The sequence below is a fragment of the Corylus avellana genome, chromosome 3, assembly GCF_965113065.1.
Source record: "Corylus avellana chromosome 3, dhCorAvel1.hap1.2, whole genome shotgun sequence".
Taxonomy (NCBI): Eukaryota; Viridiplantae; Streptophyta; class Magnoliopsida; order Fagales; family Betulaceae; genus Corylus; species Corylus avellana.
This window is the reverse complement of record NC_142492.1, coordinates 11,115,280-11,220,221: the sequence shown is the minus strand read 5'-3', so window position 1 is coordinate 11,220,221 and position 104,942 is coordinate 11,115,280. Positions and strand designations below refer to the sequence as shown.

The 104,942-nt window shown below is 35.4% G+C and overlaps 8 protein-coding genes and 1 pseudogene across 11 annotated transcripts in view; 6 read left to right on the top strand and 3 right to left on the bottom strand.

The window, feature by feature from the left end:
• The first annotated feature begins 18,072 nt into the window (after positions 1 to 18,072).
• Positions 18,073 to 18,853, top strand: SP1L5 (SPIRAL1-like5). The gene is made up of 2 exons (XM_059588195.2): positions 18,073 to 18,549; positions 18,643 to 18,853. The coding sequence occupies exons 1-2, from the start codon at positions 18,334 to 18,336 to the stop codon at positions 18,715 to 18,717; spliced, it is 291 nt and encodes a 96-aa protein (XP_059444178.1). The 5' UTR covers positions 18,073 to 18,333; the 3' UTR covers positions 18,718 to 18,853.
• A 14,759-nt stretch (positions 18,854 to 33,612) lies between these two features.
• LOC132173446 (putative polygalacturonase) lies at positions 33,613 to 37,201 on the top strand. The gene is made up of 6 exons (XM_059584949.2): positions 33,613 to 33,773; positions 33,880 to 34,215; positions 35,149 to 35,269; positions 35,584 to 35,758; positions 36,239 to 36,309; positions 36,391 to 37,201. The coding sequence occupies exons 1-6, from the start codon at positions 33,741 to 33,743 to the stop codon at positions 37,098 to 37,100; spliced, it is 1,446 nt and encodes a 481-aa protein (XP_059440932.1). The 5' UTR covers positions 33,613 to 33,740; the 3' UTR covers positions 37,101 to 37,201.
• A 139-nt stretch (positions 37,202 to 37,340) lies between these two features.
• Positions 37,341 to 42,521, bottom strand: LOC132173448 (mitogen-activated protein kinase homolog MMK2). Its single transcript, XM_059584950.2, has 6 exons — positions 42,047 to 42,521; positions 40,520 to 40,649; positions 39,657 to 39,794; positions 39,200 to 39,532; positions 38,034 to 38,217; positions 37,341 to 37,903 (listed from the first exon to the last, which is right to left on the bottom strand). Exons 1-6 carry the CDS (start codon positions 42,214 to 42,216, stop codon positions 37,731 to 37,733), a joined length of 1,128 nt encoding a protein of 375 aa, XP_059440933.1. The 5' UTR covers positions 42,217 to 42,521; the 3' UTR covers positions 37,341 to 37,730.
• Positions 42,522 to 54,177: 11,656 nt separating this feature from the next.
• On the top strand, positions 54,178 to 60,589 carry LOC132176690 (Mitochondrial substrate carrier family protein). Of its 2 annotated transcripts, none has more exons than XM_059588963.2 (10): positions 54,178 to 54,277; positions 54,788 to 54,897; positions 56,339 to 57,664; positions 57,824 to 57,942; positions 58,154 to 58,278; positions 58,589 to 58,688; positions 58,956 to 59,033; positions 59,209 to 59,292; positions 59,716 to 59,801; positions 60,002 to 60,589. In XM_059588963.2, exons 3-10 carry the CDS (start codon positions 56,407 to 56,409, stop codon positions 60,234 to 60,236), a joined length of 2,085 nt encoding a protein of 694 aa, XP_059444946.2. In that variant the 5' UTR covers positions 54,178 to 54,277; positions 54,788 to 54,897; positions 56,339 to 56,406; the 3' UTR covers positions 60,237 to 60,589. The 2 variants fall into 2 exon arrangements, with proteins under 2 accessions (XP_059444946.2, XP_059444947.2); XM_059588964.2 differs by having other exon boundaries at positions 54,788 to 54,901.
• Positions 60,590 to 62,946: 2,357 nt separating this feature from the next.
• LOC132176493 (bromo-adjacent domain protein, putative (DUF3527)) lies at positions 62,947 to 67,231 on the bottom strand. 3 transcript variants are annotated; one of them, XM_088514743.1, is made up of 4 exons: positions 67,160 to 67,231; positions 66,819 to 66,901; positions 64,137 to 66,021; positions 62,947 to 63,719 (listed from the first exon to the last, which is right to left on the bottom strand). In XM_088514743.1, exons 3-4 carry the CDS (start codon positions 66,003 to 66,005, stop codon positions 63,387 to 63,389), a joined length of 2,202 nt encoding a protein of 733 aa, XP_088370869.1. In that variant the 5' UTR covers positions 66,006 to 66,021; positions 66,819 to 66,901; positions 67,160 to 67,231; the 3' UTR covers positions 62,947 to 63,386. The 3 variants fall into 3 exon arrangements, with proteins under 3 accessions (XP_088370869.1, XP_059444706.2, XP_059444707.2); XM_059588723.2 differs by lacking the exon at positions 66,819 to 66,901 and having other exon boundaries at positions 67,160 to 67,223; XM_059588724.2 differs by lacking the exons at positions 66,819 to 66,901; positions 67,160 to 67,231 and adding an exon at positions 66,554 to 66,804.
• Positions 67,232 to 69,853: 2,622 nt separating this feature from the next.
• LOC132175476 (bromo-adjacent homology (BAH) domain-containing protein) lies at positions 69,854 to 76,414 on the bottom strand. Its single transcript, XM_059587435.2, has 8 exons — positions 75,791 to 76,414; positions 75,005 to 75,067; positions 73,392 to 74,147; positions 73,163 to 73,294; positions 72,192 to 72,275; positions 71,231 to 71,290; positions 71,041 to 71,124; positions 69,854 to 70,448 (listed from the first exon to the last, which is right to left on the bottom strand). Exons 1-8 carry the CDS (start codon positions 76,151 to 76,153, stop codon positions 70,161 to 70,163), a joined length of 1,830 nt encoding a protein of 609 aa, XP_059443418.2. The 5' UTR covers positions 76,154 to 76,414; the 3' UTR covers positions 69,854 to 70,160.
• An 8,641-nt stretch (positions 76,415 to 85,055) lies between these two features.
• LOC132173338 (subtilisin-like protease SBT3 pseudogene) lies at positions 85,056 to 87,152 on the top strand (annotated as a pseudogene).
• Positions 87,153 to 91,860: 4,708 nt separating this feature from the next.
• LOC132173400 (subtilisin-like protease SBT3) lies at positions 91,861 to 94,135 on the top strand. Its single transcript, XM_059584894.2, is given in 2 exon segments — positions 91,861 to 92,267; positions 92,269 to 94,135. Coding segments are annotated over 2 exon segments (2,274 nt in total).
• An 8,720-nt stretch (positions 94,136 to 102,855) lies between these two features.
• Positions 102,856 to 104,942, top strand: part of LOC132176234 (Haloacid dehalogenase-like hydrolase (HAD) superfamily protein) — a 2,228-nt gene continuing 141 nt past the window's right edge. Inside the window, exon 1 of the mRNA XM_059588379.2 lies at positions 102,856 to 104,942. This exon is cut by the window's right edge and continues 141 nt beyond it. Within this exon, the coding sequence (XP_059444362.2) occupies positions 103,567 to 104,709 (1,143 nt within the window). The 5' untranslated portion in view covers positions 102,856 to 103,566 and the 3' untranslated portion in view covers positions 104,710 to 104,942.

The following is a 104,942-nucleotide window of genomic DNA, read 5'->3' as shown; positions in this document are numbered from 1 at the left end:
CCATCTTTAACAGAGAGCGCCGTTTCTCCCCTTCCTCCCCTCCTCCCCTCATCCTTTGATGCTTGCCTCCTTCCCGTCGCCCTATTCTCTTTGTGAGCTAATCTATTTACCTGATGCTCTCTACCTCATTGGGCGGTTTTTTTTCCCTTTCTTCTCCGCCTCTTTCCCATCCTTTGTCCCTTTTTTTTTTTTTTTAGGCTCTTGGATCGGTCTAGTCAGAGCCCGATCTACTGTCCTTTGTCAGACCCACGTCGTCACGCGCCCCACCACCAGTTTCTCTGGCTCTGTCTAGGTCCAACGCCACTTGTTGCAGTTGTGTCCTTGTGTTCCGACTAGTTTTTCCCCTTGTGCATTGGGGGTTTTTATTATTTTGATTTTTTTACATGTAATCTTTCTATTTCTTGTCTTGTTGTTTTCTTTTCCAGTTTTTTCCTGTTCTTTTTTCTGCCTGTATTTCTTGCTGCTTGTAATAAGGCTCTGTCCTTTCTCTTGATCTGCCCGTTTGGTTTTCTATGGGGTATTTGCTTTTGGTACTAACCCTTAGGTTGTGAATGTGAATGGTATCCTGACTTTTGGGTTGGGGAGGAAGAGTTTCGGCATGGGGGTTTTCTGCTCTCAGGGCCGAGGAATAAGAGCTACCTATGCATTGGATTGAGTCTGTCTGGAATAGATCTGTTGTTAAAACTGAAGACTAGTCATGGGTTAGTGGATATTGATGTCATTGATAGGTCTTGATTGTTAGATTGTAATGTTTGTATTTTTGATATTTGTAACCTCGTATCTTCGGCTATGATTTGCTTCAGAGCTTTTTGCTTTGTTTGTAAGAGTTTTTGCTCGTGATTTTTTCATGAATGAATATGTAATGTTTTCCCCTTAAAAAATAATAAATAAATAAACATAGCATAAAATTAGGAAATTTTTAAGGAAGGCTTTTTCATTCTTTTAAAAGGCCAAGGTCCAGGGACAATAAATGTGTATCTAATTAGAAATTAAGATTTTTCCAAAAGAAGGCAAATTCTTAATTATCATAAAATTCCTTTCCAATGCCTTTCTATAAAGAAAGAAAGAAAAAATTTTAATTCTAACATGTAGACATCCGATTTTATGAATTTTTTAAGAGAGTTTTTAATATTCATAATACTCTTTCCTTCTATCAAAGTATTTGAAACAAACTAGCAATTACTCTAGCATAAAATTGAGGCCGTCATCCCAAACTGCGTCCGTGATGTAATTTTGATGGAGCATGTACTCCATTAATACAAGTTACAACTTTTCTCTCTCTCTCTCAAAAAAAAAAAAAAAAAAAAATTGAGGTCATACCACAATGTCCACAAAAGGAGTGAGAAACAACCATTCAAACTCAATATCTGTTGTTATATTCTTTAATCTGCATGGGCTAGTTGCAGCTCTATTCTTTAGGGCAAATTGGGCTACAACTAGAAGTCTCCCTTAAAAGATCATCTAGGCAAATAAGCTATACAATGACAAATTGGGTTTCAACTCTTCTATTTCCTTCTCTCTCTTTTTTCCCCCTCAAATGTTCTTGTAATTCAGCTTCTGGTAGTTTTTGTAGACACCAAAGGAAAAAATGAGGCCCAGCATATGGATGCACGGCATTGGGTACTAAAAGAAAAAGGCCCAAGATGTGTAATTTTGGGTTATATGGCTCCTTGTTCTTCTGCAATCACAACCCTATTCATGTAAGGGGCTAAAACCTTTTGTATTTGTTTCTCTCTCTCTCTCTCTCTCTCTCTCTCTCTTAATGGTATACAAAGAAAATCAATGCCTAATCCTCAATTAAGGGCATCCTCGTTCTAAAAGAGATCCTCTCAATGAAAGAAAAGAAGAAAAAAAAAAAAGTGGCTTTATCTTTTCTATTACAAATGCCCAGATAATAATGATGATAAAATGATTTTGCTCCATCTTTGGCCATGATCAGATGATTCAGATGTAAGTAGTTTCTGTGACTTCTTTTTCTTTAGGTTTTTACCTAAACTAATTTATAATTCTATAGAGATATTAAATAAGGGGGAATTATACATGACACATAAATTAGGTACGTAAAGGAGTTCTCCACCTAGATTCTATCTGGGTCCTATCTTCTGCTTTTCAGGGTCTTTTTCACTAAAGAGCGTACAAATAAATGTCACACCAATCTCTTTGTTGCTCACTATGATTCTTATCATCATCATCATCTCTACTTCCTTTTCTTTTTTCCAAGTTCTATCTTGCCTAGGTCAATGAGTCTTTCAATCAAATTTCATTTCACATCTTATCAACGAGGTTCTTGCATTTTATCTTGGTTTGACAAAGAATTAATCTTGATCAGGATCATGTTACTACATTCATCAAACTCCCTGTAAAAACTTAAGCTAATTAACTAATATTATATATTCAATTAAAATCTTAATTATTATTTCTTTTTTATACATTCTAATTATCATTCTCTCTCATACGTGGGATTAGAGTATTCGCCTCCTTAATAAGTAGAGTTCAATGTGTAGAATATTCAACTAAAATGTCTAATATGAAGTTAGGTTCTAACATTTTATCTTGGTTGATAAAGAATCTTCAGGACAATGTTACATTCAATCCAACTCCATGACATATAATTAATCATTATATTATTAATTGTTTAAAAATTAAGCTAATTAATCATTTACTTGATATTTATATTCCATTCAATTCCTATTTACTTTATATATATATATATATATATATATATATATATATATATATATTCTAACACTTTCTCTCATGTGTAGACTTATTCGATCTCCTCAATAAGTAAACTCTTAACATGTATAATATTTATATTAAATCACCGATTGTCTAAAATGTTTAAACTAATAAAAAAGAATGAATTTCATCATTTGATTGGGCCTTGGATCCAATGGTTATTAGTAACCGGTGCATGCATGTTTGATTGGGGGGTCATTATAGGACGTACATCATTAGTAGCGTGGGTCACCCGAGGTTAAACTCGGTCGGGCTACTAGTATTATGGACGGTCTGTTCAATATCCAGGGCACTGTATTGTATTACATGCCCATCGAGACAATGCTAACCTTACTGAGAAATGGTAATATCTTGAGTAGACCATACGGTACGTTTGAACTATGACGTGATTCTCATACTACAACGTATACTATATCCATGATCATATGATAAATTGTTACCTCATAATGTTGCATGTGCTTTATAAAACAACTGAGTTCACTATTTAATAACGTGTATGTCATGTGCATTTTTATTCACTAAGTTGTTAGACTTATTCTTGTATTCCTTTTGCTCCACATGTGTATCTACGTTGTTTTAGCTAGTCTAGCAGGGGATGGACCCAAGGAGTCATCCGGTGGTTGTGAGGGATTTGAGCATGGTCATTTTTGAGGACTTGGATCATGTTTGGCTCAAGTCCACGTGGGACGCCGATGGAGCTACTCGCAAGATATGATCGAGATTATCTTTATTTTATATCTGGTTAAATGTAGGCTTTGATGTTGTTTCTAGAAAAATTCGATGTGGTATGTATTATATTTTGGATGTCTGGTCTTAGACTGCAACATTTAGGAGCTAATCTATGTTATAATACCATAAGTTTAGTCTGGTTATTATGATATTGCAAATTTAAATTATAGCTATTTCAGTCCTTCAGTGAAAAGTCTTCCGCTATAGACTCTTTTTGAGCAGAGTCTTTTCGAAGAGGATGAGATCCCCGAGTCTTGTTTCTTGTAGTGTAAAGCTAGGAGGCGAACCATGGAGTCAATTTACCAGTCAATTGATTTCACTGAGAGTTACAAGAATACCTGAATGATGGAAGATTTGATAACATGACTAAATGTTTTTGAAAAATCAAGATTATCCTATTGTTCAAATCCTTGTGCCACTAGGTGTGCTTTGTACTATCAACAAATATATAAGATTTTTGTTTAATTTTGTATACCCACTTGTAGCTAATGAAGTTTTTGCTTAAAGAGCACGGACATAAAGTCTAGGTTCTATTAGCTTGAAGTGTGTCAAATTCTTCCCCATGGCAGTATGCCAATGAGAGTATTTCACACCTTGACTAAAACATGTAGGTTTAGTGGTATGACAATAGATTGGAAGTTTTTATATATGACCTAATTTATTATGCACAGTACAATAGTTAAAGTTAACAAATCAAGGAAAAAAATTCTAATTTATTATGCATATATAGGAAATAGCCAACTAAACCTTGAAAAATATCATAAGAGTAGGTTGTTTATAAAGATAGTCATGAGTGTTAAGTCCTACATTGCCTAGTTTCTAGATAAACTCTGCCAAGTTAACTAGTCTTTTTGAGATCATTTCAAAAGGATAAGAAGAAATCCTATTAGAAGTAGAAAAATGAAGAGATTTGCCTTCAAAAATTTGACAAGATTCACATAAGGTAAAATCCTTGGTAGAGCCAATGATTGGAAGCTTACAAATCTCTTTCAATTTACAAAGAATGGGGTATGCCAGTTGGCGTAATCGCGTATGCCAGATACAGATGAAGGAGCTCGAACAACAAAGAGGGAAATGAACTTCCTTGCATTGTTAATTGTAGACTTTGCACTACAAAAAAATGATTTTTTATTGACATAGGTTTACTGACGTGTCAGGTTGTCTGACACGTCAGTAAACCCTTCTGACGGGGCAATCCTGACGTGTTTCAGTCATGAAGAATGTGGGTGTCAGGAATTGGTAATTTCTGACGTGTTAGATCCAACACGTCAGAAAATACTGACGTGTTGGATTTAACACGTCAAAAAATATTCCTAACGTGTCAAAAAATGACACGTCAGAAATTCCTGACGTGTCATTTTTCACACGTTAGGAAATTTTTTGATGTGCCAAAAATGGCACGTCAAGAATTTTCTGACGTGTCAAAAAATGACACGTCAGGAATTCCTGAAGTGCCATTTTTTGGCACGTCAGGATTTCCTGACATGTGATTTTTAACACGTCAGGAATTACTGACGTGTCATCTTTTGACACGTCAGCAAATTTAAAATTATTAAAAAATAATAATTTTTCTTTTTTTTAATTTTTTCTGGATTTTTTTTTAATTAAAAATATTTTTTTAATTCTGGAACAGTTCGTCTTCTCCGATCCCCCAGCTCTCCCTGATCTCTTCCTTCCTCCATTTTCACTCTCTCTCTCTCTCTCTCTCTCTTCTTTCTTCCATTTTCACTCTCTCTCTCTCTCTCTTCTTTCCTCCATTTTCACTCTCTTTTCTCTCTTCTTTCCTTCATTTTCAAAAACCCAAACCCAAAAAATCAATAAAAAATCAAAAACCCAAATCAAAAAATAAACCTGACAAAAAACAGAGGAAGAATTCTGTATATATTTTTTTTCCACATATCTTTACATTGAATAATCATGTATAAATAGCATTACAATTGAACCTATTCTCGGCTAAGCTAATTTCAAGGCAAGAATAAAGGATCTCATTCTTATATGGGAGATTGCCAATCAATCCTTATACGTAGTGATTGGCAATCCAGGATCTTTCTTCCCATAATAATTCCGGATGACAACTCACGCTAACACTCCCCCTCAAGTTGGTGCATACAAGTCTCTGATGCCCAACTTGTCCAGTGAGTTGTGAAACACCTTGCCGCACACAGCCTTTGTAAGTACATCTGCCAATTGATCCTCGGACTTGATAAACGGAAAACGGATTATCTTGGTCTCAAGATTATGTTTAATGAAATGTCGATCTACCTCCACGTGTTTGGTTCGATCATGTTGGACAGGGTTGTGTGAAATAGCAATTGCCGCCTTATTGTCACAAAATAGATTCATCTCATTGTTTGGGGCAAAGCCAATTTCTGTTAATAGTCTTTTAAGCCAGAGAAGCTCACAAAGACCCTTAGCCATCCCTCTAAATTCAGCTTCAGCACTTGACAAGGCCACCACGTTTTGCTTCTTGCTTCTCCATGTAACCAGGTTCCCACCGACGAACGTGAAGTACCCTGAGGTGGATTTTCTGTCTAATATGTTTCCTGCCCAATCAGCGTCTGTGTATCCCTCAACTCTAAGATGATCATTCCTGGAGAACATGAGCCCTTTTCCTGGAGATGACTTTAAGTATCGAAGAATTCTGATCACTGCATCCATGTGATCCTCACTAGGGCAATGCATGAATTGGCTTACCATGCTCACGGCATAGGCAATATCTGGGCGAGTATGAGAGAGATATATAAGTTTCCCTACTAATCTTTGGTATCTCTCTTTGTTTGTGGGCACTTGGTCTGGATATTCTCCAAGTTTATGGTTCTGGACAATTGGTGTGTCTGTGGGCTTACATTCTAGTAGTCCCACCTCCGATAGTAGGTCTAAGATATATTTTCGTTGGGAAAGAAATATACCTTGTTTTGATCTAGCAACCTCAATTCCCAGAAAATATTTAAGTCCTCCTAGGTCCTTCATTTCGAATTATGTCGCCAAGAGCTTTTGGAGTCTTGATATTTCTTCTATGTCATTGCCTGTAATAATCATATCATCTACATAGATTATTAAAGCTGTGACCTTGCCCAGTTGACGTTTTAAAAACAGTGTATGGTCTGAGTTACTCTGGTTGTAACCATACTTCTTCATTGCCAAGCTAAATCGCCCAAACCATGCTCTTGGTGATTGTTTTAAACCATACAGTGCCCTTTGTAATTTACATACCACCTTAGACTTAGAGTTTGCTGCGTAGCCCGGTGGAACATCCATGTAAACTTCTTCCTCAAGATCACCATGGAGGAAGGCGTTTTTCACGTCAAACTGGTGCAATGGCCAATCATGGTTTGCTGCAAGAGACAACAGTACTCTAACCGTGTTTAATTTTGCCACTGGTGAGAAGGTCTCTTGATAATCTACACCGTATGTCTGCGTGTAGCCTTTAGCTACTAGCCGAGCTTTGTATCGGTCTATTGAGCCATCTGCTTTGTGTTTGATGGAGAACACCCATTTACAACCCACTGTCTTTTTTTCTTTCGGTAGAGGGACTAGAGTCCATGTTTCATTTTTCAGCAATGCCTCCATTTCTTCCTTCACAGCCTGAGTCCATTTAGGGTCTGCTAGTGCTTCATGGATTTCTGTAGGGACCCGGTATGAGGAAAGGTCATGTACAAATGTCTTGAGTGGTTTGGATAGCCTCTTTGTGGACACATAGTTGGCAATTGGATACTTTGAGCTTCGTTCTCCAACATCTGGGGAATATCGACTAGGTGGTTTGCCACAATTATGCCTGAAAGGTAAAGTATAGCCAACAGAGGTATCCATATTACTAGAGTTTGGAGGTATAGTTGGGGAGTTTACCTCGGGGATATTCTCAGGAGATGGGCCTTCGGGTACTGAGGCGTGGGGGGTGTCTCTTTCAGCTTCAGGTAGTGTAGAAACTTCTCTGGGGCCTGGCTCAATCTCTGCAGACATATCCAGTCTTGTATGTGGTTCTCTTTCGTGAACCTCCTCTTCGTTGTTAACTTCTTCATGATCGTGGATTTCAGCCTCGTTAACTCTTGCCCAGTCCAATCTCAACCAATTCGGCTCTTCACTATGGATCTCCCCCTGACGAGCAGAGTTGGGTACTGGAGAGGGGAAGAATGGTTCCGTTTCCAAAAAAGTGACATCCATAGTCACGTAGAAGCGGTCATTGGCTGGATCATAGCAACGGTATCCTTTCTGATGTAAGGCATACCCTAAGAAACAACAGCGGATGGCACAAGGATCCAGTTTCGTGCGCTGGTTCTTATGGAGATGGACAAATGCAACACAACCAAAGACTCGGGGCGGAATCATTAACATTGTAGGTAAGGTGACATACGTAGATAGCGTATGTAAGGGAGTCTTAAAATCCAAAACTTTGGAGGGCATCCGATTGAGAAGATGCACAGCTGTGGCAACGGCATCACCCCAATGTCTACTGGGCATATGGGCTCCAAGTAATAAAGCTCGAGCAGTTTCAAGAATATGGCGGTTTTTTCTCTCAGCCACCCCGTTCTGCTGAGGAGTCTGAGGGCAAGAAGTTTCATGAATAAGACCGTGACTTTGGAAATATTCATGAAACTGGTGGTTCACATATTCACCGCCGTTATCTGATCTAAGAATCTGAATCTTAGCAGAAAATTGAGTTTGAACCATACTGTGGAATGACTGAAAAACACGTAGTACCTCATTTTTGTGTTTTAACAAGTAAAGCCAGGTCATGCGAGTACAATCATCAATAAATATCACAAACCAACGATTTCCAGATGTTGTAGAAACGGGAGACGGACCCCATACATCGGAGTGAATTAAAGCAAAAGGAACATTACTTTTATTCATGCTCAAAGGATAAGTAGCTCTATGACTCTTAGCCAGAATACATGTTTCACATTTGAAATCAAATAGTGACATGTTGGAGAATAAATCAGGAAATAAATGTTTCATATAACCAAATGATGGATGTCCTAACCGGAGATGCCATAGCCAAATCTGTCGTTTTTTGTCGTCAACTGGATGATGCATGTGATTTGCACGTCCCACACTGAGATCATCCACATAGTAGAGCCCCCCCCGCTTAGTACCACGTCCAATGATCTCCTTGGTAAGAATATCCTGAAGCAAACAGAAAGTAGAATACATGAGTACGACACAATTCATGGCTGTGGTAATCTGACTCACAGATAGTAACTTATGTGACAGAGAGGGAACAAGTAAACAATGGGTTAGTGATAGAGTAGGTGATAAGTTGACCGTGCCGGCCCCTGTGACTGGAGAAAGAACCCCATTTGCATTTGCAATACACGTTCGCCGTGGTTGAGATGTTTGTGCAAAGTCTCTGGCATCAAATGTCATGTGGTCGGATGCTCCAGAGTCAACCACCCACGAGCCGTTATCATCATCTCGAGAGGAGCTACAAAGAGCAGGACTACATTTACCTGGATCCGTGGCCAGTGCATCTCCTTTAGACGTCTCGACGAGAGAGAGACATGGTTCTGTTGTAGCCACTCAGCCTGACCAGTTCCTCCATCCGAGCCAGCATCACGGCGTTTTTGAGCCTGAAGTTCATTCCACCAGTCAGGATATCCGTGTAGTTTGAAGCAAGTGTCTCTGGTATGTTTCGAATTTCCACAATGTGAACACTTGGTTCCATCAGAGGGAATTCGTGGTCGAGAAGGGTTGCTGCCTTTCCCATTGCCGAGAGAGAGAGACTTGGTCGAGGATGGGATATTCTGTCCAGACCTGAAGCTCTTCGAAGCCAAGACTGCTCCCGGATTATCACTAGAATCACCTGTGATCATAACTGCCTGCCGGACAGCTTCCCGACGAATATGAGCGTACGCTTGTTCAATAGTAGGGAAAGGTTTCATCTGTAGTATGTCCCCTCGAATTTTATCAAGCCGATCATCCAAGCCATCCAAGAAGACATACACCCGGTCTTCCTGAAGCATGTCGTTGTAGTGCTTAATATCAGCCACACATTCCATCGGGTTTGGTCGGCGAAAATCAATCTCGCGCCATAGGCCCTGGAGGTCAGTAAAATATTTTTCAAGAGAGCCACCTGCTTGTTTCAGCCGAGTCACACGTCGCCGGAGATCATACACCTGAGATGTATCACTTCCGTCAAAGTAGGTGGTCGCAATGGAATCCCACACCAGTTTTGCGGTTGGAAATCTGATGAAGTTCCCGATCAGTGATGGTTCCATGGAATTGATCAACCATCCTTTGACAATGGCATTGTCTGTGCGCCACTTTCGAAAGGATGGATCTGTTTGTGGAGGTTGATGGATATCGCCATTAATATATCCCAATTTGTCTTTGCCTGAGATATACATCTCGACAACTTGGGACCAGAGGGCATAGTTGGAGCCATCCAACTTAATGCCAATTGGAGCAGCAGTTGTGTCGGTGATCTGGGTTGGAGCCGAAGCTTTGGTCAAAACTTCATTCATTCTAGTGGTTAATTCGGTAAGGATGGATGTTGGATTGTCGGCAGGTTGGTCAGTGCCGCTCATGGTTGTGGGTAAAGTAGATGGAAGGAATTAGTATTGAAAAAAACTGTAGGTGAAAGGATCAAAAACCTGCTCTGATACCATGACAAAAAACAGAGGAAGAATTCTGTATATATTTTTTTTCCACATATCTTTACATTGAATAATCATGTATAAATAGCATTACAATTGAACCTATTCTCGGCTAAGCTAATTTCAAGGCAAGAATAAAGGATCTCATTCTTATATGGGAGATTGCCAATCAATCCTTATACGTAGTGATTGGCAATCCAGGATCTTTCTTCCCATAATAATTCCGGATGACAACTCACGCTAACAAAACCTTTCGATCTTCTTCTCTTCAAATCAAAAATCAAAAATCTCTCAAATCAAATCAAAATAAACCAAATCAGAGCTTCTTCAAATCAAAAACCTCTCTTCTTCGATCCTCTTCTCTTCTCCCTTTTTTTTTTTTTTTTTCTTCTGCTACTTCGATCTCTTCTCCTTCTTTTTTTTTTTTTTTTTTCTTTTCTTTTCTGTTGCTTCTCTGGATCTTCTGATCTTCTCCCATTTTTTTCTTTTTCTTCTTCTTCCTCGATCTTATTTTTCTCCTTTTCTTCTTCCCTCTAGAGGAGCTGGTGGCCGGATGTACAGAGAGAAGAGGCTAGGGAGATTGAGAGAGGAGAGAGAGAGCTGTGTTTGGAAATAAAAGAAAAATGATTAAAGAATATGAATATATAATAGAATTATAAAGGAAAAAGAAGATAGGGAAAAAGAGGGAAAAAGTTGAAAATCCCGCTTGTTTTTTGATATCAGGTTTCTGACGTGCTAAAATTAGCACGTTAGGAATCTAACATAAAAAAAAAAAAAAAAGTGAATATATATAATATAAATAAACCTAATATAAAAAATATATATTTATTTATTTATTTCTGAAACATATAATATATATATATATATATATATATATATATATAAAAGAATTCTTGACGTGCCATATATGGCACGTCAGGAATTCCTGACGTGCCACCTGACGTGCCAAATATAGCACGTCAGGAATTCTTTTATTTTATAATTTTTTTTGTTTTTGTCTTCATTATTTTTCTTCTCTCCCTTTCTTAATTAATTCATTCTTCTTCATTCCCTTTTTTTTTTTTTTCTCTCTCTCTCTCTGCACGTAGGCTTCAATTCTTCTAATTTTTTTTTTTTCCTTTTCTTTTTCCTCCCCCAAGTTCCAACACACCGTAGAGTGCACGTACAGTACCCTGCAATTTTTTTTTTCCTTCTCTCTCTGCATGCTAGCTTCTAGCTATCTTCTTCATTTTAATTTTTTTTTTTTAATTCTTGACGTGCTGAAACTAGCACGTCAGGAAGCTGTAAAAAAAAATTTTGAGATATATATAATATAAACATATTTTTTATAGATTGTTGACGTGCTAAAAATGGCACGTCAGAAATTGAATTTAAATTGAAAAAAAAAATATTGACGTGTCAAATTCAACACGTCAAAAAAAAATTTGTTGACGTGCCAGTTTTGGCACGTCAACATTTACTGACGTGGCAAAAAAATGGTACTGTTTGCCACGTCAAAAAATGGCATTTTTTTTGTAGTGTTGACAGATTGATAGGGTATAATTTGTTTCTACTACACCATGGCAAAGTATCCATTCTGTGAGACTGTCTTTCATCACAAAATAAGAAGAGGTTAGTTTGAACCATAAAATTATTTTCTGTGAAAAAGCACTGAGTAGATAATAAATTTTATATAGTTTGTAGATGAAACAATAGTTGACCCCTACTGGCAATTTGTAAGACCTGAACCATTGCCCACTGCCACTAGATCACTACCATTATAGGGCTATAGTTTTGATAGATGTTTCTTATGTTCCTTGTAATATGATTGTTGGCCCCGCTATCTACAAACCAAGGTTGAGTGTCATGGAAGGTGTTGGTTCTAATTGCTTGGCTGCAAACTGAGATGGTAGGTGTCGCCCTTGGTATGCAAAGTCTATTCCATGGAAGCAATCAAGAGTTTGATGACTAGTTTTTCCACAAATTTGACATGGAATCCTATTGGTACCAAAATGGACATCACCATTGTTGCCACGATTCTTAATTATTTGGCCCGACATAATGATTTTGTTGAGTACCGGTAATTGGCTTCTTGTTGTGTGAGGAGAATTGGTTGTTTCTAGGTCTATTGTATTTGTTCTTCCTGATTTCCATTGAAAGAGTTGTTTTTCTGTTGCTATGAGTAAAGTGCAAAGCCTCTTGCTTTGGGTTGTGTAGATTGATTTTGGTTCTTAAGCATCAATTCATGATTAAGTAATTCAGTTTGAAAATCATCAAATGAAAATGGCATATCGCAATTAGCAAAAGTAAAGGTCTAGTTAAGTTACAAATGAAGCTACCTAAAATCACTTATAAAGCGCAATTTGACCTAGTAAGGAACCAATGTGGGACTTAGCACTCATGTGTGCCTTTATAATTCATCTATTCTTTGTGGGCTATTCATTTTCCCAATGTAGGACTAGAATGTTACAATCTCGCCTCCTTAAATCCTTAACGTCCTCATAAAAGCCACATCATGCAGTCATCTAATACCACATGGCGTTACTAGATTGATTTGATACCATTTATATTTATCCAAGGAAAACGTTATCCACGTATGTTCTATCACTCCAAAAAAACTAATCAATTTGGAGCACCTAGAATTACTTATAAACCTTAGTCTCATCTAGTAAGGAACTAATGTGGGTCGTCTTAATTTTAATCTACCTACTCTATGTGGTCTACTTATCTTCACAATATCGGACTGGAGTATTACAATTCAAGCCCCTAATTAATCCAATAGTTGGTGAGATCAAAGCAAAGTATGTACTTGATTTGTTTCCTTGTAAATGGTAATGCTTACTACTTGGTGAAATCCCCTTATTCAAAATGATTTGTTTCTTTGTTGATGTCATTATTTGATTTGGTAAAATCCCTCGGTTCACGATGATTTTCAGATTCTATCCTAACAGTTAAAACTCAGAAAAAGCTTTGTATTCTGATGGATTTGGATATTATGAATTGTAACATTTCTTGATGCTTCATGCTTAAGGCCTAAAAGTAAAAAGAGTTTGCTCATGACAAATGAGAAAGAGTTGGTGAATGCATGTTAATTAATGGTTGCTCTAATTATAAACCACCATATATTTATGGTTAATGGTTCTCTATAAGGATATTGTTAATGGTTATAGAGAATATTTTCCATATATATTGATGTGAATGTCCAACGTACACCTACAACATATGCTTTAGTTAGTTGGCATATATTGTCAACCAGTAACATGATATTGCTAGACCAAAGGCAGGCCATGATTTGGGGCACCAAATGTTCAAGATATCTTCTTGTCGAAATGAGCCCCCTTGCCTAATCGAGTATGTGGCTCTCTCTGATAATTCTTCTTTTCTGAGCTTCTGTGTCTCTCTCTCTTATAGTCACCGATGCAGCTGAAATTAAGTTTCAATGTGGAAACACTCCCTTAATGATTGAAAAAGACCAATAATATTAATTAAGGAAACATGAATGGATTACATTAATACTGTAACACTTTACTCCAATAACATATAATATTGTTCGCTTTTGGCTTCTTCGAACCAGACTTCCCAAGAGGTCACTTATCCTAGTACTACTCTCGCATGCTTAATTGCAGAGTTCTGATGAATTCATAACGATCACGACTTTAAAACGTGTTGTTGTCATGAATGATGTAAGTATACATATAAGCACATTCTCATCTCCATACCCATGCGATCTGGGATGTCATAAATACAAAATAAATATATTGCAGCATTTCTGGTTATAATCGATCAGCACAAGGACATTGTTTGCTTTTCTTGTGTTCTTTCATTAAAGATATGACTTGAAAGCAATATTTCAGGTCTACCAATTAATCTACTGTCTACCGAGTAGCTAGAGAATATGAGATAGAGATATGGCAGCAGAATCTGTAGCAGCTGGCTTTTCTAATGGGATTATTGGTTTTCTGAAAAAGGCATGGACAGCTTTGATTCCAGATCAGTTCTTTTCTGAAACTTGTAAGGTTATCACCACAGGAAACTCCATGAACATAAAAAGTACAGAATAGACTTTACTATTTACAACCATCTCAAGGCCCACACTGATCATCTTTTCAGTGTCCTGGAGACACCTTGCTTGCCAGTTCTATGTCCTTTGAGGGCCACACCCATCATATTTGCTCTTTCATCACTTATTGCAAGAGCCTCAGACATACGGGCACTAAATTCCTCATCAGCCCTCCACATTTTCATGACTTGTTGAATCTCTGCCAACTTTCCAGGACCCCAGTTCAAAGTTTCTACCTACATTTTGTTAAATTACCGCTCATTTACACGTAAAATATTTAATTGAAATGGAAAGAGAACGATGAAAACAAGATTCAAACCTAGAATCATTTATTTAAAAAACTTAAACTCATAAAAAAAAAAAATGATAGTCGTAATCATTTATATTATAGTCTTACACATTTAACCTTGTATATTTATATCATCAAAGGTACGTAGTAATTCAGTGATTTTAAGGGAATCTCCAAAGTGGTTGGCTATGCATTAGGATGAGAGTTTGATTCCTGAAATGAGAATCCTCAATTGTATTTGTAACAACATAGGAAAAACTTCTAACTATATATGCACTATTACCCCAAAAGAACTAGTCAATTTGAAGTTTTCTTAAAATTTTTTATAAAGCCCAATTTTACATAGTAACGAGGCAATGTTAGGCTTAGCACTCATAATTATCTTTATAAATTAGTATTTACTCTATTTGAGTTATTCATCTTCTTTTTAATATGGGACATGAGTACGTACTACAATATTAGTATTATCTGCCTTGAGTTTCACTGATGTTTTGATAGAGCTCAGTCAAGCTTTGGCTTAATCGGGCTTGAGAGAGCGCATGCAATTCATACCGTCTAGGCCCTGTGCTACTCCCAACGAGCAGGGACTACTATGGTCATTATGTCCGGGTAGAATAACTACAGTTAGCCTCCTCCGGCTTTCTTTTTTATTAGAAAAAAAAAAAAAAAACCATATATATTTATATTAAGTATCCATAGCCATATATATATATATATATAGGTCATAGTCTAACAGAAGATAATAGCACATTCAACTATTTGTTATATGAGCAGTACTGCACGTACGTGTCATAATAAAATATTAGTTTAAAGGATATTTAATTGGCCTACAAGATTCCATGCAACCGACCTATGTCGACTATATGTACATGTGTTGAACAACTTTATTTCTGTGGAATGATTCCAATTGCAACAGCAGGGCCAACCAAGCTATTATTTTGAGCTTTTGTGTTTCCTATTATCCTTGATTTAACCCCATTTAAACCTTGCTTTAGCTCTTAAGCCAAAGTGATTGAGGTCCAAGCCACGTGAGCCTGTCGTGACAGATGACAGTAAGAGCACTAGAATTTGATTATGCAAGAGGTTTAGTCAAATTTTAGCTTTAAATTTTACTTTTTTCTATTTTATTTAATTACCCACTTTTCAAAAAAGCATTACACATTTCGTTATCTAAATCTTTTTCCATTATATTAAAATAATATTTTTAATAATTTTATGTTCATTTTTATTTTAACTAATCTTTCTCTCTCTAACCACGCTCGTCGCCAAAAGTCCACATGCTGGCATATGCTGCACATAGAGAGAGAGAGAGTAAATAAAAAAACTTGGGCAAATTATTTTTAGCTTTTTAATTTGCTAATGTTTAGTAGCAAATTAGTCCAATATTGCTCTTATATTATTATAGGTTAAAGTATACCCAAAGCTTTGAAAAAAAAAAGTACACCCAAATGAAATAAATTTATTGTACTATTTTATGATGAGTTACCATCAAAGTTGCACGACGAGTTCAAATTAGCTTGATTAGATTGTCAGTTATGATCACCAACTCCTGTTGCATCAGATGCCAAAGTGGCCAGTCAAATGAGCCCTACGTGTACGTAAATCTCTATTAGCTAATTAATAATATTTTATGCAAAAAGAGAAAGAAAAAACAGTAATAATCTGTTGGGCTAAGAAGTTAATCTTTCTCTAAACAAGGGTTAATTAGCGTTAACTATTTACTAATTATGGAATCGACACCACTAATCCTAATTAATTATGGTTAATTGCTCGGTAAGGCTGAGTGAGCCTACCTGATTTTGACATTCAACCAACTTATGTTCTGCCCATTTTGTAAGATTATTGCAGACTCATTCATCAAATGTACGTACACATTGATCCTGTGTGCTAATTTAGTGATATAGCTGCCCTTCACCGTCCTTTAATTAGCTGCCCCGCACCGTCCTTTAATTAAGGCCCACCGGTTGAGAACTCACCCATGTATAGGCGGAGTTAGCATAGGCGCGTGAGAGGGGACAAACAACCTACTTAGCTCGCTTAAAGTACTGTAGCCCTAAGGTAAAGTAATGATTGTTTCAGTTGCCCACCCGACGGGTGTTGTGTCAAGCACGGGGTGGAAAGAACGGGTGACACTATTCAATCAATGGACGGTTGGGATCCCTAGCTAGCTAGTGGGGATATGTGAGTAGGACTCACACCTTTACCTCTATAGGTCTTACAAACCGATCTAATAGGTATTTTTAAAAATGAATGATGGACGAGTGATGGAAGAATGATAAAAGAATACTAAATTATGTATATTTCTCAATATTCAAAGAACATCCGAACGGTCCATTATGTCGAAGGCAAACAATAACAAGTCATCGTTGGCACAACACATAAGGTGGTGGTCATACACCTTCCCCTATGTAGGTATTACAAATTTAAAGGTTGATTTTCAAAAGATGAAGATGGATAAGTATAGGAGAAGGATAAGAAAATACTAAATAATATTTCTATTAAATATTTTGTAACTTTTTTGGGGGAATAAGGAATTGGGGGCTACTAGTATACCCAGCCAGTGAAGGGCTCATAAGGCACGTTTACCTTAGTGTTCCTATGGTCCGAAGACACTTGAATTACCCACTGCCGAAGGTCCGCCAAGCTATTAAGGACACTAGGTCCAGCGGGTCAAGGAGAAGCCTGCTGATCTGGCCTAAGGACCTACCCTGGTCTAGGACCAGGTAACACCCATGCCTTGATAGGACACATGATCGCTAATTCCCCTCTCGCTAGGTTAGATAACCATTTCGCCACTCTTAATATTCGCAGGGGAATCACGAACTCCCTCAACAACATTTTTCTGAGTCCCCAAAGCCTTACAAAAGAGAGGCAAGAACGTCAAGCCTATATAATTAAGGAGGGTATGACCTTTCACAAAATACACATTCGTATACTCTTACTTATTCTCGGTCAATTTACCTCATCATCTCCTATCCTTACTGACTTAAGCATTAGAGGTGATTTTACGAAGCCTTTTGTGGACCTTTTTAACCTTGTCTTATTTTTAGTCTTCTTATGGAGCTTGACATGTGGTCACTATATCAATAATAAGTATACCATAATAGTACAACTCTTTGCTTCTTTCTTCGCGTTCTCTCATGGATCAATACATGTTTTTAGAAATTCGTTAGGTGTTTCTTGATATTTTACAAATCTTATATGGCCTTAAAAAGTGGACTGAAAGTTTGGCTTGCCTCAGGCCAATAAAAAATTTTACTAGAGATCTTCAGTTCAAAAAAAAAAAAAAAAAAACGGTAGAGATTACAAAATTAGGAGAGAATATTTCTATATTTTTCATTGGAAGTCTCAACTATTTATTTTTTAACAAAAAAATTCCAATGATTTTTTCACCCAAGGTAAACTCTTTTTGTTATCAGGAATCTAGTCTGCAAAAGCTTTCAGTAATTTTTTGGAGGGTGTGTAATTTAAAGGAGATAATTATCAATTAATTAATGTAATTTCATGGTTTAATACACATACGATATTTGTACGTGTTTATGACTGTGATTTTCGTCCGCATGACGAAAGAAATAATGTTTTAGAATTTCCACCATTGCCATATGATGGGTACATTTAATAATTACTACATAGGACGACCATTAATTAATGAAGCATGTTGTAAACATTTGGTCTCACTGTTTCATGATGAACATAAAGACCACTTAGGCAAATTAGCTCCATCATTATCATCATCATCATCATCAACAGCTAGCAATCCACAAACATGGCTTGCATCATCCATCCATCCATCCATACATACATACATACAACTAAATGATGAGCATTCAGCAGCCAGTAGGCTCTATATATTAGGGTTCTCTCCCCTTGTTCCGGCCGCTTGTCAATTATTTTTCTTCTTAATTGCTTTATCAACAGATCTTAGAATTAAGCAGCTGGTAGCCATGAGCAGAGGTGGGAGCTTTGGCGGCGGGCAAAGTTCGTTGGGCTACCTCTTTGGCTCCGATGAGAAACCAAGCGCAGCTCCTCCACCAAGAACAGTCAACCCTCCTCCATATGGTGTCGACACCATCACAGATCAGAAGCCTCCTTCAGAGAAAGATAAAGTTTCAAACAACTACCACCGAGCTGAAGGCCAAAATTCAGGAAACTTCATAACTGTAAGTAGTACTTCTTGTTAATTAATTTTCATATATATATATATATATATATATGCATTTGCACCATTTCTTAATTACATATGAAATGATCAGGATCGTCCATCAACAAAAGTCAAATCCGTACCAGGTGGAGATTCATCTCTCGGTTACTTGTTTGGAGATAAGTAAGTAATTAATTACATTTCTTTCTCCAAACTCTAGCTCTAATATGTGATTTGGTGTAGCTTTTATGTGGGTTTTGAATAATTTGTAAAATAAGGGATTAAGTTCCCATGAAGGTTGGATTTGCAAGGGTTTCTTCAAATTTATGTATGGTGTTTGATTGCATATATATATAAATGATGCAGATAGGTCAGCTTCTTTCTTATGAATATCAGTGTGAGGATTTTCAGATATTTTAATAACACTAAAGCTTGTGATTATATTTGTGGCCAAATTTGGAAAGAAATAAAGTGAACTTTCCATTTGCTTCTTCATGTGTTGGGACCTCTTTCCAGATACAGACTTGCATTAAATTTATATAATGTCACTACTCTTTTTTCTGTTCCTGTTCGTATTGTTTATTTGGCAGCCACTAATTATAAAGATTAGCGATTTTTATATTCTCTAAAAGATTTATTATGGATTTTTTATCATGATGCCAACCAGGTAAGCATATGCAGAATTACAGTCTCTAATTAATATGATATAATTGATACTTCGATATTTGTGTCTCAACCGTACCCCTTATAATAGCTTGGAGGTTTTTTTTTTTTTTTTTTTAATAGTTTTTGATTGTTTTATTAAAGAAACTGAAGACTTGATGACATCAAATTACCAATCAGAACTTTGTGATTGCGTCTTTCTAATAATTAATTAACTTGTTAATTACTACAATGATATATAATACTCCACATAATTGTAGTAATTAATTCAGTGTTAATGGCCATAGGAACTAATTAGTTACTCGATTATCATACCGATGCACAATTAAGAAAAGTAGAAGTGCTAGGTTTTCCATATATATTCTCCCTCCCCCGCACAGATCTTGTTATTGATCGAGTTTATTATCACCCTATGGTTGTTTATATGCATGTATAGGTTATTGTTTAATTACATGGCTGCAACAAGAATTATGTTGAAAAGAATAACTTGAAGTTTGCAGTCCATTATTATCCATCTTAGAAGTTAGAACTATATCAATTTTCAATTGTTTAATCACAAAATCATTGCTATTTTTTGGAGTTCAGATGTTAACAAATTCATCTAAAAAAATGATAAACTACGTACAGCCAACAATTAAAAGATATGTATTAGTGAAGATTATTTTTTGAAGATTTTTATTTTTTATTTTTTATGCATTATGGTTTACCCCATATTGGATTTTTATTTATTTTTGATATCTACACACTGATGACTGTGTCATCAGGGCTGTGGCATGCATTTCTTTTCGTTAGCATTTGGATATGTTAAATAGGCATAGTCCCAAGTTGTCAAATCCTTTTAATAGTTTAATTAGTATAGTGCTAGCTATAATTACTTCGAAAAAGACATTGTTTACCATAGAAGTAGGGTTTATAATAGTAGCAGAGGCAGTGAATTAGTGAAAGAATTTAATAATTACTTAATTGAAGAGGGTTTAGTGAATAATTTAGCTTCTGCTTAAACTAATGATTTTTTATAAACAATACTCCTTTGACAGTCGATCTATAGCAAATCACTTATGTTTCTAATTCGTTTTTTTGTTGCATAAGAAAGATCAAATGAATTATGTGACAAGTTCATTAACTAAAAACAAGAATTTGAGGACACTTTAATTTCGACAAGTTTTAACACGAGAGATTTCATTGCATGTGCTTATATATGACTTAAAAGGAGTAAACTTTCATGACATCCCCCTTCACACTTTTGTCAAAACAAATGTTTCACATCGATCTATCTCAGAATTCCCCCCCCCCCCCCCCCCCCAACCTTTTTTTTTTTTTCCCCAAATTTAATGATGAAATATGTATGGACTGGATCATGGTAAATCGATTGATGATGCATATTTAAGTCGCATATGTTGTAGATAACATGATCTCCAACAATAATCAGAGTAATTCTTTTAGTGGATATATGAATATCTGCTTAGACACTAGTGCAAATGCTTTATGCTAGCTTCCATAGTGTTAAGAGGGAAAGTCGATCTCCTCCTTTGACAGTGTCAATTTTGTTAGGGATGGAGACACCCTTGAATCAATGATTGTGCAAACTCCACAGAATAATAATGGAATGATAAATGCAAGAGATCAACACATAGTATTTACGTGGTTTGGCAGTGGGCCTACATCCACGGGACTAACTTTGATTAATCCACTATAAACAACTTGTTACAGTGGTGTTTACTCAAGTTATGTAAAACTTGAGTTAATACAGGAGTAAAATAATACAGAGATAAACAACCTCTGTTGAAACTAATATACACTCTCAGTGGTGTATTAAAACATTCTTTTCTTAATTCTCTCCTCTCCTGGCTTCTCTTCTCGTGTGTTGTTGTTAATCATCATCAATCATGTTTGAGGCATAAGGCCCATTGGCTATTTATAGCCAAAGTTAAAACCATCTAGATGATGAACTTAGCCCCCAAGTTGGAACCATCTAGATGATGAAGACAAATTGAGAACTTTCTAGATGAATGGAGAATCATCTAGATAAATCTTTGTAGAGAACCTTCTAAATGGATGGAGAACCATCTAGATAAATCTTTGTAAAGAACCTTCTAGATGGATGGAGAACCATCTAGATAAATCTTTATAGAAAACCTTCTAGATGGATGGAGAACCATCTAGATAAATCTTTATAGAAAACCTTCTAGATGGATGGAGAACCATCTAGATAAATCTTTATAGAAAACCTTCTAGATGGATGGAGAACCATCTAAATAAATCTTTGTAGGACTTGCTCCATTTTGTTTAATCAAAATCTTATATTAAGTAGGGAAAAACCTTGTCGGCAGCCAACAAATCTCCCCCTCACTACTTACAGGAGCAAGCCATGACTAACTCCACTCACAGGAAGTTTAAATCGGCTAACTAGGAACATAGCTCAAGCTTCACAGTCAGAACCACCTTAGTCAACATATCAGAGGATTCTTTTTTGTATAGATCTTTTCAAGCTTCTTTTGCTTCTTGTCTATCGCCTCACGTAGTCAATGATACCTCACATCAATATGCTTCACCCTTGAGCATAACTTGGAAGTACCCTTCAGATATCTTAAGATCCATTTCATAGCTTCCCAATAGTCTTTGCCTAGATTTGGGAGAAATCTGCTTATAGTACCTACAGCATGTGCAATGTCTGGTCGTGTGCACACCATGACATACATAAGACTCCCAACAGCTGAGGAGTAAGGAATGACCTCCATTGCCTTCTTCTGTGCAAAGTTTTTAACTACTAATAGTGCTTTGTGCCTTGCTAGCTTTCCACTGCTATCCCTTTTCAGCTTGAACACCCACTTGTTCTTTAGTGCTTTTTTGCCTTTCGGAAGTTCTACCAACTTATAGGTATCATTTTTCTGCAGAGAATTATTCTCTTCTTGCATGGCTTTTACCCAGCAGATTTTATCCTTATGAGATTGTACTTCTTGGAAACTCTCAGGCTCCCCCTCTCCAGTAAGCAGAATATATTCTAAAGTAGGATATTTGGATGATGATCTATCCTCTCTAGTAGATCTTCTAACCTGAGATCTTGAATCTTCCTGATCATGAGGATGCTCCCCCTACTCAGTATCCTCATCATTATCAAGCAGCTCTGGCTCATTATTGGGAGTCAATTCTGGTGCATCATGCAGAACTTCCTCGTCTGGAGTATGCTGAGAAGGACTGGAAGATAAATCAACTATATCTTCAATCGCAGCTTTAGACTTCTTAGGTTTATCTGCATCACCATAGAATTGGTCTTCATAGAAAACCACATCTCGACTTCTGACAATCTTCCTCTTGATTGGATCCCATAGCCTGAATCCAAAATTCATTTCCATAACCTAGAAAAATATAGGGAAGTGCCTTGTCATTAAGCTTCAACCTGTTCTCCTTTGGAACATATGCAAAAGCCTTGCACCCAAATACCTTCAGATGAGAATATGAGACATCTCTTCCGCTCTATACTCTCTCCGGTATGTTGAAACCCAAAGAAACTGAAGGTGAACGGTTGATTAAATAGCAGGCCGTTAGAGTGGCCTCTCCCCAAAATGACTTGTGTAATCCAACCATTTTGAGCATGCATCTAACTCTTTCTACAATGGTACGGTTTATCCTCTCCGCAATACCATTGTGTTGTGGGGTACCTAGCACAGTCTTTTCATGCCTTATTCCATGCTCTGAGCAAAAGCTTCTGAATTTCTTCACAGTATATTCTCCTCCGTTGTTACTGTGGAGACACTTCAACTGCTTTCCAGTCTCTCTTTCAACCATGGCATGGAATTGTTGAAAGATATCAAAGACTTGATCTTTTGTCTTTAATAGATAGACCCACACTTTCTTTGATACATCATCAATGAATATGACAAAATATCTATTGCCACCCAAGGTTGGAATTTGATAGGTCCACAAACATCTGAGTAGGCCCTCTCCAGAACAGTAGATTTCTTTTGTGAAGACGTTGCAAAAGAAACTCTATGTTGTTTCCCGAATAAACAATGTTCACATGGATTAAGAGCTTTACCTTTGTCAATAGGAATGAACGACTTCTTTGCCAAAATCTACAGCCCTTTCTCACTCATGTGACCCAGCCTTTTATGCCATAAATTTGGAGATGAACTATCTTCCACAGCGAACAACTCATCACGACACACCTTCGTACGTGGTCTTGTATAATGAACAACAAGACTTGCCTTTAGCCACCACCAAAGATCCCTTGGTGAGCTTCCAAATTCCTTTGCCAAAGTAACTTTCATACCCTTCTTTATCAAGAATATTCCCAGATATATGATTGAGACGCAGGCCGGGAATATGTCGAACATCTTTCAAAATCAATGTACACCCAACATTGGTTTGAACACGAATGTTACCAACCTCAACTATCTTCGAGTTGCTAGTGTTACCCATTCTTACCATACCAAAGTCACCTGCTTTGTATGATGTGAAGATCTCCTTGTTAGGAGTAGCATGGTAAGAGGCAACGATGTCTACAACCCACTCCTCATCATTACCCGCAACATGCAAATAATCCCCAGCGCCATAAGATAGAACTACCACATCTTGCCCCGAGCAAGTGGCAGTTGTATTCTTTTCATCATCTTTTCTTTGGCTATAGTCAGCTTAGTTTTGTTCTCGCTTCCAAGCATAGCAATTTCTCTTCATATGACCCTCCTTGCCGCAATGATAACATTTTCTTCTTTCAATGGACCTCCCTTTTGACTTTGACCTCCCTTTGGATTTATCATGACTCTTGAAACCTCTGTTTTTGCTTCTGCTCTAGTTCTCAGTGGCAAGAGCTTGTGCACTGTCTGTCCCAGTAGCCTGTCTTCTGGTTTCTTCATTGAACATGCTACTTGTGACTTGCTCCATGGTCATCTTGCCATCGGGAGTAGAGTTACTCAAGGACACCACCAAGGTTTCCCAACTATCTGGTAGAGAGCTCAAGAGCATCAAAGCTTGTAGCTCTTCATCAAGAGTCATCTTCATAGTGGTCAATTGATTTATGATACTCTGAAAATCATTCAGATGGTCGGAAACTGAAACACCGTCCTTAAGCTTCAAGTGAACAAGTTGTCGAATCAAGAAGGCTTTGTTTACGGCTGTTTTTCGCTCGTATCTTGTTGTCATCTTCTTCTATAATTCACAAGCATTGGTTTCATCGGAAATATGATGGTATACTTTGTCATCCACCCATTGCCGGATAAGACCAACTACTTGTAAATTTAATTTCTTCCACTCTGCATCTGAAGTCTCCTTTGGCTTGGCTGTGTCACCTTCAATTGGAGCATACATATATTTATAGTAAAGAATGTCTAACATCTTGCCTTTCCAAAGCAACCAATTGCTACCATTTATACTTATCATTCTGCTGCATGTACCTTCCATTAAAATTGCACAACAATCTTCAAATAAAAAACGTCAGTGAATAGAATCGAATTACCGTCAGCCTGGCTCTGATACCACTTGTTAGGGATGAACACACCCTTGAATTAACGATTGTACAAACTCCACAGAATAATAACGGAATGATAATGCAAGAGATCAGCAAACATTATTTATGTGGTTCGACAGTGGGCCTACATCCACAAGACTAACTCCAATCAATCCACTATAAACAATTTGTTATAGTGGTGTTTACTCAAGTTATGCAAAACTTGAGTTAATACAAGAGTAAAATAATACAGAGGGAAACAACCTCTGTTGAAACTAATATACACTCTCAGTGGTGTATTAAAACACTCTTTTCTTAACTCTCTCTCTCGGGAGTATAACTGAAGCTCTCCTCTCCTGGCTTCTCTTCTTTTGTGTTGTTGTTGATCATCATCAATTATGTTTGAGGCATAAGCCCCCTTAGCTATTTATAGCCAAAGTTAGAACCATCTAGATGATGAACTTAGCCCCCAAGTTAGAACTATCTAGATGATGAAGACAAATTAAGAACCTTCTAGATGGATGGAGAACCATTTAGATAAATTTTTGTAGAAAACCTTCTAGATTGATGGAGAACCATCTAGATAAATTTTTGTGGGACTTGCTCCATTTTGTTTAATCAAAATCTTATCTTAAGTAGGGAAAAACATTGTCGGTAGCCAACAAATTTCACATGGATTCAACATTTTTATTTAGTTATGTTCCGTGTGTTGGTAACGACTAATGTGTTCATATGAGATTGTTTTCATTATTTTGATGATGCTAAACATGGAACAAATTAGGTTAAAGTTAACATGCTTAGTTGATAATAAGTGTATATATATATATATATATATATATATATATATATGAAGTCGATCCAATGGTAAATTGAAAATGATATAAAATGAAATCAGCACAAAACCCTCTTGTTTAAATCTCACTTGATTGATGGTAACATACGATTCACTCAATTAAAACAATGGTATATTGTAGTATTTAAGCAGTTTCTATATGTATAGAGGCATAATATAAGAATATTCATTAAATGATTAAATTTGTCGTTTTTGTAACGCCCTACTGAACGGGTTTGCAGTGATTTTTTTTTTTTTGTGTGTTGTATATGATCACCGCTAAATAAAGAAGCACCACAGCACTAGTGAACATCAATACAAAATAATTGACCAAACCATAAACTCGATCACCTTTGAAAAGTACCGTGGCACAAAAAACCTCATGTTTTATATGCAACAATATCGTCGTTCCTTACACAACATAGAAGCCACAATGTTTTGGCCCTTTGCATTTACTAACACATGCCCTACATAGGGGAGTCCAATCTCTCATAAAATACTTATATATCATATTACAACATAAAAGACATAATACAAGTATACAACGATCTAAACAACTTAAACCCATCAACTTTTTATTTCGTCTTCTTTGCTAGCTGCTCGACTTGGGCCTCAGGGTCTTTCCTTGAACACTTTTTTTTTTCTTTATTGTTGAGTGTGTGTATATATATATGTGTGTGTGTGTGTGTGTGTGTGTGTGTGTGTGTGTGAATGTAAAAAGAATAAAATTCCACATTAGATAATGTATAAGAAGTGTAAGTGGTTAATATAGCATTGTTGGGCCCAAACTCATAGGCTTAAGCTTTTGGGTTATGTGGTGTCTCAACATATATGCTATATTATTGACTCATAAAAGGACTCCCCGAAGGTATTAATCTCCCAACATTTATCACGCTCATTTTTCCTGTAAATTTGCATTTACATGTAAAAGAGTAAGTAAGTAAGTTCACATCTTAGCAAGTAAATAAGGTTAAACAATGTGTGTGTGTGAGTATTGATTTAAATCTTTAAGATAAGGGAAAAATATATTTTAACTCCATGAACTACCAGTCTACCACCACATTTTCAATTACAACTTCAAACTTTAAAAAGTAACGTAATGATCCCCATAATATCACCGCATATCAAATCAGACATTTTTAATTTTTTTTAATCTTCAAAATAACCTTAAAATTATTTAAAAGTCACCATTTGAAAAAAATTAAAATTATGAAGAAAAAAAAAAACAAAACTAAAAGAGGAAAAACTGAAAATACCAAAGGGGTTTACCTTCTAATATTAGCCCCCTTAATTTTTTATTTTTTATTTTTTCAAATGGTTACTTTTTTATTTTTTTAATCTATTTTTTAATAACTTCAATGGTATTTTGGGGAGAATAATGCAAAAGTGTCTTTTATTGACACACGTGGTAGTAAGGGGGGCCTAATGTCAATTTTTAAAGTTTGAAACGTATATGAAAATGTGATGATAGTTCAATGGGTTAAAGTATATTTTTCCCTTTAGATAAAAAAAAAAAAAAGAAGCTTGCTTTCAAAATGTTTAACTTTCATTTAAATAAAAGGGAAATATGAAAAATTAGTTCTTGTGGTTTCCCTAATTTACAATTAGCTCCTTGTGGTATCAAAATGAACTCAAAGGTCCTCGAAGTATCCCAAAAAAATAATTTAGTCTCTACAGTCAAATTTCGTCCACTAATTTAACAGATTTTGTTAGTGTGACACTGACTTAAATATGACAAGTATCACAATTTTATTGGTTCTAACATTCCATGTTATCATATTTGTCAAGTCAGTGAACGGAATTTGACTGTATGGACTAAATTATTTTTTTGGCATACTTTATGTACCTTTGATTTCATTTTGATACTAAAGGAAATTAATTAAAAATGAAGTAAACCACATGGACTGATTTTGCATTTTTCCCTAATAAAAGTTCTTGATCATGTAAAAATACTATAAACATCGATCTTTTTAAAATGCTCCATATATATATTTTAAAAAGATTTTTCGTTAAATAAAATAATAAATGGGGGTTTTGTCTCAATCTTGGAAAATAACCATTTCAAAATTACTCCAAAAATGTGGTAAGGAGAAATTTATGATGTTCGTGGGACTTGCAAGGAAAGGAAAATCGGGTTCCGTAGAAATGAAGTGATCCATGGGGGAATTTTACCCACCCAGATGTGCTTTGTGAGGGAGATGCTTACATCTGCCTAGGAGTATAAGTAGGCCCAAATGATCGTGCCATGAACCACCACGCAGGAAAGGGAGGACCCAAAGCAAAAGGGACAGCACCTCCAGTGTGAATGCAGTGAGCTCACTAGAGCAGAATTGGAGTCGCTTTGGACACCTTGTGGCTGATACGCAGAATATTTTCTAAGATGAGTGTAAAAAAGGGTTGTAGGCAAATAATAAGTTTGGATGCTTGCCACATTGAGGAGGAATTCGGGGGCAGTTGTTGTGTCCTATTAAAAAAGGTTGGGAATGATAATATGTTCCCCCATTGCATTTGTAGCGGCTGATAGTGAGACTTGGGACTCGTGGTAGTGGTTTATAAGTATCCTAGTAGATGATGTTTACATTGGAACTGAAGGAGGATATGGTTTGATTCTTATGTCTTATATAGAAAAAAGGGATCTATGCTTTGATTCTTATGTCTTAATAGTCGAATCTTAGGAGTATTTATTGATACAAATCTTTGGTAGAACTCACCTTTGAAAACTGATTTACAAGGAAAAAGTGTTCAAGAACTAATATACACATAGTTAAGATTGTACTTAATCCATGCGGGACAATTAGGATTGTTACATATCACCACTCTCCGCAACCAATGTCACGACAGCCCACTCTATCGATAGTGACCCGATGGTAACGTTTTTTCTTTTGACGACTCCACTCATTTGTCAGTATTTAATGACTTAGTAATATGCTCATACATAGTACCAAGACATTTTAATATGACCTATAGGTTGCCTCTTCTGTGACTCAACTACAAAGATGCAACCCATTCAATTCCATACTCAACAAACTGTGTTGAATCCCATACTCGACATAGCAGCTGGCTTTGATACCAAATGATACAAACATTGTGTAGAACTCATATTTGAAAACCAACTTACAAAGTTGAGTGTTCAAGACCTTATATACATTATTAAGATTGTATTTAAGTTATGTGTGACAATTAATATCGTAATATTTGTATCCCAAAACTCATAAACATTTATTAGTGGGGTAGTGTGTTAAACCCATGTTGCTACAAACGAGTTAATAGGTGTATGAGACACCTAAAAGGAGTTTGGCTTCACTACAAAAAAATAGCAATTTAGTGACATATGAATAATGACTCTTAATGCCTTAAAACGTCACTATTCATTTAGCGATGTTTGAATAGTGACACTCGGTAAAAAACTCTAAACATAGGTCGTTTTTGCTATACAAACGACACTAAATAGTGTCTTGTAGGGCCAAGTGTCACCTTTTGGAAGGTGACACATGAACAGTGCGTGTCACCTTCCAAAAGGTGACATGCGCATTGTTCAAGCGTCACCTTATAAAAGGTGGCGTTTGAACAGTGAAATGACATCTTTTAAAAGGTGACATTTTACTATTCAAAAGTCACTATTCTTTTATAAAACGAAAAATAATAATTTTTACCAAAAAATATTTATAATTCAGAAAAAAAAAAAAAAAAAAAAAAAAAGGAAAAAAAAATCAAATTAATTTTCTTTTTTTTTAAGATTTAGAGCATGTTTGGGATTGTGTTTGAGGGTCTTAAAAATGCTTTTAACACTCAAAAAGCCCGTTTGAAAAAAAAGTACTCATTTGGTAAAAAAATTAAAAGCGTTTTTAAGGGTCCAAAAAGCCTAAAAATGGTCAAAACGCACTTTTGGCAAAAGCTTAAAAATGAAGCTTTTGCCCAAAAGCTCTTTTTGACTTAAAAGCTCTATTTCTTAAACGCAATCCCAAACAGGCTCTTAGTGTGTGGTTGAAAGATAGAAATTGTAGTGTTTTTTAGTGTGTGGTGTTGAGCTTATAAGCCTCAATTTCGACCACCAAATTTTCAAAAATTAGTTAGTATCATTTGAACAGTATAACAGTAACACTATTCAAACGACACATTTTGTAGTGAATAGTGTCATTTGAATAGTGTTACAATTCAAATGATACCTTATGGGGCATGAATACACCTTATGCAGTGAATAGTGTCGTTTGAATAGTATTACTATTCAAGTGACACTATATAGCTCATGAATAGTATCGCTTGAATAAGCCTTAATTTTGAGCGTCAAATTTTCAAAAATTAGTTAGTATCGTTTGAACAGTGTAATAGTAACACTGTTCAAACGACACCTTCTGTAGTGAATAGTCATTTGCATAGTGTTACAATTCAAATGACACCTTATTGGGCGTGAATACACCTTATGTAGTGAATAGTGTTGTTTGAATAGTATTACTATTCAAGTGCCACTATCTAGCTCGTGAATAGTATCACTTGAATAGTGTTACTGTTCAAGCGATACTACTTTTAAAATGGTGCCGTTTGAACAGTAAAATGACGCATTTTAGTAATTTTTTTTTTCTCTCTAAACTTCATTAAATGGTTGTTTTTGTTTTTTTTTTTTTTTTTGTAGTGCTTTGGTCAGAACTCTAACAAAACTAGCCACCCATGGCATCTCTCATTCCTCGATGTGTTTTTTTGTGATCAATTGTTATTTTCTTGCCCCTTCTCTTCTAGGATTTGGCTTTCATTCTTTGATAAATACAACCTCCATCTCTTTGGTTAATAGTTTACTTTTAATGGTCATAAACTTTAAAGATAGCTGTCTTTTGTGTCTTGTTGTCAAGTTGATGTATGCAACTATCATATTTGTCATTTGGTACTATTAAATTATCAGTTATCCCAAAAGCTTAAACTGATAGGAAGAAATTTAATATTAAATTTAATCATTATTTTAACACTCTCTCTTACGTGTGGGCTCAAACTCCCTTTTAATAGGTGAGGCCAACACGTGGAATATTTAATTTAAATGGAAGAATGATTTGACGGAGTCAAGGTTTGATCTCATGTCGATCATTGGCTCTGATACCATGTTAAATTATCAGTTATCCCAAAAGTTTAAGCTGATAAGAAGAGGTAAATTTAATCATTTAATCATTACTTTAATAGGTACAAGAGAAATTTAATCATTACTTTAATAGGTACAAGAGAAATTCCAAGATCTAATTCACTGAGTTTTTCATGTGGCTTTGTTTTTTTTTTTTTTTTTTGGTTTTGCATGGGCGATTGTTGTTGGAGCTCTTTTGCTGTGTTGTTTTCTCTGTTTGTGGAGGCAATTGATTGTATTGTAGCGTTGACTTCTATTTGTTTTTTTTGTTCTTCTTTTAATAAAGCTTACTTAATTATCCAAAAACAACCTAAATTCAATTAAAGTGGGACTCGTGGAATGCACTCTAGAGACAACATTATTTGAGTCCACCAACAATACCACTTTCATATATATATATATATATATATATATATATATATATAAAGCATGCGGTTGTGATCCTCATATGAGAGTTGGTTTACCTAAATTGTGTGAATTCCTTCTAATTAATTTGAAGTAAACCACTATTAATTCATTACTATTTTATTTTGTTGAAGTGCATTGTTAATTCAGAACAACCATGGTTAAAAAAAAAAATTAAATGGTAGATTAGTATGGTCACATCAGTATAGTACGATAGTGATAAAATAATGGTGTGATATATAACATTACTCATTAATTTATGCCTATATTTGAAGAGGGAAAGCTATAATTACACTTTTATCCCATTGCATGTCATCCCATCGTGATAATGTAACAGCGCTAATCAGCCATTATTATTATTTTTTAGCAATGACTGATCTAATGATTTATTATCACTATCACATTAGCAAGGTGTGATAATTGTGTTCTTATTATGCTGACATGGCAATGCCAATCCACCCTTAAATTTGCCACATCAACATAGTGAAATAATAGTGTGGTACATATATAGCGTTGCTCTTTATTTATATATTTTGCAACGAGTAGTGCTAAAAACTACATTTTTATCCATTCATTATCTAATTCTACGGTGATGGTATTGCCAATGTCAAGCAGTTCTTGAATTCTATTTTAAACAACCGCAAATCAACATTGACACGTCAGTAAAATAAAATAATAATAAAATAAAAGTGCGAGATCTAACGGTGCTCTCTCGCTTTGGGTTTTGTGCGAGCCACATGATCAAGTCTAGTGTGCAATAAATTGAGGGACAAAGACTAGTTGGTGTATATGCATCTTGTCCAGAACCAAACTTTGCCCGTGAAGGTCTGGCCATGGTGTGACTGTGAGATAAGGAATTTGCTCACGGGATGCCAAGTTCTGACAACCTACCGTGACCCCTGTGGAACCCCCACCAATCTCATTCCTACATCCTAATCACCCAAAATTGGCTAATAATAATAATATATACATTTATCCTCTTTTAATTTATTATTCAATATTTTGCAGTTTTCCCTTTAGTATTTCAATTTGCTTAAATTTACTATTAGGGATACAATATTATGGCTCATAAAACAGAGGTCAGTAGTTCGAATCCTCCTTTCCCATTCTCTTGTGTGGACATGTCAAAAAAAAAAAAAAAATCATCACTTTGGTCTATTTTAAGTATTTTGCATTTTTTTTTAATAAATTTTTGTTCTTCTTTTCGTTTTTTCTTTTATACATGGTAAAAAAAAAAAAAAAAAAATTGGGGCAGAATGAAAACATTGCAACTCTAACGGTGGATTGGAAAAACATTGCAAATTGAGTGAAAAATTAAGGAGGATAATTGTAGTTTTCCATACGATATGACTCCATTGACAACCACGTACAATTAGCTAATATTTGACTCCATTGACGCCAAAAACTCTAGAATTTATAAAATGCATAAAGATAAATCTTTACATTTATCTTATATACTAAGCTAGCTCAATTTAACATCCATCGTAATCATAATAGTTTGTGCCATTAATTTTGGGAAGAAAAAAAAACTATGCAATAATTGTTCATGAAGCTTCATACATAAGTGAAATGAAACTCATATATATCACCTTGGAATCCTGTCCACTCATTCTTGATATTACCTTGTGTATGCACAGGGCCTTTGTGCAAGTAAAATTTCGATATGACGTACGTAGGATTTCTTGTTTGTTATTTGAAAAAACAAATTATTTTTATTTTTATATTTTTCAAAATTTTCTAGAATATGATTTTGTTTCTTTAATTTTGGGTACTTTAGTATTTTTCTAATCATATAGTTTTATCCTATTTCGATATTATAAAATCAGGATATGTTAGGAATATTTCTACTTACTTGGTATTGCATTCCTTGATTCAACAAAATCTTTGTTTTGGTGGGATAACTCATAAAAAAATAGCTCATTTTTTAGGGCTAAGTAAGAATTAATGAAGAAACCCAACAAGGATAAAAAGAATTCAAATAACCCCTCAAAAACAAGACCGCTTAAAAATTAGAAGAACCTACACAAGCCCCTTAGAGTACCGAGTCACTTGTTTAATCAATTTCTTACCTTTTTTTTTTTTTTTTTTAAAGAAGACCAATTTCTTACTATTTGTAATTATTGTCGCACTGTTTTTGTTTATTCTGTGTCTGTTGTTGGAGAGCCAAACCCCATTTTTGTTTTTAGGATCACCCACTTCTTCTTTTCGAATTAAGAATGGGAATAATCCTCCTTTGTAAAACTAAAAAAATAAAAATAAAAATCTATTGATAGATTTTTAAAAATTTTATAAGATTGAATCGTACAGTTGTCCCAATTATAAACCACTACTATTTGTTAGGCCACTAAGATAATATTTTAAGGCATTTAGGAGAGAGAGAGAGAGAGAGAGAGAATGTGTGGTTCCATAGCTAACAAAGTAGTAGTGGGTAGGCTTTCTATCAAGTGCATTGAGTATTCAATGTACCATAGCCTAAAATAAGTTTTTCATATCTATGTATAGCTCCTAATTTATATATATCATATCATATCTATAGCTCCTTAATAATACACCTTAATAATTTATTGACGTTGAGAATCTTTTCTATTTCAAGTGAAATAACGTGAAAATATATTCATCTTATTTATAACATTTAATCCAAACTATAAAATGAATCTTGGAGGTCCTATTTCCAAATAGTATTCAAACTCCATCCCACAGTCTATATAAACTCACAGTACATCGTCTCTGCCTCAGACCAAACACCCACCTGCCTGTTTTACAATGGAGTTGCTGAACAATCCCAGAACAACTCAGGTTGTCTTCCAAAAAACATGAGCTTTTTTAGCCTTTTGGGTTCTCTTCAATTATATTGCCAAACAAATCCCATTAATGAAGAACTTTCTCTTTGATATTCTTGCAGGTGATTGCTGAGGTTGTGTTAGCTCTGGTTCTTCTGGTTTTCCTCAAGACAAATGGTGTTGAAGGCCGGAAAGCTCTGGTTTCTGACTCCTTTGAGTACAGGGCAATAAGTTGCAGAGCTCATGGAGCTTCATTGGAGGACTTTGGAGGAGTTGGTGATGGGATTACATCAAACACCAAGGCCTTTCAGGCTGCCATTGATAATCTTACCCAGTATGCATCTGATGGAGGGTCACAGCTCTTTGTTCCTCCTGGAAAATGGTTGACTGGGAGCTTCAATCTCACTAGCCATTTCACACTCTATCTCCACAAAGATGCAGTTCTTCTTGCTTCCCAGGTTAGTAGGAAACCCCAAGATTTTTAGTGAATTATATTAATCATCAATTAATAAATCTGTCATATTCTTCTATCTTTGTTTTATTATGCATTCTGAGTAATGTGTGAAGTTAATTAAATTGATGTTAATTGTAAAATTTGTAAGGCTGGGAGCTATTCTTTCATTAGAGAAAGATAGAAACCTCGTCAGAGAAATGTTGCTCAACATTTTCTCTCAGTAATTTTGTATATACATAGAACATTCACATCTACATTTAAAAAAAAAAAAACAAAAAACAAAACAAAACAAAAGAATAAAGAATAAAGAGAATATATATATATATATATATATGCACACCACAAGCCAAAGGCAACCATTTAGGTCCACAGGATGTGATAAGGGACCCACCTGATATAAACGATCCAGGTAATCTGGGCCATCCAAGTCACTATATATACCCGTGAAGGCTGTTGGCCTAACTTTGAAAAGTGCATTTCGGCATATTGTTAACAAAACTAGCTAGAGGCGCAAAAAAAACTCAACAGAGAATATCAAGATATTGGCCTTAATGGCCTTAGATCGTTAAGGTCTACATTTGATTATGTTTAATAGCATAAGTTGTATTAATTAGCTTGACCAAAAAGAAAAAAATATGGTCCATCGAGCCAGAGACAAAATTAGGGGGGCCTCGACCGAAGAGTCCTCCTAATTTCATATCAAATTATGCACAAATTTAAAAACGGACTCTCATCACTCTGACTTTGCATCCATCCTAATTAATTGAAGGGAAAAATGTAAAGTCAATGCTAAACTCATTGGTTTACTAATTTGATGATGATAATAAAAAAAGTTACCAACTGAAGCTAAGATTATAAGGATTTGGTGAATTTATTTATCTCAAAAGTACTGATTTTTTTTTTTTTGGTTCCATCTGTATTTTCATAATCGGATTAGGACGAGAATGAATGGGCTGTGATTAATCCTCTGCCATCCTACGGTCGAGGTAGGGATGCAGCCGGTGGAAGGTTTGTCAGTCTCATCTTTGGAACCAACCTCACTGATGTCATAATAACAGGTATAAAGCATAGCCATTTGTTCTGAATGATTACTGATAAGAGCCCGTTTAGTTTTGCAATTTTCTAAAATTGTAAAAAATATTCGGTTTAAAAGTGCGTTTTTAAAAAATGAAAGTTTGAAAACGTATTTAAAAACGTACGATTTTAAAGGTCAAACTACTATTTTAGAAACGATTTTATCAAAGAGTTAATTGCATTTTTAAAAATCATGTGTTCAAATTACACATTTACGATTGTTATTTTTAAAATTGCAAAATCAAGCGATGTAAATTATAATATCTTGGTTGTGAGCAAATGGGTCTATTTCTATCAGGGGACAATGGCACCATTGATGGTCAAGGTGCTCTGTGGTGGGAAAAATTCCATAAAGGACAGCTCAAGTATACCCGGCCTTACCTGATTGAGATTATGTACTCTGAAAATGTTCAAATATCCAATCTGACTTTGCTAAATTCCCCATCATGGAACATCCATCCTGTTTACAGCAGGTTCTCCTCCCTCTCTTTCAACTTAGACCTTTGCATTTCACTTGGTTTTGTTTTACATTTAGGGTTAAATATTGCATAATAGGTACATGTGATTTTACTCTTTATAAAGATAGAAAGAGTAGTGATGGCAATTCGTATTCGAGTGTCGGGTTTAGATCATGTCGAGGCTTGGGTATAAGATTATATAGATAAACTATATCTCGACTCATTTTATTAAACAGGTTAGACTCTTTAACCCTAATCCACTAATTTTGTGTTAGATTTGTATCGGGTTCATGGGTCATGTTAAAAAATTGTCAACCCTAAGAGAGAAGGGGTTTAAAAATTAGGCTTGACCCTTCATTCATACTTTGGCCCAACGATAAGAAAGTCTGACTATGTTCCTACCAGGTTTTCAAAAGTGACAAAATTGGTACATGTAATTACAAGTTTATTTATCAATTTGAAAAGATTGTTGTTCTAAAAGACAGTGAAATGCAGCAATATCATTGTTCAAGGTATTACGATTCTTGCACCAGTGACTTCTCCAAATACTGATGGGATCAACCCAGGTAAGCACGTGAAGACAATTTCATTGTATTTTAAACTGCTGCTGCATGATATCAATATACTTAAGCTTTTGTCTTGTCCAGACTCCTGCACAAATACCCGGATTGAGGACTGTTACATTGTGTCTGGGGATGATTGTGTGGCAGTTAAGAGTGGTTGGGATGAGTATGGGATTGCATATGGAATGCCAACCAAGCAGCTGGTAATCAGACGGCTCACATGCATTTCTCCCTTCAGTGCTGTGATTGCATTGGGCAGTGAGATGTCTGGTGGGATCCAGGATGTGAGGGCTGAAGACATTGTAGCCATTGATTCTGAATCAGGAGTGAGGATCAAAACTGCAGTAGGAAGAGGAGGCTTTGTGAAAGACATATATGTAAGAGGAATGACAATGAAAACCATGAAATGGGCCTTTTGGATGACAGGGAATTATGGCTCTCATGCAGATAACAACTATGATCCTAATGCATTTCCTGTGATCCAGAACATTAACTATCATGATATGGTTGCTGAGAATGTAACAATGGCAGCTAGACTGGAAGGAATTCCTGGATACCCATTTACTGGAATCTGCATATCAAATGTTACAATTGAACTGGCAAAGGCGGCAAAGAAAGTACCATGGAATTGTACAGATGTTGCTGGGATTTCAAGTTCTGTGGTTCCTAAGCCTTGTGAATTGTTGCCAGACCAAGGGCCAGAGAAGAGGACAGCATGTAATTTCCCGGAAGACAGCCTTCCAATTGATAATGTTCAAGTTCAGATGTGTACTTACAACAGAAAGTATTTCTGACACTGAACTAAAGTTTCCATCTATGTAAGTAGCAAATGATCTCTATTCAAGGTTTTGGCCACACAATAAGCCAATGAAAAACAATCTGACCAATTGAACCAGCTGCTTCAATGGTGAAATATGTAATAAATATAGCATGCACCATATTTGAGAAAATTATATTAAGGATTATGTATAGCACTTTCAACCATTCAGTACTGCAACTGCAAATTTAAATTTGCAAGATTTAAACAACACATAGACACGCGAAAAAGATCTTCGTATTAATATGCTGATTTTACTCGATACGTAAAATATATCCAAGCAATATAACATCCACAGTCTTTGTTGCAATCTTTTCTCCTAACACTCATCAGAAAGATGTCCACCAATTGTTTCTACCAAACTTGCTTCAACTTCACTTTGGAGCTCTAACAGCTCATATAGGAACCAAAGCGGCTGACATGTGAGAGACCCAAATCCCTTAGAAAGATGTGTTTCAGCTCCTTGCTTGTTAGTTGACTTCAAGTTACAAGTATATAAACTCTGATGCTATTATATCTACTCCAGTGAATGTGATGAATTATACACTATTTTCAGGAAACAAAGTTTTTCCCATTACATCTCCACTGCATATGCAAAGCATTTCTCCTAATGTATTGGGTCTGGATTGAACTTCACTGATTCCCTCCAGATGAGCTCCTTGATGTGTTCTTCAGTACATGATGGTTGCTCAAAATCAAAACCAAATGGCCTAGGGCAGACAGGCTCATCGTTGAGATCATGAAGAGATGACAAGTATGGGTGACATAGTGCCTCTTCAACTGCAGACAGATTCAAAAGTAAAATAACTGAATTTGGAGAAAACGTGAAAAACTAAAAACAAAAAAGACCTGAAACAACAACCAGTTGCTAGAGTTATTCCACGTGAAAATTTGAGTTCTTTTCTTGTACCTGTAATGCGTTTGTTGGGATCAAAGACGAGGATTTTCTCTAGCAGATCCAAAGCCCCAGGAGACATGCTAGGGAATCTAGCTGAAAACTGTTGCTTCCGACATTGTGGAAGCTGTCTAACATATCTTCGAGCATTATCACTTCGGAGAAATCCAAGGCTTGCGTCATCAGGTGAACCTAGTAGCTTTAGGAGAAAAATAAATATTCAGCACATTATAATGTTATGCATCAGCATAAAGAGAAATTTTACTTTATAGGATGACTTCTCCATTCTCATGATGAGATATCACACCGTCCAAGCAACATAATATTAGATAGTACAAATGTCATAATCCAAGGAAGTGCTAGTCATAGCGATGTTATTACCTTTAACAACACTAAGCAAAGTTACAACTAGAACACCTTAAGAGTTACTAATACAACCCAATCTCATCCAATATACAACTAATGTAGGATTTGGCACATACACCCCTTCATAATCTACCCATCAAATATAGGACTTAGCTTTCCAAGGTGTCATAATCTTCTCCAGTCAAATCTCTGACATTCTTGTCATGGCTCGCATCACACTGTAGTGCTCCAGCGTCATATGGTGTTACTAGGTTGGCTCTAATATCAGTTGTCATAACCCAAGAAACCATTAATCACAACTATGTTAGTACACCAAAAGGACTAGTCAAATTTATGGTTGGAGGACCCTAAAGTCACTTATATAGCTCAGTCTCACCTAGTAGACATCCAATACGGGATTTGGCACATCCACACCATTATAATCCACCTATCAAATTAGGACAATATTGGCAGTGCCAACATTTGTTCTTTACAAACCACACATGATTTCAATATGTTAAGATATAATTCTTGACACTTCAAGCACCAAGCTACACAGCCACTGCCTAAGATAAGAATGAGAAATTTAGTTGCTTTTATTGTTATGGTATAATCGCCTATTACTAATCAGATTAGCTGTGACATGAATAAAAAGGCCCAAAGAATGAGTAGAGACAACTGGCCTCATCTTTTGGTGTGGCAGAATAGTGGCATGTTGAGCACCCATCTCTCCTTTTGAGTACCATCATAGTAGATCAAGTAAAACAGTAGCAACATCCAACAATGCTCAAGATTAAGCAGATATTAACTCACTTGGAAGTCCCCAAAAAGCATACCTCTGTGATAAGCCTCAGCTGGTGAACATAATCTTTCCCTGGAAATAAAGGTTCTCTAGTCACAATTTCACCGAGTATGCAACCAACTGACCATACATCAATTGCAGCTGTGTACTCTGAGCAATTAAGAAGCAATTCTGGTGCTCGGTACCATCGAGTGACAACATACTCAGTCATAAAATCTGTCTCAGAAGTTGTTCTTGCCAATCCAAAGTCTCCAATTTTAAGGTCACAATTGGCATTGAGAAGCAAATTACTGGGCTTAAGATCACGGTGCAGAACATTGGCTGAGTGTACATATTTCAATCCTCGCAACAGCTGATACAAGAGGTACTGCATAATTTTCAAGATGTATCAATCCCAAGCACGTTTTTTAAAACTAAGTACTTAAAACAAGTTTAAACGTATTAAATTAAATGACAAGGTATAAAGCCCAACTATTTTGTAGGTGCCAAACCTGACAATGATCATCTGTAAGTTGTTGGTCAGAACGAATAATCTGGTGAAGATCAGTGTCCATCAGTTCATATACAATGTACACATCATTGAAGGCCTCCTTTTTTGGTGGTCGTATGATGTCCTTGATGGCAATAACCTATCAAAGGTGAAAGCCGAATAATAATTCCAAGTACACTCAGTAAAATGAGTAATCATGTAGAGCCACTTCCAAACAAGCATATCATGACATAATATCCGCATGGTAAATTGAATAGCATGCAGGTTTTGCACCAACCCATCGTATATAAAATGTACTTTGCTTTCCTTTTGGGGGGGAAGCCACCTGGTCAGATGGTCTGCGATTGGCCACCTTGAGGGGTTGGGGGGGCCGGCGGTACCTTATTATATTATTTAAAGGGCACACAGCTAGGAGGAACATTAAAGTCTTACATCTGAAGAAGGTCATTACGAAGTACCCAAGAGACTGCTTAATCAAGCATGATCAAGGCCATATGAAAACCTTTAATGTCCCTTACCCATTGTTCATAGTCTTAGATGATGCTAAAATAGAGCCCTTATGAACTCGGCCATGCCCTGCAACTGTCTCATAAGGTACTTTCAATACAATTTGTTGGAGATGCATTTATTTTACTACTAATACACAGGAAAACATGGTAAAAGATCTTTCAACCTAACTCCCCCCCACACCCCCCCACCAAAAAAAAAAAAAAAAAAAAAAAAAAAAGAGAAGAATAAATCATTTGAAAGTTCTAAGATATTCCACAATGTTTCGGTGTGCAAAGAATAAAAATCATGAAAAAAATTTAAGAAACTGGGAATAGAAGAGTTTATTTAAGGCATTATAAAGGTAACCATACATACATTTTCATGTTCCATGTGGGAGAGAAGCTTGATTTCTCTCAATGTCCTTTTGGCATCTATTATGTTGTCGAATGCATTACCAATCTTCTTTATGGCCACCTCCTCATGTGTGTCTGAATTCACAGCAGCACTAGAAAGAAAGAAATCATGTTATCAACCACTCCCTTAATCAAACACAACACTTGTCAAGTAAATACATAAAGAAGCAGTCTTTTCGAGTTTATTAAGCAGCAGCTTGACTCATATATTCTAGAGAACACATGGTGCGTGGGAGAAGGGCAAGGAAGCTACAGTTACCAAAGTTTCAATTTCAAGCAGCAAATAACACAAAAGAGAATATATGAAAGTAGCTGTTACTAAATATAGAATGCAACAAAATAGACTAGCACATACCGATGACATTAGGTAACCATCAACCACATGCTAAATTGATACCAACAGAAAAGAAAATAAATGATCAAGGAATTGTGGCTTATTAAAACCATAAACGTAGGCCTTTTCTTCATCAGTAGAACATATAAATTATGATAAATTAAGCATCCTATGCTTGCATATAATGCATGAAGATCCACAAAATGAGCTTAAATAATGCATGAAGATCCACAAAATTACAAGTGGCAATTGAGAAAATTGTGAGAAGTAGAGAGAGCAATACATAAAAAATATAAGGGCAAAACATGTACTTGTATATACTACTAGGGGTGGCAATTCGTGTTCACATGTTAGGTTCAGATCGTATCGAAACATGTGTATAAAATATATAGGTCAACCCAACCAATTTAATTAAACGAGTAAGACCCATCAACTCTAACTTGCTAATTTTATGTTGGATTTGTAACAGGTTTACGGGTCATGTTAAAAATTATCAGCCATAAATGTTGTATGTTAGGTTCGGGTCTCGTTGAGACATGGATATGAGACTATATAGGTCAACTATAACCCGACTTATTTAATTAAACGAGTTAAATCCCTTAACTCTAACCCGCTAATTTTATGTCTGATGTGTGAGTCGTGTCAAAAATTGTCCAAGCCCAGTTCCACTCCATCATATCATTCCTCATTCAATTTCTTCAGATTAACAGAAAGATGGTCCCTTCACTATGTATATCATTCATTACCAAGAAAACTAGATTTTCATAAATCACACCGCACAGTACCTTAAACCCCCAAACCCACTTGAAATTAAAGCAAAAATATTCCATAGAAATATCAAATTACATTACATCAACCTTGACCTTATCTACATTAAAAGAACAAATTCACAACACCAAAAATAAAAATCCACTGTATCATATCATTCAGAATACAACTTCTGCAGATTAACAAAAAGAAGTTGCTCAAAAACGTATTCCAAAACCCACTTGAAATTAAAGCAGAAGTATTCCATAGAAATATCAAATTACGTCACATCAACCTTGAGCCTTGTCAACCAAAAATACAAACTTTACAACACCAGAAAGGAAAAAAGAAAATGACCCAGAAACAAAAAATACAAACTTGGAATCAATGATCAATCACAAATCTTACCAGACAATACCATAAGCCCCTCTACCGATTGGGCGAATGGGAGGCACGTACTTTGCGGAGACCTCGAACAAGTTCCCGTACACATTGTATTGCGCATATCGACCACCATGCGTAAGCACCCTTTTGATTGTACTTCCCGTTGCAGCAGAGCTTGACTCCTTGGCAGCCATGTCCGAAGTTCAAAGTTCAAAGTTCAAAGTTCAAAGCTCAAAGCTCAGCACCCACATATGAAGAAGCTCCTCTAATATTTTTCTTTCTTTGTTTTTTTATTGGTTGTTTTTGTCTCCAAAAACCCACTGGGTTTTCGACCTTTCAGTATTTGGTGGCTAAAATTTGGCAAAGTGTGAATGCAATGCATCAGCACATAGTTCCTCTTTTCCGAAGCTTTTCATCTGAAAACGGTCTGAAAATCCGTGAAGTGAATGAGACATTTTTCAATAAAATATTGCGCTAATAACGAATAAATAAATGCTCAGCTATATCTTTGCAAATTGTCACGCAATGAATGAGAGAGAGAGAGAGAGACCATGCTGCAGCTGTCTAGAAAGTTAGAAACATTGTTTAAGTTGGAAAAAAAAAAAAAAATCCCCTCTATTTTTAAAAAGTTACTCAAATAATTAGATATTTTATTTTATTTTATTGTATATAATTAAATTATTTAAAATTTTAAATAATATCATATACATAGTTGAATACAACAAAATAAAATATCAACAGTAAAATGACACCTCTTTTATTTTACATGTTTTTGTTTCGGTCCCTTTTTTTTTTTTTTTTTGGAAGTGCTAATTAGGGTTTCTTACACCTAAATCAAAAACAAATTGGTCATATGCTCTATAATTTATTTAAAAAAAAAATTATTGTGACAAATATAATTAGTAAAGTGATTAAGTAAAAAATTTGATTTATCAATTTAATTAACTTTATATGAAAATTATAATAAAAATTGTAATGGCACAAGCATTTTCCTTTTCATGATCCATGATATGGTATAGGCAATAAGTATCTTTAAACAAGTATCATGGAATGGTAAATTAGATAGGATTATGTGGATTTCAATTTCAAATCTTCATTTAAAAAAGCAAAATTGAGAGTCACCAACCGATTGTTATGAAAAAAGGTAAGTTAATAAATATGGTATGCATAATAAATACCTTCAAGCTTCAATATTAAAGGGGGAGATCAGACAAAATATCATTTAATTAATTTAATTTAAATTTTTTTGAAGAAAAGAAAACTGTGTATAGCCTGAAAGACTCAATTAATTAATATGAAAACCCCCAAAAAAAATTAATTAATTAATTAATATGAAAAAGAAAGGGGTCCACAATGGGTCAATTTTCAAGTTAATATGCGGGGAAGGCAACCCCAATCTTTTTTTTTTGAAACAATCTTGAAGATTGAATGAGATCAAAATCTTATCACCAAATGATTGGTTAAAAAATATTGATTTTATTTAATTTTCTCTCAAGAAATAAATTATATAATCTGTCGTAGAAACCATTCAAATTGAATAATAATAAGAATAAGAATATAAGGGGTAATTACCTTTTGTCCCTCGAACTACAGCGCATTGACACTTTTCCCTAATAAACAACCAACTATAACACATAATCTCATCAAACTATTATCTTATGACAAAAAGCCTCCTTCCGTCAATCAAAGAGGTTAAAATTGATCGTCAACGGTCATGTGCAAGTCATGTGCAATTTTAAATTTTTTTTCCTTCCACTTTGCCCTCATTTGAAATTGTTTTCATGTGTTGGATTAGGGTTTAGGTGGGTATAAGAGTCATTTTCTCGGTCTGAAGTGAGGGCAAAAGTGGAAGAAAAAAATTTAAAATGACACATGACTTGCACATCACCGTTGACATCAATTTTAACCCCTTTGACTGACGGAATTAGGTTTTTTGTCATAAAATGGTAATTTGATGGGGTCAGATGTCATAGTTGGTAGTTTATGAAAGAAAGTGTCAAGGTGCTGTAATTCATGAGGACAAAAGGTAATTATCCCTAATAATAAATACTTTGTTTTGAATGTTTTTTTTTTTTCTGGAAAAATGTTATAAGGTGACATAAATATAAAATTTATTTTTATATTTTTAAGAGTATATATGATATTTGAGTTGCTTATTAATTTTTTTAATTTTTTAAAAAAAAAGTCCAAGTCAATGTTGTTTATGTTATCCATGTAGCACGTTCACATTTCTTTTTGACTATCACATGGCTCTTGAAACAACCATTTACTTGGTCTTCATTTCAATATTATATTACCACTCTCCTTAACTTTATCATATTTTCCTAAGGGCACAACCAACCATGATATTTTAATCTAAGCAAATTTGATTATTTCTCATCAAGACAATTTCTGATTATTCTCAATGTATTCTTTGATCCCTATTTGTTCTTGAAAGTCGTCCCACGCTCCAAAAGGTTACTTTCATATTTAATAAGTGAATTGCCTATATATATATATATGGGTGGATTATAAAGTTGCTTGTTGAAGCAATTTTTTAAACGACAACCGCATTTTTACAAAACGAGAAAAAGAGTTACCGAAAATCGTTGGTCTTTAAAGGCTGAAGAAGTCTCAAATACCCAAGTCAATATATTGTTTGATAGAGTATCTGAATGGAGATATTTTGTTTGGGAAGCAAGATTTTCCAACTCAATCTCAAATTTTTTCTAAATTCAAGTTTGGCAATTTTTTAAACTCAATTCAACTCAACTCAAAAAATTTCAACTTAACTCAAAAATTTTCATCCAAATTAATAAAAATTATAAATAAAGATTGAAAAAATAAATAAATAAATTTAGGGTAGCCGAAACACCCTAGGTGGTGGTTGGGCCACCCCAAGCCCAACTGGGGTGGTCCGACCACCCCTTAATATTTTATTATTTTTGTAAACTTCTTATTATTATTTTTTTAATTAAATTTAAAATATATAAAATATTTTATTATTATTTCTATCAATGTGACATATGTTTCATTTATAGCCTTAGGATATCTCTCAAGAGAGATCCTAATTATTAATTGACATATTTTCTAATTATTTGACATATTTTCAACTATTATAGAGTTGGCTCGGTTGCCTTTATTTTATTTTATTTTATTTTGTAACTTTTCCCTCTCCCCTCTTCCCCGCATTGAATGAAAAAAAAAGAAAAAAAAAAAGGGGGTGGACCACATGAAGACGACACAAATCTCAGCCCCAATTGTCTCATTTATGAGCTTCACATGCATGCTTACGTGTTCTCTCTCTCTCAGGAATCACGATAGATTGGGTGGTCGTTTCTGAGCCACCACCAATGCAGGCGCAGAGCACATCCGTCCCATCCATCCGTCGATCGGAGTAAATGCGAGGTAGTTGGAGCATTGAGAATTGGATGCGGAGAGTTTTAAATGCCACAACTTCCCTTTGAGGTCCTCATAAATAAATGACTCTGACAATTCTAACTTTGAGAACAATACTCTCCCACTTCACAATTACCTTTTCTTTTGTGGGATAAATATTATATATAAATATTTTTGGAATTACTTTAACCCATTTACAAATTCTACCATCTCATGGTTTAAAAAGAGATTTTCTATTTAGCAATTTTTTTTTTTTTAGCCTTTTCAGCTGAAAAATTGTTAGGCTTCTAATTTTTTTTTTTTTTTTAAAAAAAAATATGATTAAATTTTTTAAAATATAAATTTATCTCGTTTTCAATTATAATAGGACAATAAAATTATTTTGTAAAATATTTTATAATCCTATCATTTCTCTTCCAGCTTAATTTAATTCACCCTTAAATTAAATCTATGTAGCATAATTGACACTTTTAAAAACGGATTCTCTCCATAACGGCATTACTCGAAAGGTTGTATATATATAATAGGCGATATTAGTACTTTGGATCACAAAAGGGACTCATTTTAGAACCAGCTGGCATGTGTTAGTAAGGAAATTCTTTTAGGCCATGTAGCTCTGAATTCACTGGAGGGGTTCCACTTTTTATTTATTTATTTTTTATAATTTTATTTTATTTATTCAAATACAATACAGGAACGTGGGAGGGGGATACAAGAGGAGTTAAACTTATTGTTTCTAAACCAAAGCATGAGATATCAACATAAAATGATCTGCTTATTAGAAAGGGGAAAAAAAGTACAATCTGCTTGCAAAGATTAGCATACTTATGTTAGTTAAAGTACGATCTTCTAATTGACGTAGGAAAAAGGGCTGTTACAAAGTGAGATTTTTCTACTCTTATTTAAATGAAAAAGAGAATGAGATATCTCATGAAAATGCTTTGAAATACGAGACGAGAAGCAAGTAGCAACTACTTTGCCAAAAATGTATACTCTAAAATTTGCACATTACCATCATTTCAAAGCATTCTAACTTTAAAAAGAAGATAAATCTAAGCTAATATAAAAAATAATACTAGCAAAGTTCAAATTATTATTATTATTATTTTTTAAAAAATGCTCATACCCCCCACCACCCCCCACCCATTTTTTTTTTTTCAATGCGGGGAAGAGGGGAGAGGGAAAAGTTACAAAATAAAATAAAATAAAATAAAGGCAACCGAGCCAACTCTATAATAGTTGAAAATATGTCAAATAATTAGAAAATATGTCAATTAATAATTAGGATCTCTCTTGAGAGATATCCTAAGGCTATAAATGAAACATATGTCACATTGATAGAAATAATAATAAAATATTTTATATATTTTAAATTTAATTAGGAAAATAATAATAAGAAGTTTACAAAAATAATAAAATATTAAGGGATAGTCGGACCACCCCAATTGGGCTTGGGGTGGCCCAACCACCACCTGGGGTGTTTCGGCTACCCTAAATTTATTTATTTATTTTTTCAATCTTTATTCATAATTTTTATTAATTTGGATGAAAATTTTTGAGTTAAGTTGAAATTTCTTGAGTTGAGTTGAATTGAGTTTAAAAAATTGCCAAACATGAATTTAGAAAAAATTTCAGTTTGAGTTGGAAAATCTTGCTTCCCAAACAAGGCCTGAACCTTTCTAACTCGAGAGACTTTTAAATATGGCATTTGGATGTTTGGCACATGGCGGGTTGAAGTTATCTGATTAATGGTGTAGTTATTCTCCGTGTAATGGGTAGTGGGTTGTTTGAATGGGTTTACGTGATTTATTTCTTATTTATTTCTTTTCCTTTTTCTTTTTCTTTTAGGTAGACTCGAAGTAATACAATTCATGTAATTTCTTCTTTTTTTTTTTTCCTGATTATATATTAATGTAATTAGTTGACCAGAATTGAGAGATACTGAAGATAGTTTCCAAACATCACTATAGAGTGTTCGAGATGGAAACGAGTATCATCCATGGCTCACCCTTTTTCCACATCTGGTGGTTGCACTCACGGGATTTTTACTCACTTTCTCTCGTGTGTTTTGGAGAAGCCTTTCAAACCAGGTGTCTGTTATTGTGCTGGATTTTTGGTTTTTTGGTTTTTTTTTTTTTTTTTTTTGGGGGTGGGGGGGTGTTTTTGTGGTTCCGGGGTGGAAGGGGGATATTGTAATTTCAATGGTAGATTGATAAACATTAAAGAGTGTTAAAGAGCTAAACAAATGAACCCAGCAAAATTTTCAAACTGAGGTGACAAGGGTTTTTAAATTTTTTTTAAAAAAAAATGCAATTCTCTCTCCCTTGTCTGCCACTTACGGTCTGTCACGTCAGTTTAAAAATTTTTATAAGTTCATTTGTTTAGCTGCCTAGCATTTCTCTAAACATTATAAAATTATATTATACTTCTAGTGGTAGATTGAAAGACATGGTAAAAATTTAAACATTACGAGAACATTGCAAATAGAGTGACAAATAGAAGGAGAGCCTCACTATTATATCACCAATGTCTTAAAGATTAAGTTAATATACCTCTTAAGTGAAACTCAAGTCAAGGTTGGATTTTTTTCAAAAAATAAAAAATAAAATAAAATAAAATAAAATAAGGTTCAAACTCAATACATATTAAATTATGGTTTTTTTTTTTAAAAAAAAAAAAAAAAATTAAACGATAAATTTAATCATATAATTAATACTTTAATAATAACAATATTTTATACAGTATTGTGAATTTGTGAAGACACCAATAGTTATCACACATGGCATTAACTCAAAGAGAGTTCGCATAAAGCATGTCTAAAGAGATAGAAGTTTTTTTCTTTTAGCAACAACGGGGCAAGGGGGAAGGGGACAATTACAAAAAGATTGGACAACCCAACAATAAACTTCTTTCATACAATTAGATTAGTGTGGAAAAATAGAAATTAAAAGGAAATTATTAAATGAATGACTTGGCTCTATGAATTATTGACACAAAAGCTAAGAAAAGTGGTCACCAATTAAGGTGGTTTGAGGTGGTGTACCGGAAACGGTACAACTAGCAGGCACAAAAAAGGGCACAAACCTTGAAAAGTCTCTCAATCCTTCCTAAAACCCCAAAACAACACTAATGAAGGTCGGGAACAAAACCAACAGTGGGAGGAACCAACACGATGTGTATAGCATAAGTCTTTCCTACTAAATCAAACCACATAAGAACAATATTGAGACATAAAACCATAACAAACAACAACAAAAAATACATAGAAAAACAACAAACAAATCCAAAAAAAAAAAAGCAATGTCGTGGGCTGATTGGAGGACGCAGGCTCGTGCGTGACCTCCACGCACATGGTGAGTGAGATCCACTTGCTGATGCGTGGTGGGGGGGCCGAAATAGAGCGCAAACAAGACAAACTTAAGGAGAGGGTTGACACTGCTTTTGTGGGAGGAAGAGCAACCAAAAAGGAGGAAAAGGGAGGAAAGAAAATCCATCCCTCCTCCCCTAAATCGTGCACACGAACCTAATACAAAAAAGAAATGCTACATAATATTCTCTCATCCTTCTCCCTTCCTCATTTTTTTAAAATCAACTATTAGATCTGCAGGACCCACCTAAGTGTCAAATTTAATGGTTGATTTATTTATTATTATTATTATTATTTAAAAAAAGTATAGAGAATGATGGAAGAAGAATAAGAGTAGATGGTCTAGCACTTCTCAATACAAAATTAACAAGTTAGGGTTTGAGGGTCTGCTCTATTTAATTAAATGAATCGAGTTATAATTGACCTATATAATCTTATAATTATGCCTTTACCAAACTCAAACCCGACACAAAAACACGAATTATCACCCCCTACGCTTGTCTAAACAATCTTCTAGTAACACAAGCTGCACAACAGTTTCGAAATTTCAATTACCACAGATTTCAAATTGTTACCGCAACATTGTTGTTGCCTTAATAGTTCTATAAACAATTTTGAAAGATCTATCTTTGACAATCAATACCTTACTTTTGGTTGTCGATTTCAGATAATTTTGTCTGAGTTCATCTCAATTTTAAAGATCCAGATAAGACCAAGGGGAAAACATAATGAGGTGCAAAGAAAAGGCTTAGAATTGTTAAGGCGGAAAAGTATCTGGTAAGGCTATCGATAATGCCACCCTCGACTTTTGGAGGCATAATGCATTATGGGAAATTACCAAGTTAAGTTTGTAAAGACGACTCTTGTTGTGTTAATACTTCTGAAAGCAATTTTAAAGATCCATGATTTACAGTTTGTTGATAATTATATAAGCAAGTGATCAGACAGTGTTAAAATTGTATTTAGTAGTTAATGCAACTCCAATCACATGTTGAAACACTAGGTCGGCTCGATCGATTTTGAGACCTAAGGCGATAAACTTAAGTGAGACAATTTTTTTATATTTAAAGATTAAGTAAATGATATTAGTTTTAATATGTTGTTTATATTTTTTATTATTATTTAAAATCGTTTGTCTTGCTTTTTACTTTTAATTTTTGTAAAGCTACATACTCAACTCTTATCTTATTCTCATACAATCAGACTGATGTTGCATTGACTATAAACCATTAAATCAACTTTTATTAAAAAAAAATTTTAAAAAAATATCCAAGGGAGTGGGATGAGAATTATTATTTATTTTTTATTTTTTGCCAATACGATATGGAGAATGCATCTCTACTGCGACATTTTTAGTTTCAACGGGTGACATATTTTATGTTGAACTACATATAATTCATTTATGTAGAATTTAATTTACGCAAAACAAAATTTATTTTATTCCAAACATAATTTAATGAGTGAACTCAGTTAACATGTTGGTTTTAAGTTTATGTAAAATTACGAGTTGTAGTAAAAGGATGATCTCGATGCCTTGTAATTTTGTTTTTACTCTGTCTCTTCTAGCTGCACATTCGATCCAATGCAAACCAGTCTTCCTGATTCATTCTCTCAATTTCCATGGACATGAAACATTTAGAAAGACCTCTAAATTTCCATGTTTGTTCACACTATCAACAGGGACGAACATGGCCCCCCAATATATATAATTGATTAGATTTGATCCCTATTAAAATTAAGTTTACCGCTCGTTCATGTTTTGACCCTCCCAACAAAAAATTTTGGTTCTATACTTATTCCTTTTAAGTAGATTAACATAGTCATTTGTTTAGTTTTAGACTCATAATGGGATTGGTTAATTTTGTGGACACATGAAGAAACTATTTACTCTCATCCTATATATAAGTGATATTAGTCCATTAGACTTCATTAGGTCATTATATGAAAATTAGGGTTGAGAATAGTAGTCTTTTTACACACACAAAACATAAGGCATATATTGGAAGCTTATCATGAGATTAATGGAAGTACGTATGGAGAAAGAACAATAGGGGTTTGCTTACTTCTTGGAGCTATTAATAAATAACTTGTTGACATACGCCAAATCCAAACCAAAATTTTTCTTTTTTGGATGAATAATTCATCTGCATTTCATCTCAAACTTTACATTAGTTGCCTATTTTCCTCTCTTTTTCTTTATTTGAGCAATTAGGAAAAGCTAAACTAGTTGCTTACTTGCTTTACAAGTTACAACATAACAAAAAAAAAAAAAGAGACATGAATGAAGCTAAAAATTATCAGAGAAATCTCTAGTAATCGATCAAAGCCCTCTTAAGAATGCTAAAATTGAATCTTGAATTGCTTTGATCCCAATAAAGTCCAACCTCATCACCCTTCATCAAGCCCCTCCTCTTCACAAATTCCTTGGTCCATTTTTCAATGAGGACATAGCTCCGGCCACTTCTCCATTTTTTGAATTTAAGCTGCTTTTCAGACTTCGTATCACAGTCCCACACAGCAACATGTACCCCATCCTTAATCTTTTCAATTTTGTTTGCATCCCACATCGGCAAAATATGCTTCTTTACCCCATCAGCCGCCAACAAAAGCCTCGACAAATCCCCGATATCACTTTTCTGAATCCTTTTCTTGATAACCCAGGGATCAAAGGCTGCAGGCTTCTCTTCTTTCTTAACTTCTTGGCAATTTGGTTTCATTCTTTTGATTCCACAAGCTCTGGAGGATGATGCAGGGAGCTTGGCAGTGGCAGAGTTCTCACTTGCTTTCTTCCTCTTTTTGGTGATGCAAGAAGAAGCGCAACCCAGCTTCAAATCCAACGAAATCTCCCCCAAATCCAATCCATGTTGGCTCCTGGTCGCAAGTTCTTCAGCTTCACCGACTTGATCATCATTCTCCCAAGTAGACAAAAAATCAAACAAGATGGGCTCTTTTTCGTTACTTTTAGAAGAAGAAGCAGAATAAGTAATCTCATGATCAGTTGACAGCGACAATTCCAACGAAAGTAGGCTCTTTTCGCCATCTTTTCCTTCTGGGTCTTCACTCACAGGCTTCATGGCTGCAACGACTGAGTTTTTCTCTATGGCTATCATGGTGTCTCTGTTTTTGGGATTGCAGAATAAACCCAACTCTCCCCTTGCTGATCGGCCACAAGGCAAAAAGCATGAACTGGGTTTCCAGGACATTAGAGGACCCTCCATCGCACCTAGAAGAAAACGAAGAAGGAAATCGTTTGTGATTCTTGGAGGTTCTTGCGGTGAAGAGAAAGGTGTGAGGTTGGTGGGACTTATATAGGATAAATAGAAGGTCGGTGATCTTTTCAAATTTTCAGGCCGTTGAGAGTCGGAAGTATAAGTGTCCAATGTCGGTGGATATTGTGTCGTTTTGATAGATTATAAAGAATTTCTCGCCGTTAAGAGTCCAAAGTCGGTGGAAAATGAAAATTGTACCGTTTGGTGGAATCATAAACGTTTACGACTCGTCGTTTTAGATTTGGAAACCCAGCAAGAAAGATGGCCACACACACAGAAAAATAATTAGTAAGGTTGTCAATAAAATAAGTCCAAAATGAAACTGTAGTGAACAAAAAAGGTTCAATTTTTTTTTTTTCCAAAACAAAAATACATTTTTCTTAAAATCATTAACAACACTTTTCAAATATAGATCCAATAAAAAACTAAGAATTATTCTAAATGTCACCCATATTTCATTTTTCTCTTTAAAACTGATGTAACTTTTAAAAGTACAATTAGATCAAAATTCAATAATAATTTATTACAGATCCAATAGTAATTTTAAAAGATACATTAGTTTTGAGAGACACAAAGAAAACATGAGGATGACATGCAGTATTACTAAAAAACTAGAGTGTTTTTTTACTATATATTAAAATTCAATGATAATTTTTAGTGCCACGTCAAGAAACGTATACATAAGAGTGTGAGAATGAGTGTAATATTTCTCATCTTTGAATAGGGCAACTACTCACCTGGGCAAGGAAGAATAAATTGAAATATGGTGTCTGATATATTTCAAACAGAAGTCCATTATGTTAGGTTGTGTGCTACAATGTTGATGATTTGGTATATTTTTTCTTGCATATTGCAGCCTAAAGTAAGATAAGATGCTTTGGATATCTACAATGTGGTGGAATCTTTCACTCTACTGGTTAGATACCATTCTGAACTATTAAAATGAACCATGTTCTTACTTGTGGGATTCTTTAAAAGCCTCGTTTGGTAATAGTTTTGAAAACGCTTTTATGTTTTTAAAATTAAAAATACCATTTTTTTCTCAAAATTATTAAACAAATAATTCAAAACACAAAATATTTTTTTAAATTACAAACTTTGAGAGGTGTTTTAACCGAGCGATCTCACAACTCATAAGTCATTGCCGACGCTTCTCAAATGTAGACCTCACCAAAAATTGCTTCTCACTTTTAGAGCATTTTTATTTAGACTAAGCAAATTTTCTCTCTAATTTAGCTAAAAAAAAATGTATTTTTATTTTTATTACTTGCTTGCTTTTTGCAAAGTGCTTACATTTAAGTGATTTCACTCGTTATTAGCTATTCATTTTTACTATTTTATTTAAATATTTTTTATTTTTGAAAGTAATTACAAAATTGTGTTCATGTCTTATCAGAGTAAAAAAAAACTTTTAACTAGCCGGGTGGGAATGAATGTTCTATATTTAATCATAACATTTCTTTAAACCAAAAAAAAAAAAAAAAATTCAAAATTATTAAACATACCCGATTAAGAGCCTGTTTGGGATTGCATTTGAGAAATAGAGTTTTTAAGTCAAAAAGAACTTTTGAGCAAAAACTTCATTTTTAAGCTTTTGACAAAAATGTTTTTTTTGACCATTTTTTAGATTTTTTTGACTCTTAAAAATGCTTTTAATTTTTTGCCAGACGAATATTATTTTTTTCAAATAGACTTTTTGAGTGTTAAAAATACTTTTAAACCCCTCAAACGCAATTCTAAATATGCTATAAGAAGCTGCCCCAAAAATTTGAGCCAAAAATGTCCTTTCACTCCGAGCATCCTTAGGAAGCTGCTCAATACAATTCCAAAAGTAATCACCTACTACCTACAACACACTAAACTCTCCAACACCACGATCAGATTGGCTGTCCAACCGTTCAAGGAGCAAAATCCACCAATCACTACCGTTTTAAATATATCTGCTAACCACAGGATTACTCTTCTCAAACAAGGTCAAACAGATACGGTACACTCTGTGGCACCAGAACCTTCCTCGCAATTTCCAACGTGGCTCACGTTAGCACAGGGCCTTTTCAGAATATAATAGGATATTTTCCAAGTGACAAAAAGAGAGTGGCGCACTTTAGTACATCATAATTTGAATTTATTCTTCTAACAATTCCTATATAAACCCACCAGACTCTGCTTAAACCCTAACTTTCCCCCCAAATTTTCTCGTGAAAATGAATGTTGTTATCACTGACCCACTGTATTTTCGAGGTTTCAATCTCAAAACTCCACACTTACATTTGTTTCTTTGGTTTTGAAAGTTTCACTTTCTGTTTGGTTGGTGAGAAAACTAAGGGAATAGAAATAGAAGAAAGTGTTAGCTGCTATATAGTTGAATTTGTCTAGTTGGGTTCTGGCATTTGTTCTGTTGAAATGTGAAATTATGTAAAGTTTGAAGATTTCTGGGCAGCCAAACGGAGCATTAGATCTTATTTTATTCACTGTTCGGCTTATTTTGCGATTTAGTGAATTTGGAAAGCATGTATAATCATTTCTTTATGTGCTGGATATTGGGTTTTCCAATTGATTTTTGCGCAAGCTTTCAACTCCAAGCAAAGGAAATGTTAGATGTCGCCGTTTAATTTGCTGGATGTTAATACTATTAAATTGCTGTATTTTTTGGGTGTAGTTGGTGTGTAAAGGTGTAGCTTTTTTTTCTGTAGTTTGAAGGTCTAGATTAGTGTGTTAATGTCTAACTTGTGAATTTTCTTTTCACGTCAGGGGGTTGGTCATTGGTAATCAGTTCATTGTATTTCCTGTGGAACAGAGAAGCTGGATATCTTTAATTTTGACTCGATCTACATCGAATAGAAATGGGAGGCACTTGACTGGTAAGTGAGTGTGACATTTTTTCTACTACTATTCCTACTTGACATGTTTTCAATCTCATTGATCAGTGGAATTACCGACCTGTTTTGCTTATTGAAATGTGAAATCCTGCCTATGATAGGCTTAGGTTTTTGTCTTTACAAGCAATCCATTTTGGGTCTAGAGAAAGATAGTGTTTTGTCTACTGCAAATCCTTTATAAGATTGAGGAACAGGAAAAAAGAGCTTTGAAAATGGCTTCCTTTCTAAATATGGAAGTTGATTGAGAGTTACTTAAATAAAACCTATTGAAGGAGAAAATAAGGAAAATAGGAGAAAATGCTTGGGCATTGCCCATGATTGACTACAAAATGCCACCAAGACCAAGGTTTTTAGCATTTTTATTCTTTTATAAATATTTTGATTATCATTTGTTTAATAAGCTTTTCAATTGTAATAAAATTGAGATTGAATCTGGTTGAATCCTTTGTGTTTTGATTAATAACTGGTTCAATGCTTTGTCTTAAAAATTCTTTTTGGTGTTTTTTTCTTTGTTTCCTTTTTTTTAATTGATAATATGGTATGAAGACCATTTATAAGAAGATGAGAAGTTGCTGAAGGTCATTTATTATGTTTCATTTTGATTGAAATTGAAAATTATATCATTCAACATTCACATTTACCCTTTCCCATTATCTCACAAATTTTCAAGAGAGAAGTGGTTTGACATTTTTTCTTCTTCGCTGATATATGAATTTTTTGGTGGAAATTCTGAATACTTCAAGAATATTTGACATCTTTAATGTACACTTTCTACAGTCTGTTATTTGTGGTTATGAATTTATATGAGGTGATTCACAGTCATCGCTCTTAAAGTTGAAGTCATTAAAAAAAGAAAAAGATAGAGAAAGTGGCAACTATTTTTTCATAATCGTCATACCCACACCACCCCCCCCCCCCCCCCCTCTCTCTCTCTCCCTCTCTTCATTTTTGGTTGAATGCACTTAAGTTAAATTGTTATGGGGTTTTAGCATAGCTTGCTAAAACTCTAATTTTCTTTTTTCTTTTGTGTTTTTTTATTATTTTTATTTTGGTAGGCATTATTCTTTTGAAGTTTTAGTTATTTAAATAAGATTATATGTTTGCGCATATAGCTTTTCCTGAGACTCAACGATATAGAGGTTTACTTTTGTATATGAGATCTCTAGATCTGGTTGTCTTTATTCTTTCTTTTCTTTCTATTATGGACCCATTTTTTCCTTGCTGGTGTTTTACTATTAATCTCATTGTTATATAGCCAATACAAATAATATATTAAATTTATCTTGAGTTTGGTTGATGTCATTTGTCTTAAGACCTCTATTTTGGTTTACGTGATAATATAAATAAATTGAGATTAAAAGGGTTTTAAGAATGTAGTATTATTTTGCATTCAATGATGCAATTTGTTAATTCCGTGTTGCAGTTACTTTTCTATCAAGATATTGTTGTAGTATCTGCTTTTTCAAGGAAATTCTTATAAGATTTGAGAAAATGGTTGGGTGTAGCAAACCAACTAGAAGTGATCAACCTTCAATCAAATACAGGTCTATCCCAGTCAAGGGGGTCTCCTTTGCGCCTGCTGATTTTGTTCATGAAGGATATTCCCCCACCCTCTGTGACAATAAAAGTAAGCATTGCAATAAAATATCTGAACCCAAGTCCCCAGAGATATTGAGTACAGCTCAGCTTATCTCAGCAGTTGGTCAGATATGGGATTGTGCAAGTCATCCTCTTTCCTTTTTCCAAGCTAAGAAGAGCTTGAATTACAATGACAAAGACTTTGAGAAAGAGGAAATATCGGATAATCTGGGTGTGGAAGGAAATGGCAGGGTACCTACTTCAGCTGATAGTAATTGCGTTTGTCTTGAAATAACAACTGCTGGCCATATTTCACCCATGGTGCATCCAAGCATAGATTATTCTAAAGGAACCCAGAAGATGTCAATATTTGATAGTTATACTGAACATTATACTCATTCGTCATTCTGGAGTTTTCTGCAAGGTCATAATAACATGTCTAATGAATTGTGGCGGGAAAAGGGGCTTTCAAGTCTAAAAATATCATATGAGTTGGGAAATATATATGGATGGAGGAGTGAAATCATTCCTGCTGGAGTAAGGCATCCTGTGAAACCTACTGAAATTGAGAACAAGATAACTGGTGAGAGAAGCATTTCGGGAGATATAACTAGCCCGGCAAGCAGCTGCATTTCAGGAGACATGGCTAATCCTGCAAATTTGTCCGGCCGTAATTGTGATTTACTCAAATGTAAAGATTCATCTTCACTTAATACTGTAAATTCAGCAATAAATGCAACAGAAACGACCTCTCTGTATAAAGATTATTTCCTTGGGCCAATCCAAGATAGTCTGGCAGATGGTGGTGTTTCAAGGTTTCCAAGTTCTAGTATATATGCAGACTATCATATTAACTCTTTGGCTTCGTGTAATAGTGCATTTGAAGAATGCCAATGTAAGACTGGTAGTAATGAACTTCCTGAGAACAACAGAAAGCAGTCTCAAATTTCTGTTATGGAGGATGAATATAAAATGCAAGTTCACGCTTCAGCACCACAAAAACCTCAATATGTCCTTGCTAAGCAAGAGCATGCCTTTGCAGGGGCGTTGTCTGGTATATTTGTTAGCCTTTGTCTACATCCCGTTGATACAGTTAAGACAGTCATTCAATCTTGCCGTGCGGAGCAGAAGTCTATCTGTTACATTGGAAAATCAATTGTTTCTGATAGAGGTATGTTTCTTTACAAGACTTGAAGGAGATTGTACATTTGTACTCATTAGAATCTTAATAGAACATCTATAGTTTCTATGAGAACTTGAAGGCTTTCTGTTTTGATTTGTGAACTTTTGCCTAAATGCCACTTTGACAATTGGTAGGGATTGATTTCAGGTTTAACTGGACTTTATCGTGGAATTGCTACCAATATTGCATCTTCGGCTCCAATTTCTGCTGTTTACACTTTCACATATGAATCAGTTAAAGGGGCTTTGCTTCCTCTTTTCCCTAAGGTAACCTTTTGTCTTGTATATGTGTGTTTCCCTATCATTTAGTGTTTTTTTTTTTTTTTTTTGATGTGAGGTGGGGTAGGAGAGAAAAGTTGAGTTGAACACATTTAGAAGCCTAATTTAAAGCATTATAATTACACTATAGGGGTTGTTGGTTCTTATTGTAAGTGTAATCTTTGTTGGCTTTCAAGTCTTACCCATTTCTTTCTTGCAGGAGTATTACTCTTTTGCCCATTGCATGGCAGGTGGTTGTGCAAGCGTTGCGACTTCTTTTATTTTTACTCCTAGTGAGCGTATAAAGCAGCAGATGCAAGTTGGCTCACACTATCAGAACTGCTGGTATAACTATAAGATCCTGGTATTATCTTTGTTAATATTACCACTTTAACATTGCTTGCATTAGACTATGCATTGATTTGATCTCATGTTTTTTTCTTGAATTCATTCAACTATGAATTAGTTTCAATTATTGCTAAAGATATTGCATCTTTCTGGATTTTCTATATGGTTATCCAGATCTTAAGTTTATAGTCTTAGTATCTCTTACTTTCTAAGATGCTTTGGTTCTGCCATGATTTGTCCAAATGAGACGTATGTTTTGTTAGTTTGCCCTTTCCATGTTACTAATTTTTCTATTTTTTTTTTTCAGGAATGCATTAGTTGGAATCATTGGAAATGGTGGTTTACGGTCATTGTATGCTGGATGGGGAGCAGTACTCTGTAGGAATGTTCCTCACTCAATTATCAAGGTAACGCTTCCTACATGCTAGATGGGTTCATGCACTTGGTAGGGGGACTATCGGGGCAAGAAGCCACACACACACACACACATGCACACACACAGTGATAATGAATTGGTGAGAGACCTGGCTATATCATATATATGATATAGTAAGCTTCCTATTTTCATTGTATAGGACAAGCTGTTATACACATGTTTTTTTATCCCATTGTTATTAGTCCTCCTTTTTACTTAAGCATGTGATTTTTGAGGTTATCTTTACCATTATGTGCAGTTCTACACATATGAAAGCCTGAAGCAAATGATGTTGTCATCAGGACAAACTAATGCTCCAATTAGCACATTGCAAACGGTTTGTTTGTCCCTTCTTCCTGCCTCCACTTTGAGCATCTTTTTCCTACTATGCTATTATACCTCTTTTTAATAATAATCTAGCTACTAGGTGACTTGCTTTTAGCAAAGTGTTTCCTTTCTATTCAAATCAATGTTACGCAGGATATGCTAAGGTAATTTTTCAATCCCTGCAGTTAGTTTGTGGAGGACTGGCTGGATCTACTGCTGCTTTGTTCACGACTCCTTTCGACGTGGTGAAGACGAGATTACAGACACAGGTCCATAATTTTTTTTATAGAAATTTCATGATTTACTGACACTCCTTTCAGTAAATCATGCACAGGAGCATTGTCTATGCTAGATCTCTGGAGTAGCTTTCTGAGATGACTACGAAGTTGGATTAATGTATTGTTTGGCTTAATTAGATTGAAATGGGTATTCAGTAGAAACTAGAAAAATATTGGAAATGACAATTTTTTTTCTATAAAGAGTTTCACAGATTGGATGTTTTCCTTTAATGTCATATCCCAATGCCCAACTCTTCTTGTACGCTTACACCAGTGAGTTCAGAAATAAGGCCTGCCTGGACATCCATGCTGGTTTATGTGACAATTAGATTTAATTTTTCCATGTTCTATATCTTCTAGGGATTATTGTCATAAAGAACTGTTTCTGCTTCTCACCCAGTGGATGTTATGCAGATTCCAGGATCCATGAGCCAATATGACAGTGTATTTCATGCCCTTCGAGAAATAGGCAAGAATGAAGGCTTGCAAGGCCTCTATAGGTATGGTTTCCCTTGATCTGCACATTATCATTTTTTTCACTGTGTAATTGTCTGAATTTGTTAGTCCTTCCATTCACATGAGCCAGGTTTGATAGTCTGTTGCTAATCTCTTGAAGTGCTGGTCTCCTTTTCATAACTATTACCATAATATGCTTCTGTATCTGTTGTATGATCTGCTTTATTCTTATCCTTCTAATCAGGGGATTGACTCCAAGATTGGTCATGTATATGTCTCAAGGAGCAATCTTCTTTGCATCGTATGAATTCTTCAAGAGATTATTTTGTTTAGAGGTGTCACAACATAATGTCCAAAGAATACGACACAACCAAAGCACAGAAGATGATACATCATTAAAATTACCAATCCTGTCAGCATCATCTTCTTCATCATCAACGTCCTCATCGTCATCAAAACTGCACAGTCTACATTCATGATGATTTGAGAGATCATACACGATATTTTCTTTTTGGGCACGACATACACAATTTTGGATCTTAGTCATTGGGGTGGAAAAGGATTGAGGAAATCAAGGTCTTCAGCTTATTTGAGAGAACTGCTGGAACCATTGATTGGAACTTTTTTTGCCCCCTTGAAATTGTTAACGAGAAAGAAGGATGTAGGAATCTGATTGTATCATTAAAGTTTGATGAAACATGAATGAGCTTGTCATTGGTGTTCAGTAAGTAGTGTATCATTCATGGAAGTGTACTATAGCGGATGCGGCATCAGTTTCTGTACATCAGAGCATTGTAGAATTTCTTATCAAGAAAGTAGCATTCTTTTTGTAGTGCAATTGCTGAAGTTGCTGGACTTTATCAACATTCATTTTTGCATCATATTTTCCTTGCTTAAAATGCAGGCTTGGTTTGTAACTAGTGCTTCTGACTATAATTAGCAATGATTCTTACATACAGAATTTGTTCTCTTTCACTCAAATGATACAATAGGATTACAAGCCCAGCACATCACACTAGAATGCTGCAAGTCTGTAAGTAGGGCTGCTCATTGGGTTGGCCCAAACCGGCCAACCCAATGATTCCAACCCGAACCGATGGGGGGTTTGGTTGTGTAAACCTGTTATCCTGTTGGTAGTTAAATTCATATTCCAATATAGTCAGATTGAGGGTGTTGATAAACTTTGACATACCCAACCCGGCCAACCATATGTTATTATTCACTTTTCATTCTTCCCTTTGTTTTGTTCTGTTCTTCACCAAAACTCATCGCTTCTCACATATCAGATCTTCCACAAATCTTTTTGTTGGTCAGTGTTTTATTGCCCTGATTCTTGATTGGACTGTGCATGTTAGGGTTGAGTTCACGATATTCTATCATGATGATCTTTGCATTTTGGTTTCGGAAATTTTTTCCTTGTTTGAAGATTTCATTGGCTGATTATTCTATTCTGTTTTGATTGCTTTGATGAGTTTACCCGTTGATTGTTTGGGTTGGTCAGTCGGTAAACTTACCATATACTGGCGGAAGGGGATCAGTTTGGTTTGGTAACCGAACCCCTTGATTGATCAGTTACTAAAACCGACCACCTATGATTGTCAGTTTCAACCGTCGGTGAAGGTTGAATACCGATCTGAGGGGGCTGGTGCTCAACCCTATCTACAACTAGGTATCAAACTGCCACTAGTGGTGAAAGATCTTGATGGCATTCAAGAGATGGCCTAGTAAAATTATGATAAAACAAGATTTTTTAGTTAGATTAGAGCAAGTAAGATCTGACCCAAATATAAGTTTTCTCAATCTGTGCTTATTTCAATTCTACCAATAAAGGTAACTTACTATTCTGCAGGCCTTGATGGTTCAACAGAAAGGTATCTTTGGAGTTTAATCCTTATCATTAAATTATACCTAACAATTTGATGTCTACTATAAGAAATTTATTAAAACTATTTATCTGTCATTAAAACTCCATCCTATTGATAATCCAAGCCACCGCCAGGTCCAAGATCCAAAATGTGATGGTCAATATTGAAGCCGATGATTTATACAAATCTTGAGAAACAAAATATCAGCAAGATGGTTGTAGTATGGCCGTGAGTATTCCCGGCGAACCCGGGTTGGCCGCCGGCGATGGCGACAGTATTTTAGGAGACTCCCCCATATGTGCTCTCTTAAGGCATGTCCTAGCCACAACGTTTTAAAGCAAGGTAAATTAATCCCAGTCAATTTAGTAGAGCTTATGAGGAATAGGAGAATTAAGTATCTCATACAATCACTGAACAAAATGTAAACTCATGCATTCTTGTGGTTCAGGTCAGAGTGCATGATCATTGAAGAGCTGCTTTTTTTTTTTTTTTTTTCTCAAAATGATAACGTTGATGCAAATTTTTGCAAGGTTAGACTAAATGATGATCACCTGTTAAAAAAAACGAAAAAAGCCAATGAAGTGGCGGCTGTGGCACCGTCATGGTACTCGCTGAGGAATCTCTGATGGTTAAGTCAGACAATTTTTATGAGATAACCTAAATAGAATTTTGGGTTTTTTTTTTTTTTAATTTTGTGCCATACCCTTAGTGGAGTTTTTGACTCTTCTTACCTAGGATTTTGGAAGGGTATCACTGGAATCGGATAGTGTTTTCTGATTTCTCGCCTTGTAATTGGCACATAGATGTGTAACAACCATCTAATGGATACGAATCTTGAGACTTTATGACCCTTGAATTGGGTTGACCTTTGATCATTTATTTCCGTATCAATTGCCCTCCATTCTCGAATCTAACATGCGATGTGCTAGCCTGACTTTGGGAATCCATTCGGTCCGGTTGTGATAGTTAGATAACCATCTTTTCACTTTGCGTCGTTGGGTTTTTGTTTTGGCTAGGCTTTTAGGAAATTTTGCATCTTGTCAAATTTGACAGCCCTACTACTAAGAAGTATGGAAACAACGGCCTATTACTTAACTGTTACATATTAAGATATAAACGCACTAGTGAATGAGCCAATTCTTTGGAAAGTGACTGTAAACAGAAGAAAAGAAAAAGGCATGTAAGTGTTAATTATTTTGGAGATACAAACTTCTTGTGAACAAAGTTTCCATCTAGTTTCCTTAGCCTACATCCTTCATGAGACCACAAAAAAAAGAAAAAAAAAAAAAAGAAAAGGAAGGCAAAAGAGGAAGGATAGTATCTCTGGACAATCTAATGATTACTTCTATTCCCTCTCTATCAAGTTACAATATGGACAATGTTCTGTTCTCTGTTTAATCTTTTACTATAGAAGTTGAAGAATGAATGGAATAATATAACAAAAGGATGTTGGCAACCCTATGGAAATAGCCCTCAGCCATGGGTAAGAATCTCTAGCTCGCATCTCCAAATAGCCCCATGGATTCTAAGACACCCTTTTAGTTTATGAGCACCCCGCCGACAGTTAAGCCGATGATGCTGCTAAGCAATTGACACACCCCCTGAAGCTCAGTGTCAACCGCAGGAACTGGCACCCCTGTGGTCATCTAAGGATGATATCATCCTCCATATTTCCTTTGAAGTCATGGGGTCATCTTAACATATGCAGGGATCCTCCAAGAAGCCCTTTTGCAGTGTGTGAAGCAAGCCGGTTGAGCCGATATTCTATACTCGAGCAATTGGCGAAAAGGGTGGGTTGAGCACATAAGATGGTGGGATTTCTTTTACCATCTTAGTGACTTTGGTCTTCTCCTCAGAAGTGACGGCTGCTTCAATTAAAAATTCCACTCCCTCGTCGATAAGCACTTTCAGCGAATTGCTTTGCGATAACTGTTTGTTTCTGTCCTTCCTGCCATCAGTGGAAGCTTCTGTGCCATGCAAAATAGCAACACAAATGGAGAATGCTTGTAATGTGGATAATTGTGCATGAAAATCAACTGCATACTCTCCCTCTTCAACAAAAGTCATGGTCAGTGCCGGTGCACTCTCTTTCGCTCCCTGCATACAAATAAAAATCAGGTAACAAGTTGTGAGATGCGAAGTATAGCCATAACAAAGTCTGGACCTTACTGCATCAGGAAAGAATAATGAAGAAGGATTTTCTAGTTGCAAGAGTTGAAAAAGGAGATACGGGTTTGATTGCTCTACTTTTGAAGGATCTCTTCTTCTTTTTTTTCATTAGTAATGATACATCACTGAAACGACTCATTGTTAGACAACACAATTTGTTTTGATTGTCAGGCAGCAAGCACCTATAAAAAATGGGGTACACCATTTCTTGGGTCTTGTTATCTGTAAAGATATGTTGGGTGGAATCCTTGCATGTGGACCCAGCATCTTATGTTGTAGAATTCCTTATTCTCCAACCAAATTATGATATCAAGAAAAATAAATTACATCAAACAAAATGCTTACCTGAACAAAAAGCTCCAAAGGCTGCTGATTGTCCAGAAGTGGTTGATCTCCAGCACATTGAGTACAGGGATTGCCTAAAACAGTGAGGGGACAGGCCATGTCCCAACCGCCACAGTCACAGCCTCCACCTAATCTCCATCGATCTAATAATGATGAAGGGCCCCGACTTTCAGCACTAGGCAAGCCATGGTTTCCAGTTGGAACTAACACCTTCACTTTTTCTGGACTTCTGCTGTCATGGCAGCCCTTTTTCCTCTGCTCAATCATAGAAGGATTAAGTAGGTTTGAGATCACTTTATCACTAACCTTATCTCCACTCCTGTATGTCAAGCTCTCTCTTCTTTCAAATGGGACTTGCATAACAACGGCTGCAATTTCAAGGTCTGGATGCAATTCTGCAGATGCCCAAGGGTAAGAATTTGAAGAACCAAAATCACCTTTCTCAGAGGCTTGTCTATGTTGTAGTTTAAGATTCACTGGACGAGACCTATCATCGTCGAAAGTTTCCTTAACCAAGCCTGGATTAGAACCTTTGACAGCTTTATCAGCATCAGGGTTACCATTTTCTTGGGCTGCAACACTTTGCCTTGCATGTGCAATATCATACAATACAAACTCTGTCACCACAGAATTGTCAACAACTCCACCACCTTTTAGTTCTGAACACAAATAACAGGAAACTTGCATCTGTCCCACCATGGAGGAATCTTTGTCACTACTGTTCCATCTCCATCCGCTGGCATTACTCTTCTTTCTACCATCAATGGAGTGAAATGTATATACCCAATTAAAAGCATTGTCCGTCTTCCATGTCTTGGCCACAAAAACATCTTCTGGGCACTTCAAAGAGAACTGAAAAAATGGCACTCCATGTTTGTATTCTAACTTGAGGTATCCATGTAGGTGAACTGGTGAGCATGCAACAACTGAATGGTGGTTCTCTCCCTCGACAAACGGAGGATCAAGTTCTGGCAACTTCTCTGCATTTGAGAAATCACGCAGCAAAGATTTCCTAGATGTTTTGTTCCTCATGTTTGTTGTCCCAGATGCTTTTAGCCCACCAGATTCCACTATGTAACCTAAAGGACTCCGCAAAGACTTGGACTTCTTGAATGGATCAAACATCTTTCTGATAGGGCTGAATCTGGACTTTGAGCTAGCTCTGGAGGAGTAATCGCTTTCTGATGGTGAAGGCGAATGGAGCATTTCCACCTTTGCCGAGAGCGACTTGTGGAATGTGCGACCTGTGTCTCTTTCAAGATCATTACTATCATTTAGAGGGCCAACAGCTTTGCCACTTCTAAATTTTCGATCCACCACAGTATCAGCAGGTTTATCCATGTCATTCGAATTGAGACAAATTCCAACAAAGCCATCTGATGAGCATGGTTCTGCATAAGGCTTGCAAACAGATTTTGGACTAAAGTTTGGATCCAAAGATATCACCGGAGATCTCTTCTTCAGGCCTTCCTCATCTGGACCACATAATGAGTCAACAATTCTAAAAGAGAAAGAGCTGTCACTACTACGACACATTGCAATATTTCGCCCCCCATCAACGGTGCCAGTTTTCTTCATTTTTCTTACCTCTTTGGAAGTTTGATAAATGGAACCTCGCTTGAGCTCAATGTTACCCTCCAGTCCAACAGGTCTAGATGGAATGCTTTTACAAGAAGAACTGCGATAGCGACCAAGGTTAAGCTCTATGAAGTCCTCCTTTAGGCTCAATCGATCATCTTTACGCATGGGTTTCCCTTTTGTGTTTCCATTTACAACATTGGAGCAACGTCGATGAGATGGAAGAACGGTGTTAGGACTCAGACCAATCTTGCAACTTTTATCGAAGTCCAGCTCCATCTCTAGTCCCATTGATAAAATCCCAATCCTGCAAGAAATTTCAAAAGAGGGGAAAAAAACACTATCATGACTTGCATATGCAAGACAGAAGCACACTGATCTGACTATGAAATATGAAGTTTTCAGTCAATTATCCGAAACTAATATATTGGTGCAGGGTCATAACAACATGCCAGAAGAAAAGCTTTTGGCTGCAAATTTTCTGTCAGATATGGAAATTATTGGCATTACATCTCCAGAAAAAAATGCATAACAAGCCCAGACACCTTTCTGAAGAGGTCTATTAGCAACGAACAATACATAAGTCTCTGAAATTGATTTTTTTAAATAACATATGAAACTTCACAGATGAAGCATAAAACAAGACCGTAAGGAACAATTGCCAATGAAGAGATATCAGTTCAGTGGCAAATGCATTCAATTTGCAGAATTAAATCTGTGTTCATAAGTTATGAAAATGGATACATTTGATCATATTAGAAAAGAAAATTCAAAATAAAACAATTTAGAATTTCTAATAAAGAAGCAAGAGTACAATGCTATGCAACCTCAAAAATTACCAGTGTTTGAAAAGGCATACACCCCCCCATTAGTGATTCCAAACTTTAAGATCACAAAAACCTCAAAAACCCAATCTTGATCCCAAAAAACTGAAGCCCCTATAACACCAAGGAATCTTCTGATCTATATAGACCCCAAAAAACAAGTAAAGGAGCATACACAAAAGCTACAGTTTACTGACAAAGAAAAACAACTACTTTACTTTTCTCTGGCATTCCAGGCCAAAATGAGAAGAAAATGCTTGTAAAAGAAAAATGGCCATACCCCACTAGATCTCAGAGAAGTGAACTCAAAGAAAAACCCAACAAACTGCAAGCAGATGCAATCATATCCTCCAGTCTCTTGAGCTGAAAGTCACCATGAATCCATAAGAACAAAACCCAACAACCAAATTTAACAAACAGTAAGCTGTGACCAATAGAATACAAAGACTTCCCCAATAATCAACCAAAGTGTACGCAAAAAGAAAAGATATCCAGAATTATGCCAAGAGTAGTAAAGCATTGCTGCATAATAAACACAAAAAGTGAACTCTATAGAGAGAGAGAGAGAGAGAGAGAGAGAAAGGGTGTGATGTAAGACAATGTTGGAGAGAGAATGCATGCCTGATATGAGTGAATCTCTCTCACATGAGGCAGGGCTGCAATGAGCGACAAGCTGCTGATAAGCTACAGTTCATGTCTATAAAGCCATCTCCTTCAAGCCATCATATAATGCTATAGTGTTGTGTTTTTTTAAATTTTTTTTTTTTTTTTTATACTTCCTTTTTTTTTTTCAAATGTTTCTCTTTTTAAACTTTTTTGGGTTGCCTTGGAGAGAGCACCCATTGACAAAAAGACAACTATAGCCTTGTTAAACAGTAGCTAAGGTTTTAGTTTAGTGGCTAATTCTAGGATTATATAGTCATTAACCCAAAAAAAAAAAAGGGTTAATGTCCAAATCACTGGCACAAAATTATTATCTTAAGATTTGGAGAACAGCATATATCAAGCCCGGAATCCTACAATTAATTGTCTGTTTCCCAATAATTAATTATTGAATTAAGATATATTATTAACGTTGTAAACTGCAGATCTCACACTAAACTGAAGTTACTTTATAGCCCTCAATCCTTTAATACATGGACAGAAATGCCCATCACACACACACACACACACAAAGATATATATATATACTTTTATTATTTATTATCATGTTGCCAAATTTGCAAGCCAATTTAAAGTATAAAGCAACGACTCATTTTGCTACAATCAATTTTGTAGGTGGTCCAAAAGATGTGTAAAGTGTATGAAAGACTATGACTATTACCCCCATCGACTTTCTCAAACTTGGTGTCTGCTTAAAATTTTGATGAAAAGTTTTAAGCAAATAAAGAGGGTAAAAAAAGTTTGTTCTAATTTCAATTACCATATTAAATAGGTAGAGTGCTCTTCTCCGACAAGTCAGAATAACCTAGATGTTATTTTGCTTAGTCAAAATGTTAAAACGGGTCTGAAATGTTTTGCATCACGTGAATCGTGCTCATCAAATATGGTGAGTATTGTTTATTTACTAAATGTGAATAAAAAAATAAAAAAAAAATATAGTGTGAGGTATGTAACTAAAATAGAGAAAATAACATTAAAATCACTAAAAAGCTCTTTGCTCTTCTCCATTTTGAAGAGACTTTTTTGGCAAAATACTACCATACCCAACAAATTTATTGAACACTCAAACAAATTTTATTTTTATTTAAAAAAAAAAAAAAAAAAAAAAAAAAAACTCCTTTTCTTTTATTCCCATTCTCTCCTTTTAAATAAAAATAAAAAACATATATTTAAATGAAATAATAATAAGATAGAGAGTGAAATAACTTTTATTGAATGAATTGACTAAAATTTTAAAAACGGAATGTAAATGTTGAATTACTCTTATTCAAGGGATCAGGATCCTAAAAAATTTATTAGCTAGATTATTAACAAGTTGACCAATAAATATAAAAGAGTGTTTATAAGACTCACCTACCCCGACTCCACAAAATTTATTCTTATATTTACTTACTATCAAAATTATTAATTTAGGACCAATAAAATTAATATATAAGAATGGGTCTTTTAGTTTTTATTGGCCGACATACATATATATGGACAAGGGTAATACTGTACAATCAGTGGTAAAAGGGTAATAGCAGGGGTCTTGGTGGTAGACTGGTAGTCAAGGATAGTAACGTGAAAATGCGTGCATGTGATTGGTGTAGGAGGGACGAGCCAATTCTGATGCGGTCTGTCACATCCGACCCACGGAATCTTTTTACTCCACTAATCAGCATTAAACTAAAAAAAAATTAAAAAAAAAATAAAATTATATATATAATTAAGATATGAGACGTCCAAGTCGCTACAAATATTTTGCAATTAGTCTGTTAATTTGTTAATTAACAAAGCTATAAGACGTGATTAGATATGTGACCTTCTTGTCGGTGCTGCAGAAAAGATGATACGTACTTCAAGTACACTCAATAATCCCCCCACCATCTTTTCTGAAGTGATAAATCAAAGGGAACAAAAGCACTGAAAGAGTAAATAGTAAATATAAATCCAAGCAACAATCTATTCATCTATAATGCTGCTATGTGGGGATCTATCTAGTACCCCTATTTATTGGGTTCAATGAACATTGTAAATACACATTTAAGATGGGAGGTGTGTGACACATTACATATTACTGCAGATTGCAGAAGAAGGTAGGCTCTATAAAATTACCCCAACTACACTCAACAAATCCACAATGACAGCCAAAAAGAAGTTACCGTACCCCCTTTTTTTTTTTCTTTTTTTTTTTTTTTTTTTATCAAAGAGAGATGTAGATTTAGATACAAGCAACACTTTAGTTGTCTGTAACACTATTTATTGGGGTTTAACTAGCACCGTTAGCAAACTTTATTGGTACCATAAGTGTGAGAGCCGGCCCTATTATGAATCAATTACTTTCTTTACTGTTTTCTGAACAGTGAGCACAATTACTAGCCACTTTCTTTACTGTCTAAGCAATAACTAGTGTTTGTTATCATCCAACCATGGTGGCCCAAAAAGATGGGGTCGTTTTGTGAAGCTTTTTTCCTTAATTGTTTAAACATAAAGGCATTAACAAACAACTCCAAATACAACGCTTAAAAACAAAAAGCACGGGCTAAAAAGTTTCATAAAATAAACATGCAATTTTCTTTTGCTAGGTAAAGTGGGCTAAGCAGGTGTCGGGTTGCTCATAAGAATGATATATCCACCTATAGTAATGGACCATAAAAGAAATTGGACATGGAGTCTTCAACCCGCATATTCTTTCATGGAACTAACTTCAGATAAAAGAAAAGAGATGTATGAGACAACAACTTGTAATCTGCTTAAAGCTATACACAACAAAACCGCAGCTTGTATGCATTAGACCTACCTACAGTTTAACTGTACAAGAGGACAATTCCACAAAACTAAAAGAGGAATTTATCTGACGTAATTTATGTGATTTTTCTTTTATGTTCTTTGAAGTGACAGACATGAGAAGCCACTTAAAATATGCCACGTCAAACCGAAACACTAAGTCTTGACCCAAAACTGCAAGGGCTGGCATATTCTACTCGGCATTTCGAGGAGATTCAGTTTTTTCTTCCTTTTTGGGCCTACCAAATGATTTCTGGGTATCCAGGGCAGGCATGGATGCTTCACTTGTTTTCTTGAAAGCGTCAATGGCCGGCTTATCAGATTCACGGGGACTCACCAGCTTCTTCTCTACGTCTTCAAATTTAGCAGTGGCCAAAGGTGCTGTGCCAACGCTTCTGTGCGTACTTGGTGCATCTATTGTCAGTTTGGATGCCTCGTCCCTAGAGGCATACCAGGAATGGCCGCAGGCAATACACTCCAACTGAATCCACAAAATCCAGGGGAAAAAGAAGTCGATGGCAATTAAAGGAAGCAATAGCTGGATACAAATCCACATAAATGTTTTTTTTTTTTAAAGAAAAATAATAATAATAATCGAGATATCATTTAAAGTGTCAGGTGCCCAAGTATACAAAAGAAAACACTTAAATGTAAGTAGTACTAGAATCAGTCTTTGAATTAAGCCTTCTTGATTAACTGCACCGAAGCTTCTTCATGTTGCTCGCCTTGATAGGCTTCTGTTGTGCTTCAAATATTATTTTCAACTTTGTTCTTTGCCCCAAAATGAGAGCAAGATGTTACAAAGCATTTATATGTGTTAAATGTCATGCTGCTGTTGCGTGGTCAGAAATTTTCAAACATGAACACAAGCAAATGAAGCAATCGTATCAACAACTGAACACACACATACAGAGAAGTTCATGTACAATACACACGCAAAAACATTATAAATATATATATACACATCAATGATACATGAGTGTTTTGTATCTACCCAGCCCATTCATGTTTTTTTTGGAGGAGTGTTTCATCACTGATATCAAGTTAAAAGGACAAAAGGAAATTTTGAGAACCTGATAGCGCTCTCCATGTCCTGCTTGGATAATGTCTCTTACACCAACTTTCTCACTGCATCTTGAGCAACGAGCATCTGTCATCTGTTTCATGATCGACAACTAAACAGTGAACACATATCTAATGCGCAAATAAATACTTAACAAGAAACTAATAGTTCAAACCAAATTGAGGAAATAAAGAAATGACCTGCATGCGCTCTGACTCATCAGGCTCTGTTCTTGCTGTTTCCTCTGCTGTTAAACCCTCCTGAAATTTCAAATGTTTAGTTGATATCTTTTCCTACTTGTACTTAATCAAAAATACAAAGGCAATAATAAAAATGCAAAGCATGAGGAAGAGTACATATTGGTTGGTAAAAGGGCTTTTTCTTTTTTTCTTTTGATGATCGGTAGGTTACACATGCGCACCTATTGGGTCTTAAATTAGACTTCATACTTCACTCATTCGTACAGGGGGAGGAAATGCCATATGAGTTAAAGCTCATTGGCTGGTCTATAAAAGGTTAAGTTTGAAAGCAAACAATGAATGAACGCTAAAAATAAACTGTAAAATCAGCGACAAGGAATTCATAGAATTTAGAATTACTATTCTGGTAACAGAATTCAAACATTCATGCAAAGTTACACTAGATCACACCATCATATTTAATTTGGTGGAGAAAAAGAAAATTCACCCAAGCACTTCATTTACTTTTTGCATACTTAGAAACTTCAATAAGAGAGCAAATGAACAAGTAACAAATAAACCTAGTTCCAGAGGGAGTTTTCCATGTCTTGCAACTACATCTTCTAATTGAAGCAAGAAGAAATAATACATGCAGCTGTGCTTCTACATGTTATATACATCAATTTAACATGCCGATCTTCAAACCAAACATTTACATTTTCTGTTTAGGTTCCCACACAAGAGACTAATAATCCCTTCCCACTTGTTGTATAATGTTCACAGAATCAACAAAACAAACTAGTTATGAAATGGAAATGGGATCATTATCCATAAAAAGACAATAGCCACTAACTGACAGACAATCACAAGTATCACCTGCCCAATCAGCGTCTGAATCGGCAGTGACTGAATACCAAGTGTAACAGACCCTTTGAGATAAAAAGATTGGAAGCAGAAGTAGAAAGCCACGAAAACAGCATACCTTTAACTCATTTGGTGACATGTTCAGTATTTTTGATGGTTCCAACTCTCCATTTAGAAGACGCCGGGCCAGTAATGCGTTGCTCTACCAAGAAACGAAAGAAAGGATTTTTTTTTTTAAATAAAGGGAAGTTAATAAAAGTAGCTAGACAAATGTGACAACTTTTGCAGCAAAATGTACGCATATCTAAAGCCATGTGCTGTTTCCCTCAAACCAATTTAAAATGCTTTGTTTATTATGGACCCTAAGACCAACAAACCTTACATATATTAAAGGACTCCAGTCCTTTCATCTCATCAAGCAAAGACAGAAATTTCTTCAAATGTCCAACCAGTTTTAATTTTCTATATTATTAACCTCAATAGTACCAATAAGATATATCCCAAAGGAATTGTTTAGTACACCAGTAAGTTCCTCAGGTTTTATTAAGTGTTACCCCAGTAAAAGTATGCCTCAAAGAATGAAAGATATAGCCAAGGCATCTTAGGCATGGCTAAAGGTGCACCTTTAGCACCAGCTCAACTCAACCAAGCCTCACTCCATAATTAATAACCAAATTCTTCTCTGTTTCTATTAGGACATATATAATACGATCCATCCAAGATACCTTTATAAGTTTCTTTTTCTCTCACCATATTTCTGACCCACTAATATTCATAGAAATTAATAAAAACATAGACACATAAAATAGGGTGCTGAAAACAGCCAAAGATCGATTACCATCTATTTATCCATCTTTGAAGCCAAAAATGCACTTATTAACCGTTAATTAGGAGAGTTTAAAGGTTTTAGTTTGTAAATCTCCGATAGAAGTGAGACCCATCTTGTTTGAGGGTTTTGTTAAAACTATTACATATGAAGTGTGAAAATCCCAAGGCATTAGGCTCTCCTAAACAATAAGCCAACATGTTTGTAAATGCACGCACGCAACGAAGTGTTTGAATACACACAAACAAACACAGCCTACAAACCTTGAGATTAAACACCATTGATCGCATCTTTTGGTTATACTTCTGATCTGAGGAAAAAGTTTCATGCGCGGTCCTCTCAAGAGCAATTACAGCTGGAACAGCAGCATCTGGCCAGAGAAAAGACTTGCCACTCTGGAGAAAAAAACAAATACTAACATGTGTGAATCATTGCATTCCCTTAATCCACTGCTTCCAGTTACCAAACATCTATCAGCCGATGCCTACATACCTTTACAATCTTTTCTTGAGATCCATTTGCAGCTTCTTGACACTTATTCTCTCTTTCATGGCCAATGCCATCAGAACCACCTTTTTCTTTGTCATCTCCATCCATGCTGTCAACAGAATTGCACATGTATTGAATTCCTTTAAGAAGCGCCTCTAGGCATATATCACGATGGTTCTCTCCAGTCAATGCCTTGAAATTGGCTAAAATACAGCGGTATTCTGAATTATTATTTGTACAGCTTCCAGGTGTTTCAGCTTTTAGATGTTGATCAGACCTTGCTGTTGCTTCTTCCTCTCTTGTAACATCAAGAGGTGAAATGTTCTTTCTCCTTAAAGCTCGTTTAGTCTTAAGCTGATCTTCTTGTTCAGCAGCTGTATCTTCAGTTTCAATGTCAGGAAGATCCCCCAAACGTGAGAGAGTTTTCTGAACAAGAAGATCAATCTCATGCTGCTTATTATCTTCATAGTCTGTATCAGTCAGTTTCCACAGTTTCCGTGCAACAGTGTCATACACCTTTTGTACAATAAAGCCAGGATGCTCTTTCCGACTTGGAAGCTGCTTGTTTATGGGAACAAAATGCACCAAACACTTGTGCATTACAGATTCTGCTGGGACCTCATCACGGTGGAAACTGTAAAAAAGCTCTCTTGTATCACGTGATTGCCAGCTTCCACCGCCTTTTCTCTCTGCCTCTTCAGGGCGATAAAACCACTGTCCAGTTACCATCATGCTCCCATCTTTCGTCTGACTAATATCCTACCAACAGGAAAACACTTTCATAATTAAGGCAGGTAGAGAGAGGCGGGTAACAAAGACAATACCTAAAAAAGAGAAGTCAAATGAATTGTCAACTAATTTATGTGAAAAGAAATCAGAATATATCCCAAGCACCATATGCAGCCCAAAGAATAACTACAAACACCAATTACATATGAAATGTAATATAAAGCATAACATGCGTAATGTTAAGTACAAATTGACAGCCGACAATTCATAAGTCCACAAAACAGCAAGATAGCATGCCTTTGCCTTAGGTCCACATGGAAATAGCAGACAGTCAGATTTGAATAAGATATGTTCATGTACATGATCAACTGTGTGCCTTCTAGGTCAATAAAATGAACTACAGGTACAGATGCTGTGATTCGTGGACACAGACAGAATTTTCATGTTTTTGCAACAGATTGTGGTTCTAAAAATACCGAATAAAATAGCAACAATTTTCAAGGAAAAACTCATCCACAACCTTACTACTTGAATATCTTCCAATTACTGATTAAACATACCAATCAACCTGAAATTCAAGAATGCAACTCCAAGTTGACATCAGATGCATATCAGCGAGATGGTGTTCAAAATTTCACAGAACATTGAGCATAAAACTTCAACAGATATCATTAGTATTCACAGAAGACTGTAAGACAAATTTCACAGAAGAAGTGCCTTAATTATCACCATGTAAACCTGAAATTCAAGAATGCAACTTCAAGTTGACATGAGATGCATATCAGCGAAATGGTGTTCAAAATTTCACAGAACATTGAGCATAAAACTTCAACAGATATCATAACTATTCACAGAAGACTGTAAGAAAAAATTCACAAAAGAAGTACCTTAATTATCGCGACATAAGGCTTTTGTTCCTTATCCTCAGGAGCTAGAAGTACAGGATCCTCCTGCAGGACAACCAAAGTAGAGATAAACAGTAACATAAGCAAGCGGGGAGGGCACTCAAGAAATTTTTATACACCCTAAATAACCACCTAGAGCCCAAAAGCCCAAAATTTCTGAATCACATGGATGCATATCTCCAATCTAAAGCATTAACTAATCAAATAAGGACACTGAAAGCCTAAATCCTAGCATCAAAACATCATTGAGAAGGTAAGAATATATTGGATAGAAAATAAAATATAATGGGCATTCATGATTTTTCAGCATAAACCACTGTTTTTTGCACATGTCCGCCTACACAGCCAAATCACGAACAAGATCAATGAACAATTAAAGTATACATAGATAATAAAGCCACTTCTCTCAAACATTTCCTCGTATACAATAAATAATTAAGCCAATAAACCCATAAAGACTTATGTTCATCGACCACTAATAAGAACATATTTAGGGCACGAAGTCCCTACAAACCTATAATCGTAACACAAAGGAAACCAGCAGCAAATGAAGATTTTAAAATCATTGAATTACTGGCAACCACATCTTTCTCTCTCATTTCTCAGCAGCCAAACAGAACTTAAAAGTAACCAAGCCCTAAAATGCACCAAAATCCCCAACACTGCTTTCGCAATACATCCGCTAAACCAACGAAATTCAAGCAACAATTACAATCAAAATCCAGAATCAAAACCCTAACCAACTCAACCAAAACGAGAAGATCTAACCAGCTCGTATCGATTGTAGTCGAACTCGAACGCCTCGTAGTGGCTCCTCCGGCCTCTCCCTTTCCCGGAGAACCTCACCGGCTCACCAATCGGCTTGGCGTCCTCCTGCTGCGGCTCCTCCTCCTCTGCTTCCTCTTCGTCCTCCGATGCTTCCCTCCCCTTCTTCCTCTTCTTCTGCTGGCGCTTCTTCTCCTTCGGTTCCTCTTCCTCCTCCGCGAGCTTCATGCGCTTTAGTCGCTTCCGCCGCGGCTGGCTCTCGTCTCCGGAATTCGAGGACTGTGGCTGCTGCTGCTGCTGCTGCTTCGGCGGCGCCTCCTCGTCGTCGTCGCTCGTCGAAATCTGCGCGAACCTCCGGTACCTCATTTCAATGCCAATTGCCAACCCCCCTCTCTCTCTCTCTGGGACTCAAGTACGCGAACACACACAACACGCAATCTGCAGCTCTGGATCAAAAATGGTTAGCCCGCCAAGCGGTGCGGTTTCGTCGTGTTTAACTGACGGAGGCGGTTCGGAAAAAACGAGTTTACCACTGTTGCCCTTTTGGTAAGGGTGGGGCGAAACCCGCCCCAACTTTAGCTGGCCCGAAGTTACCGAGCCGCCTGGTCGGCTCCTGACTGGGCTCGTTGGGATCGGTAACTTCCTGTCCAAATTTCGTCAAAGTTAGTACGGAATATATATATATATTTTTTGAAACTTCACTAAGCCCCTTGAACTTCCGGTCGATTTTGCAGACCTCCCTGAACTTTCAAATCTTTCATTTTGAGCCCCTAAACTTTCATTTTCTCTCAAATAAGAACCTTCTGTCTATCTGAATCATTAAGATCAAACTGAATGCATATCACGTGACTTTCACGTGATTTTTTAGGGTACATTTACCCTTTTTGCCCTCACACTCACTCACCTTCACTCACCCTTACACTTACACTTACACTTACCCATATATATTAAACACACTACCTACGTTGTGCAAGAAACCCCCGAGAACAAGAGAGCACGAAGATCCATTACCCAAGCTGTAGAAAAAAATCACTGGGTTCCAGCCATCCATTGAAAAAGATTAGGAAGGAAGTCGAAGAAACAAAGCTGAGGATCTAGCTAGGAGTCACGTGCGTCTCGACGGTGAAGAATCCCACACGACGGCGATACCCAGTACCGGTGAAAGTCGATTCTATCATCCACCGGCAAAATTACCCACTACCCAATATCGGCGAGGTAACGACGGTAAAATATGGAGCACTCCGAGGGTGAGGTATGTGATTTAGGATCGAGCTATCCAATTTGCAAATATGGGAGCAAAACAGTTATCAAAACTGCATCAACACCTAAAAATCATGGCAAAAAGTTTTATGCTTGTGTTAATTATTTGGTAAGATGTGTTTTAGAATTTATTTTTTCACATAAATTTTCTGCTCATCCCGTTATGCCAAAATTCTATATTAATTGGGTAAACCCTAATTTTTGTAACCATAGTTTTTTTGACCCTAATTACGTGATTATGTAGAACGAAAAAAATCGTGGTTGCAATTATTTTAAATGGGTTGAACCTGAAATTTGTGTGTGCGGTAATCAAGTGATGTCGATGTTGATGGAATGGCAAAACGACTTGAAGTCCGAAAGGGCAATGGAAGTCTTCAAATGTAAGCTTGAGCTTGCTGAATACAAGTCCAAAATTGAAGTTGATGCTGCTAATTTTAAAGTTAAACTTCAAAGGGTTGAGAATGAGTATCGTTGAATGCAGCTGAAGTTTCGAGTTGCACTTGCATCTTTTTGGTATCTTGTTGCTGTATTGATGTGTTTCTGTTTTTCTAATGGACTTGCATCAAGGCTAATGTTAAGCAGTTGAGATAGACATTTTGTTTTCTTTATTTGTATCAGACTTGTATGAATTGACCATTTTCGTAATGTTTTTTAGGTTTTAGTTAGGTTGTAATATTTGTTATGGTTTGTATGGATTTTGTTGGCACAATTGACTCTAGTATTGAAATGGATTTGTCCACAAAATTATGAAAATTGTGACCCCAATTTATGTTATTGCTTGCTGTTGTGGTTGTAATATTTGTTATGGTTTGTATGAATTTTGTTAGCACAATTGACTCTAGTATTGAAATGGATTTGTCCTCTAAATTACGAAAATTGTGACCTCAATTGATGTTATTGCTTGCTGTTGTGTTTCCTTAATATTGGGAAATAAAACATTGGCTAAATATTGTCATCCACATGTTGTCAAGTCCTACCAAATTTACACCAAATGTGTTCAAACTCCTAACCTAATCCAACTATCAAAATCAATGCAAGCACTATATGTATTTAATCACAACTACTTAAGACCATTCCTTATTTAATTATAATCCAAAAGTTGCATAAAATGTTGTCAAAACATACATGACCATCAAAATTAACCTACAATTCATATCAATGCAAGCACTACAGAAAAATCAGTTAAATTTAATTTTCATACGTGATAAAAATCTAATTTTCATACATGATAAAAATCTACAATTCATACATGATAAAAATCTAATTTTCAAGCAATTATCAATATCAGTTAAATTTATCTCTTAGTATATAAACTTAAGCTTTAGTAATATAACATAATATATATTAAAGCTAAAGGTTTTGAGTTCAAACTGTAACACCGTCATTTCACTACAAAAAAAATTGTTATTTTAGTGACGTGTCTACAATAACATTTTTTTTTTTAACACGTCGCTATTTAGTGACATGTTAATTTTTAACACATCACTAAATAGTGACATGAATGATAGTAAATGAGCCTTCATTTGTTAACTTGGAATGCACCATATCTTGGACATCAATCAGATGTTCTGCATATTCTCTATTTGTCAAGATAGTAGCTGTCCTTTTCTCCCTTATAGGAATAACTGCAGCTGGGTCTTCATTTGGTAATTGAGACTAGACCACATTAGGATCTTTATTTGGTGAATTTGCTTCAAAGTTGACAGTTGCAAGGGCAATGATGACGTTTTTCACTTTAACAAGTTTTATCTCTCTCAACCTAACGTACAGTTGTAGAGAGAAGATATTGCTTGTCCATCTATCATTTTAAATTTGTACGCTATACGAATGATTAGAATATTGGTGAGATAATGCAAAGACCACGGAATCCTTCGTGTGAATTTATTGCTGTAGAAATTGAGAACTAAAAGGTTTGGGAGTTTATTCCCAACATCTCCAGGAATCTCACCCCATAGTTGGTTTGAAGCTCAGGCCAACGAAACAAGGGAGGATATGTTGTATACGAAATGGAGGAATGTTAGTTTCTTTCGGTCGGTCCATGATTGAGAATTGGAAGTGCTAGCCTCGTTCTATACTCTGCTATATTCTCACAGAATGAGTAGGGGAGGGGAGGACAAAATTTGGTGGATTCCGTCCAGAAAAGGGAAGTTTGATGTTAGATCCTTCTACAATACCCTGGTATGCAAAGAGGTGAGTCCTTTTCCTTGGAAGAGTATTTGGCGCACCAAGGTACCTTCGAGAGTGGCTTTCTTCACTTGGATAGCGGTGTTAGGGAAGATCCTTACTATTGATAATCTCAGGAAAAAGGAATATTATCGTGATCAATAGATTTTGCTTGTGCAAAATTGATGAGGAGACTATTGATCATCTTTTTCTTCACTGTGAGATTGCTCGTTCCTTATGGCATGCCTTTGTCTTGAGTCATGCCTCGAAAGGTGGCGGGTTTGTTTGCTTGTTGGTGGTCGGGAGGTCGCTCTAGAAGTGCCGTTGTTTGAAAAATGGTTCCTTTATGCATTATGTGGTGTTTATAGTTAGAAAGGAACGAGAGATGCTTTGAGGATTCTTAAAGATCTTTGGAGGACCTCATGGCCTTCGTCTTCTATACGCTTTACACTTGGACAGCTGCTTGGCTTGCTCCCTTAGTGATTAGCTATCTTGATTTCCTTGTTCTTTTCTCTTCTTCTAGTTAGACATTTCCCTTGTTTACTCATTGTGTACTAGGGTTGCACCCCTCTGCACTTTTGATATATAAACATTACTTATCAAAAAAAAAAAAAAAGAATTGGAGGACTGCACGCCCAGCGTGGTGGAGCCAGAGCCTGGAGCAAAAAAGAGATGGGGAAGGGAGGGGGGAAAAAAGTCAGGGAAGGGGGGGGGGGGGGGATGGGGGAGAGAGTCTAGGGTTTTTTTCACTTTCTCTAGCATCCTAATTTTATTATTGAACATTGAGCATATACGTTAAAGTTTTACATGGACATATATGTTTGAATACCTTCATATTTTATGCATGTAAGGTCCTTAAGTTACATTTTCCTTGACAATGGTATGAGTAAAAAAATTATTGCATAGAAAATCATAGTCATAGATAGACCCTTGTAACTTATATAAAAGATTGTTTGTATTCAAAAATAAAAAACTGTGAAATCCATATAGACTATAACATGGCAACATCAATGTTTTGATAGGAGAAGTAGTTGGGCTTTGGGTTGATATGTTGGTGTATGAGCAAAGTAGTGACATACACCGAACGGATCACGTGAGTCATCATTCTTTTAAACAATGTTTTAAAGAATGTGACAAGTACATGGTGGCTTATAATAGTTAACTCTAAATCCTGAAAAGATTGTGAACTCAGATTTAAAGTGTAGGTCATTTTATGTATCTGTGAATGAGATCTTTTTTGGTCAACATCTATATGTATTGAGTGATTGCATGTATCATTGTGGAAATATTCCCATTGTTTTAGATTTAATGAAAATGATTATTCCAATGTTCGGGCTTAATCCTTGTTTTAAATTTAATGGAAATGATTATTTCAAAGTTCGGACTTGAGTGTTTCAAGTGAGATGGAATCTCACAATGTACAAATGGATAATTATGTAATTAAATCAAGTACTGAATAAAGTGACATGTAATTAAATCAAGTACCGAATAAAGTGACCGTATATGGACTTTGATTCAACTATGGCGTGATTCCATATAGGGGTAATATGTAATAAATAAGTGCATCACATGGAGTAATTGATTAAATCAAAAATACATATTAGAGTGCAATCACATTTGTTTAGTGTAATCAAATATGATTAATAGTGTCAAGTGACAAGTCATGGATGATAATGGATGACAAGTGTCACAAGCCTATTGAAGCTAATTGTATTTTTTATTTTTATTTTTTTCTTTAGGTCCCTCTTTGAGCTAATGTAAATTGATTGTTTGTTTTGGGCCTCCAATATGTATTTATTTATTTGGGTTGTTTTATTTCATAATGCATGGGCCAAATAATTTAATTCTTATGTGGCTCATCATTTGGAGTTGATTGGGTTTATGAATTAAAAGAGCTTTGGGATCATAGATTTAATTCCTAAAAGCCTATTTGGGATTGCATTTGAAAAATAGAGCTTTTAAATCAAAAAGTACTTTTTGGCAAAAACTTTATTTTTAAACTTTTGCCAAAAGTGTGTTTTGACTATTTTTAGGCTTTTTGGACATTTAAAAGCGCTTTTAATTTTTTTACCAAACGACTACTATTTTTTTTTTTTTTTTCAAATGGACTTTTTTAGTGTTAAACGCATTTTTAGGCCCCTCAAACGCAATCTCAAATAGGCCTTAAATGTTTAAGCAATTAAAAGAGCTTTGGGCTCATCGATTTAATTCCTAAAGGCTTAAGAAGAATTAAAAGAGCACTGGGCCAATGTGATAAAACCAAGTCCAAGCATTGGGCTTCTAGGAAAATGGCTAGGCATGAGCTACCCCTAGGAGACACATGGGGAGAGAATGGATGACCACAAGGGGATTAATTCCCCTTGTGACTAGTGATCCTAGTTCTACTTGGATTCTAAAATGCTATGTTCCGACCTCTCCAAGCAAATTTGGACCCTAGAGAAGCATAAGGCATAAGTGAAAAAACACAATTAAGAGAGTTGTGAAAAATATTTAATAGAAAAAATATATATAATATATATTTTTCTCAAGTTCATGCTTCTAGCTATTCTCTAGAATTGAGAATAGTTATTATGAGCTCACACATACAGTCATATTAAGTCATCAAAGAAAAAATATGAAAGTTGAATAAAAAACATCAAGAACAATAAGAACGTATTCTTCATCATTCAACATGCAAGAAGAATTTCAAGCGGAGTTATATAGCCCTACATGTCTCGGAGATGCCAAATTCGATTGTAAGTATTAACTTTTGTATTTAATTTTAAATCTTGCCTTGTTTATCTTGAAGTAAAAATCTCTACAGTTGTTCTTTTTGCTATGTATATTTTATGTACAAGATTCCAACATCAAGGTCATCATCCACCGGCTCAACTTGCTGCCATGGTTGCTCATACCACCTCCTCCCAAGATGATGACACTTGGTTTGTTGATAGTGAAGCCAGTCGACACATCACATCCAATTTTGGGCAACTCACTTTGCAGCAGCCTTACAACGGTTCTAACAATGTTGTCGTGGGTAATGGTGTAGGTTTTGCAAATTAAGCATACCGGCTCACTTTCTTTTTGCACTTCTCACTTCATCTTAAACATGTCTTTCATTGTTCCTAAGCTTTTGCTAACCTGCTTTCTATTAATCAATTTTTCCGTGATAATAATTAATTTTGTATTCTCATAGATTCTCAATATTTTATTAAGGATTCCCACACGAGGGTGACAATTCTGGAAGGGCAGAGTGAAGATGGTCTTTACCCTCACGGCTGCAACACTTTTCCATCACATAAACAATGTGCTTGGTTGCATTCACTGGAGTCAAGGTCCCGCTCCCTCCGCCCATGTACATGTCATACCCATCACTCCCCATAAAATTTCACTTATGCCTTTAAAAGATGATAAAATTATGAGATACGCTATTTAGCTAGCATTATCTACTGATGTGGTATGCTCAATCCATTATTTAGTTAAAAAAAAAAAGAAAAACTTTTAAAAAAAAAACATTTATTGATTATAGTGGATTAATTCCCGAAGGCACTGGATTGCTTTATGCATGAGGGGTAGTAGGATCATTCAAAACGAAAATATTTTACTAAAGTAAAATCATTAATTAGCAGTTTATTCAATAAAAAACTTGAATAATGTGGATTCATGAATGCTAAGGTCCCTTTTGTTTTGAACGTTCTGTATTTTCTAGTATTTGGTGTGAACGAAAATGATAGTCAATTCAAAAATATTTTTGGCTTGACCAAACAAGCTTCTTTTAGTTTATATTAAATTTTCATAAACTAATTTTTGAGTTTAAGCTTCTCATTCTCAAATCGCCACCACCGGACCTTCATTAGACCACCATCGAAGGTCGCAGGCTGTTTTCTACCGTTACTCATTTTCCATACGAGCCAAACTTTGGAAAATATTTTATAAGAAATCATTTTTTTGAAGAAAAAAAAAATGGGAAACTTCAGAAAGCCCCCCTGAACTTCCAGCCAATTTGAAAAAACCCCCCTGAATTTTCATAACTCTCATTTAGGCCCCCTGAACTTTGGTTTTCTCTCACTTTGGACCATTTTAACATTAAACTACGTCGTTTTGAGCTGGGTAGGTGTTGTAATTTTAGGACACAAAACGACGTAGTTTAATGTTAAAAGGGTCCAAAGTAAGAGAAAACTAAAGTTCAGGGGGCCTAAATGAGAGTTTTGGAAATTCAGGAGGGGTTTTTCAAATTGGCTGAAAGTTCAGAGGGGGCTTTCTGAAATTTTCCAAAAAAAAAATAGAGTTCATCAATGAAAAATATTTTGGAAAACTTCACTTTAAACCCTTAAACTACCACACATTTTGAGAAAATCCCCCCAAATTTTCAAAACTCTCAATTCCATGCCTTGAACTTTTAATTTTATGCAATGCACCTCCATCAGTTTTTAAACATTAAAAGTGATGAAAATGACCATTATACCCCTCTTTTTTTTTTATAAAATTTAAAATTTACCCTTAATTTCAAATTAAAAATTATAAAAAAAAGTAAAGTTATTATTAAAAAAAAAATCAAAGAGTAATTTGATATTTTTAGAGGTTTCTATTAGGGTTTAACGGAAAAAATTGACGGATGGTAATAAATTGCATCAAATTGAAAGTTCGAGGGGTGAAATTGAAAGTTTTTCAAATTTGAAGGGATCTTCTCAAAGTACGCAGTAATTTAGGATTACTTTGTGAAATTTTTCCAAAACATTTTATGTTGAAACAAACCAAATGTAAAATGATGTGATATTATAAAAAGGTACGTACCTTTTTATTTGAGTTTGTTTAAGCAATTTGTTATTTTATTGCTAAATTTTAAAATATTATGAATTGTCATTATCCAACAAAAATGAGTCACATTTTTTGGTTACATTGGAGTAAGTGGACATTGATGATGAACAATTCACATTTTTGATTTCTGAAGGCACTGGATTGGTGTGAAGCACATGACTATGAGCAGGTCGTGACCAATAATCTTAGCTCAAGTGGCTGGCAATCATATCAATAACAAATTTCCTTAAAATATGTTTGGGATTATGTTTAAAAAATAGAGTTTTTAAATCAAAAAACGCATTTTGGCAAAAGCTTTATTTTTAAGCTTTTGTCAGCGTGTTTTGACAATTTTTAGGCTTTTTGGACCATTAAAAACACTTTCAATTTTATTTACCAAACAGGTACTTCTTTTTAAACAAACTTTTTGAGTGTTAAACGCACTTTTAGGCCCCTCAAACGCACACCCAAACAGACCCTCCTCAATAAGATTTTTAAGTGCTATTAGCTTTACCCTTTGGGAACACATGCAATTTATTAATATTAGTGACTCTTAGCTTTCATTTCAATACGCATGCTACAGCTACACTTGTTGAGCTTAGCTTTGAGCTTTGCTTTTAAGACCATCATTGAGGCATGTGAATTGTGCATACGTAATTTAGGCATAACTTGGTCAAATCATAAACGAGAAATTATTTACCAACTTATATTATGAATATATAAAAAACTATATGATAATTTTATCCCTACAATGATCTCTGGGGATACTATTGAATTGTTTCATTAATTTTCCTTGTTGGATAAAGCAATACTCAACCAATCTACTCTTGATAACCCTTCATTCACAAGTAAACTTAGATTAGTTTTGTCACCCTTGGCCTAACTTTCTTATTTCCTATCATTTTATAGAGGATGAAAAGTCAATTTGATTTTAAAAGAAAATTAAATAATAACTTTGATCATTTCTCATTTCTCATTTTCCATCACCTTTGTTTATGATCTTATATAAGTAGCTATACATCCCTTTCATTTACACACTCAAACCGAAATTCATGCTTACAAAGAAAACATGAATCTCTATAATGGGTTTCGCCTACCATACTTGTTCCTCTTTGTTTCATGCTTTTTGCTGACTCTTCATGCTAGTTCAACACCAATGGAAAAGTCCACCTACATTGTCCATATGGACAAATCTCACATGCCCAAGGCCTTCACTAGCCATCACAATTGGAACTCATCAATCGTCGATTGCCTTGATTCTGAAAGGCAATCGACTTCATCGTTTGTATACACTTACAATCATGTCCTTCATGGTTTCAGCGCTTCTCTATCTCAAGCAGCACTGGATAGTTTGAGGGAATCCCCAGGATTTGTTTCAGCTTATCGAGATAGGAATGCTACACTCGATACCACACACACGCCTGAGTTCCTATCACTTAATCCTACAGGTGGCTTATGGGCCGCTTCTAACTACGGTGAAGATGTCATCATTGGTGTTATCGACTCTGGAGTTTGGCTGGAAAGTGATAGTTTTAAGGATGATGGTATGACCACCCAAATCCCAGCAAGGTGGAAAGGAATTTGCCAAGTACAAGAAGGATTCAATTCTTCCATGTGTAACTCGAAGCTCAGGAGCCAGATACTTCAACAACGTCATCATGGCTGCAAATCTCAACATTACATTTAGCATGAATTCAGGTAGGGACACTTTGGGACATTGGACCCATACAGCCTCCACAGTTGCAGGGAACTATGTGAATGGTGCATCTTATTTCGGGTATGGTAAAGGAACAACTAAAGGCATTGCACCACGAGCCAGGGTTGCTGTGTACAAGGTGACTTGGCCAGAAGGGCGCTATGCTTCTGATGTTCTTGCTGGTATTGACCAAGCTATAGTTGATGGTGTTGATGTAATTTCCATCTCTCTGGGCTATGATGGAGCGCCGTTGTATGAAGATCCAATAGCAATTGCTTCTTTTGCTGCAATGGAGAAGGGTGTGGTAGTTTCAACTTCAGTAGGAAATGCAGGGCCATTCTTTGGCAACATGCACAATGGTATTCCATGGGTCTTGACTGTGGCAACAGGCAGTATTGATCGGTCATTTGCTGGAACTTTAACTCTTGGAAATGATCATGCCATTACTGGTTGGACCATGTTCCCGGCACCAATCATACCAAATTATTTGAAGTTGGAGGAGTTTCATGTCCTTGTTTAGTGATTACCCCAAATGATGCATCAACTGTGGTCAAATATGCAACAACTAGTGATTTTCCTTTTGCTAGAATAAAGTTCCAAGAGACTATTATGGGCACAAAGCCTGTGCCGGCTGTGGCTTACTATAGTTCAAGAGGTTCTTCACAAAGCTATCCAAGCATCTTAAAGCCAGACGTAATGGCACCGGGGTCATTAGTATTAGCTGCCTGGGTTCCAAATCAGCAAACAGCCCAAATAGGGCCGAATGTGTACTTGTCTAGCCATTACAATGTGATTTCTGGGACTTCCATGGCTTGCGAACATGCCTCTGGCGTGGCTGCACTTTTGAAAGCTGCACACCCAGAATGGAGCCCTGCTGCGATTAGATCTGCCATGATGACCACAGCCAACCCATTAGATAATACTCTAAACCCAATTCAAGAAAATGGCAAAAGGTTTCAACTTGCTTCACCTCTAGCCATGGGAGCAGGACATATTGATCCAAATCGTGCTCTCGACCCGGGTTTGGTTTGTGATGCAACCCCACAAGACTATATCAATCTGCTATGCTCCATGAAATTCAACAAGCCACAAATCTTAGCCATCACCAGATCACACTCCTATGATTGCTCCAACCCATCCTCTGATCATAATTATTCGTCGTTTACTGCTTTTCACAATAGCAAAAATGTCTTAAATGTGAAAACATTTCAAAGGATTGTAACCAATGTGGGAGATGGGGCATCTACATACAAAGCCAAAATTACAGCACCACGAGGCTCTAGAGTTAAAGTATCACCTCAGAAATTGGTCTTCAAAAAGAAGTATGAGCAACAAAGCTACACTTTGGATATAATGTCGGGGAGGCACATGAAAAATGATATTTCATTTGGTGCACTTGTTTGGACTCATGAAAATGGAAACCACACCGTTAGGAGCCCCATTGTAGTGTCACCAATGATGATGGTTTAAGCTTGTATGTTAACTTAAAATTGCGCACTCTAGACGCATATTACTACATTGGTATAAAATAAGCATGTATGCATATTTCAAGTTTCTACTCCTAATATATATATATATATATATATATATATATATATATATATATATATATGCACTTATTTCAAGCAATGTTACTACATATCCTCATTTTCTAGAAATTGTGTCTCTCTTCTATCTTACTTCTGTGGTTTTCATTCTATCAAAAATCAACAATTGGCATGTGAGCTCATTTTACGAATGGTTCAATAAATACTAACTCAACTATTTCTTCATAGTATTAATATCTTTTACTCTAACAATTAGACTTAAATATAATGACTAAATTTATTTATTAATATTAATTAAGAGTGTGTAGGTATATCCTAAAGAGGACTTTGTATATTGAGTGGTGAGAGATGATTCACTTACTCCTTTTAGTTTCACCTTTAAACTACAACTTACTACAATTTGGACTAAAAAAACTATCAAAAATTTGTTGAGTTGCCCTTGAATCAAATTTTATTGTTTTTCTTTTTAATGGAAAAAGTCAAATGTATTGTTGGTTTAAGTCAATAAAATAATTTGTTCTTTTCTTTTCATGTTAGTTACTTTTGGTTGCATGTGAAAGGGTGTCTTATGGGAAGTTCGGTTGACAACTACTATAGATGTCTTTTTTGTGAAAATTAATATCTCAACGAAAGTGGGGGTGGGCTCCCTATCAAAAAAATTCAAAACAAACTAAAACAGTATGAAAATAATTACAAAAAATAATAAATAGGTCAAACAAATGACCACACAAGGCAGTTATAGAAGCAAAAATGGAACAGATTAAGACGAACCTATTTGAATTCCCACTTAAAACCAGCAACAACCGCTTGTAAATGTGTCTCTTAGGTGTGGAGATGGCTCACAACTTGAATGTCTCTTCAATTACATCCTTAATTTCGTCGGGAGATATTTCTTGACTTGCATCTTTGATCACCTTTATATATAAGAGTGGGATTTGTTTTTTTTTTTTAGGGTGTTGTGGAGGAGATTTGCCAAAAACCCATCAGTAAATTGGTTAATCCAAGGAGGACAAATTAATCCTTAAAGACAATCTATTTCCTTGCCTTAGAGTTTTCTACATTGGTTTTTGTTTTTAATGAAATTTCACGAGCATAAAGCCCTTACATCATTGAGCATACAACTCTGAAAAATCATAACTAGAAGCTATGAAGGTTACAAAGTCATAAAAATGACTTCAAGCTTCCACTAACCCATGTACAATTATATTTAAGGAACAAATCTGCTTTGTGTAAACTAGACCTAGGATATAGGTAGCCTAAATACAAAAACAAAAATAAAAAATAACTAGAAACTAAAAATCCGGCTGTGAGAGTTAAGCCCCCACACCAATCTACTCCATCTTCAGCCTGAAGTCAGGACAACAAATTCATCCTCAACTCGAAGGCCAGGACTACATTGGTTTTTGTTTGGACAAAAATTTCCTCCAAACCGGTATGGAGGAAATATCCTCCAACCAGTGCCAAGTTTTTATAAACATTTAAAAGGCACATTAAATTCTTAACCTCATTAATAGCAATTTACTAATTTATACTAAATTTAATGTGTCTTTTAAATGTTTATAGACATTTGACACTATTTTACATTGGTTGAAAGATATTTCTTTCATACCGGTTTGAAGGAAATTTCTGTCCTGTTTGTTTTGAATTCAACTTCAAGTTGTCTAGTGCACATAGATAGTTCTTTTACCAAAGAGACCCTCGTTTTGAGGTAAAAGATATTGAAACTGCCACCAATTTTAAAACATGCCTATTTTCTCTATTAAAGTATGCATTGCCATACCTTATTTTGTTCTAATTCTTTTAGCTTGGATTTTTGGTAGGAATTGGAAAAGAAAAGAATAAGAGAAAGACCAAAGCTCGAAGACAAAAAATCCAAGCTAATGAATAAAAGGAAAACAAATTAAAGGCAAGAGGAAGAGGGGATGCGTAGAAGTAGGGTTGGTAAAACGGGTAACCGGGTAGACACAATTAGGACCCATTAAGACCCGCGACCCGATTAGCCAAAACACGAACACGACCCGTTTAGCTAAACGGGTTAGCGGGTCTGACACGATTATAACACGGAAAATATCCAGGTAACTCGACACGACCCGCTTAACCCGTTTAGCATAATCGGGTCATATCAGGTAGACCCGACCCGACCCGACCCCCTCTTTTTTTTTTTTAAAAAAAAAAATTAATTAATTTTTAATTTTTAATTTTTTTTTATTTTAAAAAAACATTAATCAAAATTGAAAAAAAATAATTTAATAAAGGGATCTCTTTGGCCAAAGGACTAGTCAAATTTATCCTAACCGTCCAAGAAGAATAAAAACTTTTAAAATCCCTAGCTCAAAACTTTCTTACAACATAAAACACAAAAACCTATAAAAATATATTTAATTCTCTTTAGTAGCATGTTATTCTTTAAATATAAAGCATTTTTTAAGCCATCCTTTATTAAAAAATAAATAAAATTGACATAATTTTAGAACGGACACAAAGGAATCCTTATCCTATGCTAGGGCTGACAAAACGGGTAACCGGGTAAACACGATTAGGACCCGTTAAGACCCGTTACCCGATTACCCGAAACACGAACACGACCCGTTTAGCTAAACGGTTTAGCGGGTCTGACACGATTATAACACGGAAAATATCCGGGTAACCCGACATGACCCACTTAACCCGTTTAGCTTAACCGGGTCCATCCTTTATTAAAAAAAAATAAATAAATAAAATTGACATAATTTTAGAACGGACACAAAGGAATCCTTATCCTATGGCGTAGAGGACCAAGAAATAAGAAGGAATTCGTGGGGCCCACATACAAGAAGCAAAGAGAAATGGTAAGAGCCAACACAAGAGAAATCATGCCAAGATAAGTCAACAAAGGAAAGAAATCCAAAAAAATAAGGAGACGGGTGAAACCTAGTTTTTTCATTATGTATTTTTTAGATTATTTTATTATTATTTTTCATAGTTTAATAATTAAATGTCATTTTCACTTATATCAAATGCTTATTCAATTTGATTTGTTATTATTCGAATTTATAATAAATACTTAATTTATTATGTCATGTTATCAAAATCAAACTCTTAATTAAACCATATTCAATTTTATTTTTTATTTTTTTTATGAGTGTTTTATTGCTTTATCTTCCAATTAGGAGAACTGATTTTCTACCTAGTTGAGTTATAATTATATGTCTCAAGAATATGTAATATAATGCTTGGTGGATCCTTGAAACCCTAGTGTTTCCCATTAATTTTCTACAACACCAATTTATTTGAAAATAATTGTCCTTATCACACAATATTCCAATACTATTTAGCATTAATAGGTGGCTTTGATAATACTTGAAATGACTAAGGAAAAAGCGCTAGCCACATTTGAGTTATTACCACAAACGAACTAGTCAATTTAAAGCTTCCCTATAATCCTTTATAAAGCTCAATTTCACTTAGTAACTAACCAATATGAGACTTACACATATAACTATCTCTATAAACTACACACTCTATGTGGGATACTCCTCATCTTCCCAATGTGGGATCAAGTTGTACGTTACATTTTAAGACGAACATCAAGGTATTAATTTTGCATGTTTTAATATAGTATTTTTTGCTAACCTTTCATTTCAATGTGATGCTCATTGGCTTTAGCTTTTAAGACCATCATGGAGGCAAAATTGTTCATGAATTAGTAGGGGTGAAAAGGCGGTTGGTTAATAACCGCCTGCTAACCACTAGCCACTAACCGCACTAACTGTTAACCTCTTTTGAAGGCGGTTAGAAAAAATCACTAATCGCCTAAATAGTTAGGGTTAGTGATTTTTGAATATCCTTGATTTAAAAAATAAAATTAAAAATTAAAAAAAAAAAAAAAAAAAGACCTGTGGGTCAAGCCAGACCCACACGGGTCTCTGGCCGAGACCCATTGTGGTTCACGACTAGGACCCTATTTTTTTTATTAAAAAAAAATTGGAATTAAGAGTAAATTTGGAATTTTATAAAAGGTCAGGGGTATAAACGTCATTGTCTCACTTTTAATGTTCTAAATTTGACGAAAGGGTTCAAATTGACTGGAATTGAAAGTTGAGGGATTCAAATTGAGAGGTTTTAAAGTTTGAGGGAGTTTGTCAAATCGTGTAGTAATTCAGGAGTTTAAAGTGAAGTTACCCTAATTTTATCTTCATAATTCTATCTATGGGATATTGTTTCAGTAATTTCGTTTTTTTTGTTTTTTATTTTTTGTTTTTATATTTTTTATACATCAATAATTTTGCTTATTGGAACAAGCAATAATGAACGAATCTTCTTTTGATAATGACTCCGTCTCAAATATGCGTAGATTATTTTTGTCACACCTGGCCAATACAAAAGTGTTAACCATATGTCCAATTAATATAATTTTAATCGGTATACTCAAATATTGTTATACGAATATTCAAGTTCCTGCCATTTAGAGAGGATGAAAAGCCAATTTGATTTTAAAAGAAAAATAATAACTTTGATCATCTTTCTTGTACAATATATTTTTATTTTTTTCATTTTCATTTTCCATCGCCTTTGTATATAATCTTATATAAATAGATATACACCCATTTCATTTACATGCTCAAAGTGAAAATCTTGCTTACAAAGAAAACATGAAGCTCTATAATGGGCTTCGTCTACCATACTTGTTCCTCTTTGTTTCATGCTTTTTGGTGACTCTTCATGTGAGTTCAACACCAATGGAAAAGTTCACATACATTGTCCATATGGACAAATCTCACATGCCCAAGGCCTTCACTAGCCATCACAATTGGTACTCATCAATCGTCGATTGCCTCGATTCTGAAAGGCAATCGACTTCATCGTTTGTATACACTTATAATCATGTTCTTCACGGTTTCAGCGCTTCCCTATCTCAAGAAGCACTGGATAATTTGAAGGAATCCTCGGGATTTATTTCAGCTTATCGAGATAGGAATGCTACACTCGATACCACCCACACGCCGGAGTTCCTATCACTTAATCATACCGGTGGCTAATGGGCCACTTATAACTACGGAAGATGTCATCATTGGTGTTATCGACTCTGGAGTTTGGCCAGAAAGTGAGAGTTTTAAGGATGATGGTATGACCACCCAAATCCCAGCAAGGTGGAAGGGAATTTGCCAAGTAGGAGAAGGATTCAATTCCTCCATGTGTAACTCAAATATCATAGGAGCTAGATACTTCAACAACGGCATCATGGCTGCAAATCCCAACATTACCATTGTCATGAACTCTGCTAGGGACATTTTAGGCCATGGGACCCATACAACCTCCACAGCTGCAGGGAACTATGTGAAAGATGCATCTTATTTCGGCTATGGTAAAGGAACAGCTAGAGGCATTGCACCACGAGCCAGGGTTGCCGTGTACAAGGTGAATTGGAGCGAAGGATGCTATGCTTCTGATGTTCTTGTTGGTATCGACCAAGCCATAGCTGATGGCGTTGATGTAATTTCCATCTCCTTGGGATATGATGGAGTGCCGTTGTATGAAGATCCAATAACAATAACTTATTTTGCTGCAATGGAGAAGGGTGTGGTAGTTTCAACTTCAGCAAGAAATTCAGGCCCACAATTTCGCAGCATCTACAACGGTATTCCTTGGGTGTTATCCGTGGCGGTTGGCAGTATTGATCGGTCATTTGCTGGAACTTTGACTCTTGGAAATGATCATGCCATTACTGGTTGGACCATGTTCCCAGCAAATGCAATTGTCGAAAACTCCCAATTGGTGTACAACAGCACCATATCAGCATGCGATTCATACGAATCATTATCCGAAGTCGTATATAGCGTCGTCATTTGTGAACCAACTGGGTCTATTTTTGACCAAATAGATGCCATCACTAGATCAAACGTGGCAGGCGCTATTCTTATCTCCAATCAAACCACATTATTTGAAATAGGAGGAGTCCGCTGTCCTTGTCTAGTGATTAGCCCCAAGGATGCAGCAACCGTGATCAAATTTGCCAAAACTGACGATTTTCCTTTGGCTAGCTTGAAGTTCCAAGAGACCATTGTTGGCACAAAGCCTGCGCCGGCTGTGGCTTACTACAGTTCTAGAGGTCCTTCAATTAGCTATCCAGGCATCTTAAAGCCGGATTTAATGGCGCCTGGGTCATTAGTCTTAGCTTCCTGGGTTCCAAATGAAGCAACCGCCCAAATAGGCAACCATGTGCACTTGTCTAGCCATTACAATGTGATTTCTGGGACATCCATGGCTTGCCCACACGCCTCTGGTGTGGCTGCACTTTTGAAAGCTACACACCCGGAATGGAGCCCGGCTGCGATTAGATCTGCAATGATGACCACAGCCAACCCATTAGACAATACTCTAAACCCAATTCAGGAAAATGGCAAAAGGTTTCAACTTGCTTCACCTCTAGCCATGGGAGCAGGACATATTGACCCAAATCGTGCTCTTGACCAGGGTTTGGTTTATGACGCAACCCCACAAGACTATATCAATTTGCTCTGTTCCATGAAATTCAACAGGCCACAAATCTTAGCCATTGTCAGATCAAACTCCTATAACTGTTCCAGCCCATCTTCTGATCTTTATTATCCATCATTTATTACTTTTTATAATAGCACATATACGCCAGTTGTTCAAAAATATCACAGGATTGTAACCAACGTGGGAGATGGCGCAGCAATGTACAAAGCCACGGTCACGACACCAAAAGGCTCTAGAGTTGTAGTCTCACCTCAAACATTGGTCTTCAAAAGGAAGTATGAGCAGCAAAGCTACACTTTAACAATCATGAAGTCTAGGAGGGACAAGAAAAATGATGTTTCATTTGGTGCACTTGTTTGGGCTCATGAAAATGGAAAACACATCGTTAGGAGCCCCATTGTAGTGTCACCAATGGGGATTATTTGAGCTTTGATGTTGACTTCAAATTGCACACTCTAGACGCATATGCGAGTATAAAATAAGATAAGAAAAAAGATGTATAATCTCAAGTTTGGTGCAATTTGGTATACATATAATATATATACACATAAAACATACTACATATGTATGATTGTTCCTCATTTTCTACAAACTTGTGTCTCTCGATCTCTTCTATTTTACTTTTACCTACGGGTTTCATTCTATACAAATCAACCAATGGTATATGAGCTCATTTTATGATAGGTAAATATAAAATAAATTTCTGAGTAAACACGCCATTACAAATTACTCCTTTAGTTTCTAATTTACAGTTTTAATTTTTTTTTTTTAGCCCCTTGTCAACATTTTTGCACTTCATTTTAAAATAATAGTTTGTTATTTTATTAAAAAAAACCATAAAAATAAAATTATATTCTAAAAAAATTCAAATATATATATATATATATATATATATATATATATATATATATGGAGGGGTGGTTGAGCCACCCCTACATCCTTTAAGGAAAGGGTGGCTAAGCCACCCCGCCAAGGTAGGGGATAGACGTGTGCACCACCCATCGAAATGGGGGTGGCTAGTGAGGCTACCCCAAGAGTAAGGGGTGGCTTGCGCAACCATCCTCTATCTTTGAAGAGTGTCACGTGTAGTTGGGGGTGGCCAGCCTCGTTTTGGAGATGAGAGGGTGGTCCAACCACCTCTCATTTTTATTTTTATTTTTCTAAGATTTTAATTTTTAAGCTCTTTTTAAGATTATATATATATATATATATATATATATATATATATATATATATAAAATAAAAATTATTGTTGTAATGTGATGTGGCAAAAATGATGAAGTGGCGTTGACGAGTGTTTCTAAATTAATTGGACGAAAAACACATGGAAGGAATCAATTAAAAATTTGTCAATTGCCACATAAGATTATTGCACAAACACAAATAAGAACAAAAACACTAAATTATATAGCTTTAATCCATTTTTTTTTTTAAAGAATATGGGGAAGGGCTGAGGGTGGCTCGCCACCACCCCCAGCCCATCTGGGGTTGCCGGCATGCCACCCTAGAAGGGCGGAGGTGGCTGCCAACGAGCCACCCCAGATGGGCTAGATGTGGCCTGCGCAGCCACCTCCGCCCATGGGGTGGCTCGCCAGCCACTTGGTGGTGGCCCGCGTGGCCACCCCAAGTTGGGGATGGGGTGGTTCCATTAATTTTTGTTTTGTTTTTTTTTTAAAAAAAAAAAAAAAATGATTTTTTAGTGTTTAGGTGGAATAATCTGGTGTGGTAGTGTTTTTTCATTAAACTTAAGTTTATTCTAAAATGTTAAGGTGTTACTTGATGAGTAGTGGGCACAAAAGGATGAGTTTACACCACATCCTTATAGAAGTCACTCTCATATATTTTTTCTTTTTATAATTTATTTTTATACTAAAATAATAAAAAAAAAAATTATTGTTGTAATGTGATGTGGCAAAAATGATGAAGTAGCATTGATGGGTGTTTCTAAATTAATTGGACGAAAAACACATGGAATGAATCAATTAAAAATTTGTGTATAAATTACACCGCACCCAATTTTACATCCATAGGCTTTTTTTGGAGCACCTAAAGGGCCAATCAAAAACTTAGCAGTTTTTATCATTTAGGATTAGAATTAGTGTTTATCATTATTATTTTAACTTTAAGGTTATCATTAGTTTGAATGTTATCTACCTATCATAATGTGAGGATGCTCGGATTATTTCCTCTAAGAACTTACCGTAACTATCTCGTTAACACGCTTGAGAAATTAAGCACGTAACATAAATTTTCTTCAATCTCTAAATCCCAAGGTGTCATTAGAGAAGAAAACAATGAAGAAATCATCATCAAGGCTTTAGTTTCATCTTCATTAGTCATTACCCTCGAAGATGAGAGCAATCTGCTTGACACCAAGGAGAGACTAATACGAGCTTTTACTTGTTTTGGGCCCTTTGGCACCCCACGTTGGGTGTCAATATATAATTAGAGCCCATTTGCCAAGCAGCAACAAAGAACAACCAAGGCATACGAATGAACAATTCATAACAGAAAAAATAAAAAATAAAAAATAATAATAATAATAATTAAATAAAGAAAAGAAAAGCAGAGTTACATCTGGATATCGTTAATGTTAATGTTAATATGTTAATTAAATAATTAATTTTTTTATTAATTTAAATTTTTGAGATAAATGAGAAATTACAATTTTATCTCACAATATTAACATGACAGTCCTAATCAACTCTCAGATGTTAGATCAATCATTGTTTTTTTTTTTAAAAAAAATAAATAAAAATTCAAGAATTAGTTGGGACGGACACATCAATAAAAGGACAATGTCATATTCATACATCAGCACATAATATCAAAGCCAAAGTTCTTATTTCAAACCTTGACTCAACACCTTATCCCTTATGGACAGTTTTCCTTTGATTTATTCTATAAAAATGACATGTATTTTTTAAACACGTGATATGTTTTTTTAATTGTAGGGACAAAGTTGAAACCTGCTATTAAAAAAAAAAAAGAAGAACTCAATCCATTTCAAGTCTCAAGTGCGACAAAATCCTTCACCATAACAGAAATTTCTTACGAACTGGAATTCTTTAACCCAATTTTTTTTTTCTTCTTTTAATATTATGTGCTTCTTCTCATATGCTTTTTTTTTTAAATATAAATAGTAAAAAAAATATATACTTTTCATATATTGAAAGAACATATATAATTTTAAAAAACTGAATTATAAGAATTTTTGAATTTTCTGCCCATCTAAAAATACCCAAAATTGGGAAAAACCGTTAAATATTGTCACCTTAGTACAACAAGTAAGCTAAAACCAGTTTAGTTCTGATTCTAACCTTACCATAGGTTGAAGAACTCCTTTCATTCTAGTGGTCGCGTATTCGAATTCGCTTGCGGTAGTAGATGCGTGAACCAGATGCTACTATGAAAGGGCTCTACCGGCTCATACTTTGGTGGGGTTGTGGTGACGGACTCGCCTTCTCAGGCAGTAGCTATGGCTCAAACCGGACATTCCATAACGGATGAGAACCCCGATGGTCACGCCCAAGGAGAGAAACTACACTGGTCGCCCCTTCCTATCCTTTTTTTTTAAAAAAAAAAAAAAAAAAAAAAAACCTTACCATAGGTCGACCTGCTGCTTTGGAAAATTGTGAAACATGACAAAAAGGACCGAATAATAAAATAAAGAAAGAAAGAACAAGAAATATCTTTCAACTTTGGTTGGCAATCGTGGACGCATGGGGCGCGCCAAAAGTCAAAGTTGGCCGAACTGAGAGTACACGCACAATTGTAGCATGACAAATAGGAAAGAAAAGGTCTAGAACATTATTATAAATTAAGTGTTAATTTATACTTTATAAAAATAAATATCACATGAAATGCAATGATTTACGGTAGTTAGTGCTTACGTGATATAGCAGTATGCTTTTTAATGATTAACATATTACTTTTTAAGTGTTATGTAAAGTGTAATGTCAATTTGCAAAGAATTAATAATATCCGGTTTATAAGAATGCCAAGTATGGAGAGGAATTTATAAAACAAAAGCCATTAAAATAAAAGAGTAATTATTGGAGGAAATTTATATGTTTTTTCAAAGTAATTTTATCATGATGGGATTTTTCTAAAAATGACTATTGGACATAGCATTGTTCTTTTACTAATGGTTGCGTATATTAATAAATAAATAAAATATCATAAATTTAAATGATTAAATTATATAACATAATTGAACTTCATTCTATTAATTAAGTTAGGAGTCGTCTCCCTGCCCTTTTCCATTCCCTTTCTACTCCCCGCTCCTACCCTCCCCCTCCCTCCTTTTTTTTAAAATTTTTTTTTAAAAAAATTTTATGTTTGTAGGTGTTCTTTGACCATATCAGCAACTTTGGTCTCTCCGTTATGCATCCGTCCAGCTTCCACCGTGTTGTGCCGTTCATCTCCTCCTAATTTGGTGTGGGGAGTTATTTTTTACACCTTGGATAATTAGGTGTGAAATGTTATTTCTCACGGCCGGTTTAAATAAATTTTATTAGGAAATTATGCTACTCATATCTTAGATCTAGTCTACTCGGAACAGATATGTTCTTTAACTGTATTTGTACATGGATTAGTGAAAGATTGAAGTCATAGATAACACATGATTGTAAGAATTTTTGTCTGTATCTACGATTTTATAACCCCATAGCATGTAATTATAATTTTTGCATAGCGAGCTTCATACTCATGATCTTTAATGAATGAAATCCTCATATTTCTGTTAAAAAAAAATCAATTAATTAAGTTAAGTGATATTTTAATATGCTATTATTATAATTTCAATAAAATGAGAAGTTAATCCCCACAATAACTATTAAGTATTTTTATTTGTAAAATTAAGTTGCTTAAAAATGAATTCTTCATTTTGATAAATTTGATTGGTGGAACAAAGACGTGGTCCAAAGATGGACAACCCTTGACCGCCAAAACAACCGAGTGGACGCGGCAGAATCGTGCAGACCCTTCTATTCTCCTTCTTCTAGAAGGTAATACAAAAATCAGAAAGATCCAGTTTTAGCCACGTTACCAAATGCCCTTTCTTTTTTTTTTTTCTTTTTTTTCTTCAAAAAATTAGTTGGAAATTGGGTGCACAATTGATTTATTATTTGTAAATTGGTATAATTATATGAATTGATTTTGCATTTTTTTTTTTGAAAAATATAAAATTAGTCTTTGTGATTTACCTGATTTACAATTAACTCCTTATGGTATCAAAATAAACTCAAAGGTTCCTGAGGTATGCCAAAAATATAATTTAGTCTTTACAATCAAATTTCGTCTACTAATTTAACAAATTCCCTTAGTATGACAGTGTCTTAAATAAGACAAGTATCACAATTATATTGGTTCTAATGTTTTACGCTATTAAAATCTGTTAAATCAGTGAAAGAAATTTGACTGTAGGGACTAAATTATTTTTTTAGCATACCTGTGAGTTCATTGTAATATCATAAGGAGTTAATTGCAAATCAGATAAATCACAAAGACAGAATTTACATTTTTTTCCTTTTTTTTTTTTAAAAAAAAAAAAGTATTATTGTAGCTTACTTTTATAATATTTCGATTCTTTTTCCTTTAGGGATTTTTAAAACAATTGCCAAATCATTAAATTACTTTTTATTAATTTAAATTTTAAAAATAACTGATAATTGAATATAATTACCCAAAACTTATAATGAGAAACAATACAATATCACCAACTAAACGAAAATTTGTCTTCAAGGGATAACTTAATCAACTGGGGACCATGCTTCATAAAACGGATGTCACTAGTTCGAATCTTTCTCCCTCTCTTGTGTGGACATGTCAAAAAACTAAACAAAAATTTAAACTCTACAAGACTACAACCATCAGATTATGAAAAAAGAATAAATCAAACAGTACTACAATATATAATTTATATTTTGGTTTATTCAAATCATTTGTAATCCTATAATTTAATCCCATCAAATCCCCAAATTGAGGGTAATTCTAATATATTATAATAAAAGAAAATATACTGTTTATATATAATATTTATTTTCTTTATTTTTTGTTTGGTATCAAACAACTGTATGCACTTGAAGAGAAAAACATAAAGATATTTTGGAAAGTATAAATAATTCCTATAAGATACCTATAAATAAACCAAACGTGAAAATCTCATCAAATCTTATCAGATTCCTAACAATTCACAAACATGATTTAATCCATATTCAAAGCATCACATTCCGATGCCCGAAGGAATTTTAGACTCTCCAAACCAAATGCAACGTTCCTTACAAACCGACGTTATATCAATCAATTTGATACTTATCATGTCAATCACAAAATAATTAAATTTGATTTTCGCTGATGTAGCAATGACTCATGAACTATCATCGATCTCAATTTATAAAGAGTTATAATAAAAACTGTAATATTCTAAACATTTTCCTTAGCTTAAATAAGGGTAGGTTTCAATTGCTAATATTATCTGCTTTTGTATTCTAAGAAGAAAGAAAAAAATTGTTCACTTAAATGGATAGAACCATCATCAAGAATATATTATTATTATTATGGTTAACCTTCCTAATTAAAAATTAATTAGATATGGATTCGATGCATGCACGCCCTGTAGACAAAAAGAGAAATATCCAAAAATATAGGAACTTGCTGTCGACACGTGTTTGAATCAGCCCACAAATGCCGGCTTAATTGAATTCGGTCAACCCACAATACAAACAAATAATGAACTGTTGGCAACAAACCAAGATAAGGAATATGAATGAAGAATACGGAAAGTATTCTTTATATATATATATATATATATATATATATGTATTTATTTATTTAAGAATGAGTAGTGAGTAGGCGACAAAGCAAAATTTAATAGGATTCTCATACGCATTTTTAATAAGATTAACGTAATATGTGACATCTATTCTTAGAATATGTGATTTTCATATACATTTTACATATTTTAAGGATAGATGTCAATTCCTTTAACTCAGTTTAAGAAAAAATTGTCCGCTTAAATAGCCTACCACTGTCTTAATAAGCAACTACGTTAGCCAGTTAAGTATTGCATCCAAAGCTACCAACAAAGCTTTACAATAGTGGATTTCGTGATATTTTATGTAGTTTTTTAAATGATTCAAATTAAATTTTAATTTTTTCATTAAAATTAAATTAAATTTAGACCGTTAAAAAAAACTATAAATTTTAGTCAAATCCTAAAGAATTATTATATATACTAGACACTAGACAACTGGGACGTGATACACATTACGCCAGTGTGCTTAGCACGCCAAACTATTTTCACTTTTTTTTTAATTTTTTAATATTAAAAAAAAAAAAAAAAAGATTGCTAGCGTGCCGTTCTCTTTTGCTTCACCCCTAGACAATTACAATAAGATGCACGCTAGGAAAAGAGTTTGGCTTGTAAAGCACGGCATTGGAGCCCATAATTACGTGCAAGTAGCAATCAACCTCCCTCTCTTTTGTCCATAATAGGCGTGGTTGGTTACTCCTCGCCCATTGACGCATGGACTCAAAGCCGCATAAATTAGCGTTGTTGGCAACCACAAGACTTCTTCTACTCGATGATTCTTTGAGTAAAAGCATATTAACATAATAAAGTTCTCTTCAGAATTATATGCTTTAAATACATGTTGGTTTAACTAAAATTACATTCATTAGGGGGAAAATTTATCCTAACATCATTTGATTAAAATCTGATATTTATCGGGGAGTAATGTTACGGCAGGCAAAGGATGCAAGCGTTATCCAAAATGATTGGGCGTAAACAGAGGAACAAAACGAACTTCATATATCCCTTTTCTGATCAATCCAGAAACTAAGCAAACCGCCACCGCCTGTTATGCCCTTGACTGACAATAAAGCATATGTATATAGGTGGCTTTTTAAGTTCACCTCATTTATCATTGCGACTGTTGTGCCATATTTAAGCAAGTTAATCACTTCATAAGAAAAAAAAAAAAATTCACTTAAAATATACAATGTTAGCCAATATAAAACGAGTGTGATAAATGAGTTCATGTAAAAAGTAGTATTAATCTTTATTAGCTCATATTTTCCACATTATTTTATTTTATTTTTTTTTTGAGAAAAGATTGTTGATATTTCATTGATCACAAAATAGACAGTTCAGACTGATCTGTCAAAATAATATCACGAATACATCTTGGTATCTCAAAAAACCAAGACCTCTCAATGACTTGTTTACAGGCCTCTTTGACCAACTCATGTGCTGCCGTGTTACAAGAACGGCTAACATGACGACATTCCCATAACTAACAGGCCTCTTTAGAGAGCATTGTTAGAAATTATATTTTTATCCTAGCTGAAGTGACAATTTTAACCAACCTTTCATTTTGTTTTGTTTTTTAATAAAGACTTATCCATGAGTTGATTAACACTAACACGTTAGCATTATGAGATAAAATACTCTAGGGTTTAAATATAGATTGGATTAGAATTCAATTTATTTGCATTCGACTTCAAATTAATTTCAATAGATCTCTTTTTTTTTTTTTCCTCTTTACTTAAAAAAAATCTAAAATTAATGCAACAACTTTTAATTCTCATTTACAACTCTTTTACAATATGCTCATATGTGTGAATGTGTAATTAGATTCAAATAAAAAATAAATAAATAAATAGCTTCTACTCACTCGTTAACACGTGTTAACTAAATATAAAAGAGTACTAAACCTATAATTTTTCTTCAAGTATATGTATCCACTTCCTACATATATGCAATCTTCCGACAAAGATTAAACTAATCCCAACATCTATTATGGATAGTAATTCAACGTAGGAGGATACGAATCCTCCCCAAAAAAGCAAAGGAATCAGTGTCTTAGAAAACAACTCTAAAACCAGAGACTTTTCTTCGGTACAGAATAATGGCCGTACCGTGAATAATCTGCTAAATTCTGGGCAAAGTACAAACCACAAAAAAGAAGCTAGCTTCACTTGCAGTCATACAAAGGGGTCAATACGATGACTCTAGGCACCGACACGTGTCCCGCCTGCCCGTTGCTTTCACCGACACGACCCGGTCTATCCCTCTCTCTAGGCTTCACTGTGAGATTATAAACCACAGAAAAAGAAGAAAAAAAAAAAGAAAAAAAGAAAAAAGAAAAGGGAAATAACACGTTCTTCTTCACAAGAGAGAATTGGGGAGAGATATTCATCTAATCCTTCTGGGAAAGAATCAGGCCCTCTTTCTGGGTCTGTCTTTAGCCGTCATATTCCTGATCAGCAATCAGTTTTCAGGTTTTTCCTTGATATTTTCCTGTTTACTTGTAGTTGTAATATATAATCAAAGCTTTCCCTTTTTGTGTATATTTTAGAGTAAAAAATAGGAGTTGTTATGTTGATGGGGTTTTGCTGTATATATTGTTGAAATTCTCTGCCTTTTCTGGGTTTTGAGTTTTAATAGCTGTTTTAGTAGGCTGTCTTGTTAATTTGGGGTTTGGGTTTGATGGGTTGTGCTTAGCTTTGCTTGAAGCGAATGTTTGTGGGAAGGCTGCTTTGACTAGAAAGTTGGGATTTTTTTTTGTGGGAAGGCTGCTTTGTTTTTTTCACCCTTTCGTTCTCACAAAAGATGGGTATCTTCAGCTGATTTAGAAGTAGTTGTGGTAGTTATGATGTGTGAATTTGTTGCCTGTGGAGGAAGGTTCAACTTTTATTGCTGAATCCGAGTTGGGTATATAGGTTTTATAGGTGTCTAGGTGGTCAGGCTTGATTCATATTCCTTTCAATTCACTAAGAGGTTGAAAGGGCCTGTGTCATAAGAAGAGTTTCTGAAAATCCTGTTTAGGTTGAGCTATTGTCACTTTGTAAGAATGGTTGAATCAATTGCCACTACATCTCTTCTTGCGCATCGACCATTGTGTCGAGGGGCTTTTGTCAAGGATGTCTCGTCTAAACGGAGATCTCCAGATATCTTGCGGTTCCGGGTTATACAATTTCACGGTCGAAGGCTTGTTGCTTTGCCTGCTTTGGCGAGAGTGAGAGCTGATCGGTTGACTATGTCTCCAATTAAGGCTCTAGCGATGGAGCTGACGAAAGAGGCGTATTCATACAGAGAAGAGAAAATTCCTCAGGATTGGAATTTTGATATTGATACTGACTTTGATAGAAAACCTGGTTTGTGGCCACCGGAGAATAAAGCCGACAACCCTTCACTACACAATCCCCTGCTTAGACAAGAAAGGATGGGTTGTGGTTGGCTAGGTGCCATATTTGAATGGGAAGGAGTTCTAATTGAAGATAATCCTGATCTTGAGAAGCAAGCCTGGCTGGCTCTTTCTCAAGAAGAAGGAAAATCTCCTCCCCCGGCTTTCATTCTTAGAAGAATAGAAGGCATGAAGAATGAGCAGGCCATATCTGAGGTTCTGTGCTGGTCAAGAGACCCAGCACAGTTGAGAAGAATGGGTGCTAGGAAAGAAGAAATTTACCAAGCTTTACAAGGTGGGATTTATAGACTACGAGCTGGGTCGAAAGAGTTTGTGAATATCTTGATGCATTACAAGATACCTATGGCATTGGTTTCTACGCGTCCTAGAAAAACTCTTGAGACTGCAATCGGAACAATTGGTATTGAAGGGTACTTTAATGTGATTGTAGCAGCAGAGGATGTTCACAGGGGGAAGCCTGATCCAGAGATGTTTGCCTATGCAGCACAGCTTCTGCAATTTATTCCTGAGCGGTGCATTGTGTTTGGGAACTCAAATCAGACGGTGGAGGCTGCTCATGATGCACGAATGAAGTGTGTAGCTGTTGCTAGCAAGCATCCTGTCTATGAGCTTGGGGCCGCAGATTTGGTGGTGAGGCACCTAGATGAGCTTTCAGTGGTTGATTTAAAGCATCTTGCTGATATTGAATCTCCTGAATTTGGGACTGGAGAGCCAGAGTTGGAGCTGGAGGAGGAAGTTGACTACCCATCCTCATCAACCTTGGCAGCAGTCGATGATAGTTTCTGGTGATCCAATAAAATGTACAGTTCACCATTCTTCTTCTGATTCTTGATGATAATAGTCCTATATTGGCCATGCTGTGTATAAGGATAACTGGCCAAAAAAAAAAAAAAAGGGCAAAGAAAGAAAAAAGAAAAAAAAGGAAAGATAAATATAAAAAGGTGGTCTGCATTAGACTACCTTAATGTTATCACGTATGTATTCTCTGTACAATATATGTTTCTGATACTTCTAACATTTAT

Bases quoted from the DNA above. Each gene is read 5' to 3' on its own strand.
- SP1L5 (XM_059588195.2), top strand. From the start codon at position 18,334: ATGAGCAGAGGTGGGAGCTTTGGCGGCGGGCAAAGTTCGTTGGGCTAC. The intron at 18,550-18,642 runs GTAAGTAGTACT...TGAAATGATCAG, and splicing joins ATTCAGGAAACTTCATAACT to GATCGTCCATCAACAAAAGT.
- LOC132176690 (XM_059588963.2), top strand. From the start codon at position 56,407: ATGGTTGGGTGTAGCAAACCAACTAGAAGTGATCAACCTTCAATCAAA. The intron at 59,293-59,715 runs GTCCATAATTTT...GATGTTATGCAG, and splicing joins AGACGAGATTACAGACACAG to ATTCCAGGATCCATGAGCCA. The intron at 59,802-60,001 runs GTATGGTTTCCC...CCTTCTAATCAG, and splicing joins GGCTTGCAAGGCCTCTATAG to GGGATTGACTCCAAGATTGG.
- LOC132175476 (XM_059587435.2), bottom strand. From the start codon at position 76,153: ATGAGGTACCGGAGGTTCGCGCAGATTTCGACGAGCGACGACGACGAG. The intron at 75,068-75,790 runs GTTAGATCTTCT...GTTGTCCTGCAG, and splicing joins ACTACAATCGATACGAGCTG to GAGGATCCTGTACTTCTAGC. The intron at 71,125-71,230 runs GTCATTTCTTTA...ATCATGAAACAG, and splicing joins ATGAGTCAGAGCGCATGCAG to ATGACAGATGCTCGTTGCTC.
- LOC132176493 (XM_088514743.1), bottom strand. From the start codon at position 66,005: ATGGGACTAGAGATGGAGCTGGACTTCGATAAAAGTTGCAAGATTGGT. The intron at 63,720-64,136 runs GTAAGCATTTTG...ATTTGTATGCAG, and splicing joins CTTTGGAGCTTTTTGTTCAG to GGAGCGAAAGAGAGTGCACC.
- LOC132173446 (XM_059584949.2), top strand. From the start codon at position 33,741: ATGGAGTTGCTGAACAATCCCAGAACAACTCAG. The intron at 33,774-33,879 runs GTTGTCTTCCAA...ATATTCTTGCAG, and splicing joins ACAATCCCAGAACAACTCAG to GTGATTGCTGAGGTTGTGTT. The intron at 34,216-35,148 runs GTTAGTAGGAAA...TAATCGGATTAG, and splicing joins CAGTTCTTCTTGCTTCCCAG to GACGAGAATGAATGGGCTGT.
- LOC132173448 (XM_059584950.2), bottom strand. From the start codon at position 42,216: ATGGCTGCCAAGGAGTCAAGCTCTGCTGCAACGGGAAGTACAATCAAA. The intron at 39,533-39,656 runs GTTTGGCACCTA...AAAATTATGCAG, and splicing joins TTACAGATGATCATTGTCAG to TACCTCTTGTATCAGCTGTT. The intron at 38,218-39,199 runs GTATGCTTTTTG...TTTCTCCTAAAG, and splicing joins AGCTGAGGCTTATCACAGAG to CTACTAGGTTCACCTGATGA.